Genomic DNA, 137,887 nt, shown 5'->3' with positions numbered 1-137,887 from the left:
CCCGGGTGCCATGTGTGGCTCCCAGCTCATGTCCGGGTGTCTGCACCTCAGCCCTTTCCCCAGTCTTTTATCTGCAGTTCTATTCTGTGAGGTGGTTACGTCCCAAACCAGTTCCTTGCTTAGGTACTTGCCTCCATGGGGCAAGGAAAAGTAGGATGTGGCACAGAAGACATCAAGGGGACCTGGAGAATGATGTTGAATAGGCTCTACCTAAAGGAATTTTGAGTCTTGAGACTCAAGGGCAAGGAGCCCTCTGTTCCTTTGAAGGCAAAGTACCATTCTATGACATGAAAATGTCGTGGCTTTCTTTTTTTCTCTCTTAATCCTAAAGCTAAATGTTTATGACCTCCCGAGGCAAAAACAGCGAAACACGCCTTCACCCACAGTGGCATGTCAGAGAAGGTTGACTCATTCCTCGATTCCCAAACTGTCAAGAGATGTAGCTGTGGTACAAAAGAATTTCGAAATAGCTGTAGGTGCAGCTCCTAGCTGCAGCGGAGAGGACGGTGTGTATGTGTACTGAAGTATAACAGATTGGCAAGGTAAATGCTCTCACAAAAGCAGCTTCTTTCTATCACTAATGGCTTGCATGCAGAACTACTGTGCAGCCCAGATCATCGCCTTTATCCAGGCTGCTTGCTAGTACAGAGGCTGACCTGCGCAGTGGGGTAAGCATTCTTGTGCAGGCAGGCATTACTGATAATCTGGGTGAGGACCTGAGGAAGCAAAGTCCCAGTAGGTACACATAGGAGGGTGGGGAAGCGGAGTGTGAGCTTGGAGTTTTGTTTTAGGTGGGGGTGGGAGTGAAGATATACAGCATTATGAAGGAGGAGGAGGTGGATACGTGAGGCTTTCTGTGGGTGCTTGGGACCTTGCTTATAGCCGGTAGCTGGCTAATGCAGCAGTTACTAAAGCTACCCAAACAAAACAGGTTTGGGAAGTTTGGGCCTACTCTGTTGTTTGTTGCATTTGTTATGTTTCTCATACAAGAACTCTGTGGTACATCAAAAGCCTGAGCAGTTAAGAAACAAAGTCGGCAGAGAAATGTAGGTTAGAAATGGATTAATGTTATTTTCCTGACAGGATTTCCTCCTTTTTCCTTTTCACCACTATATATAATGAAAGTTTCTGTGTTTAATTATTCTGTCTTAAAAGGAACAGTTATTAATGAAGGTCATAATGAGTTTAAGAATAGTTTGTACAGACTACCGCACTGTGCTTCAATTACCAAATAGTAGGAAAACCTCTTAATTATATTACCAGACTTCACAGGAAATGGAATTTGGACCATTCATGTGATAGGTTTAACTTCTAGTGTCTTCTATATTGTTAGAAACAGATTTCCCCAAAGTAAACTGTCATCTGACCTCCACGGTTTTTGTGAGGTTTTTTTAATCTCAGCTCTGTGGAATACACTATACTGGAAACTCCCACTTAGGTGTTAGCTAATAGATGCCAAAAAGCATTTCAGTCTGTAAATGTTGGCATACAGTTGAGTAAGCATTTATTAATAAGTAACTTCCAGTTTTGAACTTGTGCAAATCATTTCTTTTAAGGAAGGAAAGGACAGTAGACAAGAACCAAAATATGTTTTATAAGCAAATTAGAAAATATTCCATAGAGCTTGGGAAGAGGGTCATAGAGACAAGGGTACTTATTAGATTCATTAGAGGTAATAAAGGTGTGTATGGGGAGGGAGTTGCATACTTTTGGACAAATTTTGGGTAGGTGATGAAACTTGCAAGATATATAGAGACACGACTTCTTTTTCTTTAGAAATATTATCAGTGTACTAATGGGATTTACTGTCAAAACATAATATGTGACTGATTAAGTATGTCCATCTTTCAGCTGTTATTTTTCTGGAACATTGCAACACTTTTTTAAAGCTATGTAACTGTATAGGAGGCTATGTCATTGTACTGGTAGAAGGCTGAAAAAGGAATGTCGTGCATTTCTATCAGATCTTTGTGTTTTGAAAATACTGTTGTCTGTATATTTTAACTGTCTGATTCCAGAGATTTTGACTATGACATAATATTAATTTGTACGGCAAAGTAGTCAGCAAACACTAAGGAACCTTTAAATCACAGAATGGTTGAGGTTGGAAGGGACCTCTGGAGGCCATCTGGCCCAACACCTCTGCTCAAGCAGGGCCACTTATAGCTGGTTGCCTGGGACCATGTCCAAACGGCCTTAGAGTATATCCAAGGATGGAGACTCCATAAGCTCTCTAGGCAGCCTATGCCAGTGCCCAGTCATTGTCATAGAAAATAATAATTAAAAAAAATAATATTCATCCTCCTGTGTTTCAGGTTGTGCTCATTGCCTCTGGTCCTCTTCACTGGGCACCACTGAAGAGCCTGGCTCCATCCTCTTTGCACCCTCCTTTCAGATATTGATAGACACTGATGAGACTCCCAACTCCGGACAGTCGCTTCTCCAGGCTAAACAGTCCCAGCTCTCTCAGCCTGTCCTCATATGTGAGATGCTCCAGGCCCTTCACCATCTTGGTGGCACTTTGTTGGACTCTCTCCAATATGTCCATGTCTTTCATGTACTCTCTTGTACAAAATACATATTGAACTTGAGAAATGTGTATTTCAGAATTGTTAGAACTTTATTACTTAGATGAAAATGTCATATTGACTAAAACACTTCAATACTGGTTTGAGGATTTACTTTTTCAGTTTGACCTTCTTCAACCTTACAACCCTACAGTGACAGTAATGGCTAGCACTGTTTTCTGGATCCTGCAGTAAATTTTTCATTGTAAAAGATATGTATTTAAGGAAACATGAATGGTGTTTGAAATAGCTTGTAAACAAAATAGTGTCAAAATGACATCTAAAAGAAAGTACTGCTTCAGATTTGTTTTAGGAAAGAAGAAACTTAATTGCTGTTAGTCAGCAAGTTTACCACAGTTGTTACATCATGAAAACAAGCCAAGAAAAGAATCTTCTTGGTAATAGCGGTTGCAAGCTCAGTTCTGCGAAAAGTTGACATGAAGGATGTGATCTGAATTCAGACAAGTCTGAACATAAAGGCAAGCAGTACAAGCCTGTTATCAATTTTAAACTTGTTTTTCATTCATTATTTAATCAATGACCAGCAAATAAGAAAGCACTATATTTAACTTTACACTTCTGCATCTGTATAAGCCTATTCAAATTTTTAAGATTTCTGATGGAACATATGTAACAGGTAGATTTCAGAACTAGGTTAATTTCATCTTAATAAACATACATAAAAACACTACTGCATGTTTCTAGCATTCTACGATTTTGTACTAGGTAAATATTGTGCTTACTGTCCTATTTTGCTTGCTGCACCATATAAAGAATTTAGAATAAGAGCTGTACATTTCTATCCAAAAACTGAACAAAAACAATTTTGAGGTTTTTTAGCTTTGTTTTGCATCTTAAACATTGGTATTCAAACCTCTAATACACGTAATGTCAGTGGGAAATAAATAAAATTTTCCAAAAGTAAATCTATTAAAATTAATGTACGTAATGTAATCCTGGACCAACCTGACACGAGGCTGTGAATTTACTGGCTGTATTTATTTTCCTCACTGTTTGGAAACTCTGTTTATAAACTATATTGTTTTAATTCCGTGTTCCTGATTATGTAAAGTGCACAAAATTTCTGATCACTATTTGAGTTTAGATAACTACTTTAAGCAGGAAGTTGGCTTAAAGAAACCACTGGGACTGAATTTCTTAGAAAGAAACAGCAGGAGGTTGGCTTAGTTTTCTTCATCTATTCTCCTTTTTTAGACAGCATAGGAAATGCCAGAGCTATTAACAGGAACACTGGACAACTTTTAAGGTTTTGTAGCTGAATACAGAACTTCAATTACATTGTCATCATCTTTGTTCAGCGTGTATATACATGTGTATAGTTTTGTAAATCTGGTCCTTGGATATGTCCAAATACTATGTGGATATATCTGAACCAGCTTTAAATGCCATTACTGCAACACATTGCTCAGGGTGGGAAACATCTCAAATATTTGCCTTAGTTTAGGATGGATTTTGCAGTCTGCATGGGTCTCTATACTGCCACAGCTATTTCCTGTTAGTCAGAGACAGTTTGAAACTAGTTCAGGTATATTCTGACAAGCGCGTCATAGCTGTGCATAGCTGTACTTTGTCTAAATTGGTAGCGTGGTCAGCTCCCTATGTCTTTGTTGTCTCCCTTACAACTTACACTCATTACCTTTGCTGGCCACAAGCACAGTTATAAAGCAGGAGACCATAGAAATGAAGGAACGTTATCTGCCAGACATAGGTGTCCTTCAGACAAATTCAAAGAGCCAGTGCTCACTTTAGCAGCAGTACAACTTCTTCAGTATAGCTTGGTGGTTTTGCAGAAAAAAAAAACAAGCATAGAGAGCTGCCACTGCAAGATGATGGCTTAGCCAGTTTTGTGGAGTAAGCAATGAATCTAGAAGAAATGGTACCGACTCTATAAATAAAGGCTGAGGCAGCGTGTGTCACTCAGAGTAGATTCTTAAAAAGTTGTATTTCCATGTAATGTGACACAAACTGGATGTTGCTTGTGAAGAATGAATGCAAAGGCTGATGGTGCTTCACACAGGTAACAGAGGAGTGTATAACAGTGATTGTGAAGGATCTGCCAAGTCCCACGTCTTTGGAGAGGCACGTGTACTTTAAGATAAGTCAGTACAAAGCAGAAGAATCACAGGAGTAAACACATGAGTGTGTGCCAGTTTGAAATTGTTCTCCTTAGAACTAGTTTGTCCCTTTAAAAGCTATGAATTTATAACTGTTTTCTGAAAATGCCTTGTAATAAAATACAAACATTTAAGTATTTGTGTGTAACAAACACTGATGGTGGACACTACCTAAAAAAAAAAACCAACCAAAAAAACCCCCCCAAAAAACCCAACCAAACAAACAAAAAACCCAATAAGTAATTACAATTTTTAACAATCTATATGGTGTAGTTTTTCAGTCTTTTTTCAGACACAGATCTGTTGTTAGAAGCCTAGTCTTGACAGGAACCAACATGTGCTGTTATGGAAATAAACAATGTTTAACAAACAAAAAAATCTCCATATGGCTTTGAAGTTTCCATTTAACAAATAGGGTTGAATGGAATGTGTAGAAGTCAGGCAAAGCCGATAAAACTGATGACAGTAAAGCAGAAATACAGAATAAAGAATGTAAATATATGCCAAACTGTGAAGGAATGTGGGAAATATGTGAGAAAATACCTCCAGCTGGAAAACAAAGAACAGAAAAAGAATCCCCAAACCCCTGAGATATTTTGGAAGTAATGGAGGCAATGGTAGAAAATACATAGGGCAATGCTTTGTGCATTAGAAGTCAGTACAGATGGATGCTGCAAGAAGTCGTCCATTGCCATTATGAATTCCTATTTGGACAAGACATTTCCACTGTGATTTTGGCAATACTTATCTTTTTTGTACTATCAATAAGGTATGATTAAGTAGAAAACAGTTTTAGCGTGTATTCCTTAGGAAAAAATATTATTCAAGATCTTCAACGAGCAAAAAATTGTTCAGCCATTAAGCTGAAAGCTACTTTGTTTTTAAATTGGTTGTACACAAAAAATCCAAACAGTTAAGGCCTGGGTGTTATCTGAAAATCATTTTGTTGTACAACTAGAAGAGGAAAGACCAAGTAATAGATGCACAGGTAAACTCATGCCCTTGTAGTGCCAATATTGCTTTAAAATATTAACTGCAATACATGGTCTCTGTCCTACAGGAACAAAGGGAAGCTGAGTATATATTCGCAGCAAATTACTGCTAGGTCAATAAGTCTAATATATTGGCATTTATCCTAACACTTATAACACAATATAAAAATCTATTTGAAAAAGCTATAAAATGAAAATTGTCTTTTCAGTATCAAAATTATGCTGACCATTCAAATTAGATATCCTGTGACACTGCACTGCACAGTACTGATAATGGTTTTGTTCTAAATAACTTCAGTCTGTTCGTCATTATCTATAATATATAGCTCTTGAGCAGGCTCTAAGCCCAAATCGATTTTCTTCTATATAAAAGAAAGCTCTGCATAAATTATAAGACTCTTGGGTTAGGAACCACCCTTTTATTCTGTGTTTGTAATACAACTGCAATAAAATCCACAGTGTTGGGCTGTTACAGTGACTCCCTGTAATGCTAGCTTAATCTCTTTGAATGTATGTCAGAATATAAATAAAAATAGAGCATTACTGTGCCATTAACCACCATATCATCAACCAAACCTAACCAGCTGCAATGCTAACTCAGCCTGAATTCTGTCTAAGGCCCCCTGCCTCAAGTTTCCTGTTGAGTAAGCTTTCTGTATCTTGCAAAGCCCTTCAAATGACTTTTACAGGATTTGTGACATGCATAGTTTTTACCTATTAGCTAGAAAGCTGGTGGCAGTTAAAACTGTCTGAATATGACCACTTACCTGAACAGGTAACTTGTTAAACATGGAGAAAAACATTCTTCTTCCCTGGTCTAGCATGGTAACAGTCAAACAACATGTGTCCCATTGTCACTATTTCAGCTAGAGGCAGGTGCCTAAATTTTATCCAGACATACCTCAGGAACTAGCAAACACATAGTCACAACTGAAATTAAAAATTGCTCCTCTTTTCTATATTCTTCTTTTGAAAAGCATGTAGCCTTCTGGAAAAAATGGCTAGTTCTCTGAACCTGTGTAGAAGTATCCATCAGCAGCTGAGCTGATCTAGGACTGCAGTGACAGAAAGTAAAAATGAATTTTGAGAAATAATCTTCAATGACAATTTCCACTGAAGTTAGCTTTTGTTCAGTTGTGTGATGCATGTGTGTAGCCTCAGGCATGATATCTCAACATTCGTGTCAGTTTTGAGGCAAAAAAGACAGTGCTATGCTTGAGTGTCTTAAATGCTGCTGGGAACGCACAGAAGTACTCTAAACTGAGCAGTTCAGTAAGGGTTTGATCCTGTACATGGTTATGTGTTTAGCTAAACAGAAGGAGGAAGGCTTATCTTGAAATATTTGTCAGCTGTGTTGCCTAGATTTATTCCACTACAGAGCAGTTACCACACCTAGATGTCGATGTTTCTGCTACAGGTCTTTGCATCAGATCGTGATATCTGGGTGTTTTTTGTAGTGAGTGGAGAAAAACAGGCACTTTCATGATGCAGTTCAGCTCATTCTAAGATAAATGCCCCTGGGCACCACTGCAAAGCATCTGGCTTTTTCTACATTCTCTCCCTTGCGTTATTTATACACATGGATGAGATTCCCCTGAGCCTCTCTTCTTGCAGAACAATCACAGCTCTCTCAGCCTCAAGGAGCCAAGAAGGAAGAGTCCCCTCCTGGACTTGATACTTAAAAACAAGGAAGAACTGGTCAGGGCTATGAAAGTTGGAGGCAGCCTTGGCTGTACTGGTCATGTGACCACTGAAGTCACAGGATCCAGGAGGATTCAGAAGGAGAATGATCCTAAGAGGAGGAAGCAGGGTAAAAAGCAGGACCACAAACCTGCATTTCAGAACATCAGACTCCAACCTCTTCAGAGATGTTCTTGGAAGAGTCCCGTGGGATGTGACCCTGGAAAGAAGAGGGGTCCAGGAGAGCTGGTGATATTCAAAGATCGCCTCCTCCAAGCTCAAGAAAGGTCTGTCCCCACAAGTAAGAGATCAAAGGCAGCAGGAGTCCTGCATGGGTGAGCAAGGAGCTCCTAAATTAATTCAGACATAAAAAGGAAGTGCACAAGATGAGGAAGCTGAGAGGTAATCCATAGGGTGTGCAGAATTTATCTTTAATAAGGATATGTTTCTCAGAAAAATAGCAGAAGGTACTTCATCTCAGTGTTGGAGCTTTTTCTTTTTTTTTTTTTTTTAGGATATCTCATTTGATTAGCCCTTTGTGGCTGTGAAGTTCAAGAAAAGGCCACTTAATGGCTGATTTTGCTCATCACAGAATAGGGGGGAAAAGACGGAAGAGGGAAAGTATATTCAAGAGCTTAATTCTAGCCATAAGAGACTGGTGTCCTGTACTTCTGGAACTGTGTTCACATGCCAGCCATACTCTCTTGGAGGTGAAAACCTTGTGGGCGTCAGCCACCATGCTAGTTCTGCAGTGCTGCCGTAACAGAAAAAAAACAACAGGTGCCCATCTCAGAAAGGAGAATGAGTGACTGAGGATCAGGACCATGGTATGGTCCTGCCATAAGTCTTTAACTTAGTAAGTACATTGAATAAGAATTAAGTGAGCTTATTTTCATGTCAATTGTAATACTCCATGGTGGGAGCTCCCAGAAGTGCCAAATCATGTACTGACAATACTGCTATTGTATTGACAAACAGAATAATGAGCAAGATGGTGGGAACTGAAAATGGAAGCCTCTGTAAAATCTGCAGGCAGTGTTAAGTCTCAGAAAGAAGAGAAGGCACCAGATCAGGAGAAACACATGAAAAATTATTTGCAAGAACCTTGGGAAACTTAGAAACCTACAGATGTGAGGAATCATATTTCCTAAGATGCTGGCTGATACTTTGAGAGCGTTTGCCTGGAACTAAGAAATAGTCCTTCGCTTCACATACTGAGACCTGAGATTGCTTTCCTAGGTCATATTCCTCTTGACCATATCCCAACTCCATTTGAAGGACAGATTCAGGCATGCATTATACCAAATGTCTTAGCCTTCAATATATACTGTACCAAGTTTCAACAGAAATGAAGTCCAGAATTACAATCTGAATGGGACCCATAATGTTTTCCAGCATTTTTTTTTTTCTGGTATCTACAACTGGAGATGAAGATCTGGATCCTATGCAAGAATCCCAGCAAAAGTGAATCTACATGTAGGTATAGTGACAAGTCAGCAAGTACTACAGGAATATGACTACAACTCAGGGGTCAACAAGCAACACAATGTTGTTCAACTCAGCAGACAAATGTCCGCTTGGAAGGACATGCTGGTCTTGACTGTTTCTGCTCTGAGGCAAATGTCCCAGTCATGAAGGAAGTGTGGTATTTGTTGGGCTCATTTGGACATCAGAGTTACGAGTGATAGAAAAGTTGGTTTCAAATGTGTAACATACCATTGTTCTGGTGTATGAGCATGTGTAGATAAGACCAAGGTGTTCGCATTTCAAAACAGTTTTACCAAATGTGCCTTTCAGGATGACTTTTAGAAATGTTATTTGATCTTAGCACTATCCCAACTATGTAAAGAAAATGTTAATAATTAATTCTCGTTGAAGATCAAGGAATACATCGCCAGGATTCAAAACATTCAGGACACTATAGGTAGGACTGGCTGAGTAGCTCTCCAGGCTCTTCAGCCTTAAAGCCCAATGTATACAGAGCTACCACTACAAGCAGCAGGCTGCAGGTTCTGTGTTAAGGTAGCAACAAAGGTATTAGGACATGTCAGGATTCATTTGGCCTTGTCTCGACCTGCCTAGAGGTTGGGTTTCGTTTGTTTAGCTGTAAGAGCAGTTGTCTGATAGACAGGTGACTGTTACCTGATTTGTTTCAGCCTTTGCTTAGCTTTGTAGAGTTGGTGTAAGGCTTACTGTAATATACTTCGTAATAAGTAGATACATGTAGTTCTTCTTTCTCTAGTGGTCTATCTCTGATGCTGGAATAAAAAACAATGTACAGAAGTACAGGCATAGGATGATAACTGGAGCCTTGAAAGTGCAGACACAGGATGATAACAGGGGCACCTGGGTCATAAACAACTCAACAGTAGTCAGTTACTGGCCTCCAAAGGAATGTAACCTTGGGCACTGGGTAAAACAACTTAGAGGTACAGGAGCAAAGAGCAGGTATCTGATATGTGTAAAACATAGCGTACATAGTAGATTTGGATGTAATATGGGATTGTGAACCAGTGAATAAGGAGCAAGTGCACTGCGTTAGCAAGTACATAATAATGACACTAAGCAGACTCGAGAGTGAGGAAAAAGAAATTATGAATACCAACATTGTAATTTCAGAAAAGAGGAAGAACACTGCCAACATCATACCTCTTCCATGGATGATTTGCCATGACACCCTCCCCTCTAAATAGAAGCCATCAACCCTAGGATGTGATCTCTGTGTGACCAGAGTGACAGTGGAAGGGTGAGTGTAATAGCAGAGAAAGGGACATTTGCTATAAAGTCTGGGTATTTTGGTGTTTGCTGTATCATTATTGGAATGAGCCCCATTGTTTGGAAAATTTGAATTATAATTGTTAGTATCATTGTGCACAGACTAATAATAATTCTTTGATTAGACTGTCAAGACTTTAATTAGACTAGCAATAAATTCCCAGTTCTGCATAAAATATGTGTGACCCACATAAACTGCACAAGTTGTAGCACACCAAATTGGTAGGGGTGACCGAAGCTGTAATTCAAATGCAACAAAATAATAAGAAGTTTGAGGAGAATGTGGGCAACCTAGACTCCTAAAATTCAGTGCAACTATCAACCCTATTGATTTGATTTCCAATGGCTGTAATGGGAGCTTGGGCATCTAGCTCACATATAGGCATCTAGCTATACCCTGTGTGCCTTCAAAAAACTAAGGAATGTGTGTTTTGACATTCTTATCGCATAACTGAAAAGATCCCAGATAAGCATGAGAAGGATTTGTTTTTCTCCTACCATGGGATTAGCAGTGGATTCCTGGATGCTAAATACAAAAGTCAGGGTCACAGAATCATTTATGTTGGAAGGGAGATGCGGAGGTCAGCTCATCCAACTCTGCTCAGAGCAGGCCTGGTTAGATCAGGTAACTCAGGCCTTGCCCAGTCAAATTTTGGGTATCTCCAAGGATGGAGAATCTGTTTCAGCTGGAGTACACATTTCCTGCATTCTCTCTGTTGGCTGTAAAAAGGGTTTCTTTGCTAGCATTAGACAAGGCTTAACGAAGTGTTGAAGTACTTGATGTATAATCATGCTAGCACAGTTGAATGTGTCATGTGTTGGTGATCTGTGTCAGAGAGAGGATGCTGCTCTAAATGTCCATGATTTTTATTGTCTGACTCAGTATAGCTATACTGCTTTTATAAACCCCAGTTTTCTTCCTCCTTCAGCAGTTTTCGAGATGCAGTCATAACTCTGAGCAAGCACTTAGAGGAAAGCTGCCCTCACATAAACTCCTCATATATTTTTTAGAAAAATAAGCCAATGGACACAAGAAATTTGGAATCCTACCAAGGCATGAATTTTTATAGCACCAGATATTTCAATGAACTAGAAGACCATCTGAACCAGATGCCCATAAGAACAAAGAGCTAAGAAAGACAGCTTTTCAGGCTATTTTCTGAATCATAGAAATGAAGATACCAGTTAAATAGGAGAGAGATATTTTTGTAATGGGAGCCTAGGGATATGTCACAGAATTAGCCTCCACTAATTCCGAAAAGGCTACTTATCACCAGAGCAGAGATAATGTAGAAAGTTCAGATTTAACAAAGGAAAAAGCAGTATAGATCTTTGCTGTAACTTGTTGCTCTGCTGTTTCTAAACATTATAGCTAGCATTTATTACTGAAAAATGTAGTGATTCCTATGTTGGAGAGAATAACAGTGAATCAGTCAGTATTCAGGAAATCAGCACTGGTATCCTGTATCTTTTAGGACAGAGAGGCTGATACCACACTCTTTTATACTACTTTTGTCCAAATCTAGCTGGCAAATTAATATACCCAATATATCAAGTTGCTAATTCATTTCACCATTAGTACCGTTGCCACTAACAGCAAGTAATAGTATTTAGTGCCTGTGTTTGTAAACCCCATTAGAATTGGTTTATGTGATCATCATCTCACAGTCATGCTACAAGATCTCTTAAATCTGAAAAACTTAGATTAAATACCTATACCAGAAAAAACCAAATAAAATCCCAAACAAACAAACTGTCTATGCAAAAAAAAATTACTAGGGCAAAAACGTTGATGAGTCAGTCTCTCGATGGCCCCAATACTAAGTGACTGGGTTACTTCCCAACAGTGTGAATAGGAAATAAACCCACTAAGTGGTGTCTAGGCTTCTTTCATTCTTTGTGACTTCAGTACAGAAGTCTGGCAGCATTCAACACACAAGTACAATCCCAATGCATATTGCTAACTAGAATATGCCTTAAATATGTGCACTATGTACACCACAGCTGGAATATTCATAGTCAAGTGTTCAAACTTGGTTCTTCAGAAAAATAAACCACTATAGTTGACTTTGTATTGAACATCATGCAGAGTTCAAGATTTGGAATCCCTGACTCCAAATCTGTGATTGACTTATGCCCACAATAACCAAGAAAAGATGGAGAACCACAACTTCTCTCTGCTGTTTTCAGAAAACAAAGCAAGCAAAAGTGAGTGTAACAATTGCTTGTGAGTTCTGAATATTCGCTCTGTGACTCAGTATCTCTTGTAGACTGTAAAATATGCCATGACTTTATCTTTTTTTTCTTCAAAGTGCAAGGTGTAATCTAATTTTATCTCATAGTAACACAGAGACAATTATACAAATTGTCCAGTTTCCCTTTATGAGAGCAAAACAGAATAGGCATCTGATGTGCAGCACCTCAGCACGAGGTATCTCAACAAGAAGGAGACCACAGATGCAAAAAGACATAAATAGAAGGTTTTTGGTGTTTTATGAAAGCACATAAAGTTAGTTTTCTAAGGCCATAGGAAGATCTTAAATGTCTGTCTTGATTTTAAGACAGCTGAACACACACATATTTGACAGCAATGAGAGTTTAAGGTTATTTATGAATTGCAGGTAAATGAAGTGGAATTGCTATTGCTGTGAACATTGCTACAGAAAATTCATAAAGGCACAGGAATGAACTCTTCCTGAAGGACACCATTTCCTTCCTGTAAATTTGTATGGAACAAAAGCAAATTTCCTGAAAAAGATCTCATTTACCTCAATGAGAGCAGGATTGGGTACATAAAAAGGAAAGAGGATAGAAACAAGGTTACTTAGCAGCTAACTGTAGGAGGAACTATGTTTTCCCTGGCTACTACACAGAAAAGCTACTACATTGTCTGGCATTCCCCTGAAGCAGTGTCCTTGTCTGCACAGAGGTTGGACGAAAGCTCTTGCATCACCTTTTATCAGAGGGAGGCACAATTGCTAAAGAAGTTGTGCCAAAGTACACATTAGTATTTGATTTTTTAAAAATACCATTGTGTCCAAATGGTGAAGAACAAATACAATTTTATATTTTCCTGTCTCTTTGTACAATAACATGTTGCCACTTCAGCCACGTATGAATAATTCATTCAGTGAATCACTATAATTCTTTTTAAATTAGTCTAGAATAATATAATAGTGCCTTTTGCAACAACAGTTTGTACCACAATAGTAGAACTTCTTAAGGTTAAAACAAGCAAGGCTAAAATAAAGATCTTTGAACTGTAAGGGCCAGGTACTTTGCATGTCCCTAACTGTTTTGATAAGCACAAAGGCATGAAGCAGCTATTAAAACAGTATTTATAAATGTCTCTGAAATAAATTCTCAGGTGTCACCAAGCTGTTATATTGCTCCAAAACTTCTTTTTTTACTTTTTTTTTTGTTGTTGTTGTTTATAATTATTTTTTCGAATATGCTAGATATCCCATGCATCAGAACACAGACCACTGGAATTTAAAACAAAACATAGCTGTAAGACAGTATTAACTTATGGCAGTTATTAGACTTGTCCCAGTTCATGGAAAAGTGAGGCTCAATTACTGCAATTATTTCCTTTGATTGTCTTTCTTCACATCATAGTTGTACTACATAACTTTCCAAATCAACTGGAAATGCTAGATTAGAAACAAACAAACAAACCAACAAACAAACAGAAAACCCCATGCTTTTTCCATCATTTGAGACTCTAGGTGAGGATCATCTGAAATGCCTGGGTTACTCAAGACATCTTCATAGGGCTGGCTGAACTTAGGGGATACCTCAGCTTTTTGAGGTGTCAGATGGCATCTATCCGAGAAACCTGAGGGCCTTTGAAATGGTGACTGAAAGTTGAGGCAACTGAATCAATATTTTGTATCTTTTCTAATTCTCTTTCTTCTCTCCACCCAGCTCAGAAAGCCCACACAGCAGCCTCTTAAGAAATGAAGATGGAGCTCACAGTAGCAATTTGTTTTTAAATGATAAAATTATCAGGCAGAGTGGCTTAAATTGTCACAGAAACAAATCATTAGTGAATGAAACAGCAACAAGCTGACAACAAAGGCCCAGCCGATGAGTAAAATTCTGTATAGATACGTAACTATTTTGATTAACAATCTGCTATTACAAAAAAAAATGCCAAGGCAAATAATGGGTGATTTTAAATTATGTATCTCTTACATAAAGGAGAAAAGGTGTGTAGGGAGACATCATATCCTGAAAAAAGACTTCTATGCTTGCCTTTTTCCTCAGTTCTAGTGGTTATCTAATAAATTAAAATCTTTCTCCCACAGGTCTTACCTCATTTCTATTCTTGGACTATTATGAAAATCATAACACTACTTCCACACATATTTTATAAATTGAATAAATGGTAAATTTTAGAGGAGACAGCACAAGGAATCAAGAATACTGAGAACAGCCAGGACTTGAGCTGTCATATTCTCTTTCCTAACCATTATCTGGCTCTGTTGGAAAATACCTTTTTTCTGGGATTTGTTGCATAATAAAGTTTGCTCCTATAATATTTCTTCCTGGAATCTGACTGGGCTCCAGTCAACCATTAATGAAATGCAAAATCTGTGAACAGTAATTACAATAGTCTAATAGCCTCTTCCTCTCAACCATTTAATATTTAAGGAGTATCTTTAGCTTGCATTACTCGTATTGACTTCTGTTCTATATTAGATATGTAGAATTTATAGATATGCTTTACATATGCAAAATGATAAGTTCAGAAGATTCTTTGAAAAATTATGATGCCAGCTGGCGGCCACTTCAACTTTTCTCTGTCAGAATACTAATAAGGGAAGTTGACTGTGAAGCACTGAAAGGCAGTGAAAAAAAACCACCTTGGCACAATAAAGAATAGAAAAAATAGCTGATTTGCTCATAAAATACAGTGTTTTGGAGGATTTCAAATAAAGATAGAGATATAAGATAATATTAGTAAAACAGGCCTGTGGATTTTAAAACCATGTGAATGTTATGGCTGATCTTGATGCAAAGAAGGCCGTCAGGTAATACGGCAACAGTAATGATATGAACAGGATTTTGATAAAGGCTAGAAAAGAACAACTGTGAACTGGTGTGCTTCAGAAATCCTATGTCTTTGGAAACAATCTCTGAAAAATGTGGTAAGGCAGGAGAGAGGCCAAGGACGGCCTTTGCCTCTAGGTCATACAAAATGATCCCTCAGGATCTTGCTTCCAAAAGCTGCAGATGAGAGGGTAAGAACAAGACACACATATAGTGACGCATCCCCAAAGTATTTGCCTAGGTCCCAGCAACCTGTTGCTTACAAACCATATGCACCATCTTTATATCTATCAGTCCCTGGTCAGATTTTCTTAAATAAATTTGTTCATTGCTTTTTGAACACTTGTGATATTTTAATATTCCAGTGGCACATGGCCCAGACTTCTATGTTGTGTGTAGAAGTATTTCCTTTTCTGGGATTTTGTTGGCTTTTTTTTTTTTAATGTCACCCATCACCTTTATTTGATACCCCTTGTTTCTTTTTCTTGAAGGGACAATGAGCAGTTGATCCCTATTCACACTCTCCACCCTACTGATGTAGACTGCTGTCATTCTTCTATTGAGCCTCCTCTTTTTCAGACCTCCTAGGTCTAGTACTTGAAAAAGCCAGTGAAGAGCTGGTGGTAAAAGCACTGCATATGTAGCTCTGTGAAGGAGATGGAGTAGGGCAAAAGGATTATGGAAGATATTATCACTGACCTGGAGAAGATATGATGGAGAATGAAAATGGGCATATTTTTGTTCAAAGAATAGCTCTAGAACAATGGAGAGAAGATTTGAGTGAGCTTCTTAATTATCTTAATAGCAAACAACTTCTTGAAGCAAATATGGTAGAAATATTTTTTAAGATAAACTGAAGAGGAAAGTAGAGTGGTTGGGAACAGCAAGATAACGGATACTGGTAAATCTCTTATTGATTATTAAATACATAAGATAACAAAAAGACTTAACAAGCTAGGTTTAGTAGTCTGAAGACATCTCAGTGGAACAGATAAATACTAACACATACCAATTTATGAGAAAGCATGATGAGATTAAATCAAAAGGTTATCATGGCATCTGTACCATTAATGCCATCTTCATTACATTATCCCAAAATCAAAAGAAATGAGAAAGAAATATCAATATGGGATTTGGAATGAAGGTACCCCTGGGGGATCAAATATTTTACATTTGTCAGCTACTCAAGGAAAACATGGAAAATACTATTAAATATACTGATTTTATCAAATCTGAAAAAAAGCACATCATAACATTCTGTAAAATAGCCTTGAGTTTTGATGAAAAATCTGGAATCTCAAAACATTTGAATGATAAAATTAAGTTCTTGGAGCTGAAAAACATAGTATGTAGGTAGAGAGGGAAGTCTCTCTTCAGTGTTGTATTTGTTTATAAGTACTCTGGGATATACTCTATCAACTTTAAAGAGACTACTGAAATAATAGTTTAATAGAAATTAAAATTTTCAGAATATCACAACTGCAGAAGAGTTCTACCATCTTTTTAGATACGCTAATTATTTACTTATGATAGGAGATACATAAGATGTAGCAAAAAGAATTATGGGATTATAGGAAAATGAAATTTAAGATCAACAGGAAGAAAATGAGACTTATTGTTATAAGCCGGCAAATTGTATTCACCACCAGCCTGTAAACATGAATATCAGTAAGTTAAAGCAATTTAAATGCCTACAAGCATTAATTGAGAATTATTTGGAAACAGAATAAATTAAGGCTTGGATGACAGGCAGAATACCTGTAATTATTCTTCAGATATTTTTAGCTCCCAAAATTAATTGCTAAAGACTCTTTCATATAAAAGATTCTTAAAAGTTTTGTTTTTATTTGAGTAAGAAAAGCAATTCAATACATTACAGAATAATGTACCAATTTATGTTTGGGTTAGTGATTTTTTTTTCATTACATTTATAGAAATGTAATTTTTGTTTGAATTTTTTATCCCTTCTTCCAGAATAGCTTGAAATAGTAAATAGGTTCAAAAGGAGGAACATGCTCAAGTGTCATTTTTGTGGGAAACAGGCTGATTCTTTCACTTTCCCTGAATGTTTTTCCACTGTGGGTTTTTAAAGGACCATCGCCTCACAATGAATGCTGAAGAATCTGTGTTCTTTAACAAAAGGAAAAATTTGAGACAGTTGTTCCAACCAAAAAACTAAAGTGGAAGTGTGTGATGCAATGCTGTAAAATACAACTGTTCCATACTACTACAATTTGAAGATTGATGAACATCAAAGTACTTGAGTGAAAGATAGGTGCCTCTTGATATTTTCACAGTTCACTAAGGCCAAAAGAAGGTGTGCACTTCAAGGAGTAAAATCTGAGCAGTGGGGTTATTTCCCCCTCTTTAAGCATCTAATATGAGGCTTTATTTCACATATTTGCAGCCTAAAAGGTTCATTAACTAGTTTTTAGACATAACCTGCTTGAAAATGCAGTGCTGTAACAAAGAGGGCAAAAAAGTATAAGCAAACCAAGTCAAGTCATTTGTGTTGCTGTTTTTGTCACAGATGTTTGCTGGTGATAAACTAAGTCTTTCTGTGTGCATAAATTATGTACAAATAGGCAATGGAAGGAGCATTTTGGGCATTTACTGAGCTGACAGAGGAGGGGAAAGCCAATACAGCACTCGGAGGGAGTGATCCAGCTGGCAGCTGGCATGTCTCCTAGACATCAAGTTTCCTCCTGCATTAAGGAAGAACTCTTTGCCTTGTACTTGTTCAGTTATTCAGGCCAACATCTGTTTAAAATTAGGTCTATAATTAGCTCCTAAATCCATACAATCAACTTAAGCAATCGGACTTTCTGAATTGTCAGGCATCTGGAAGTTTCCACATCAGCTGGCTGGATTATATTAAGAAATCAGATGTACCAATGACTGTTCTCTGACGCTAAGTGCAACTGGCATGGAGCAGCCCCCACCCCAGTACCTATGCAGCTAGGCTTTCCAGAACAGGGTGGCCTGGCCTGACTTGCCAGTTGGGAATGGTCTCTTACCCAAGCCATTACCCAAACCATGCCTGGGAACTGTTAGAAAGCTGGGCCAAGCCCAGGCCTCTCTGAGGGATTGTACTCGCAGTGTACTGATATAAAGTGTTAAGTTACGGTGCCTGAGGATTCTCCCCAGTCTTTGTAAATTGCTAGCACAGGCATGGCTAGTAAGCACTCCCAAGTGCTCAGGATTTCTAAAAACAAGGCCTCTTGGTTGTTGTTTTTTTTTCTTTTACTGTTCCAGTTTGGAAGAGATTAGCCTAAGCCACTTTGTTTCTTTACTAGTATCAGTGAGAAAAGACCTTCCATTTTATCTTTCCCACTAGGCTACAATGTTTTTCCCAGCTTTTCAACACCTCCCTTTCTTAAATACGGGGTTACACATTAACCTGTGAAAGTTAGACATGGACTGGTGCAGTATTTTGGAGACTGTCTCATTCCTTGTACTTTACTTTTTAGGCAGCCAGACTGTGATGCTCTTGCTTGTATTAAACCATATCTTACCCTGACTATTATGCTGGCGTCAGTGTGATTGCTTCTGGTGGAAATAAATAACAATGATGAAAACCACTGGTATATGTAGTTTCCAGGAGTCATTCCCCACCTTATTTTCCATGGGTTTATGATTTTTTCTGGTCACTGTCACATAGCAGCTGAAACTTGGAGCCTTTCACAACATAATAAATCAATAGGAATGGAAACATAGATCACAATGCCGGTTTAAAAGTTAAAAATTAAAGATGTCCATGGTAAGACTGAAGCTCTATAAAAAAGGAAGAAAGATCAGTCAGCCAAGTATTTGCATCCCTTCATGCCCGTTTAAGCTTTCTAGCAAAGATAAACATATAGTTATTTGGCTTGAAAGACAAAACATCATGAACTTTTCAAAGACAACCTTTGTGAATTGCTTGGTTTCACTGGTAAGCAGAAATGTATCCATAGTTCCTTGACTATCTTCAGGCTGATTATCACCAGCACAAGTAGGTGGCATGAGATATACTGATGGTGACTGTGTCATGTGAGGACAGAAGGACTAGTCAAAAGAGAACCGCCATCAGGATTATATGAAAGGAAACTTAGGGACAGGAAAATTCTTTGATTTAATTGTCATTAAAGAGTTGGGTCAGAGTATAATCATATGTTTTAAGTTCCAGTTGAGTTGTCTCAATACATCAACTGTGCAAACACAGATAGATAAAGAAGATGGAAAATATTTAGTATATTTTTCTCTGCTCTTCAGAGAGGCTTTTGGTCTTTTTTTTTTCTTTCTTTCTTTCTTTTTTTTTTTTTCCCCCTCCTAAGATGACATGCAGGGTAAAATTCATCCTTTTACTATGCCAGTAAAATAAGCAGAACTGAACTGGAGATTTTTTCCCCAAAGCATATAAATGTTTAATGTTTATACTGAAAACTTCCTTACAGACTGTATCATCATCGGTCAGACTAATGTGGATATTTCACATATATAAGATCTATTGAAATCTCAATTCCAATTTTTTCGTCTAGAAGTCTTCATGTTCAGGCTGTGCAAAGAGCTGCACATTGATTTTGAGGCTTCAAACTCCATTTGAAACTCTATATTATTCAAAATGTGTGTGTGACATCAGTAACACAATTACAGGAGTAAAACCTGGCAAAGTACAGCAGCATTACAAACAGGCGCATAAAACAGTTGTACCTTCTCATATACCCACAATATTAATTTTCTTCATTTTTTTTTGGGGGGGGGGGGGGGGTAGGGGTGCAACAGCAAAACCAAAATTGAATATGTTATTAGGACATTTTAATGGAAATTATAAGTAACAATCACAGTCATTATCAAAATACTGTTTTTTCTAAAAAATGAAACAAGCAAGAATCAAGTATGATTTTATTATTATTCATAGCCATACAAAAAAATCTGGCTAGGCACTCCAGCTTACTGCTTAGTGAGCTTTTCAAATAAATCAGGAGTGAAATCTATGTTTCTAAACTTCCCTCATCTCTCAAATAGTCACAGGACTTGAAGTGGTAGTGTCCTGATCAACAGTCACTTTCTGTTTTATTATAGTATATTTTGCAGGGGAGGGATAAACAACGGAATGGGAGTAATTGTTTGCATATTTGAGCTTTAATAACTGCTTTAATAACTAAGGACATTAATATCAGTTTTACCAATCAGACGTTTAATGAAAAAATAGAAGGCTTGAAGAGAGCACATTTTAATACTATTTATTTTAATTTTTGTCATTCAGGTAGGTGATTGTTCATAATATACCCTCAAAAGTACTGACTGGTTCAACTTACTGGCAAGAAAAGCTGCAGAGTTCGGTATCTAGAGATAACTCAAATTAATCATTGAACTGAGTTCAGCAAAGATCATGAAAAAAGATAACAAAAGACTGAGCTGTGAATCCTGACAGTCTTTTCTATGAATGTCTACCAGAAATACAATCAGTTATTTAACCTGCTACAGTTGTAAGAAAAATGTAAAGGAGGAAGAGAAGTCTTTCAATCCTGAATGGGTAATTATAACAATACCAGCATGAAAAAAAGTAAACCTAGCCTAGCAAGACCTGTCTTAGTCCACTCATGGTCAAGACTCAAGATCTGAAAGAAAAATTCTGGAGGCATAAAAGTAATTAATTTTGCTGAGTGTTACATTCGGTTCCTATACAGAAAATGTGACTCCTCGCTTTGGCGGTCTTCAGGACAGTAACTAAAGCATGTTAGTACAGAAAGACTTGTGTATGGCAGATGTTCCAAAGAAGACCTTGCAACAGTGATAGCATCAATGCTGTCATGTAACAATAAAAAGACAATTTTGCACAGTATTTGCTTTCTACAACGGATCTGTGACATAATATAGAAGAAGATCTTCAGACATATTAAGTGTAGGTATTGAGTGAAGCAGGTAGGAGGGACATTTTTAAAATACAGGTCAAATATTCTTTCAGGTGATCCTTCAAGGCTTATCCAGCATGTTTTCCCAAGTGTAAAATTTACATGGGAACAGTACTTTTTAAACCATTCCTATTGAGATGTCCGAAACGTAATAACATGTATAAGTTTTCAAGACTGAAGACGAAAAAATAGGATGATTTGACTTCTGAAGGACAGTATTTTCACAAGGTGAAAAATGAAAGCAACATTATTTGGACGCGTATCTGAGATATAATTTTATCTACTTAGTTGTTAAAGATTTAGGAGGAGGTTTATGTTTACACTTGTGTTTTAAAACAGTATTTCCTAGCTTTATCTCTCTGTTCCTTTTCTTAATCATGAAAAGAATGTGTCCATGCAAATGCCTCCTATCTCCTTGCAACTTGATCCAGCATAAAATGCACTCTCATTTTAGAGGCACAGACATATAGGTCCAAGTACCATCCTAACCCTAAGGAAAGCTGAACATATTTGAAAGGTGCCGAGGATTCTCGCTTTCTCAATACTCCCAGGCAGTAGGGTTGTGTATGTAACTAGTGTTTAAAGCAACACAAGTACTCAAACTAGCTAAATCATAGACATGTTGGACTAATTGTATTCTTCAAATTAAGCACCCACTTAATTTGTATGAAATAACAGGCATCAGATCTTTTCATCCAGTATTTTGGTTTAATCTATATTGTTTATACCAACAAATGTTATTTCCGTGGATATGGTTTTTTTTCCTAATTTTAGAATCAGAATCATTTAGGTTGTAAAAGACCTTTAAGAGTGACAAGTCCAACCATTAACCCAGGATTGCAAAGTCCACCACTAAACCATGTCCCTAAGCACCGCATCTATGTGTTTCTTACTTACATGGATGGCGATTCCACCACCTCCCTGAGCAGCCTGTTCCAATGCTTGACAACCCTGTCAGTGAAGAAATCTTCCCTAATATACAATCTAAACCTGCCCTGGTGTAACTTGACGCCATTCCTTCTCATCCTGTCACTTGTTATCTGGGAGAAGAGACTGACCCCACCTGCCTGCAGCTTCCTTTCAGGTACTTACAGACAGCAATAAGGTCCCACTGAGCCTCCTCCTCTCCAGACTAAACAACCCCAGTTCCCTCAGCTGCTCCTCATAAGACTTGTGCTCCAGACCCTTCACCAGCTTCGTTGCCCTTCGCTGGACACACTCCAGCACCTCAGTGTCTTTCTTGTAGTGAGGGGCCCAAAACTGAACACAGTGTTTGAGGTGCGGCCTCACCAGTGCTGAGTGCAGGGGGACAATCACTTCCCCAGCCCTGCTGGCCACACTGATACAAGCCAGGATGCTGCTGGCCTTCTTGGCCCCCTGGGCACACTGCTGGCTCATGTTCAGCTGGCTGTCAGCCAACACCCCCAGGCCACTTTCCGCCAGGCAGCAGAAATTTTGTAATTTGTTACATTGTTATAAATAAAATTTCTTATTTAGGAGGTATTTTCCTTATAATAGGTTAGCAAAATAGACGCAAATCAGTCTCTAAATTAGATTTTTCTGTAATAGTTCGGTACAAAATTAATGTCAATACATATGAAGTGCACAGTTTGCAATAATTATGGAAACAAAATATAAATGCCTATGAATAAGATGCCAAAAATAAAAGAATGGTAATCAGTCCTTATTTCTGTGTTCAGAAATCTTAACTTCACACCCTGTTGTGAATTAGCAATGTAAACAAACTTCAAGAGGGAATACACATTCCTCAATCACATATGTGCCTTGGGGCACTAATGTTTGAAGACAAAATACACCATGTAGAAGCAAGAGATGTCAGGAACACCAACAGTTTCAAATGCAGTATCACATTCTTGCTTTGAATTAGTATGAGCAAAGATTTTGTTGAATGACAAAGAAAAAGAGAACTAACATGCAAAGTGATAGAAGAAAAGCATCATAAAGTGTCTTGGTATAATTAATATACGTGAAAAGCAAGCTACAGGTCATAACACACAGAGATAGTTTTGAAAAGTCCAGAAATCAGAATGGCATTGACACACCATCAGATTTGTGGACTATTTGTAATAAAAATAGCCAAGAATAGAAAGGGTGCTTCTAGCCAGTTTAACTTTGGGATATTTTTCTCCTGTATAGGTGATCCACACATTGAAATTGATTGAAAAATACTGAACTTTTTCTGATTTATAACCTGAATAGGATATTCAAGGGAAAAATCAACAGTATTATCCCTATAAGCAATTCTCCATGTACTTAAGTGCATTGTTTCTTGCCAACATGGTATTGGTAACGTAAATATGGCAATATTTTTTGTCTCTATAAAGCTACAAAATGTAGGTATAAACAGATTATATCAGAGTTATTGTTACAATGGTAAAAGGGGCAAGATGCTGTGGTAGCATGAATGTTATTTCTGTAGCCTATTTAAAAATTGCATAAAGAAAGGTGTTCTTAAACAATTCAGTTTAAAAATCAGGGTGTGTCCCTTTGCCACAAACCAAAGTCCCAGCAGAAGCACCTAAATGAGCTAGTTATAATTTTGCCAGTGTTGAGACAAGCTAGTAATAGGCTTAATAGCAGCTGGACCGTTTGCTGAGGAACAGGGAGAACTGGCCCTGTGGTTTGTCCAGGAAGAAGCGATGGCTCCATGGAAGCAGAAGCACAGGGCAGAGGGCACAGCCCCAGGCAAAACATAAGGGGCCAGAGAGAGAATTGGGCAAGAAAACAGCCAGAATGAGCAGAGAGATGGAAAAAATCCTTACCCTACACATTTATTAGTTTGGTATCAATGAGGATTTGGATTTAAAAAAAATAAGAATTTGGGGAGTACATTTCAGATTTCACACATCTTTTTGGGCAAGTGCTATAACTGCTATGATGCTGTACAGAGATAACTTCTTTCTTCCATCCCCGGTATCCAACTGGGCCCTTCAGGGATCACACAGACCCAGGATGGGATCCACCTGACCTGATTTTGGACACTTAACATGTTGATAATTAGATCCGAGTTAGCTGTCTGGACTACCTTCATAGTGAAGAAACAGTCAGTTGTATGGCAACATTCCTCTCAGTTAAAATAAATATTCATAATAAATAAAACAAATTAATCACTTCAAAGAGACATTGTTAATCATAAAGGGAGCCTAAGGTGGCTGAAAGACACACAGATCATAAAAGCACAGGATAATTAAGGCTGGAAGGGACCTCAGTAAGTCTCCAGCCCAACCTCCTGCTCGCTGAGGTTAGGCCAGGTTGCTCAGTGTTGTGTCCAGTCAAGTCTTGGCCACCACCAAGGCCAGAGATGGTATAACCTCCCTGGGCAGCCTGCTTCCCTGCCTGACTGTCCTTATGTGGGGAAAAAAAATAAATCTTTCCTGTACCCAGTCTGTTTCAGTTTGTGCATGTTGTCTCTTCTCATCCCACCATGCACTGCTGTGAAGAACAAGGCCCCATCTCCTTTCTCACTTCCTCACAGGCACTGGGGGCTGCTGTTAGGTGTCCCTGAAGCCATCGCTTCTCCAAGCTGAACAAGTTCTGGTCCTCAGCATCTTCTCACAGGCCAAGTGCTTCAGCCCTGACCACTCATGGCCCTCCACTGAACGTACCTCAGTTTCCTGTACTGCAGAGTCCAAAACTGGATGCAATATTCCTAGAATCATAGAAAGGTTTGCGTTGGAAGGGACCTTTAATCATCTGGCCCAACCCCTCTGCCATTGGCAGGGACAGCTTTCATTAGATTGGGTTGCTCAAAGCCCCATCCAAACTGACCCTGAACACTTCCAATGAAGGGACATCCACAGCTTCTCTGGGCAACCTGTTCCAAAGCCTTACAACCCTCCTTGTAAAAAAAATTCTTCCTTATGTCCAATGTAAAACTACTCTCTTTTAGTGTAAATCATTGCCTCTTGCCCTGTCACTACAGGCCTTGCTAAAATGTCTCTCTCCATCCTTCCCGTAGACCCCATTGAAGTATTGAAAGGTGGCAACAATGTCTCCCCAGAGCCTTCTCCCCAACTTGGAGAGAAAATAACCCCAACTCTCTCAGCCTTCCTTCACAGGAGAGGTGTTCCACCCCTCTGATCATGTTTTTGGCCCTCCTCTGGACGCGCTCTAATGGGTCCATGTCTGTCTTGTACCAGGGACACTGAGACTGAAGCAGTACTCCAGGTGGGGTCTCATGATGGCAGAGTAGAGGGAGAATCATCTCTCCCAACCTGCTGGCCATGCTTCTTTTGATGCGGCCTCTTTTGATACAGTTGGCTTTCTGGGCTGCAAGCACATATTGATGCCTCATGTCCAATTTTTCACCTCCCAATATCCCCAAGCCCTTCTCTCCAGGGCTGTTCTCGATCCCTTCATCCCCCAGTTGGTATTGATACTGGGGGTTGCCCCAGCCCAGGTGCAGGACCTTGCACTTGGCCAATATGAACCTCTTAAAGTTCAACAAGGCCCACTTCCCAAGCCTGCCAAGGTCCCTCTGGATGGCATCCCTTCCCTGTAGCATATTAACTGCAACACTCAGCTTGGTGTCACCTGTTGTCTCACTGAGAGTGCGCTCAATCCCCCTGTCTATGTCACTAACAAGGATACTTGTCACAGCACTCAAAACTAGCCCGCTGCAACAAGGTCTTTTACCATCACATACCAAGTTAACTTCAATAAGTAGTTAGCATGCCTTGCCCTGGCACAGCCACCAATCCCCCACAAGGTCTCAAAGGTCCATCTACTGTTTGTGGTGGTTTTTCATACTCTTCAGGCCGGTCCCTTTGCTTCTCACCTCTGCTGCCTTCACCTCATCTCTCCTAATCTAGGACACACACTCTCACTCTCACTCTCTCTCTCTCTCTCTCTCTCTCTCTCTCTCTCTCTCTCTCTCTCTCTCTCTCTCTCCTCCCTTTGCTTGTTCCACATCTCTTATCTTTACCTGCTCCCCTTAGAGCTATTTAACCACTTAACAGAACCAGCCACACCTGCACCTTATCTACATCAGCCAACCCACCACCCCTGAAGCCAGCCCACAGTTGTATATTATCAATGTTAATTAACCCAGCTTCATTCCTCTACAGATACTGAACAGTATCTTTATTAAATCACGTCCCTCAGGGATCTGTATCAGTCTGTACTGATACAGACCCCTGAGGGACACTGCTTGTTACTGATCCCTCTTGGCCATTAAGACATTGACTGCAGCTCTTTGAATGTGGCCATCCATCCAATTCCTTATCCATCAAATAGTCCATCCATCAAACCCATAACTCTCCAACTTAGTGACAAGGATGTTGTATGGGACTCTATCAAAGGCATTACAGAAGTCCAGGTAGATGACATCATTTGCTCTTCCCTTATCCACCAGTACAGAGTCACTCCATCATAGAAGACCACCAGATTAGTCAGGTGTGATTTGCCCTTTGTGAAGCCATACCGGCTGTCTCTAATTCCCCCTCCTCCGTCCGACATCCTGTCATTTAGATGTGGTCTAACAAGCGCTAAGTGAAGCAGGGGACAGTCACTCCCCTTGACCTACTGGGCTCCCATTAACGTTGCCCTGGATGCTGCTGACTGTCTTTGCTGCCAGGGTGCACTGCTGGCTCACATTCATCTTTCTGTCCCCCAAGGACTTCTTCCCACAGCTGCTGCTCCCCAGGCCATTGGTCCCCAGCCTGTATCACTCACTGCTGGAGGTTCTTCCTTCCCAGAGGCAGGATTTTGCATTTGTTCTTGCTGAATTTAATGAAATTCCTGTCGGTCCACTTTTTTTCCCAGCCTGCCTAGGTCCCTCTGGATGGAAGCCCTGTCTTCCAGCTTATCTGCTGGTTCCTGGACTTTGGCATCTGTCAGCTATCTGAGAGTGCACTGCATTACCTCCTCCAGGCCACTAATCAAGATGTTAAACCGGACAGGTCACAGCATAGATCTTTACTGTTATCGGCCTTGAAGTAGAACTGCCCTCTGACCCCATCATCCAACCAGTTCTTTACTCATCTGGTTGTTCACTGGATCATAGCATCCTAGTGGATACAAGAAGATTATGAGAGACAGCATCAAAACCTTCCTAAAGCCAAGATGAGTGTCATCCTGTGCTCTTCACTTATTCCTAAGTCCAGCCACCTTATGAAGGTGACCCACCACAGAAGACAATCAGGTGGGTCAGGCATGAGGTGCCCATGGCAAATCTATGCTGACTGTTCCCAACACCTTCTTCAGGTTCATGTACCACAAGTTTGTTCCCAGAGGACTCATTCCATGATTTTCCCTGGGGACAGAAGTGAGCCAGACTGGCCTATAGTTGCCTAGATCATCCTTTCAGACTTTTATAGATGGATGCAACATTTGCCTTCCTCCAGTTATCAGAGATTTTCCCTGGTCTACATAGCTTTTAAAATATGATAAAAAACAGCCTTGCAAGGACATCGGCCAGCTCTGTCAGCACTCAACGATGCAGCCCTGCATGTTGCATGGACTTGTTTAGCATGAGTCCTCTGAAGTAATCCCTGACTTCATCTTCAGCCACAGCTGACTGCTCCTCTCCTCCTTGAATCCTGTCTCTAAGCTCAGGGGCCTGGGAGACCTTGCTGGTGAAGGCTGAGGGAAAGAAGTTATCAAACCTCTTGAGCTTCTCCGTGTCAGTTGCCACCTAAATCACGCACCGCCCTCAGCAAAAGGCCCATATTTTCCTTCGTAAAGTCCCACAATTTTCTTGTTGACCATACAGACATAAAACTAGATATACTGAATCACAATTCTTGATAATGTCACTGCCTTTGGGGCAAAGGCAAGTTAGGAGTTAAGCACAGTATGCAAAATAGTACTATTGTGAATGCCTACATTACTGCAGCTTTAGTTAACTATTTCATTATGAAGAGAAGTGTCTTTGATTACTGCGGTACTGAAGGTACATTTTTTTAAAAAGGTTTATTTAACCTTTATATTAACCCTATTTAACCTTGTCTAAAGTGAAAAAAAAAATAATGTAGGCTCTGAAGTCCCATCTTGTGATGTACTCCATGATTACTCTGCACTCAGGGCCTGATATTCTTTGGGTCTAATGTCCTGTAAAATACACCGTACCGGTGCCAGCTCTGGCACATCTGCAGAGTAGATAGCCTTCCACTTTATTCAACTAAAACAAAATAGTTATTCTATCCATTTGACCCTTTCACCACTTAGTGAGGGGAAGCAGCAGTGGATCCTTTACTTGAGAGGGGCATAAGCTGACAGTCATTGGGGTGAAACACAAAGCTGAGGGCATTTTTGCTTAACGTCACAAAACATAAATATGCCATGAGAGTGCCATGGGTGTAGGAGGTTATGCAGAGCACTGGTCAGCTGTCCTTGGAGGGGTCCAGAACCTGTTTGCTTGCAGGACAGGAAGAGCTTAAGTTCACTGACTTCAAAAAATGTATTTACCTGAGTATGGTGGAGCAGCTAGCCGAGTCCAGGCTGAAGGAAACACTGTAAATTCATGGCTGTTTCATTATCTACTCCATTCTGACCAGCAGAGTCCTAAAGGGCTTAGAAATCTTCAGCATATTGAAAATACCCTAGTAAGCTGATCTATGGCTTTGGCAAATCTCTGTTTCTACTGTCACCTTTTCCTACCTTTTCTCTGTTTGCACTTTACAGCTTTATTAGCCTAAACTGTCACGTACAATATATTTGTTCAGAGCCCATAGTCATTTGGGAACTCTAGATGCTTTAAAATTATGACAGTGATCGATAATATAGAAAGTGTATGCACTGAATAAACTACTATCTCTTATACTACTTGTACTTTATGTTATAGTTTTACAGAATTCTTACAAATTTATGAAATGTTATGTCTAATTTATAGCACATGTACATACCAACCTCCATAGGCTAATTTGAGATGTAAGGTTAGTCTGGTACAGTTTTTATAGGTGATAAACCATTCTAAAATTAGCTTGCTTTTTAACATCTGCAGGGCAGCACTAATGCACAAAACACAGCATGAGATCCAGAAGTATTCTGCATCATGGATAATATGTCAGCATCTGTTCTCACATCTTCAATTTTAGCACAGAATATTAAGACAAAAAGTATGCAAATCTTTTACCTGTTGGAGGGCTTAGTTACACACAGTTATTAAACAAATCTGTTAGTTAATTTGCATTTAGTTGAAAGTCCACTGTATATGCTTAAAATAAAATGCGACTATAAAGCAATGCAGTGTTTCAAGCTAAAGCTGTGACCATTTGACAGTTTGCTCCTCTTGCATGATGCGCAGTGATGGTTCTTGCATTGCTCAGGATCAGGTCACTTCAAAAAAATCACTAACATTTTCTCACAGAAACTGGAGGGAAAGATCTGGGTGGAAATAACATCTAGGTGCTCTGTGTGGCCCAGCAATCACTGTGTGCAGCAGGAAGGAGCTAAATGGTAGTGGGAAAAACAAGGGACTTGAGGGTTAAATGACGACAGGAAATGCCTCAATTAAAAAAACGTTTCTGTTTAGGATAAGACTTTAGCAGCCATGTAAGTCTCTGTGTCTATGTCTAGCCTGACCTGCTGGGGTCATGCTGTGGGGTCCTGAACCCCTGATAAAACAGACATGGAGGCAGCTGTGGCTCTCTGGTTTCTGTCAAGTCTCAGTACCTCTTTCTTTCCCTCAGAAATGACGGCTTAGTAGTAGATATGGATGCCAGCATGGGCCCGTGTCTCATAGCTGGCTGTGCACCTGCCCCAAAGAACGTGGAAATGTATCTGGATCTGATAATGTAAACATTACCATTGCAGTCACATACCATTCCAAGTAGTGAAAATGCTTCACACAGTTTGGTCTGAGCACAGAAACCCTCCAGTACTGTCACCAGCTCTGTGTAATGGGCACTTCCAGATGGGAATATGCATCTGCTAGTCACCCCCAGGGAACCTGGACCACTTGTCAGCTAAGTGATGGACAGAAGGCTGGTCTTGCACAGAAATCATGCAACTGAGTTCAGGTCTTCTTGTATAACTTCGACAAAGCGCTGCTCCTCATTTGAAAAATGGATCTAATAATATTGGTATTTTCTGTCTAGCTTGTAAACTTTTCAACCACAATCTTTCAGTATACGTTGGCATTCTGACTGACAAAGTTCTCAGCATCAGATGGAATTTGTAGCTATTTAAAAAATGGAAACAGTCAAGGAGAAAACCAGCAACATAGCATTTGGCCATGTTGCTAGCAACAGTGCTGTTCCAATACTTGAGATGAAACATTGACTAATAACAAAAAAAACTGCAGCATACCATTATTTGGAATAATGCTGCAAGAATCCTTTCCTGATCCATTTGTCCATCATCCCAGGACCCCGACCATGGACTTTCCTCATCACTGTGGATTTGCCTGGAGATCGCTGGATGGTGGCTGACCTTGGCTGCTGTCACAGACATGATGCCCACCCACCGATCTGACTTCCCTGCACACCAGACCTCCCACATCCCCATGGACATATCCAGCAACTGGGACCGCTGCCTGACCCAGTCGCCATCACAGCTCTCCTCTTTCCTCTTTGTTTGGGTGTCATGGGACTGCACCCCGTTGGTGAGTCACTGCCCTGCCAGCCTCACCATCACTCCCAGATGCCAGCCACCCACCCACCCATCCTCCCCCCCCCGCCCTTGTGGAGCATCCTACGGTTGTTGCTTCCTGACAGAGCCTAGCTGTAAAGCAGTCAGCAAACACAGCTATATATTGAGCACCAGGAGATGCTTATGAGTACTCTTATTATAGGTGGTGCTACAGATTTTTTTTGGAACTGCTTGTAACTCGTTACGAACCAAACACCCTCCCTCCTCAATGAACTCTCTTCTTAAAATACATATTTTCATTTTTTTACCCCCAATATGGCCTTGTACTTTACTGCTTTGTGTGTGCCTCAGAGTATTATAAGTAGCTAATGTTTTGGATAATGTTTGGGCAGAAACATGGCTACTTTCTTTGTATTTTTACAAAACCAACACACGTATTTGAGGATCAATAACTAACAGAAGTATGACCTCTAACTAGAAAATGCCAGAATTACAGTGGAAAAAGGCCAAGTGTAGTCAGTATGTCTGACCAACAACTTAATTATTGTCTAGCTATATGAAAGTCCTTTATCTTCTATTCCTGCTTTTTATCCTTCAGAAGAACAAAGAATTATTGAATATATATTGGATTATTTTGGCTACATATATATTGGACTATATATAGCCCAATATAAACTTGGGCTATATACCCTTGAGAAAATCAATAGAAAACGCCTGCAGGTTTTTGTTAAATGTTAAGATGCCACTACTTTAACTGCGCTTATTAAAATGGTTAGTGTGTGTGTGTGTGTGTGTGTGTGTGGAGATTAACTGTACTCTACTTAAATTACAGTTTAGTTAGCTTTATAACTTTTGCCAAAGAAAAATTAGATTATCTCTTTCAAAGTTATTTTGTGCCCTTAGCTAAGACTGCCCACTGACTCCAAATACAAACTGACTTTAATGGGGCCATATGTGAACTAATTTAACCCACTTAAATCTGGCTGGGCTTCAGAGCCAGCTGGTATTTTCCTTGCATGGCTTAGCTGAGAACTCCTCAGTGAAGCTGGGTCCTCCTCTTGCTCCCTCATAATTTGACACAGCATTTATTTGCAGGCTTTCCACACTGCCCACCCTCTATGAATAAATAGTGAGAACTGGTTTTTGAATCAACAAGATTATAGTAAGCGTTGATAGCAGCCAAATTCTAGAGCTGAAAGGAATAATAAAGGAATTATTTCTGTAGAAGTCCTGCTGTAATCTGTGACTGTAAACTGTATTTGCAGTATTTTTATTAATCCTATTATCCTTATCAATATTTTTAAGACTTCCAATACTATTTTATGTATTAATTTTGCAAAAATTCTCTGAATATCAAACTAATTTGTAGCCATCACTTTCTGGTTACAGATAAATATGGAAACATAAATAGGGTTATAGCAAGCAAATAAATTATTATTTATAAAACATTTTCTTGCCTCTAACTCCATGGCTTAAATTTTAAAATGTCACCAGTTATTTTGAATGAATTTTTGGGAGCCTCACCTCAGTTACAAATGTTCCTGGTTTTCAGAAAATGCTACGATCAGAAAATACTAAGCAATCACCCTGTGAAAATCTGCCCCTTTTCAGGTATGTCTGAGACAAAATTGAAATTTAGGTACTTGAAACCACAGGGTGATATTTGAAAATGTAAGATAAGCATAGAAGAAATTCTGTTCTTACTGAAAGTCTTCCTAAAATTGATTGACTACTTTAGGGATAGTATTTTACAGGTTCTTAATGTAATAGTTGCTCAACAAACAAGAAACTTTGTTAGTGCTGGTTTTTTAAAACAAGGCATAGTATTAAGCACTTTAACTAGCAGAGAAGCTTCCCCTGAAAATTTTCTATGCATCCTACTTCCTCCATTCAAAGCTCTGTCCTTCGGTTTGCTTACATTTTCTTCATTAGATTAAACTAAACCACATGTATCTTAGTATATTTATAGGAAATCTTATTCCCTCAAGGATACCCTTTGCTGATGATTGCAATTTCTATTTTTAGTTGAACAACATATTTACTGAGTGCTGGTGCCAGTGTTTAGTTTCAGATTTGTAACGCAGTCAAGGTTTCTTGAGCCAACAGCTTTATGGACATATTAGTACGGGTGATAATGGAGATGTCAAATACTTGCGCACAAATCGTGTTTATTCTAAAATTCTGCTAGCTTCACTCGTTATAATGTGCATAGGATTTCTTTTTGTTAACCCTTGTCATGGTTTAACCCCGGCTGGCAGCTAAGCACCATGCAGCCACTTGCTCACACCTGCCTGGGCCAGAGGGATGGGGAGGAGAATCTGGAAGGAATGTAAAACTCGAGGGTTGAGATAAGAACAATATAATAATTGAAATTTGAAAAAAAAAAAATGAAAAGATCAACAATAATAATAATATAACAGTTATAATGAAAAGGAGGGAGAGGGGGAGAGGAATGAAATCCAAAGGGAAGGCAGGAAAGAAAACAAGTGATGCACAGTACAGCTGCTCACCCCTGCTGACCGATGCCCAGCCAGTCCCCGAGCAATGACTGGCCGGCCCCAGCCAAGCTCCCCCATTTATATACTGAACATGACGCCCCATGGTATGGAATACCTCTAGGGCTAGTTGGGGTCAGCTGTCCTGGCTGTGTCCCCTCCCAATTCCCCGTGCCCCTCCAACCTTCTCACTGGCAGGGCCCAAGGAACTGGGAAGTCCTTGATGTAGCATAAACATCACCCAGCAACAACCAAACCCATCCGTGTGCTGTCAGCATTGCTCTCACACCAAATCCAAACCACAGCCCTGCACCAGCTACTGAGAAGAAAATTAACTCTATCCCAGCTGAAACCGGGACAACCCCCAAGTAAAATATGCCTATATTAAAAAAATAAGCAATTACAGATATCCAATTCTTTTTTCAAAACCTGACAGAGTTTTAATTTCAATTAATTACATCGCAGGCTAGCCATTACCATGCTCAAATGGTTAATGTAAATGCCTGGTTAGGGTAGAAGAGTGTCTGTCAGTGGAACCGTCTCCCATGAGCATTTTGGGAGAGCCCTCTAGTGGGAAAAGAGAGGTTTTGGAAGAGGTTTTTTTCTGTCACGACTGAAATACATGATGGGCCTACACTGCAATTTGGGGAGAGAAAAGAAAAAAAGGGCATTTTGCTTGAATAATCAGAAGTTAGGTGCACAAAATCCCATCGTAGATCAGGCCAGGTCAGAGTGCTTTATGGATCTATATGAAATGTGATTGTCGTCTTCTGCGTGTCTTCATTCCTCTTTTCCTAGAGGAGCACACACCCCTCCTCAGTATAGGTTTCTTATATTAGATGTGCTGCACCTTTTTTTTTAATAGCAAAACACTGCATATATTTGCATAAAAAACAGGTATAAAGTGCTTGTATAGTTATTAATTCTTCTAGGAAGTAATTTATTTTCAGATTAGCTCTGAGAAAGTTCTGTGTTCTTGCTATATCAATGTTTAACATTTGAGCCTTACTAAAATCCAGAAAAACTACATCCATTGCCTTCTCTTCATCCACTATGATTCATCCATTCTGATATGCTTCATCCATTATGATAAGCTTCACCTTCCTCAGTGGCTGCAGAAGAAAATGTAAAGATTCCAAAAAGTGTTAAATAGGAAACCTTCATTAACCTCACATTACTATATCAGCCATTGACTACAACACTTGGAGCCCTGCCGTACAGCCAGTTCTTCACCCAGCGCACCACAAACCCACTCATCCCACAGCTTGACAACCTGGCCAGAAGAATGCTGTGAGGGACAGTATCAAAGCCTTAATAAAATCCAGAACAACTACATCCACCGCCATCCCTTCACCCACTAGGTGGGTGACCTTATCATAGAAGGGTATCAAAGTAGTTGAACTGGACTCTCCTTTTGTAAACCCATGCTGACTATGCCTGATGATTGCGTTATTTTTTAAACACTTACCAGGATCACCCATTATGGTCTTCTCCATAATTTTTCCAGGAACTGAGGTTGAACTAACAGATCTGTAGTTTCCTGGATCTTCCCTCACACCATTCTTGTAGATTGGAATAACATTGGCTAGCTTCCAGTCAGCAGGCACTTCCCAGACTCTCAAGACCTTTGGCAGGTGATTGAGAGGGGTCCTGCATAACACCCGCTAGCTCCCTCAGTACTCTAGGATGTATCCCATCAGGCCCCATAGACTTAGAGTCACTAAATAATACAAACATTTAGGTTGTAAAAGACCTTTAAGAATGACAAGACCAACTGTTAACCCAGGACTGCAAAGTCCACCACTAAACCACATCCCTAAGCACGGCATCTACATGTTTTTTAAACACCTCCAGGGATGGTGATTTCACCACCTCCCTGGGCAGCCTGTTCCAATGCTTGACCACCCTGTCAGTGAAGAAATCTTCCCTATTGTCCAATCTAAACCTGCCCTGGTGCAACATGAAGCCATTTCTTCTAGCCCTGTTGTTTGTTATCTGGGAGAATAGACCGACCCCCACCTCACTACAACCTCCTTTCAGGTAGTTGTAGACAGGGATAAGGTCTCCCCTGAGTCACCTTTTCTCCAGACTAAACAACCCCAGTTCCCTCAGCTGCTCCTCATAAGACTTGTGCTCCAGACCCTTCACCAGGTTTGCTGTCCTTCTCTGGACCCACTCCAGCACCTCAGTGTCTGTCTTGCAGTGAGGGGCCCAGAACTGAACACAGCGTTTGAGGTGCGGCCTCACCAGTGCCCAGTGCAGCGGGACAATCACTCCCCCATCCCTGCTGGCCACACTGTTTCTGACACAAGCCAGGATGCTGCTGGCCTTCTTGGCCACCTGGGCACACTGATGGCTCATGTTCAGCTGGCTGTCAGCCAACACCCCCAGGCCCTTTCCCACCAGGCAGCTTTGCAGCCGCTCTTAGCCAAGCCTGTAACGTGCATGGGGCTGTTGTGACCCAAGTGCAGGACCTGGCATTTCTCCTTGTAGAACCTCAAATGATTGGCCTCAGCCAATCAATCCAGCCTGTCCAGATCCCTCTGCAGAACCTTCCTAACTTAGGCAGACCAACACTCCTGCCCAACTTAATGTCATCCACAAGCTGACTGAGGGTGCGCTCAATGCCCTCATCCACATCATTGATACAGATATTAAACAGAACTGGCCTCAATACTGAGCCCTGGGGAACACCACTTGTGACCAGCTGCCAGCTGAGTGTAGCTCATGACTGCAGAAGTTACTGACCAGCAGAACCAGGAGGAAGGGAAGGGAAGGGGGACTCATCCAAATAAAGGCACATCAGATATACATTTGCCACTTAATTTCTTTAAAGAGATTGTAAGACATTTTAGAAAGAAGGTCATATGAAGAAATGCTAAGAATGGCAGACAGTCCTTACAATGTGTTTCAGCAAAAGCAAGGAGAAGAGGGAGGTACTGGTCATTCAGCCCTATTACAAACAAATCACCATGTCCATACTCAGATTTGAGACAGCTTTGTTTGCAGATGGCTGGGATGCCTGCTATAGTTTCCTAATGGCATTTAAAAAATCTTTTCTTTAGAAGCATTTTGGTTGTGTCCTTGCTATGGAAAAAAGAATGGGGCACAACTTCATGTTGCAATGTGTTAGCAGAGACTCTGTGTAGAACACCAGCAAATAGTCAGCTGTGTGTGCAATAGCACCATTGCCTCTGGTTAGTAACTTCGGACCAAATGCTGATCCGCAGTTCTGAATTAACCACAAAGGCAGGGAAATGAATGGCAGGGAAATGGTAGGAAAGACCACACCAAATTCTCACCATCTGATGTTTCTCCCTTTTGAGTGTATGGGCATCATCTTTATTTAAAAAATGATACAGGGATTATTTTTTTTCTAAACCCCTTGGTTTTGCCATAATTCAGAGCTCCTAGCATTTATGAATGTAATTGGCTAGGACAGCGAATGCTGAGGATATCAGCTGAGCCTTTGCCCATAAAGAAAAGGTGACATTGCCTCTGAAAGACGGCTTATGCCAGCTAAAAGAGTTGCACCTCAACTTCCATGTCCTGAGGACTCATGCACAATCATTGCCAGACCTGCAGGTCTGCTGTGCAATGTCTTTCCTCTGTTGTGGCTGGCACTTGTATTTTTCCTTCTGAAAGGAGCTCAACCCCATTAGACATCATGCAGGGCTCAGGTATCAAAATGATAGAAGCTTCTTAAGTATTTGGAGCTTTGGGAGAAGCTGGTTTCAAAACTCTGGTTATGACTGACAGAAAGGGCTGTGTTTGCACCAGTCCAGAGAGAACTCATCTGCCGGAGGAGAATGGAGAATGTTTCATATAGCTGATTTGGAGTTATTAACCTAATGGAAACTGCAAGCTAGTCACGTTTGAGCAAGAATTATAAGAAAGGGTATTCTGCTGTGTGCTGCATGCAAGTTCTTGCACTGACTGAAGAGCAGCAGTGGGTCTCCCTTTGTGTATTGAGCAAGTTGGTTCAGCATGGGTCTGCCAGGAATGAACAGCTGTAAATAAAACCAGGAGAGTTTTATTGTCCAGCATGTCCCTTGTATCCCTCTCAGATGATAAGACACTGCCATGCATATCATGCTTCATATAATCTGAAGTTCACATGCCAGCTCCACCGCAAGGAGATGTGGAGCTGGTGGGCATTTGCTGGAGTTGATGAGTGAGCCAGCAAGGTCTCCTGCGAGGGGTGGGATGGTGTCTGAGGTTGGGGCAGGGCTGCTCCAGCCTAGTGGGACATGACTGAACTTGGCTGGCTGGAGCAGGAGGGCATGGTTGGTGCCTCTTTCCTTGCCTCCGCCAAGGTGGTGCTGGGGCTGCATCGTGCCCCTCAAAGCCCAGGCACCAGAGCTTGTCCAGGGAATCCAAGCAGCAAAAAAAAAAAATAAAAATCAGCACCTAAAAGGAGAGAGTCAGAAAGCATTCATGAAACCTTGGAGATGGGAAAAGGCATGACTGTCTCCCATTCCTTGGGAATTACACTTTAAAAAAGGGGTCATTCCTGGCACAGGAGAGAGAACCCTTACTGGCAGTGACTACAGTGCTGCTTTGGCCCCTTTTCAGCCCGTGCCATACCCTCAGGGCACGGCAAGTTGACAGAGCTGTGCAGTGCCCCCTTGCCAGGCAGTGGGGCTCGGCTGGGAGTCCCCGGGGAGCTACGCTGTGGTCCTTTCCAAAACCCAAGCAGCAGCGTCCCTCATTGTCCCATGCTAAAACTGCAGTTTGCAGTCAAATACCTTTTCCAATTGCCTCTTTTTTTTTTTTTTTTCCTCCTTCCCTCAACCATCTCAGGTGAAGCGTGAGCTTTTTCAGAAGTGCAATTTCTCAGTGTCTGCAGCTGCTTGGAACAACTCCTTGCTGCGTCTGGGATTCACCCAGCACCAGCGAGCGCTAGGGTTGCCAGCTGACGTGAACAGAAAAGTGGGACTTTGCCTCTTACAGAAAGAGTAGTGGGTCCAAAAGCTCAAAATTGTGAGTCTTGTGACCTTGCTGGGGTGTCTGCTCAGCCTTGCACAAACAAAGCTTCAACAAGTGCAAACTGCCAATGCTGGAGTGGTATGTTTCTCCAGAGAGAGATGTTCTCCCAAGGGCAAGTGCATGCTTCCTGCCTGGGGTCATCACGGTGCATCTCAGAAATATTTCCTATACTCAGAGCAGTGTTCAGAGCTTTGAAAGACGGACAGCAGAGTCTGCTACACACCTGGGCTCCTTGTTCTTCTTGCCTGCTTGGATTTCCACAGTTAGCTCTCTCTCCAACTTTACCCTCTTCCTGCCTGGCTGCCCATCGCTCCCCTCTTCACAACCAGGGTTTCTCTTTCTGGTTTCTCATGAAGACCTTAGCAACCTTTCTGTTCAATAGTATTGTTAGGCATGTAAAGCCACAATGAACTCGAACCAGTTCTGCTCTTTATAAAAGCTAGCTCATCTTATCCTGTCTCCCTGGACAAGCTCTTCAGGTGTTTGTTTTCTGGAGTGACTGGAGGCACCTGCAGTGGAAATGTAGAAGTTAACAGGTGGCAAGGACCTACCTGCCCAATGGCTACCTTAGGACAGGGAGAAAGGGGATGCACCCTGGTGACAGAGTCCAGAGATGGAGTAGTCACAGAACTCCTCCATCTTTGTCATTTTTCCTTAACTCCAACATTCCAACACCAACTTTGTTCTTCACGTAATGCCTGGGTGAAAGGTGGTAGTTGGCACTGTCTTTTAGACCGCAATGTCCAGAACATCATAGGGAAACTCCAAGAAGCAAAGCAGAGCAGGATAGTGCAACCCAGGAGGTTGCAGACACGTCCAGCTCACTTCCCACTCTTCCTGGGATGCTTAAGACAGTCGGCAGAGCAAAGAAAGCTGTCCTTCTTCCTGCTTGAGCCGGTCTTGTGGTCTCTTTGGCTCTGAATGTGTGAAGCTAAGTCAGGAGAAGGTAAAACCCAAAGCTGTTTTGTGATGTTTTATGGGAAGAAAGGAAGGAACGGAAGGAGGGAGAAAGGAAGGAAAAGGAAGGTGGGAGAGATAGAGGGAGAAAGAAAGAGTGAGCAGCACTCCCTGTAAGCTCTCTTGGAGTGGTGGTAGGAAAGCATTTCCAGGACTGCAATGCCTCCACCTCACACAATGTATATTTGCAAAGATGAGTGTCTGAAGAAGGATGTATTGGATGGCTAAAAAGTGAGATAGGGGAGGGAGGACACACAATTTTATCATTGCATCTGCCATTGGCATTTTGCAAGGGTTTCTGGGCACCATATAACCTGGCTTTTTCGATTCCGCCTTCGCAACTGTCCCTTGGCATGTATTGTGCTTCAAAGCAAAGCATCGCACCATTCTGCTGCAAGAGCAAGACAACATCACTGTCGGGACCCAGACACAAGTATGGACATTCTTGTCACTCAACAGCTGAGCGCAGGGGCTAATGGGAAGGCAGAGGGGATCAAGGGATGATTGGGGCCTGCCACTGTACAGGATCTCTGTTCCCTAATAGCCTGTGTGTGCTGTCATTAACAGCTGCCCTTTTGAGGAAGACAAGGCCTTGAAAGGACTTGAAATGAACAGGTTCACAGATGCCATCTAGGAGGACGCAGATACTTTTGGTAACTCCTATCGTAACTTGATGTAGGTATATGTAGGGGAAAACATGGTTTAAGTATGACCACAGCTTTTGCAAGTGATTGAGGGTTGCCACTGACAGTGAAAAAGCAGCCGAGCCCTCTTGCGTATGACACCAGTGAGAGTCAAGCTCTGCTCTTTGCATACAAGCTACTTTACAGGGTGGTGACTGACGGTCCAAGTGACTTTGGACTTCTGGAAGTTCTGCTGCTCTCTTGACAGTGTAGACAAACCAAAGTGCATGCCAAAAAGCAGTCACAGGCACCTGTAGCTTCTCAGGAGAAGCTTCTGGCTGAGGTGGGAAAAGCTGCTCTTTGCCCTCTGTCCTGGTTTCAGCTGGGGTAGAGTTAATTTTCTTCTTAGTAGCTGGTGCAGGGCTGTGGCTTGGATTTGGTGTGAGAATAATGTTGATAGGACACTGATGTTTTCAGTTATTGCTGGGTAATGTTTATACTAACAAGGACTTTTCAGTTCCTTGGGTCCTGCCAGCGAGAGGGCTGGGGGAGGATGGGGAGTTGGGAGGGGACAGCGCCAGGACAGCTGACCCCAACTAGCCAAAGGGACATTCCATACCATATGATGTCATGCTGAGTGTATAACCTGGGGGAAGAAGAAGGAAGGTGGGAGCATTATGGCGTTTGTCTTCCCGAGTAACGGTTACACGTGATGGAGCCCTGCTCTCCTGGGGATGGCTGAACACCTGCCTGCTGATGGAAAACAGTGAATTAATTCCTTGCTTTGCTTTGCTTGCATGTGCAGCTTTTGCTTTACCTATTAAATTGTTCTTATCTCAACCCTTGAGTTTTACATTCCTTTCTGATCCTCCTCCCCATCCCTCTGGGTGAGGGGGAGTGAGTGAGCGGCTGCGTGGTGCTTGGTTGCCGGCCGGGGTTAAACCACAACACTCTTAAGAGCTTCACAAGCCCAAATGTACGCTGACATTTGTCCTGCCTCCTGCTACAGTAGCAACCAGGGTCCTGCAGCTTGAGGGGCTTCCCGTCACATTACTGGTGACAGTGGCCTGGGATGGAGAAGCGTTATTTAATGACAATTAAAGTGACCGTGTAAAAATTGTTTTGTGTGCTGCCTGGCAGTTTATTTTGAAGCCTTTTCGAAGGACAGCTAGAATGGATGCTGTGTTAGAATGGGACAGACTTGGTTCCTGTCACTGCTGTGCTTGCTCCTGCCACAAGTGGAGTGGCTGACCCAGCTGCAGTCAGTGGGGTCATCTCCTTTTCAGAGGGAACAAGTCACAAAACAGAAAATGGAGAAAATAATGTTAATGGCTGAGCATTTTGTTTATCAGAAGAACCTAGAGCTGAACTCCACCCCATGAACGCCTTAGCTATGTATCCTTGAAACCTGTAACTGAAAACATGTAAACTGTAAGCTGGTGAAATGTGGCTTTTTTATGTCAGGAAGAGATGGAGTGTAAATTAGTAAGTAGAAATTAGTGAAGCAAGCATAATTTAGTCTGCCCATCACCTAAAATTGTACCATTGGTTCTATATCACTAATATTTTATATTGTTCTATGGGTTGAAAGACTATAATTTCTGGGTTAGAGTATAATAGACTATAGACTATTTCAGTTTTAAGAGACCTGCAATAATCATCTAATACAACTGCCTGACCACTTCAGGGCTGACCAAGAGTTAAAGCATGTTGTTAAGAGCATTGCCCAAATGCCTCTTAAACACTGACAGGCTTGGGGCATCGACCACCTCTCTAGGAAGCCTGTTTCAGTGTTTAACCACCCTGTTGGTAAAGAAATGCTTCCCAATGTCCAGTCTGAACCCCTTCTGGTGCAGCTTTAAACCATATCCTTTCACTAGAACGAACACATCCTTTCACTGGAATGAACACATCCTTTCACTGGATACCCAGGAGAAGAGCTCTGCACCTCCCTCCCCACTCCGCCTCCTCAGGGAAGCTGCAGAGAGCAATGAGGTCGCCCCTGGGCCTCCTTTTCTCCAAACTAGATGAGCCCAAAGTCCTTAGCCACTTGCCATGGGACATGTCTTCCAGCCCTTCACCAGCTTTGTTGCTCTCCTCTAGAAGCATCCAAGGACCTTCACATCCTTCTTATATTGTGGGGCCCAGAAATGCACACATTTCTTCAGCTGAGGCCACACCAGCGCTGAACACAGCGGGATAATCACCTCTCTGACCGGCTGGTTGTGCTGTGTTTGATGCACCCCAGGATGCGGGTTGCCCCCTTGGCTGCCAGGGCACACTGCTGACTCACGCTGAGCCTGCTGTCGACCAGCCCCCACAGACCCCTTTCTGCAGGGCTGCTCTCCAGCCACCTCCCCCCCAGTTTATACTTGTACCCAGCGGTACTCCATCCCAGGTGGAGAATCCAGTATTCGTTCTTGTTAAATTTCATTCCACTGATGATTGTTCAATGTTCCAATCTATCCAAATACCTCTACAAGGCCTCTTGTTCCTTGAAAGAGTCAACAGCACCTCCCACTTCAGTATCATCATCAGACTACTGGAGGTGCATTCAACTCCTGCATCTAGATCATTGATAAAAGTATTGAACATTACTGGCCCTAGAACTGAGCCCTAAGGAACAGCACTGGTGACTAGTCACCAGCCAGAGGTAAACCCATTCACTGCAACCCTTTGTAAGTAAGAAGTTGAATTGTTAATCATGGCCATCACTGTGAGACTCCATGATGCCTGGACTTGGGCCGCTGACAATCTGTAGAGAAAAATGACTTCTGGAACAGGATCTGTTAATCTACAGATAACCATAGACTGGTGGAGTTAGCATCTGTAGTCTAGTGACACTGCATGATGCTATGCAAAGAGGGAAGGACCAGGGCTTGGTCTGTTGCAACCCATTGTGCTTCCGGGATGTTGTGTCTCCAACACATCTTCGATGACAATGACTTCTGTGCTGGCTGCTAGAATATGCACTGCCATGTTCCATTCTGTGTTGAATTTGATAATGTTTGTGGCTATCTCTCTGGCCTGTTTTCTCTCTAGTGACAAATTACAGAATTACTGCCTGGGAGCTCAGCACAGTATCCAGTACTTCTCAAATGGGGACTGCTACTGGTGGGTCCTCTATCAAAGGATTTTACTGTGAGCACTGTATTGTGGGCATCTCAAAATGCCCACTTCTGCCCACCAGAAAACTGTCCATCTTACTGAGATTTAACAACTTATTCTCCATCTAGTAGCTAACAAAAATGTTCTTTGGTTACAGGGCATACCTTCACCCTTACAGTTCTTAACAGGCATTTACAAATCCTTTTCCCTGCTGTGGGGTTCTATGTGCGTTGTGTCTGTTTGGTTCTCTTTCTTTTTTTCTTTCCTGTTTCTTCTTTTTCGGTAATTGTTTAATTTTAAAATTTGGGAATTCTCAACTAAACTCAAATCACTATGGCAGTAGGGCTATCCTAGGGATGAATATGCTAAATGAAAAGACTCCTGTGGGCTGCAGTTTCATTGGCTTCAACACAACTATGCTAAGGTATAAACTTTTGGATTTGTGAATGTGACCATTCTGCAGTATCAGCACAGGAATATGTGCTCAAAATACAATACATCCAGTAGGATATCCAGAATACAGTATAAGTAATATTCTCCTTATATTATTTCAATGCCAACCACAATAATTCTGTTTGTGGAGTTTTCCTGAGTTAATGCCTTTAGGACCTGAAGTTCAAACCTAGTCAATAGGATCTATAAGATTAATTTAAAATACAAATAAACATCATTAATGATCTGGCCACCCACAAGAATTCTTCGAAAAACACTGACTTGAGGAAAAGATTTGAAGGAACACGTATGGTACTATTCAAAAGACAGCTGTTGGCATGAACAAGAGATAAGAAAAAAGCTGGTTTCATTTAAATCTAACACAAAATCTACTTACATTTTTGTGAGGCCACAACTCGCTGGTTAAGCTTCCGTTCATTTACTGGGGTATAATTTATCTCACAGGGAGTAGCAAAAAGACCAATTTGAAGAGTAAGTGCAGTATTTAACTATGCTTATACAAGAGGACGAGATCAAGATCATAATGCCATACATCCCTTGCAAATGTCCACTTTTGGAAAGAGTAATCCATACATGATCTTGGGTCCTGCTCTCACATATAAGCCAGTTTTGACAAAACAAAAGGCATAAAAGTGAAACCAAAACGTAAGAGTGGTTTTCAGTACTTGCAGAGCCATCACACAGATGATACATACTAATTTTATTCAGGGAATTCTTAAAAAAGCTTTACACAAGTCCTGCTACAGGAAAGCAGCGTGACCCTCCAATATCAACAGATTAAGTAGTAGAAATTATCAGGTGCAACAAGGCACTTTCTGATGACTTTCTCTACAAAGTCAGAACATCTAAGTTGTATGAAAAATTGTAACAACTGAGAAGTACAAGAAATTATGAGAGGTGAGATATGAGAGATTCTAACAATTTCTGTTAAAAAGTTGGAGAGAATTTATGTATCCTTTGTGTATACCTAAAAATTACTCAGTAAATACATAATCTGAAGTTAGAATATAAATATAACAACATGCTTACAGACGCGTTCTAATATTAGACTGATGTGAATCAAGTTTTTCTACTGTATTTGGATTCTGATAAGCTTCACCTTCCTCAGTGGCTGCTGAAGAAAATTTATAAAAATACCCTGTAAAAGGTGTTAAAAATCTTTAAATACTATACCAGCCATTCATAAAATTACAAACAGATTTTTTTGCCTGATACAGATTGATGAAAGTACACCGTTCTTAATTTTCTCTTAATTAAATTTTATTTTAAAATCTTTTAAAAAATATGAGAAAAAAATCAATTACATCTCCTCTAAAAACAGATGAAGTGATTTTCCCCTGTGAAATAGTTTTCACTACAGAATGACCTGTAGTGAAAGCAAGAAGAAACAATGTCTGTGCTCCCTCTTCTGGCTCTGGAGCAACAGTGACCTAAGCAAATCCCAACCATACTGACATCAGGGCTGAGGCTTGTGAGCAACAAACAAAAACGTAAAGCACCATACTGATTCAGCTTCCTTAAAGAGAAAATTAGAAGTTGATTCAAATGGAAATTTGAATATAAAATATAAAAATATTTTATTTCCAAACTTCCTGAATATTTTTCCAAAATCTGACAGTTGAAAAATATAAAAACTCCTTGCACAATGGATGACAGCCCTTGTTCACTATTTGTAATACTGCAGTAATTTTTAATAATCCAATCAGTTATAGAAATCATGATCTCTGTGGCGGGCAATCTGAAAACTTCAAAATAATAGTTTACCTAATAAAATTTTCACAAAGAAAATTTAAATAACCTTTTCAATGCTAAAATTAGATCCTTTTTAATTATTTAATTGTAAACCCAGTAACTCCCCCAACACAAACAGTAACAGAAATAAAAAGAAGATAGCCTCATCCTCTTAGGAGCAATTTACTTGTGTATTTCTGTAGGAAGAACTTGTCCAACCAAGACTTCATAGCTTCACCTTATGTGATTCTGTATACAGTAGTCTATTGCAAAGAACAGGTAGTGTAAACAATTCAACTTTCACCTCAGATATGACAGACAGTATCCTTTAAAATTCTTTGACAGCATTTCTAATACATTTAACGCGAAGCTCTTACATCTGTAGTACGAAGCCATCCTTGCTGGATTAGTCATGTGTCTTGCCAGGGCAGCCTTTAATGAAGGCTGGGATTCAGTTTTAACTGGAAAGACTATTCATTTATAGTTAAAACTAAATTAATGGTTTCAAGACAAACAGATAAAGTACATTCTGCCACTTGTGATTATTATTTTCATTTACTACAAGTTCGATTAGATAGCTGAGCCATCTCAGAGGCAAAGGAGGTTTATACCATGGCTCAGGAATGCCTTACCTCCACAGCGTGGTGCATCCTGCACAATCACTGGTTCAGAAAAATAATTTTTCTCTACACTTGTTCAATTTAATGGGAAGATGGGATGGGCATAAGGGGTAGCAGGAAGGGCAAAATCAAGATTCTGCTCGTTTCTTCCTATGGTTTGTGTTTGACTGACATCTGAAATGGAACGAATACTGTGTTTTCTATTTCTGCATAGGATTTGCATAGCAAAATACGCTAGACAGCACTGACGCAAAATTTGCTACTCCAGGAGTCAACAGTCCACGTGTTGTGCAATGTGGCCCAAAACTGCAGGAGACTGCCAAAAATGGGGCAGAGCATTAGCTGGTGTATGAGACGCACCACCAACAGGAGTTTGGAAATAACATTTGGGATGGACCTACTTAATTACTAGGAAGCCAGCCTCCCTTCCCTAGCAGTAAATCCCACACAGAGAGCACGTGCTTCTCAACACGAAAGCTGAGACCACAGTGCTGTCATCAACATCACAGCTGCCTCCAGCCTCGCCCAGGCTCATGGAGCTGCTGTGTTCCTGCAAGGCATGGTGGCCTCACAGCTGCCTCCATCACAGCAGTTTGCCTGAGGGAACTGGGGAACACGGGCGGATGCCTATCCCATGTGCAGGCACAAATCCAGGTGTGGCTCTGTCCCGTAATCATTTGCTCACACAGACCAGAATGACACAGTTGGTACTTGCTGACTGCACTAAGAAGATTTCTGGAAGATGAAGCTCTGCTGGTTGGTGTCATAGGGGCAGAGTTATGAACTATGTCTTTCCTTTCCTGCTCCACCGCATTTTGGGAAGAAGAGGGGGTATTAATTACACCCTGGGCCCTTTCTCAGTCATCCTTCCCATAGACGCAAGCAGGGGTTAAGCTTAATTTTGCTGCCATTGTTAAAGTGAAGCAATCCTGTCCATGCATTAGTACATGCTAATGAGGTTCCACAACACGTACATCTTGTATTACAAAACTGACCCATTTAATCTTTTGAAACACAAGGCCATTTAGAGATAGATAATATAGACTTAGCATAGTGTGACTTCAGAAGCGTGATGTATGTTGTTACATATCGACTACTGGTAATGCCTCTATATTTAAACAATAATAAACCCCACAGAGTTTGTAGATAGGACTTTTGACTGCAACAACTTGTTCTGCCCTTGGCTTTCAAGAAAACCTGTTAAACAACTGTTATGTCAGTTCAGATAAGCAATGCTCAATTCTATGACTTGCAATCTCAGGCTAAATGCTACATGCACCAAATACAAATACTTCAAACACCTCTGGCTTTGGGACACTGCCAAAAGCCTTTCATAGAATCATGGGATAGAAAAGGTTGGAAGGGACCTCTGGAGGTCATCTGGCCCGATCCCCCTGCTCAAGTAGGGCCACACAGAGCACTTTTCTCCAGCTGTATCACATATCTTCTTCCTGCAGCAGCAGAAAACAGGAGAGATACACAATCCCATAGCTTAGGTCTGTTGTATAGAATGACGATGGTCATGGAAAGTGATCTAATGTCCATAGCTTATTTAATGAATAAGGTTTTGTGGTTTCAAGATTAGAGAAAGACATTGAGATCTCAAAGACCATCTGCTTTGAGAGGTTTTAGAGGTCCCAGTTTTTAAGTAGCAATGGCTTATTTTGATTCAATTCCTATGCAGGAGTCAACAGTAAAAAAGCAAAGGAGTAGATTTTCATATAAACATTGATCTTTTTGAAGCACAGTCATGTAAGAGTACTACAAAGCTGACCTGCTGCTCTGTTGAAGCACTAGTAGGTGTATTTATGAAGAAAGGTAGAAGTGCCTCAGCTCTCAGACGCTCAGGAATTGACAGACATTTGCTGTTTGTGAAGGGCAGAAAGGGAAGTCTTCAGGTGGGGATCCGTTCTGTGACATTATCCTCAAAACTCATATTGATGCTGAGATGAAACTCACTATAGAGCAGACAAGGAGTATCAGGAGGAATATCATTTGACCCTTCTACACAGAGCAAAGACAGTACATATACAGATGTACAGATGTACATCTACACATATCTAAATAGGAACTAAAACCAAAACCCAAAACTCAATGAAAGTACAAAGGAAAAATCTGAACAACATACAAAAAAGGATTTTTTTTCCATCAAGCCATCCTGCTGCCATCCAGCTTCATCAGCCCTGCTGTTTTAGCCCATGTGTTGATGCTAGGGGGCGTGGTATGCTGCACGGATTGTGGAACCCCTGATCTCCAGACCACCCAGTCAGATACATCTGAGGACTGTACTGCTTAAATGCTTTTTCTGAGAGACACGAGGGGCCCCAACTCTGGAACTGGTGGATTTCATCTCTATGCAAAACCAGAATCAAATTTAACACTAGCAGAAAACCCGCAATCAGAGATGAATGTTTAAATCCAATTGCAAATGCAGTTGTGTTTTCCTAAATATAAAGATAAAGCATTAGAAGGATTGGAAAAATTCATAATGCCATAGACCATTCTGCAGCTTCCAAAAAATTAATCTCACTTAAAACAAACAAAAAAAACCCAAAACCAGCCAAAAAAAAGAACCTCTTTTCTCTACGACATAAACATTGACTGATGAAAGTAGGATAGGTTTGGCAAAAAGATGGATGTGCCCCAAAGTTATCTTCTACAACTAGTTTTTGTATTAAAAAATTAAAGGGAGTTAAAAAGAGATCTATGGACATTTAACAAAATGTGAGTTTTCAAAGGAAAATATTTAACACTTAAAAATTGCAGCTTTACATATTGACAAAGATTGTTTATGAGCACAAGTCCAATGGCTTTAGAGAGGAGTCAGCAGAAATAAAATCTCAGAAATCTCAGGAAGGATTGGTATCTCTGTCTTGGCTGGCAACATTCAGCTCTCACGTGAACAGGTGAAACAATAAAAATGTGAATAAATACAAGCCATTATTTTTAGATGTCAAAGGTCACTAAATTGAGTTGATAAGACAACCATAAACCAAGCGCACACCAAACCTATGAACTTTGGGAGTTACTATATGAAAGCACCTGTACTACTCCGAAGAACTTAGCAAACTTTTTATAAGCCAAAAGGGCTGTTAGGAATCTGTAAATCTGATGCATGAATAAATAAGGGAATTAGATTTTTATTTCTTTATTAACATAACAATTTATTTATATTTTAAGACTACTGATGCTAAAATGCACTTTTTATATTAATCCACAGAATATATATGTCTATTCTTGTATTTTTGAGATTTATATTATTTAGTTCCTATTAAATGTTTGGTGTTCATAGATCACATACACGATACAGAATATCACTATCATTTAGCAGCAGGAGCTGTTTTTTTAAATGAAGGTGTTAAATTGTTGAAATCTAAGAAGAGCATGCTCAATTCTTCTTTTGCTGCTATGCAATCTTTTAAAACATTTGGGTTTTTTCTTACTATCTTCTTCAAGGCTTTAAATGTACAGGTAAGGATAAAAATCAGCATGTATTTTATTTTCCCTTTCCCAGTTCATGAATTTTACACTGAACAGCTACAAGGGAAATAGGAATTTATTTGTCTCACAGAAATATGACATTGTAGAAGTTAATAATTACTTTGACCCTTTGCACAGATTCTCCATTATGTTGCATTAAATGAAATATGATCTTCAGGATTTTTTTCAGTTAAAGTACTGATTTCATGTGTGACTGAATTTTGATTTAAGTAAAGACTATTCCTTATTTTGTGTTTTTTAAATTGTTATTAAGAACCTAAAGATGTTGTGTCTTAAATAAAAATAATCTTCTGTATAACAGCACCTTTATATTTCAGAGGAAATGGTTTCTTCAGAACTAATAAAAAAATTTACTTTCTACTCCTCTAATTCCTGCTGTGAAATTAAATGAAAATCTCCTGAAAGATGATACAGACCGCTTCAGTCACTACTGAAAATACAGAATCTAAATATTTATAAGGCCTTAAGATTTCAAGTCTGCAAACTCTAGAACTGGGTATGTCAGCATTTATTTATTTACTTTAGTTACTCTGAATATCAGCATAGAAGTGTGACAACAGCATACTTCTATCAACAGTAACGTTCAAATATTACTGCATATAGACAAGTGCATAAAATGTATTTGTGAAATCCTTTTCCTGATCACAGATTTCATTTACTTACAGTGCTGTGCTTCTGAATGGCTGGAAAGCATTGTAGAAAATGAAAAGTCAAACACAGAATTTGCTACCATTATTATATCCATGCATTTTAGGTGGGGAAAGCTTTAGAGGCTGTGTTGTCTTGCTGGCCATTGTATACTCAAGGATCAAAAGTAGTTAAAAAGATGAGAGTGAAGTGGACCAACACAGTGCTTGCCTGAATTGTTTCCACTTTTTTGCAAAGGATTAAGGGCTAGATCCAAAAACAAATTTAGATTCTTATCACAATGCCTAATTTCTATGTGTCTGCCCCTTCAAAGACCCATGAGAATCCCAAGCTTAGTGACCCTTTTTACATGTTCAGGGAGGGTTAAGTTACCAGTTGGTGACTGTGAGCCAAGGATGTTTTGGATGGCTATGGAACAGTCTCCAGAGAATTTCAGGCTCTGGTGATTTTGCTATTCACTCTCCACTATGCAAGGAAACTGAAGTATATCTTGTAATTGGGAAGTCCTCACTGAAGTACCTACTAAGCTAGGAATTTATTTGGTTGGCTTGCTACACCCTCCAGTTTTCAACAAACTTTCAGGGATGATAATCAAGCCACAGATAATTGCGTGCAGGCAGCCTTAGCCTCCTCCAGCTCTTATTTAGCTGTTTCAGATACTGTATTTCTTGACTGTCTCTCTGCTCAAGTCAAGTGCTTCTTGGTGGCACAGAAGATTGCAAATAACCCTTGCTCAAAATAACAATTGCCAATGACCCTTGCTCCATTACAGATGCAGCAAAGTAAAGCTGAGATTTTTCAAACAGCAGTAAGTACTAGTGGTGGGTTCCCATGGAAAAGATGAAGCTCGGACAGACCTTGAAGGCATTCCCATGCTGGGAAAAGAGGCAGACATCCTACCTCATACCCAAACACATCTTCTCACCTTCACCCCAGTTCTCTAAGCCTCCTTCTGCTGTATCCCGACTCTGCATGACAAACGTAGGAGCTCAGGACGCTCATGAATCAGGAGGTCAGCCAGGACCATGGTTGCTGGCTAATATAAATTAATCACCTGAAGTTCCTCTCTGAGAAAACCAGGCAGGCAGTTGGAGAGTCATCCACTCTTCCCCAAGAAAGGCAGGGTGAACCATTTCCTTGAAATACTCGCCTTTGTTGATCGACTGTGCAAAACCCCTCACTTGGGAGCTCAGGTAAGACACCGGTCTTTCACAAACCCACCAAACCAACTGAGGTACATCCACTGTGGACATTTTCCTTCAGCACTGAGTTAATCTAGAGTACTGGCAAAAGCAGTGGCATATGTTAACTTTTCATGGGAAGGCCCCGCACTGGTGGGCACCAGGTTTTTGGGGGCCAGCCCTGGCACCCCCACTGTCTCTGGGCTCCGCTCCTTGCTGGGCCTGACCCTGCCAGGGAACCACCGCGTGTGGGCTGGTGCCCACCGCAGCGCCCCATACCGCCCCTACTTCCAGAGTACACAGGCCAGCTCCCAAGTCTTCGGCGAAATTTTTTACTCCGATCTTTTTTTAAATAAACTATATTTATTTTTATTTTGGCAAACACTTGTGTGAGTTTGAGCCACGCGGGAGGGAGCACTCGCTGTGTCTCCCTTTACGCTTCTCCAGGGCGCGTTTCTTTATTATGACTGCCCGGGAGGCCGGGGGAACGCTGTTCCCTCTCGGGAGAACGGCGGGCGGGCGAGCACACCGGCAGGCGATATCCTCTGGCTGCCGGCCGGGCCCGAACGGCGGCCCCTACCGCCCGTGCCTCAGCACCGCCGCCCTCCCCTGCCGGCCCCGCCCGGCCCCGCCTCCCGGCAGCCCCCGCGCGCCTCCTGTCCTCGCGAGACTCCTAAATCTCGCGACAGCGGGGCGCCGCCATTTTACCTGCTTGCTCGCTTGCTCCGTCTGGCTCTGCGGCTGAGGGGAAGGGGGGTGGTGCGTTTCAGAGCCGCGCTCGGGGCCCGCCGCTTGTGGGGCCCGTCGCCCCCGCTGCCCTCCGCCCGCCGCTGAGGTGGGGGGGGGGAACTGTGGAGCGGCCGGACCGCGCTCCTGGCCAAGGAGCGGCGAGAGCGGGGCCCGCAGGGAGCAGCCGTTGCTCGGCTGGGTCCGCCCCCTTCGTGGCGCTGGGCCTCCGGCCCTGCCAGGCGGTCTCTGCCGAACCGGGAGGCGGCCGCGGTCTCGGCGGGTGGGGGGAGGTGCGGCGGGAGCCGGGGTCCCGGCCGGCGGGGCGGCGCGGACCCCGCCGCCGTTGTTGCTGCTGCTGCCGGGGAGGCGGGGGGCCCGGGCCGCTCTGAATGGTGGTTAAAATGATCATAGAAAACTTCGAGGCGCTGAAATCCTGGCTCAGCAAAACCTTGGAGCCCATGTGAGTAGCCGCGACCCTTCCTCTTTCTCCCGCCCCCTACAAAATAAACCTTCCCCTGGAAAAGACGGGGATCCTCAGGGGAGGGACTGCGCTGCCGGAGAGGCCCGTGAGGGCATCCCGGGAGATGCCCTCCCGGCGCCCTTCTCCCCCGGCCCGCTGTGAGGGAGCTGCGTCGTTCCCCCGTTCTCCCGGCGGCGTCCTCGGCTGGGAGGTAGGACCGTCTTTCTCCGGAGAATGCAGCTTCCCCCCCTAGCGACCGCCTTCGTCCTTCCCTTTGTAGCCCAGGGTAAGCGGGAGATAATGTGCCTGCGTGTGCAGCTCAGTGGTCCCCCCGCGCAGGCCAAGTTAATAATCACTGCCTGCCGCCTGTCCAGTGATGTTCTCTGAGAGAGCTCTGGTGCCATTGGTATGTTTTCCAGGATCCTGGGATCTTCCCAGTAGCGCTTTCCATAGACTCATCACACGTATTCTCGGTTGTTTAGAATATTTGATGCACTCTTGTTTCCCTCTCCCCAAATAAAAATTGCATCAGCAGAGCGGTTGGGAGTAGGAGCCCCAGAGAATAATTTGCCTATTTGTGAATACCTGCTTGGCCTCTAAGTATAACATTCATGTGAGTAATTGGGAGTCTTCTGCAAATAGTCAGTGTCTTCCTTCTCTGAGTAATGTTTTAGTGGAACTGAGATGTGAACTTGGTTTTCAAGGTTTCCATCTTCTGGAAGTATGGTGTCTACAGACGTTTTAGAGCAAAGCGTGCACTTGTCATTCTGAAACTCCATTTTAACATGTCTGAATTAAATTGCCCGAGCTTGATTTGAGTCAGTAGAACTAGAACTTAAAAATTAATTGTAGCATTAACTTTGCTTCTGAGGTGTTTGGCCACAGTCAATTTTACTCCGCTATCAAATGTGGGGGGGGGGAGTCTGCTTTATGGCTTTGGTAGCCATTAGTTATGTATATGTATGTATGTGTATAGTTTGTATCACTTATGCTGAAATGACTTGAAACAGTTATAAAAAACTGGGACATTTTTAAGCGAAACTTGTTTGAGGGGGGTGTGCACGCTTTTTTCCATAGGGCCTAATCCAAACCACCCTGAAATAGATGAGTCTTAAACTTAATTTCAGTGGATTTTGAATTAGGCCTACAGCAAATGACAGAGTGCCTTTACATAAAAGGTTTGACCCTTAAGACTGTGGTAGGATTATTTTATTTGCAACAAGAAATGCATCTTCTTCTAAAGGTGTAGTTTTGGGAAGGTGAATTAATCTTTCTCTTGGGTCAATGTAAGGTAATAGTAGTATAACAGAGCACATTGGTAAGGTAATACTATCTTATTTTTTATTTGGTAATAGAATACCAAAGTGCTTTGTGTTCTGTGGTAATAGATCCAGCTAGTCCTCTCGTGCAGAATGCTCCCTGTTATTCTCTGGATAGTTTTTTGCATGAGTATTCTGTTAATGGCAATCAGGAGTTCACTACCAGTATTTAGTGTGCTTGTCAGGAAGCTTGGAACAGACAATATTTAACTTTGGAAAATCATTTCCAGAATACATGTTGGTAATTTGAAGTAAGTCATGCACACTTAAGTCTCAGTTGGTTAGCAGCTGAAGATTGATATATTCGCTTCAAACAGCTTGCAAGGACCATTTTTAAGTTGTGTGGAATCTGAAACTGGAAATCCACTAGTGGCATTTACAGGAGGGCTTCAGCTGACTTCAAAATCCCTTTATTAAGTAAATAGGTTAGGTTCTTTGGATTTTGCAGATCTGTATCAAAAACTAATTTTTACAGTTTTCCTGCTCTTTCTAGAGTATTATGAATCAGGAGCTGAAGTTTTAACTTTCACCAGTGAATAATAAAAGTTTCTGTTCATAATGTAAGAAGTATCAAAAGTTTGCCAGATACAATTTAGCTGGAGGTCAGTATGGTTCATAAGTCTTTCCTTTCAAGCTGGGTTCGTTAGTGATCTGTAGTAGTAACATCTTACACTGGTAGCAAACTCAGGTTATTCCATGTTTCTCTATTTGTTTCAATATTGAACTGTGTTATCTGCTAGTGATAGTCAGCAGTTCAAGGGTGAAATCGGGATTTTCAGCTTTTGTGGTAAGTGCAATTTTCTGCTTTTTAGCACTAAAAGGACCAACATGTTTCTGTTAAATGTGGTGTGTGAGCAGTTCAAATGTAGTGGTTGTGCTGGAAAAATGTGTCATTGGGTAGGGAATTGCTGACCTGGAGGATGTTGAGTTCTCTGAATTTTTACCTTTGGGAGGAAATAAGCCAGCAGAGACAGTTAAATTAAGTTGTCATTCAGTTTTTCACAGTGCCCTGTGTAACTGCATTATTCCATTAAATGTTGGAATTGGTGGAGAAGTATTGTCATTTCCTAGCAGTCAGATACTCTTGGAGCTGCTTCTGATCTCAGCTATCTGAAATGTGTGCCTACAGCCTTAGCTTCAGGATGTATGAAAGTTTTAGTGTGCAGTTACTTCTAAAGAAATAACTGCTTTTGGTGCAGTACTAGTACAATGGGGCCATAGGTGCTGGTTATCTGGAGGTGTTACCATAGTTTGAAGATAATTTTTGACTTGTCTTTTCCTTTCAATGAAACAAAAATACTTGGCATTTTTTTTTTTAATCTCTTAGCTCTTTCAGAAACCTTTAGCTGCAAAATAGGCAGCTGAATTTCCTGACTAGACTGAGAAAGACACCACTGTATTAGATCATTATGGAGGAGTTGTCTTGGTAGTTTTAAGGGGAGAAGTGCATTTAAGAAGACAAATAAATTCTATAGACTTATATAGGTCTATATTTATGTGCTAGTTATCTAGAGCTCAGTAATTAAAGATACTTTATTTTCGAAGTTGTCCATTTCCAAGTAGTTAGCAGGTTTTAATCAGGATGTATAGCTTGTTCCAAAGGCCATAACGTGTACTTCTGAAACAATGTTTTAGAGCTTGAAGATGGCAATATCCATAAAGATTGTTTGATTTTATCATGAAGTTTTATCTTTAAACTAATTTACAGCATGCTGACTTGTTAGTGTAATGAAACAAGTGTGTTGTGTAATTGTATGAACCAACATTAAGTTGTTGGATTGCTTTCACATGGTGCCCCTGGGAAATACAGTTCATAGACAAGAATGTTTGGAGGAGAGGGATGCTGGAGGACTTAAGTTTTGGAATTTTTTGTTTGTGGTAGGTTGTTGGGGTTTTTTGTTTGTTTGATTTGGACTACTCTAAGGCCTTTGGCAAAGCTTTGGTGATCCTCCATACAAACAGTCCTTATCTGAGTTTGGTCTTGTTGCAGTGAGGCAGAAACTGCAAATGCTACCATGCTGGAGCATTTACGCTGTCCAGCTTTGCTTAAGAGGTGGTAGTTCTCTAGTAACTTTCTACTGTCCTCCAAAGAGAAGCTGCTTTTACGGTTTTGGAAATAACTCTTTAAGCAGCTCAGTTTCGTGCGCGGAGAATTACTAAATATGCACACAGAACCGTTAACGGATACAGCTATGTTAATGTAGTGCCAGTGTAAACAAAGTGGCAAGAGTATTTTTTTGTGTGCTGTGGTTCCTCTGTATTTGAGTAGAACTACTGTGTATGTTCAACTCCAGTCGACTCTGTAAAGGACATCTTTGCCTTTGTCTAAAAGGACATTTATCAACAGTCGTCTTCGTTGCTTGCAAACAGCAGTATGCGTGGCTAAAAGTGTTACACACTTTCTTGTCCATGGCATGGCTCCTGTAAAGTGTTAGGAAATAATATTAAACTTGGACTATAACCTTATGTCTGTCACTTACTAAATTAGTACTAACAAGGTCCTCACTGAGCCATATCTGTTGTGATGGATTCTTTTCTGCAAGTCCATTCCAGGTCCTGTATAAACTGTGTATGTAACCCTTGCTGGAATATCAGGATCTGGCTTGGCAGAGTTCCAAGTAGGGATGTCTTTGTCATTTTTTTTTCTTGAGTTTCTTTGAATCTCTACCTGTGGAAAAAAAAATAGCTCTTTTGTACTAATGCTGCACTTAATCATTTTGCCTTGTAAGAGATTGTAATGTTCTCCCTCTTGCCCTAATTCTTTACAGTGGAAAATTTCTTGTTTTTAATTACTTTGTGTAAAATAAATTTAATTAAAATCTGCTGCTGGCCCACTGAATTTTATTTACAGCTTCATTAAATCTCCCATATCTAATTTTTTCCACTTTGCTGCATTTATGTTTTCATGAAGGTTAGTTCACGTACTAAATCAGACTTGCAAGGAAGATGAAAAAATAATCTAAACCAATGTTTATGCAGTATTTAGGCATACCTCGTTAGTATGGCAAGATTTTTTTGCATTGGTTAACCCTGTAAGTGATCATGATGTTGTAACTACTTAAATCAGAGGGAATAAAATCCAAAATGCTTAAAGAATATTTTGAGTATATTTATCATGGGGATATTTTATGGCAGTCAAGTCAGTATGCTCTGGTGTTCAGTTAAGTCTTCACTGTTCTATTTTTGTTTGTCATACTTATAAACCTTTCTTTGTTAAATCTCATCATATACTGTTTGGCTGTTTGCATCTTTGCTCAATTGTTAATACTGTACTGGTTAGTTACTTTTAGCCGGTTACTTAAGAAAGGTAGTGAATAAAAAAGGGCTTAACAGTGGTGTAGGGAATATTTTAATAAGCCAAAATACTGAAAGAATAGAAATAAACTAAAATCTAAAACTTTGGCATTCCTTTCCACATACATGTGGCATACTAGCCTACGAATAACACTCATCGGTCCACTGTGTTTTACTCCTTTCCCATGAAACTTCCTAAGAAGTTCAGAACAATAGAAGTTTCTCTTAAATTTACATACTCTGTTAACACTTTACATTAAGCTATTTATAACTAAGGTAAATAAAACACAAATACAGGCCATTGGTATGTCACTGTCTTAACACTAAATGAAGTTAGTCTTCTCTGTTATGAAACTTGATAGTTTGTTCACCTGACTCATGGAGAGCTGTTGTACTTGAGAAACTGAAGTTCCTAACTTAAGTGCTGATACTGCTAAGCTTCTGTGTAAAACATACTCTTATAGAATTAAAATGTTGGTATTTCAAGCTGTAGTTGAAAGCAGAAAATAAAGAGAAAATTATTCCTGTCACAGGAAACCTTTCTTGTTCTTGTGCTGAACATCAGCAGCAAAACTGAACAAACCCCTTGACTGTATCACAAGTCATATAGACATTATGATTTTTTTTGCTTTCTGCATTGAATGTGTATTGGACAACCAGCAAGCTGACAGCTGTTTTGCCTTATTGAGAGCTGTCTTGAATTTAGAGGTGGCATTTTAAGCTGCCAGTTACTGGCTGCAGCTGTATGAACGTGTCAGATCTGGGTATCTTGATAATTTGAACTGTTGTAATGACATCAGTAACTTATATAACAGCACTGGAAGCTGTTGCATTCCTCCATGTATTTCTATTACTTTCATTAACTCTTTAACAGTAGTAAAAGTATTATAAGGGTGGTCCTTCTCATGTACACTAGTATCTCAAAATAGAAGTTGGATCTTGCTGAGTGAGTCTCATTCATTTTACTTATTGAACACTGTAGCTTTTTATAGGTCTGTTGTAGTTGTTTTAAGTAGCAACACAACAGAATGGTACAACTGCTTAAATTAGACTAGCTGCTCTGCCCAATACACAACGTACATACGAAGTATTTCTCTCAGCCTTCAAACATAACTATGTCCACCTTGGTTAATGTCAAGAACTGAGGACTATTCTAGAGAAATAAAAATATTAATCTTTAGGCAACAAAACTATTGAAATTAAGGTTGTAAAGTCTCAGGATCAGAGTACAAGTAACATGCACCTACGTGTTATTTCTTTACTTGTATGTCCTTTCCTTTACAAAAACCATTCACTGCGTGGAGAGCTTCAGATATGCTTTTGTGGTTTCAGTGTATTGTGGTATCTTAAATCTGTTGAACTAGATTCAGCACTTGCAACACCTTTCTGGTCTGTACATTCATTTAAAAAAATGAAGGACACCCCCCGCCCCATGTAGTTTCTTTTACCATCTTAAAGTAGTGTGTGCATGCTAGCTGTGTCCAAAGTGAAGTATAGATTTGGGGTCTTGGCATCAGTTTGAAATAAAGGCGATGAAATATATCTGAAATGAACAAGTAGTGGTTTTTTGCAAGGAAGCTTCATAGGTTTCTTTTCTGTCCTGCTCTCCCTCCCTGAAGAATACTTTTTTCCCCTCTGAGTAACTGTTCATTTTGTGAAAACTGTCAGATGGGAATTGTTTTTTTTCCTCTCACCCCGCCCCCCCCCCCCCCCCCCAAAGGTAAAAAGGTTAGGTACCCTATAGTTGAACACTACTTATGCAGATATTCCCAAAGGGCAATACACATGTTTTCTAAACATTTTCACCAGAGGGTAGACTTTGGAATACTGGATTATTTTTTTTTGTAGAAAAGTGTAAATCAAACTATATTGCCAAAAATTTTAAAAACAAGTTAATTTTCTATGTAATGTTTGCGTTTTTGTCTAATAACTGTGAATTTAAGCTACAGTTTGTTTTGCTGTGCCAGTGAGATTTTTACTAAAGGATTGTCCTCTTGTTAAACTGGTGTCTGTATTGTACAGCACCGTTGTACCAGGTCTGCACCAAATACTGTAGATACTACTTCTTTAAAAATTTGCCAGAAATAATTACTATTTTAAGGCTCCAGATCACAGTGGCTACTTTGCTTGTTAAGAACAGATTAAATGTTGAATTGCTGCATGAGGAACTTGGCACTAGAGATGTGGACTTTTCTGTGATGAAAGCATTTGGGTTTAGATATTTCAGACCTTTCCTTAAGCTAAGGAGTTCATACTTTAAAAGGCTTCAGCTTGGTATATGTGTAGGAAACCTAATTCTGTGCTTTGTCATGTTGGAAAACATTACTTGAGGAAGTCAGGCTGGAGTGCAATAGGCAATGTTAACCAGCTATTTAAAAATGTGATTTCTTCAGATACATGATCACCTTCACAACAATCATTCTTGAGTCTGCTTGCCGTTTGTTATTTCCTTGCATTTCTTCCTCCTTGTCTTGGTTGAAGAATTCAGCAGGTTTGTGGGGTTTTTCTGCTGTCGATGTGAGTATTCAAACAGGACTCCTAGTGGCCTTATATTCGGTACTTGGTTGGTGGAGAGTTCAGGGCCCTGTTGAGGAGACATGCCCAAAGTTCTCAGTTGATAGTGGAGTATTTAGTCCAACAGAGACTTTCAGATCTGCCATCCCTTTTGATACCTTTCATATTAAAATACTCAGCATATTTTGTCTTTCATTTGAATATGTATTTTTGTACTGGTGCTTAAACACGTCCTTAGGCACTAACCTGGCAAAATAGGTTCTCGGCATACTGTATTCAAAGTTTGTGTTTATTCTCTCTCAAGGTTTGAAAGATACCTATTGTATGCTTCTATTCAGTATGCTTTAAAATGGTTCTTCTGAAGTATTTGTGTACAGAGGTATTTTGCTTGTTTAGCTTATCTGCCTTTTTAAATTACTTTTAGCTATTTTGGCAAAGTCTTTCTAAATCAGTATAAGCTCTGTTGTTAATAAGGGGATTTTTATGTACAGCTACACCAGTTAAGATTTTTTTTGTGAAAAAACTTTAATAGGTGTTCCACATTGACTGCATTTTTAAGTTATGATCAACATCAGGCATCAACCTTAAAAGTCAAACTGGGTTCTCGGAACATGTTTAGTACTTTTTATTTTAGAATATTTAAATCCGAGTACTGGAAATGGATAGATTGAATGATATTTAATGAATTGCAAAGTATTCAAGTAATAATAATAAAAAAGACTACAGAGAAGTGAGTCTTCTTCAGCCAAATTACTTTCCCCTTTCCCAAACGTTCCTTAAAGCTTAAACTTACTCTAACAACTTCAGCTTTCCTCTTCTGCCTTATTTGCTTTATTTGAAATGGTAAATAATGACGCCAAAACCAGATGAGATCAGAAACAAGATTTTGAACTTTCCTGTGAGGCTTGTTGCAATTGTGAGTTCTTGCTCCTGCAGTTGAAAAAAATACATGATTGGGTGTTCCTTTCCTTTTTGAAGCTTTTCTCTGGTGGTTAGCAGTTGGAGGTATCCAGATCATTCTCTGAAGAACATACAGAGCTCTAGCAAGAGGATTCTTCCATCTGTGCCTGTATATTAAAGCAGGATTACAGGAGCAATCTCCCTTGTTTAATACAAAGCAGTAGACACTGCATATTCTCTGACTGATATCAGAGTACGGATTCTGCAGAAAAAGCCTGACTAGATGTAAAAAACATTTAGGTTTACTAGGTAGGATCATATATTCAGAAAATGGGTGTAAAAAAGCATGCTGTGGTGTTTAATTGTAGCAGGCACTTGGATGAACTTGCTGCAGTGGAAGTGAGTTAAAATTCCTTGTGCCAACTGTTTTTTGTTTGTTAAAGAAAACCTGAAAAAAGAAAATGGGGGGAAATTTATTACTGCCTGCAACACATGACTACAAAAAGTCGAGAGGATGTAAATGGTGGGATTCAGAGCTGAGAAATGTTTTCCATGTTTCAATGCATGTGAACATTAGTCCAGTTTTAGCATAAGAATGAAGTTTAGACATAAACTTCTGTCACACTTTTAATGCACAGATTCCATTTATGCACAGGTCTGTGGTGTACCACACTGTATTCAAGTTGAGCTGAGGATTCAAACCTGCATCTAACAATTGAAATTATGTATTGTTCAGTCAACACTAGAATTTAAATATAGTTTTTAATTTTGAATGCAACTTAGATTATTTGAAATGTGTAGGTGGTATTCTGATTTTTCTCACTTTTCTGAATTGCCAGTTCAGGACCTTTTTCTATTAATCTTACAATCTGGTAGAATATAGCATGATATGTAGCATCATAAATCCTTGTGCTTCACAGTCTGTTTGCTGCTATTAGCATGGGTGCCTTTCCTGTTTTCTTTGAAGTGGCATCACTAATAAAGTCATGCTGATTATAAAAGCATAGAACAGAAGACAGAGGTGTAGAAAAACTGATAAAGCTAGCCTTATGGGGGAAAAATCCATGTAAGCACAAAGATACAGCAAGCATATTGCATATTATTCACACACAAAGGCTGCTATTCTGTAAGAAAATACTGTGAAACTACAGAACATAAGAACTTGTTTTTCAGAAAAACTCAAGGCCCCTATAATCCAAACCAGCAGATTTTCACTAAACCAAAGAATGGAGAATTTATACACAGCAATTCGGAATTCAGTTTGAGTGAAAAAGTAGATAGGAACTGCTTTAAAAAAAGCAGCGCTCTCCCAAATCGTTAATGGTAATATCCAGAACTCTTAATAGCTATAAATAACAGAATTTTTCATTAAAACCTCCTGTATTCGCAGTTCTGTAAAGTTTAAATTCACTTTTTTCTTCGTGAGACCAGTTACTCTCTTCCACAACTTCAGGTTGCTGGCAGTTTAATTTTAGCAGCATCTTAACAAACAAAAAAAACCCCACCCAAAAATCCCAAAGCATTTTGTAATTCTGAAATGCAGTAAAACATCAGGCTATGATGTTAAAGCTGTCTAAAGTACTAGCTGCAGAAACAAGCATGGTCTTCATAGTAGTGCGGAGAAAACATCATTTGTTTGTGATCAACCCTTGAACAGCAGATATAAAAGAGGAGACTTCTGTTTCAAGCAGTACATGAAAAAAGAAGTCAACTTTCAGCTGCGTGAAGATCATTTGCAGTTTAATTTCAAAAAGTGAAATCACATAAAATCATACTGTCAGTTTACAAAAACACTTTCTCCGTCTCACTTTTCCACAAAATGTGTTGTGTTCATTATAGCTTAGTTAGCATCAGTTTGAAGTAATTAATCTCCTAGTATTCTCAAAATACAGTATTTGTCGAATAACCAAAGTAAATACAGTTTTAACTTGAAAGCATGTAAGTTCTACCTGTTGTGTACAGGGGAATTTCTACAGTTACATATTGAATAATAGTAAGAGAGTTCACTATGATTGTTTTGCATTGTTCATATGTGGTTGTATTGCATACAGAGTGATAAATGCGAAGATGGTGCCACAGGAGAAATTGATTCTGTGTTTTGGAAACTAGAAGTACATTTATGTACACTTTTATTGAGGGTAGTTTCTTGAGAGTATCTTGGAGTTAGGTGGATGGATTCAAATTCTGAAGACATTCTGGGACAGACTATATTGTTAAGATTTCCAAAATCACTATGACAGGGAGGCGTGAAAGCACTAATTCATTTGTTAATTTTTAAACGTTTTTATTTCTTCGGGTTTTGTATGTTTTGGGGTTTTTTTGTTTGTTACATCTTTTGGAGTCTAGGTGGCTTTCCAGACAAGATTTTTCCATTTTCTGCCCTGCTTATGACAGAGTAGTCAATTAAACTGAATATGAGGGTGTTGTATAGTTACTTGAATTCTCCAGCTCCTACGGTAGTATGTTGCAGTAGCTAACAGCAGTGGGGTTTTACCTTCTAGACTGACTCTTGGGGTTTTTTTATTTTCTTTTACTTGGTTTTCCCCCACTAAATATTGAGTCCATGTGTTGTCATTTAAATCAGTTGTAGCAGATTTTGAACAGTGACAGCTGACTGTTTGTATTATTAGATGAGAACCAAATTTGTGGAAATTGATTAAAAAAATTCAGCTAGTAACTTTATTTTATTTTTGTGGAGAATAGAAAGGAGAAGAAAATAATTGAGGATTATCATATGAAAATTGTTCTGTCCCTCCCAATTGTTTTCCTGTTATGACTGTAGATAGATAACATGAAAATAGCACAGTGACTTTGAGGCACGATTCTGCTTGAAACTGGAGAGGACTGAAAATATCCTTTAGTGACACTGAAGTTGCATTAAGTGACAGTAAAAGAAAAAAATATCTTTGCAAATTCAGACATTGAGAAAACCCTCATTGCAGCCTATGATGAACACTCTTCAACATGTGGCTTTCAGATAATCTGCTTGGATGATGTGCTCAGGTGCTAGCAGCATAGAACAGACTGCAGACCTACCAGTCTTGCAGTCGGAGATGTTATGTGCCTGCTTCCAAGATGACTTGGTGCTTGGACAGCATTTTCTTCTGGATAAAGGATTGTTAAATCTGAACGAGGGCAAACCAGATGTGATAGTTAAAGGAAAACATTTCTGAAGCATTTTCAATTGGTGTGCAGTCTGTTTTTCAATTAATGGCATATATTTGCATTTTGTCAGTGTAGTGTGAAGGTTCTTCTGTAATGTAGACTGATTGTGAACTCCCATCTCCTCTATCTATAAATAATGCAGACTAACGCAGAATACTGTGTTGTGTCCCCTAGCTGCTCAAGTTGCTTTTACAGCATGAAATTCTGCTATTGCTGGCTTTCTGGAGGATGCCATGTTTCGTTTGATGCTAAGTTATGTTTGAAGCTGTGACCTTTTAACTTCAGGGCAGTTTGTGCTGGGCCCAGGCTATCCAGAAGATCTCCTGAGGACGGCTGCCAACAGATCTGCTTCGTTTGCTTAGTGGATATGTTTGCATAGAGGATGTTGCTTGCTGTGCAGGAGATAGTTTCTTTGGGGAGAAGAATTAGGTAGTGTGATATGGTGATGGATTTGGTTTCTTCTGTCCAGTGACTGAAATACATGTCATTTAAATGATCAACATTCGGATTCATCATAAAGCTTCAGAACTGAAATTTCATTTGTTTTAATGTGGAAGAGATTGGGAACTACTGTTTGATACTCAAATTCAGTGCAACCCCATGACCACAGTTTAATTTTACTTATTTCTCAGCTGCTTTTGTTAGAGAGAATGTACAGTGAATTTTGCTTTCTTCTTGTAGTTCTTTAAAACAGTAGTATTAACTTTGATCACCACCCGAACAAGCTAGCTGTCCAGTGTCTTAACACATGACCAGTGCCCATGTGTTAAATCTTGCCTAGTTTTGTGGGGTCTGAGGTCTTTCTTTTGTCTATGCGAAATAATGGGATTAAATGGTTTAAGAAAATCTTGTTCTGCCTGAAAAAACAGCATCTCACCATTTCATTAGTTACTGACTTTGAATTAAGAAGTATGACATGTTTTCCTGCAGTATTCTCATTTGCTTTTGCAGGTTTTACTCTACTACCCTACTACAAAGCTCATTGTAGATTACTGTTTGTGAAACATTGTAATAAAATTGTATCAGTTACGTTGAATAATGTTCCACTTTAGTGTGGACATAGAGTTTACACAGTTCTTTGTTGATGTGCATGAGACCATCGGCATCTATGCTGAAGTGCTCAGTACTTAATTGTGGATTGAATTTAGATACCTAAAATGGATAGTGATCTCCTACATTTCCTTTCATTCAAAATTAAGTTTGTTCAGTTAATCTTGCTTTTTATCATGTTCATATGTAGGTAGTAGTTAGATCAGTTCTGTGTCGCTGTATTCATTTGTAATTAGGTAGACTGACTTTTCCATGTTAATAGTCACTTAGTGTTACACTCGGAATTACTGATTTCATCATGGGAAAATTATGGGACTATTTGTTGTGTTTGCAATTTTTTTAAGGCTATTAGGCAGTTGAGGCGGTTTCTTTTTGAATAGTTTGTTCTAGTTTGCTATGAGGCGCTCTGTGCAATATTGTTTGGAAATATCCTAGGCAATTCTTTTCTGGAGAAGAAAGGTTATACTCGGCAATCTTACGAATCTGAACTGTGTCTTAAAAAATACCCCTCAGTGTTTTTCAGTTACTTGGGTAGGAAATGTTTTGGTCCCCTGTATGTATTGGTCATACCAGTTTCAGACATTAACTTCTGTATTTTAATTGTTTGGTTTTGGTTTTTTTTGTTTGGTTTTGTTTTTTTATTAATCTTTGTAGATGTGATGCAGATCCATCTGCCCTAGCTAAATATGTTCTGGCATTGGTAAAGAAGGATAAAAGTGAAAAGGAACTGAAGGCATTGTGTGTTGATCAGCTGGATGTATTTCTTCAGAAAGGTATGGTCTTTCTAAAACAGTTAAGCTTGAGTGAAAAGTCTATCTTGTTTTAATTCATTTAAACAATCTTTTACCACATAATCGCGCATTTATCCCTCTAGCTTTGTTACTTTGAAGTTTGTAATCCAATTTTGCTAAAGTAATTTGTTCTAAAAAATGGGTGTATGCATATATCAGGTATATGTTTTGTGTCGGTTGGTATTCCTGGAAGAAAATTATGCATGTTGAAGAGTTTATTGCCAGGATTAGAAGTACTAGAGCTCTGTACAGATATATTCCAGTAATATTTTCTCAGCTGTTTTATTAAGAGACATTAAATAATTCAAGAATTTAAAACCTTTGTGAAATGTCATTATTGACATGTTTCTTGACTCTGTAAATGTTCTTTTTAAATACAAAATTAGCATCAGAGTATTTAAAAAATACTCTTGGTTGTTTTAACTATTTGGTGAATGTTGGGTAGGTTTTTTTTAATTACTTGTTTTTAAATGGGATAACTGACATTTTGAATGACGGATATTTGTACACTCTTTACTTTTAGAAACTCAGATATTTGTGGAAAAACTGTTTGATGCTGTGAATACAAAAAGCTATCTACCTCCACCAGAGCAGCCATCATCAGGAAGTCTAAAAGTAGAATTTTTTCAGCACCAAGAAAAAGAGACAAAAAAGGAAGAGGTAAGCATTGATTTTATTTTAAATGTGTGTCTTTTTTCCTCATTCCTATAGTTTGCTTATGTGATTCAACTTCATCATGTTAATTTTTTTTACTATAAATAGTCCCCAAACTTACACTACAGCATTAAAATGTCAGAAGATTTTTGCCTGGTATGTTGAGTACTGCTGCACAATTTTTCTAAATGTAAGTGGGTGCTTCAAAGCTAAACCAAAGCAGTTCTGACTCAGCAAATGTAAATAAAGTTATTGAGTAGTGTAGGAGTTGCAGTGTCACCTACATTGGTTCTTTACTCAGGATTGCTGTTGTAATTATGCTGCTGTTGAATTCAGCATAAATCCAGCCTGCCATTCCAAATGGCAGTCCTCATTCCTCCAATGGCTTTACCCAGATAACATCCTTATTCCAACAGAAGTGTTTATATTGTTCTTTGAGGCAGAAGAGTAGATTTGTCCTTTTCAACAGCAGCCTAGGTTTGGCTGTGTGAAAGTGTTTAACTGTGATCTGAACCAGCTAATCTGCTGATTGAAGAAAAGACCTTATGTGTCAGTTGTTGAATATTCATGTCTTCCCAGATGTGTCACTGCACCGTAGTATGGATTTTTGTCTACCTGTAGACATAACAGATGTGTTTTCAGTGCAGCACTATAAGGATTGCTTATTCTGCTTTATTGTCTCCCAACCCATGCTTTGATTATTCCTAGAAATAGAAATCTAATATGTTATGAAGATTTTCTAATTGCATTAGATGCAAAAATGTTGTTTCAGTTTTCAGTGTTACTGCTGACTTTTCTCAGCCTTTTGAGTTGTTTGGTTTTATTTGATTGTGCAGACGTCTCCATTATAGTGTAGATGTGTTTTGATCTAATGTACATACTTTAAATTCAGATAGTTAAAGAGGAAGAGCGAGAGAAAAAGTTTTCTAGAAGACTAAATCACAGCCCTCCTCAGTCAAGTTCTCGCTACAGAGATACCAGGTAATACCATTTGTTTAACCTCTCGTATTGTATCAGTAGATGGATTTGGATTTTTATGTGTTACTAGATTATTTTCTTTCTGTATGGTCACCTAAAAAGCCTAAAAATAAGACTTTTATTGCTTTTATGCATATGTAGTTAAATGGCAGCTGTGTAAGTGACAGTGTAAACAGTTGTGCACAGCTATCACATTTGAATTTCATGATTAATTTTTATGTTAGATCTGTGGTTTATATTAAAACACTCACTGCTTGGTATTGAGGTTGGACTGTGATGAGAGAGACAGGGAACTACTGGAGAAGGTCCAGCAGAGGGCTGTGGAGGTGGTTAGGGGACTTGGAGCATCTCTGTTATGAGGAAAGGCTGAGAGAGCTGGGCCTGTTTAGCCTGGAGAAGACTGAGAGGAGGGGATCTTATCAAAGTCTATAAATATCTTAAGGGGGAGTGTCAAGGGGATGGGGCCAGGCTCTTTTCAGTACCGCCCAGTGACAGGACAAGGGGCAGTGGGCACAAACTGAAACACAAGAAGTTTCTTCTGAATATGGGGAAAAACTTCTTTACTTTGAGGGTGACCAGAGCACTGGAACAGGCTGCCCAGAGAGGCTGTTGGAGTCTCCTCTGGAGACATCAGAATCTGCCTCAATGCAACTCTGCAACCTGATTGAGGTGAACCTGTTTTAGCAGGGGGTTGGACTAGGTGATCTCCAGAGGTCCTTTCCAGCCCTGACTCTTCTGTGATTCTGTGAATTTTAATTTAGAAGCCTTCAGTAACTGTCACCTTTTTGTTGTTTCCAGCTTGGGGAAGGTGTGGTATTAGGCAGAAGCAGAATTTTATGTATGTTTTAAAATCTTATGCATGGTAAAATTAAACTATGTAAACCAAATAAAATAATTTTTCAGATATTCTGAGAAGAAAGCAAGGGCCATAGTTAAATTCCATTTGTAGCTTTTCTCTAATTTTCATTGCCATTTCTTAAGGTTTTTAATGGTAGTTCAAGTTTTAAATTATGGCTTCATAGTTCTTGTAATTAACTTACAAAATTACATGTTTAGAAGCCGTGATGAAAGGAAAAAAGATGAACGTTCTCGGAAGAGAGATTATGACCGAAATCCTCCCAGAAGAGATTCTTATAGGGATCGATACAACAGAAGAAGAGGGAGGAGTCGGAGCTACAGCAGGAGTCGAAGTAGAAGTTGGAGCAAAGAGAGGTTGCGGGACCGAGATAGAGACCGGAGCAGAAGCCGGAGCAGAACACGAAGCAGAGGTACCAACAGTTGGTCTCTAAAATACGGTGAATGTTTCCTACAAAATTTAGACACTAAACTTAAACACTATGTTCAACATGTACCAAGATTTCCTCTATTGTTCTTGTTTCTTTGTTCAAATATAGCTTGCTTTTCTGTGGAAATAAGGGTTATGTGATTATGTTTTCAGTGCTTGTTTTGCCCTCTTTCCCACCATTCTTCTCTAATGCCTTTGACTGTCTTGGCCACTTCTAAGCAGTATTACAAGAGAGGCAGAAAAGTCAAGAGTTAATTGCATTTCATTACATTTTAGGAACTCAGAATCTGGTTTGGGAAGATACAGAAATTAATACCCATCTACAGAGGTAGAACTGGCAGAAATTACCTGTTTGGCAGCAAATGACTTGTCAAACAGAACAGTATAGTTGTGTTCTTTTTGTCTTGTCCCCTACTTGGTGTCATAGGGAGAAGCTGAAATTACTACGGTAAATATTTGCATTTGCACACATATCTGTAAGCCTTAAAACTTCAGTACAGTAGTTTGTCAAACTTCTTTAAAAACAAAGCTGTTTATTCATCTGAAAGGAATGCTTTTCCCCCCAGTAGCTGTTACTGATAAATTGGACAAGAGCATTGAGAGTCACTTCATATCTTTAGCCTGTCTTAGACAATGTAGAGGTAAAAGTAGTCTGGTTTAAGTCTCCTGTGTATTATTTTTTTTCCTGTAGAATGGGCCTAGTTAACTCAGCCTTAAAAGTAGGAATAGAGTTCCTGAAATTATGTTAGCAGATACTTTACAAACGACTTATGAACAAGCAAGTTGAACAGCATGCAGCAGTTTAACTGAAAGATTATACTGTGATTAAATCTTAAATTAAGGATTATTTTACATAAATTGCAGTGGAAATATAGAAAATATAGTGAAATCTTTATTTTTCTAAGCACATTAAGAAAAACCTGTCTTACCTACACTTACCTGCCTTCTTTTAAGACATTTTTATTAGTATTGCTTTAATGCGAGGTTATTTGAGTCTACCAACTTACTTCATAAAACAACACTTTTGTCTTAATCTGGATACTTACTGTTTATTTGATGGTGTTATTAGAAAATTCAGAGAATAGTTTGCATGTATTCATAATAAAACGTCATGTTAGTGCTGAATAACTAATACAATAACTTAAAGAATTAACTTTCCATCTGAAGTTCTTAAAATATATGCATCACTACAGAAGATGTACTCTGCAGTTAGGTAGGGTTTCTGCTTTGCTGTGGGTATAGCTGTTACTGAAATACCCCAGTGGCTGATTATGTACTTGTAAGATTATTATTTTTCTGATTAAACCGTTGGAATGTAGAATCATGGAATAGTTGAGGTTGGAAGAGACCTCTGACAGTCATGTAGTCCAGCATCCCTTCTCAAAGAGATAAACTGGAGCAGGTTGCTCAGGACCCTGTCTAGTTGGGTTATTATACATAGCTCCAACAGTAGAGACTCTACAGGCACTCTGGGCAACCTGTAGACTTTCCAGTTATGATTTTCATGTTTTGAGTTGATGTGGAATAAAGATACTTAACACAGGTTGATGGCTGCTTGTGGTGAAAATGTGCAGAAAGAATCATCCAATATAACTTTTTTTTTTTTTCTCTCCCAATATTAACAGAAAGGGATTTGGGAAAGCCAAAATATGATATGGATAGAACAGATCCATTAGAGAACAATTATACTCCAGTTTCTTCTGTGACAAATATTTCGTCCAGCCACTACCCTGTCCCTACGCTGAGCAGCACTATTACTGTTATTGCTCCTGCTCATCATGGAAATAACACTACTGAAAGCTGGTCAGAGTTCCATGAAGAGCAGCTGGACCACAACTCCTATGGAAGACCTCCGCTGCCAAAGAAGCGCTGTAGAGATTATGATGGTAAGTCTGTATTTTTTTTAATTGCTTCCAGCAGCTATGATCAGCCACTTTCTGAAAAGGTTGAGGTAGTTTTCCTTTCTTCTCCTGATCTCCTCTCTTACTGTTTTTTTCTTTCCACTACACAATTCTTGAATGCAAATTTTATCCCGCTTTTTATTGACTTAGATTGAAAAATAGTGTATTTAATATATATAATGATATATTAATATTTAATTCATAAATAAAAAGGACATTTTAATTTATATTTGCAATACAATGCATATAATTATATAATGATTAATATGCATGATATATGATTAAATGTGTATAATAATTATATTTGTTTCAAATAATGAATAGTTGATTAAATGAAATATATTTTATAATTGTATTTAAAGTTATTAAAAAATCTAATTTTACCCAGATTTTGTCTTGTTCAAGCCGAATACTGTATTTGATGGTTTCAACCATGATTAGCACCTTACTGACCTCATCTTTTTTTTTTATTACATCCTATCTAAGATAATTTTTAACTAGAAAGTTCTAGAACTGCAATTTCCCATGCTTATGTTAACCTATTTTTTCTGTGTAGCTGTTGCTTAAAATTGGGTGGGGTTTTGTGCTTATTTGTGTCTTAAGGTTTCATTTTGCATGTCTTGTGCCAAAGTCCACACAAGAGGCTGCTGCAGTTGGCAGCGTCTTAGCTAAGTTCAGCCAGTCAACCTGTTAGCTTGGAAGAGATTAAATTTCCCCTGTAGTTTTTTTTTTTTTAGTTTTTTTGTTGTTGTTGTATACCACAGGGACAAGTTCAGGATGTAGGCCAGTTTACGTTCAGAACTCTGATTAGAAATTTTTTTTTTAAAGTAACGAGCTCTGAAGTGTTGGCAGACTTGTACTTGTGAGGAACAGATTTGCCAGTATACATCACAGCAATATTGTGGAGCAGGTAGAGTTGTAAAAGTGTAGTTTTGTTGTGGAATTATCTTCTGATGCAAGCTGAGCAGCAGAATGTTGTGTCATGCTCCCAACTGTACAGATCTCTTAGAAAGGAATGAAACGTGCAGGCTAGTATACTTCTGAAATAACATCTCCAGGCATGACACTGGGACTTTGTGCCTATAACAGTCTGTCTTCAATAGCAGCCTTATTTCCAGTTTCTGAGTATGAAGCAAGTTGTAGGGTGTTTGAAAATTGTGATACAGTTGTCCTCAAATGTTTACTTTTTGTTTGGGTTTTTTTCCCTATGTTTCTGTGTGTTACTAAAATCTCTCAGTAGGTGTCTCTTCCATTTGCTTTTCTCATGGCTTTTTCGTGTCTTCCAAATTTATTAAGCTCACCTCTTCAATGGCAAGCTGGTTCCCACATATGGCTCTTCCTATCTGTACTTTCATGTTTTCTATTTGACCCTCTGCAGAACTTCTGGTTTTCCTTAATGTTACAATTTATATGTTCTGTAACTCTTCCTGAAGATAAGGTAAAGCAGACTGCTTTTCTGCATCATGTTTTGAGGAAGTGGACACTTAGCTTTCTTCCTGTTTTACTAGAGGATGTTTTGAACTTTTCCCCCATATTAATTGAATTTTATTGGTGGTTTTGTGGGATCTGTTGCTAAACAGGAAATTGTAGAATGGTTTGCATTGGAAGGGACCTTAAAAGATTCATCTAGTCCACCCCCCCTGCACTGAGGAAAATCTTCAACTAGATGAGGTTGCTCAGAGCCCTGTCCAGCCTGACCTTGAATATTTCCAGGAATGAGGCATCTGCAGCCTCTCTGGGCAACTTGTTCCAGTGTTTCACCATCCTCACAGTAAAGAATTTCTTCCTTAAATCTAATCTGAATCTACCCTCATTCAGTTTAAAACAGTTACCTTTTGTCGTATCGCAGCAGGCCCCATCTTTCTTATAAAAGCCCCCCTTTAAGTACTGCAAGGCTGCAATAAAGTCTTCTGAGAGCCTTCTCTTCTCCAGGCTGAGCAACCTCAATTCTCTCAGCTTTCCCTCATAGGTAGGAGAGGTATTCCAGCCTTCTGATCATGTTTTTGTGGCCCTCCTCTGGACCTACTTCAATGTTTTGCTTGCATGTAAAAGAAAATAATTGGATGTGTGTTCATTTTTATTTATATGTGTGTATTTTATATTTACATACGTATATATATATGTAAGTAACAGAATTTTTGATCTTACATGATTGCATTAAACTGGAAGAATATTCTAATTCTTCCTGAAATAATTGCAAGAGACAGAAAAGAATTGAATTTTCTCATGTTAGAAGTTAATCTTATACATTCCAACTTTAATAGGGGTTTCTCAATCCTGGTATCTACACTTTTTACTTAGAAACACTGGGTTTGTTTACTGTGATGACATCTAGATTTTATTCTTTGCTTTCACAGTTTGTTACGATTCAGTGCAGAATTAATTCTTCAAGAAGAAAGTCTTAACTCCTGTATTTATTCTGCTGGACTGTTAAAAATAGAGTTAAATGGTCAATTTCATTTTCTAATGTAAATTTCTGCTGGTATGTGAAGCTCTTAATATACCGACCGCTGCATTACCTGTAGAATGTCTCATATCTACTCTGAATCAAACTACAGCTGTTGAATACTAACAATTCTTTTTTGGATTTGATGTTTCAGAAAAGGGTTTCTGTATGAGAGGAGACATGTGCCCTTTTGATCATGGAAGCGACCCAGTAGTGGTAGAAGATGTGAATCTTCCTGGCATTCTGCCTTTTCCAGCACAACCCCCTGTTGTTGAAGGACCACCTCCTCCTGGACTTCCTCCCCCTCCACCAATTCTGAGCCCTCCTCCTGTTAATCTTAGACCTCCAGTACCACCACCAGGCCCCTTACCACCTAGCCTTCCACCTGTAACAGGTAATTAAAAAAATAAATCTCATTTTTTAGTAGAAAAGCCTCAATGTTACTTGGGTTGTATACAGCGCAAAAAGCTGTTTTAAGACTGCCAGCTATATTTTAGAAAGTTGTAGTGTGCTCTACAATGACATAGCTTACCCCAGAATTACTCTTTTTTTAATAGTAATTGTTGCAGAGTTGGTGGTTGTAAAATTTTCATGTTAAATGTGAATCTTGAACATGCAATAATATTTTAATTGTGTTTAAGCAAAAGTATGGCATGGCAAAACTCAATTCCTTCAGTTTTATAGAAGTTGTGCAACACTGCTGTTAGAGAAGAGGGGAAGATACTGGAAACAACAGATATTTGGCATTTAATTTGTAATAATAAAGTTAGAAAATTCATGACTACATCAAATTTACACCTGAAAATGTCACTTGTGATTAATTTTGAAAGTAAGCTTGTAAAGTAGCCAAGAAAGAAAAATCTCCAGCTTGTTCACTCTTTCATTGGAAAGGACTTTGGCTGAGGCACTACAAATGATATGAAGACTTGTGTTCCTGGCTCTCGTTTATAAAATAGCAGTTTAGTATTCAGTTCCCTTGTGTGGTTTAAGAACTGTTACGTTAGCTTTATGTGTGTATTTCTTTCTCTTTTTTTATTAAATTAGATGTCCCACTTGGTAAAATTATTCAAGAAAAATATATATTTGATATTGCTTGGAAGTTTCTTAAATTGTTTTCACTTCCAGTTGATAGTATATTTGAGTAAGATCTGAATGGGTTTATGTCACTTAGTATAGAGAATAACTGTATTGCTGGGATGATGAGTTCTGCCAGACATAGGATTTCCAGATCTGTGTGGAAAGTTCAAATATCTTACTTTGTATCTTTTTCCAAAACATGGTTTGGCCAGTGATTACATTCAGGGTCAGGCTTGACTGTCCCTTTTGAAAGTGACATGTTACCTGTTGTAAACAAAAAACCCCAACAAAACAAAAAAAATATCAAACCATCCAACCAAATCCCTCAGTTTTAAGAAGGATTCCTTTGATTTTTCCACCAGAGTTGTAGATTGTTTCTTGGACGTTTGGAAACGCAATTTTGGTCAAGTTAGTTATTATCACAGAATCTTTTTCTTACAGACTATTTAAAAATAATCTTGTTTCTTTGAGAGGCATTTATAAAGCATTAAAGATCTGTTAGTGAAGATAAATACTGGGTTAGCAATTAAGTTGTCCATATAGAAAGAAGGTGTTTGGAGAAGTGTTAAACTATTCAAATGCTTTTCTCTGTAGTGTTAAGTTTGGAGTCATTTGCTGGTAGGGGTGGTTTCATATGAATGAATAGTACATTATCTTGTCTGTATACATACCTCTCACCCCTTTTATTTTAAATAGCCTTAAAAACATTTCAGATCCATTTCCATACGAGTTGAGTGTAATGTAATCTAGTGGATAATACATTAATGCAGTGTTTTCCTTTGTTTTTGACAGGACCACCCCCTCCACTTCCTCCATTGCAGCCTGCTGGCATGGATGCCCCCCCAAACTCAGCAACTAGCTCAGTTCCTACTGTTGTTACAACGGGTATTCATCACCAGCCGCCTCCTGCTCCACCCTCTCTTTTTACAGCAGGTGTAGTACTGAGGCTTTGCCCACAAGGTTTGCTAAATAGAATAACATTGATTCATATTATACTGTACTTTTTAGAGATTATAATTTCATAGTTTGGGAGAATAAGTTGGCATAATTTAGCCTGTGACAGTAATTTAACACTTTTATTTCTGATTTAGTTTAGGACAGAAATAAAATGTGAATGTAAAGCATGAATCTTGACTGTGAACTAATATTCTCATTGTGTTTAAGCAGAAATCTTGGCATGGCATTTTTTTAGGATAGTTGTTATACAACTCTTCATTGTAACTGTATCTTGTAATTAAATATTATATTTGAAACCTTAGGAGTTTCAACTGCAATTTATTTTAATTAGACAATTTCTTTCTTACCAGAAACGTATGACACAGATGGCTATAATCCAGAAGCTCCAAGTATAACAAATACTTCAAGACCTATGTATAGACATAGAGTACATGCCCAAAGACCAAATTTGATAGGACTCACATCAGGTGATATGGATCTACCACCCAGAGGTATGCTCTCAAAGCTACACTTGCTTAGTTTAGCTGGGTTTCTTACGTAATTCAGGTTGAGGCAGTTTTCAGGTTGATGTAATGCTGGAAAACATTACAATTTGTAAAATCTTTCGAAATTAAGGAAACTTTTAATTTATGCTCATAGTTGCTTTGTGTGTGCATTTTCACAGGTAAAATGAAATCTCTTGATGGAGCATTGCACAGTTTACACTTAGGTGTAATAACTGGTCACTTAGTATATCTTTTATACAGAAAAAAGTTAATGTTGCTGTAACAGAATCTTAGGATGATTTTTGCTGCAGAAAGGAGGAAGCCATTTTTATCTGGTGGCAGACAGTTACATATGAGTAATCTTAACTTCATAATTCCTGTGGCCCTGAGAAGCAGTAGCAGCAGCATACAAAATGAGAAGAGGAATAAACCAATTTTTTTATGTGGTTTTGTTTACATTTGTATGTATTTGTATTTAATCTTAATATGTTTCTGTTGGTGTATTTTCAGTGAGGAGTCCCTCAATATGATTCCTGTTCTTCAGCAAGAGCCACTCCTCTCCCACCCTATCCCTAAATCTTGCTCCTAGGTGTTAGTGCTCTGGAGTACTGTAACTTTCCTATCATGAGCATTTTTATGTGTGTGATCTAATAGTAGAATAGAGATGTTAAATAGTGTGAGCCTCAGAGTATTGTACAGGACATCGTGAATCAGTGAGTGTAGTCATCTTGAGGCAGATGCCTTCTGTCACACCTCTTTTGTTTTCCTTGTGTGATGTTACTGTGACAAAATGAAAGCTATTAGCTATTTTGATCTGTCACTATTGATCAGCATCTATTGATAGTAAAGGAGAAAAGTCTGTGACCAAGATTTGATTCTGTTGAAACAAGGATCATAGTAATTTCAAAATGAAACAATTGTGCTTTTCAATGCAAATTCAGCGTGAGCAGAATACCTTTTTACTATACACAGAAAATACAAAAAATATTGTGAAATCTTTTCATCTGTTTACAGAAAAACCTCCTAATAAAAATAGTATGAGAATAGTGGTAGATGCTGAATCCAGGAAAAGAACAATTGGTGCAGGGGATGGTGGAGTTCCTACAAAGAAGACTTGGTTTGACAAGTGAGTGATCATTAACACAAGGTTGGCTTAATAGTTGGAATTCTATGAAGCTCTTTCCTGTAATTTGAAATACACAGAAATCTATATAAACTGTAAGCAAGTTAAACTGTGAGTTGTACTAAAATCACACTATAGAGTGATCTGTATTTGACTATCTTCTCTTAAAGGCAGTACAGAGGTAGCCGAAGTTGCTTTGGATGATACCACGATCTACTCTTTGAGAGCTGGAATGATCTCAGCGAAGCTGCAGTGGGTTGTTCGTTAGAGATGACTGATTTTAGTTTTGAAATGTGAATTGTATCATCGCTATTTTGGTTTGAGTTGCCAAGTATTTAACTGACAGAAAATAGAGGGTGAAGCGCTTAGTGTCCAGATATACCTGGGGTGATAAAAGGTCAGAAGGGATTTTAAGAGATTACTAGGACTGAGAAGAGCCTTGAAGTAATAGTTGTTTGAAATGTTAGTGGGGATATTCTGTGGAATAGCAGAGAAATAGTTTTTGAAGATGTTGGAAATCAGGACTCACTGATACATGCAAATAATCGTGAATTACGGATTTACGTGCTGCAGTATGCTGGGAGTATCTGTGGGGAAGACTGCAGGTGTATGAACTTGTGTGCCTTGTGCTCTTCTACATTTTTTTTAAATAGCTTTTTTTTTTTTAAGCCCACAGATCTTTCTCTCAGTATCTCATACACACATGCTTCTGTGAAACTATGTAATTTCACATTGTCTTTGCTAGCTTGCTATGGATTTCTGGCTTGATTTTTATTTGTTGCAGGCAAAATTTTAACAGAACAAATAGTCCAGGTTTCCAGAAGAAGGTGCAGTTTGGGAGTGAAAATACAAAACTTGAATTGAGAAAAGTTCCCCCGGAACTTAACAATATCAGCAAACTTAATGAGCACTTCAGTAAGTTTGGAAATTTGGTCAACTTGCAGGTAAGAGTCAACAAAGAGAAGGCAGTATGCTTTGACTTAATGATAGAGGTAGTTACTGCAAGGAGAATGCCAGTTGTTTTTTTAACTGGTTCCCTGAAACTGTTACTATTTTCCTGATTTGTTTCTTAAGCATGATCTCATTGTTTTTAATGAAATTGTCATTGAAGAAGCAGAAATAGAATGTTCTAGTCTTTTAGGTTTTGAACAAGTGTTTTCATCACAGGTAAGACTGTTAAGATACATTGTTTAAAACATTGAAAATTGATTGTAAGTCTTTTCCCTTCACCCCTTTTCATAAACCCTTTGTCTCTGAGATAAATTGTAAATACAGAAAACCTGTATTTCTCATCCAGAAAGCAACCCTGTGATATAATTGCGTTCTGTTCCCACAGTAGTGGTGGTTTGTCCCTTATAATTACTTTGTGGTGTATCTGAGTGACCCACATATATAAACAGAAATAAGCAAACAGTTAAAGATACGAAGTAAATACCAAGAACTAGGACCTAATTTAGGTTGATGTTACATATTGCAGACTGTATGTGTTATGTCAGTATTTTATATCCAGTCTCTAAGCTACTTAGTGTGATCTTTCATCAGGCATCATTATCAACAAGTCTCAGATGTTAGCTTGTGATTTTATGTATGCTTTCTTGTTTTTACTGAGAGGTTGAAGAGGTGTAATAGAATGGTTTTGTGCATACTGATACTGTACAGAATAAAGCTCCTGTGCCTGTCTGAACATGGAGATAATTTAAATCCTTCTTAATTGCTCTTAAATATTTCTTAAGCCTTTCCATAGTTTACCTAAGAATATGGGTGTATTAGCAGGCAGTACGATTCAGTAAGGCAAGTAAAATTGTGTGTGGATGTATATAGAGGCAGACTGATGTGCAGATAGATATTGCAAGCTATGCTTTTCTTCCCAAAGTTGTAATTTTGTCCTTTGAAAGAGTCTAAAATAGTGTGTTAATGCTCAAAGGAGGAAAACAAAAATTAACTTTGTTGTCTAGCTCTGATACTAGATAGGACACTTATTAACTGACCCATGGTTTTTTTTGTAGCAATTTTCTTCAGTGATTCTTCCTCTTGTCTTTTCAAAGTACTCCTATTTACAATTAGAAATACTGTTTGACTGTTTATGTATTTTACCTCAGTTTGGTTCGTTGTTTTTTTAACTGTTGTTAAAGTTAGTTAGCTTATTCTCAAGGTTGCTTCTTGACACCAGGCACTTTTAACAGAATCATGAATGATTTTACAATAATTGAGAGACAAATGAAGATCTTACATGTAGTAAGTTTTGTTCTTCTGTTTTAAATCTTAGGTTGCATATCAAGGTGATCCAGAAGGTGCCCTTATTCAGTTTGCCACACATGAGGAAGCAAAGAAAGCTATATCAAGTACAGAAGCAGTATTAAATAATCGTTTTATTAAAGTTTATTGGCATCGAGAAGGCAGTGCACCACAAATCCAAACTACTACACAGAAGGTAGAGGGTCTAAGTCTATTTTATCTAAAATGTTGTCAGATACAATCTTTTAAACATTTTTTAAAAATGTTTACAGAAAGTGAACTAGGTACTTCCGAAATAATGAACACTTCATGTGAGTCTTTTCCAAAAGTTACTCTTTTAATTGTAGATTCTTTGACCTCAGATACAAAGTTCAGGAGTTGATTAGCAAGATAAGACTGAAGGTATTTAAAGAAAGCCCTTCTGTGACTTACAGAAAATTCCACTCTGTTGTCATCTCATGTGAAGCAAGAATTGATGCTTCTGTCTGCTGAGTAATATCTATTCTGCTTTAAATGGTATAGGCTTTTTCTTTGAGGAGAAGAAAGACAGCAGAGTTATTTTTCTTGTAAGATAATCTCTATTTTCTTCCAAAAGGTGCTTGTTTTATCTAGTCCTTTCCTTTCTCTTTCTGTTGAGCATGCATACTGCTATAGAAAGTACCAGTAGAATTTGTTCTACATAAAGGTACCTGTATGTATATACAAATATACATGCATATATATGTAGAGAGAGAGGACATGCAAACAATGTAAGAGGAGAGCTGCATTAGAGAGACTGATTTGTGGGAGTGGTTCAGGGACATTTTACATTTTTAAGTGGAGAGGAAGGTGCTGATGTCCCTGTCATACAATGACAGGATGCCTGGGAATGGTTCAAAGCTGCCTCAGGGGAGGTTCTGACAACATTAGCATTTTTTTACAGAGAGGGTGGTCACACACTGCTTGCTAGAGGTGGCTGCTGCCCCAAGCCTCGGAGTATCTAAAGAGGCATGTGGATAATACCCTTTATAATATGTTTTAACTTCTGGTTAGCCCTGAAGTGATCAGGCAACATTGGACTAGATGGTCATAGTTGGTCCCTTCCAACTAAGCTGTTGTATTCCACATTTTTGGAATGAATTGCGTGGAGCACCTATTGGTAGTTGTCATGTGCATAGTAGCACTGGCAACTTTCTAAGAATATGAAACAGCAACTACTGTTGTGCAGCTTAGATTTGTAACCTGTGGCAAGCCAAATCAGATTTGTTAGCAGGAGTAGTGGCTCTGCTCAAACATAAGCAGAAGCTTCGATTCTCCGAGGTCATCTGGGTTATTGAGTAGAGAGTTTTGTCAGTTAGCTCATGGTGTGGCAAGTCTTTCTAAATACTTGTGTATCCTGCTTTATTGGATTTGCTGTTGCTGTGGAACAACACAGTCTATGCTTAGAAAATCTGAAGCAGGCTCTGTAGAAGAAACGCTTATTTATATATGCTGATATAATGAGTAAATGAGTTGTTAGAGGATTCTTTCAATTGCTGCTCTGTTTCACATTCCTACTTTGGATGGTGTATGTCATCATCATTCAGAAATAATGACCCAGTTTTCCATAGCAATCCTGCTATAGGGCGTTTTAACAGTTTTCCCTCCTCTTTTTCTTTTGTAAGAAATGCCCTGCTTTTTATCTACAAAAATGCAATTTTAACGAAACCCATTTCACCATCTCCTCAGTTGTCATCCTTTAGATTTGAGTTTTGAATTAAAATTTATAAATTTCCTTGATGCTTCATCTGAATTAGTGCTACTCAAAATGTGTTGTGGTTTAACCCCAGCTGGCACCTTAAGCACCATGCAGCCACTTGTGCACTCCCCCCATAGAGGATGGGGGAGAGAATCACAAGGGTAAAAGTGAGAAAACTCACAGGTTGAGATAAACACAGTTTAATAAGTAAAGCAAAAGCCACCTATGTGAGCAAAGCAAAACAAGGAATTGATTCACCACTTCCCATGGGCAGGCAGGTGTTCAGCCATCCCCAGGAAAGCAGGGATCCAGCACACCTAATGGTGACTTGGAAAGACAAACACCAACCATCACTCTGAATGTTTCCCCCTTCCTCCTTCTTCCCCCAGCTTTATATTGCTGATCATGACATCATATGGTATGGAATATCCCTTTACTCAGTTGGGGTCAGCTGTCCCAGCTGTGTTCCCTCCCAGCTTCTTGTGCACCTGCAGCCTGCTGGCTGGTGGGGTGTGTGAGGAAGAGACAAGGCCTTCCTGCTGTGTAAGTGGTGCTCAGCAATAACGTAAACATTCACCTGTTATCAACGCTTTTTCCAGCACAAATCCAAAACACAGCCCCTTACTAGCTACTATGAAGAAAATTAACTCTACCCCAGCCAAAACCAGCACAAAATGGTATTTATTTTCTAAGCTCAACTTACATCTCATCAGCCAGAAGAGGGCAGTGGAGTATGTCATTGCATTCATAGGAACATTGCCTCTCTTGAGAAGGATAGCTTGAACAGTTTCGGAGTATTAACTGTGTGTTTCCAAACAAGTATCTGTATATTTGTGATTTTGCAAAATATCAATTTTAAATAGCGTTAAGTTTTTAGTGATGTTACTAGCTTCCCAGCATACCACCTTCGGCAAGTTAACCTTGATGGTTAGAGAATGAATTCCCCTTGCTACCAGGTGACAGTATTAAGGGTTCCCACTTCACAAAGAACAGCTTTTCAGCCTGTGTGAGGAGACTGCAGTTTGAAGTCTGTTACAGGCAAAAGAGGGCACACAGTGCTAAGAAAAATTTAAACAGGAAGTTAAACTTTTAAGTGCAGCGCTTTCATGTTCTTCTATCCCAGAATTTAACAGTTATCAAATTGTTCAGTCTGTAAACAGGTATTTGTAATTCATAATCCTTTCAGGAACCTGAATTTTTTCTTCCCTTTTCATTGAAATCAGTATTTGATATCATATCTACAAGTAGTAGGGAAGCTCTTTTCTTACAGTACTTCACATACTATATGTATTTGAATTTTTATCAAGATTTCTGGTGTATTAATTAATTGCAGCTGAATGAATTTTACCTGTATTTATACTGGTTTCTGGCCAGTTTTTTTTTTCCGTCAGGCACTAAAGACAGGCTTTTGGATTTTTTTCAACAAGAAATGAGTTGGCTTTTAAGTCGCCCCTTCACTAGTATCTGGTCCTGCAGAATTTCTTGAGCGTTGATGTTTCCTCAGCAGGATTACTTTGGAAATTTCTTACTGTGGAAATCCTGAAAGAAGTGGAAGTATTTAGTAAAAGTGGTGGGAGTCAACCATAATTAATCCACAAATAAAAGGCTTCTGCCAAGAATCAGAAATAATGTGTTCTCTACATCTGTCTGTAGTAGAAAAAGCAAGAAGTACTGGGCTTTAAAGGCAGCAGAAGAGATTTACATTAGATATTAAAATTTTCTAATGCTGGGGGATGCTGAAACACTTTTGCCTAGAGAAGCGATAGGACCTCTTTCATTAGAAATTTGTAAGAACTACATAGGTATATACTGTAAATGGTTTACGTATAGCTGACTTTGTCCTGGAGTGAGGGAATGGATTAGGTGACCTCTTGAGGGTCATAAATATGACAGGAAGCTTGCTTGGAAGCATGGTTTTTTGGTCTTAAATGTGTTTAATGTTTTTGTCAAAGAAAAAAAAAGCAACGTGCTAGCTGTCAGGGCATATCCATGGTAGGTTCAAAGATTAGCTTGCTCTTTTCTTTTTCCTCAGCCCCATGAGTGCATGTCTCCATATCCTTCCTTCTGTTTTCTCCAAGTTAAATACGTAGGAGATGAAAAGTGACATATTGCTGTAAAAAACAAGAGTCTCTATGGTACAAGTTTGTATTCTGCCTTTCCATAATCAAATGCTTGATGATGAAAGACTTCTGAAGGGAGTCAGAAGACTGGTTATCACATTTTATTCAGTTCTAAAAGGTTGAAATTAAGGTAGTCAGAGTAGACATGATTAATAGAAATAGATCAGAGTTGTTTGATCACTTCTGTGAGCTACAAGTGCAAAATAGATATTATTGCTGTATGCACTACATAGCCAGTATAACATCCTAAATATCATGAATTGTGTATTTTTGCCATCAAGTGAAAAAGTGAAAAAGCTTTTGAATGATAGAAGGGAAGTAATGTAAATCTAAATGCCATTACAGCAATTTCGTTGGGTATTTATTGAACTACATATGTAGCAACCTTTTGTTGTTAATATAATGATGTGCTTTTTTTTTTTGGCGGTGTGGGGGGGTTGTTACAGGTTATACAACCCTTAGTTCAGCAACCTAGTTTACCAGTAGTGAAACAATCAGTCAAGGAGAGATTAGGTCCCGTACCTGCAAGTAATATTGAGCCTGCAGAAGCACAGAGTGCCAACACAGAAGTCACTCAGGTATGTTACGACTGTCAAAAAATCAGTTGGCATGTTTTTCTTTCTTGCATGTAATAGGTTACATAGTGTATGAATGCTCATACATTACAGTTACTCATGTAGTGCAAGTACACATTTACTACTTACATGTACATCTCATTTGATTGTGAATGGTGTTTTGACATTAAAATTTTCCTCAGTGCAATGAAAATTGGCTTTCTTACTGTTGTGTTTTAACCCCCACCAGTAACTAAGTACCTGAAGCCACTTGATCACTCCCCCGTCACCCAGAGGGACAGGGAGGAGAATCAGAAAGTTATGTAAAACTCGAGGGCTGAGATAAGAACAATTTAATAACTGAAATAAAATTTTTAAAAAAAACACCACCAATAATAATAATAGCACTTACAGTGAAAAGGAGGGAGAAGGGGAGAAGGAGTGCAGTCCAAAGGGAAGGGAGAAAAGAGAACCAGTGATGCACAGTACCACTGCTCACCACGGTGTGGAATACCTCTTAGGCTAGTTCAGAGCCAGCTGTTCTAGCTGTATCCCCTCCCAAGTTCCTGTGTCTCTCCGGCCCTCTTGCTGGCAAGGCCTCAGAAACTAAATATTCCTTGACTTAGTGTAAACATTACATAGCAACAGCTAAAAACATCAGTGTGTAATCAACATTGTTCTCACACCAAATCCAAAACACAGGGATGCACCAGCTACTAATAAGAAAATTAACTACCCCAGCTGAAACCAGGATGCTTACCCAAGCATGGTACTTAATTTTTAGTATCATAGTTTTTACTTAGGTTAAAGAAAACCCAAAACCAGCAGGCTCTGAAACTATTTCAGTATTGTTGTCTTAAAGTGCAGTGTTCAGATTTCAAAATAAAGTTGGGTTTTATCCAAAGAACTAAGAGCTGTCCTTTTTTTAGTACTTTATCTGTTAAGCGGTTAAAATCATTAGAGGCCAATGGTCAGCATCTAAATCTAAGGGTGTTTTCAGTATTTGTATGTAACCCTTGGTACAAGGAACAATGCAATCACAGTACCAATATGACTAATGATAGGATCTGGCATGTTAATCCCATTAGAAATAACCTTTAGTTTTTTATCATGTTAAAAGTATTTCATTATTAGCATTGTGCCACTACTTTGGTTTTATTTCTGAAAAGGAAGACTACCACACTTCCGAAAACATTTGTATTTTAAATTCAAACAAAAACTTTCTGCAATTGACACCTGCAAATAGCAGATTTAAAAAAAAAGAAGGTTAAGTGTATTTAAAAGGGCCTGTGTAAATGATCCTATGCCAGCTAGCATGTCATGGACTTCTTGCAAAAAATATAAAGCATAATCTTTGATTCCAAATTAATCTTTGTCTTATCCAATCTATTTATAGATGTATGGTAACTGTAAAATCAAGTATCTAAAATTCACTTTATCAGCTGCTTTAATATTATTTTCTTGTATTGTTTCTCAAAAGTCCATGGTTTTATCAGTTAAATGTGTTTTTTCTAAATTCCTAACATTTGAAATTACACAGGAAACAGTAAAATAATCATAAAGTATATTTGAACTGTATTTTGTTTTGTTTTTTTAGAATGTGACTAAATTATCTGTGAAGGATAGACTGGGTTTTGTGTCAAAGCCAGTTACTCCAACAACTGAAAAGGTAAGAGAATGTCTCATATTCTCTTTCTCTCACATTTAATTTTGATAGAATTAATAATATTATAAACCCCCTTGTGTCAATATTTTGTTTCAGAACTACAAATAGTTACTTGTTAAAGGTTAGTTTTATCAAGTATAATATATTGAAACTTAGCTTAGCAGATGGCTAAATTATTATAAGAATACAACCACATAAGACAGAAGCTGCTATTCTGTGTTTTTCATTTTAATGTAATAGGATCCATTTATTCAGTCATGAAAATAACTAGTTATGTTCCAGGATCCTGAGTTGTTAGAAGAATGCAGAAATAAGTCTTAAAAATAAATGAGTTTTGACACTACATGTGAATCTATGAAAAGTCTTCCTATAAAAACTTTTTTGGGCTTTTATGTCCCTTAAAGAGGTGATGCTGTAAATGTTTACTCTCTTACCTGGTCTGAAATCTGCAGTACTTGTGGAAAGATAAAAGTGGAAATCAATCAGTGTAGGAAGGACAAAGAGAGATGAGGTGGGAAAGGTGTGTCTGAATTGTAGTTGTGAGTTATGTATTTTGCCCAGTGGTTGCAATTTTCATGGAGTTGTTGATGTGCTTACTTTAGTAGCAGAGTTCATGAATCCACATCTATTTAGCACCTTAGAGGACAGGCTTCCTCAGTGTTTATAACATTCATTTGAGAATACTTTTGGCAGAAAGGCAACAAGTTTTACCTGGTAACAAGATTCCTCTGCCTAGGTACATATCTCTTCTGTTGGAAAATTTACGTGACCTGAAATGAATGAAGCATTCACTGCATTTCCCCCCTGCCCCCTTACAGTATGGTAGTTAATGCATTTAGTGGAATCAGACAAGTAAAATTCACTCTAAAGATACTATGGTGTACTTGGCATACAAAGGTAACAATACTTCATGTGGAGTTGTAATTGTAGAGGATGTCTCCAACTCATTTCAAGCCAAGCAGTCCACCTAAATGCATTGATCTTGGCTTCTTGCTTGCATTTTGTTGTTCAGTTGATCAGTTGCATTCGTGTTGCCCTAAATTAGTTGCAGATAAATTTCTTAATGTGTATTCCTGAACTATGTTTTACATAAATACTGTATACTTTAGAAATAGGAAGTCTGGTTCAGCTTGAGTGGAAATACTTTTTTTTCTTTTTGCATTCCGTAAGAGTTGAGTTATCCTGAAGCACTTTTCTACAAAGAGTGAATTCATGCTAAAATAGTTTTCCGCTTTGTTGTATTATAGTAGTGTTTGATTTTAATGGGCTGCTCGGGCTGATCAACAGGCTGGCTGTGAAGCAGCCGTTTCCTTTGGCAATTTTAGCAAGACTCTGAAACTTGGTTTGACCTGTTTTTACCTACTGCAGTCCCTTTACAAGGAAATACCTTGCTTAGTTTGCAAGTGATAATGCTCTATAACCATTAGACATTAAATGACTGACAGCTGTCAAAACCATTGAAGTCATGTCCTAGATTTTTGTTTGCTTCTGAGTGCAGGATTTGACAGAAACTTTACAGTAAGAGAGTATGTAGCTATGCTTCCCAAAGAGCAGGAGGAAAAGTAGATGAAACAGTCATTGTGAGGCTTTTTAAGATCTGTATAGGGATTTGCAATTTATGAAATTGTGAAGATATTCACACTGGTCCTTCTCTTGAATAGTACTAAGAGGTTTAGAAGACATCAGTGTGTTGCTTCTTGCTCTTCTGTATTAGTCGATGCAGATACATCTGCTTTGGCACCTGTCCTTATATTAAGAGATGAGGAAGCATGGTTCACTCTGCCTTGAAGACAGTTCAGGGCAGAAGGAGTGTATCAATATTTCTGTCTTTACGTGATCCTCGGTTTGTGATGTAGCCTGTCCTAAAGCTACTTTGTAATAGGAACTATATGATTGGGATGTGCATATATTAATGTGCTTTAAGGAAACTTTTAAAAACTTATTAATCTCCTTTATAATGGCCTGCTTAGAGCATTTTAATATACCCCATAACATGCTTTGCTTTTTTTTGTTTTCCTCTCCTCTCTGCACTGCCTACTCTAGAAAATAGTTTACTATGGGAAGAAATAGTGTAAATAGCACAGCAAAGTGAAAAGCTTTTATATGAAGCGTTCCTGTTGTAAATTATTCTGATCTCTGGTTTTTTTCCTTCTTTCTAATGTTTCTTGGCTGTCTCTTTATTCTTCTGTTGGTGGGCACTGTATCTTATTTTATGGAGTGCATGGTGACCAATAGACTCTGCATGCATCTTTTAATTTTCCACATATATATATATAAAGTATTTTTAAACTCCTGAAAATTATACCAATGGCATAATTGCTGTGATTTGCTAACAAGGTAGACAAGATCATGCTTCTATTATCTCCAGCACTTAGCCATGGATTTTTCAACATTAACATGGCCAAAAAGTCCTTTAAAGAATGTGATAAGAAAACAGAGTAGTCCCAATCCTCAGGTATTATGGAGATGTACACAGTATACTTTAGAGAGATTGTGAAGCAGGCGACTGTGTTTTCAGTAAGTCATGGAGAAATTTCATACCTCATTACAAATGTAGGAAAGAGAACAGAGAGACATAGGAGTCTCTTCCTTTGCTGTATGATGTTGAAGACTTCCCTGTACTTGAGTTGCTGCTTGTTGATTGTGCAAGCTCTGCTTTGCACAAATGGCATATGAAAACTGTTGTATCTATTTTGGACCTTAATCTCTAAAATCATGTTGAATTTTTGCTCGGAAAATTCATGCCGTCATGAAAAATCAGATTTTAAACTTCAAAATAAAAAAAGAAAAACTTTGGTTACTCTTGGTAAAATCTTAGTCTTATGTTTCCTTAACATACTCAAATACATCAAATTTTATATATTTGAAACTTGGAAGTACGTGTGAAATCTCTATGGAATTCCATAGGGAAATACGGAATAATCTGGTGTTTATAATTCTTATATATCTGATGTGGTGCTGCCTCTTCAAAAATGGTTTCACTTCAGCAACTCCAAATATAATTGTTACACCAAATTTTTATATTTCATATCATCAAAACAGACAAAAGAAAAGACATATATTTTTAAGCACTTGTGTTTTTTTTTTAAAAAAACCTGAAATTCACTGGCAAAAAAATAAAATGATTTCCTCCTATAGGTTTTATCCACTTCTACTGGCTTGACAAAAACTGTGTACAACCCTGCTGCTTTGAAGGCAGCACAGAAATCTTTGCCTGTTGTTTCCACTTCCGTGCTAGACTCTAATGAAGCACAGAAGAAAAAACAGGTAAATTAAATATGCTTCTTTATAAAATAGACCTAGATCGGGAACTTGTGACCACTAGAGATAGTGCACTATGTATATTCATCTCCAGAGCATAGATGAAACTAGCTATAAGATTAAATTCACCATAATTTCTCTTCAAAGGACAAGAAAATTCAGCATTGTTTTATTATTTTTTCAGTGTATATTCAGGCAGTGTGAGCAGGTTTAAAACACTCTGGAAGTTAAAAATGTGAAACACTTCTTCCTGGAAGCAGAACCTCTGTGTTGAGGTAGTAATGGTTTATTGTGAGCGAGAAGGGAGTATAGTATAGTCACTATTCATCTCTCTTAAGCTTTTATGGAACTGGCATTTATTATCATCAGTAATATCAGTGTATTTTATACTTGTGACCAAAATTGTTTCTTTACTTGAGAGAACTGAGAACTGTATGACTATGCGTTTTATTGTTTTCAAACTATAGTTGTCCTGCATATAGCATTAGGTTATCTATCTCTCTCTCTTTTTTAATGTTAGAGAGGAAATACAACAAAAATGCATTTGGCCTTGAATAGGTTGCTCAATTGTAGTTTAGCTTGCTTAGAATTTTCAGAAGAGCCCAGTAAAGCTCCTTTTCCAGTTTTATTCTTATCCTTAAGAAAGCTAAATAATAGAACAGTGTTTATCTTTCTGGTTTCAAACCACAGATTAAGAGGTCAATACTAAGTTAGGTTCAAACCTAAGTATTGAAAGTTGTGTAACCATTAAAGTAGGATTTTTAGCCAATTTGGTAAACTTCTGTAACTGATGTCTAATATAATTTGAAATAACAGTTTGTAGCTGCATGTCAGTTGTGGCATTGGTCCAGACTTCAAAGAAATCACTTCCAATCTTGGAATTTCATTTCATATTTGTCCCCTAAAACATGTTTTTCAGAAATAGAGCCTTTACCTTTCAAGTTAAGATGCTAAATGCCTGTGAAATGGCAAAAAGCTTGTAATAAAATTGACTCATCATAAACAGCTGTAGGTTTGGGTTTTTTTGAGAGAAGGACACTGAAGATGTGTGAAGGGATTGGCTCTTTTTTTCATGTGCTGTTGTGCTCCTTCCTGTCTTCAGAGATTTTTATTACTATATACTAGTACTTGTGGAAAAACATGATTTTGTGGGACTCACTCCCTTCTTTCTTCCTGTCTCCCTAGTTTTGCTTAGCATTCACCCTTTTGTCTTATCTTCCCTTTCCCTTCAGAAAAATGCACACTGTATTGCAAAACTAACATTTCATGCAGTAGAATTTCAGTATTTCAGAAGACACAGAAAAACCTTATTACTATTTCTTTTTTATGGCTGTTGTACATTTACACTCTTTATATAAGATAATTCACTTGCAGTCTGATCCCAGTTGTTTGGTGATCTAGAGCTGCAAAATCATCTTCTACCTCTCAGCTTTTATCCCATTAAATAGCTTGATATCAAAGCTCCTTAATTGTTTTCTGCAAGTGTCCCAGTGTTCAAGACTTACACATTCTGTATCTGAGAGCAAGAACCAATTGCTTTCTCTCAAGCAGCATGAGTAGGAGCAAAGCACAGCAGCTGTGGCATTTCCTCCTGCTTCTCCTTCTGAGTTCAATATGTCAGATTTTATCAGTTTCAATTCATTTTGATTTTCCCATTGCAATGTCAAGATTCTCTTTTTAGCAGATTGAGCAATGGTACTTCTCACAAGTTATAGCAGTCAGACACAAGAGAGATGTGTTTCTTTGTGTAATGCTTTAATTTTAGAAAACAATATGTATTCTTTTTGCTTTAACTGTACTGGAGAATATGTTTTAATTGAGGGACTTAATTTAGACTGAATTCAATATACTGTCCTTGCACATTTAAACTCTTATGTGTTGTACCTCTTGCAGTACTGTATTATATTGCTTTCAGTGGAGTTGTGTAAGGGGTTACTGTGTACGTAAGTAGTAATGACGTCTTCCCAGCACAGATCTAACTAAGAGTAGTCATTAGATCCTTTACTAATTTGGAGGTGCATTGCTTTCCAAAACATAATCTGAAATACTGCCTGTTAGTACCTTCAGTTTCTGTTACTGATTTTTTCCTTGTTATTGTTAAGTTGCTACTGTATAGTTGTCAACTATAATTTAGTATTCTTCTGTCATTTTTTTCAAAATCTAGAAACTTTCTGTCATTTTTTTTATGCTTCTAGGAAGCATTACGACTTCAACAAGATGTAAGAAAAAAGAAGCAAGAAATCTTAGAGAAGCACATTGAAACACAAAAGGTAAAACATTAGCATTAAAGAAAGCAATTCAGTTGTAAAATCCCATTTCACTTTAAGACATTTTAGTATTTGTAAGTATGAGCTACAAAACTGGCCTGTAAAATAAGTATTCTCTTAGAATGGTATTATCACATTATTTTAAGTTTAGAGTTTTAATCTAACTTGTCTTTGTCAGTTCACTTAAAACTACAAGCTTATGCAATTTTAAGTGCAGTTGTAGTTGAAATTGCCTAATTTGGGTGCAACACGCATGTTTTTTGGGAGAAGTGAAAGCTTGAGAGTTCTACTTGACAAGAGCCGGGGAGATTGATATAGAAAATGTATGTACTGAGGCTTTGGAGGAGAAAAAGGCCAAAACGTCATTTAAGTTGAATAAAAGTTTTGTAATTATTTGAGTATCTTTAGCAAATCTGTCCAAATGAAATGGAGATATCAGATGCATTAGCAAATCAATTAGAGATTCAGACAAAGGTTTTATTGTAATGTAAACTAATAAAAGCTCCGTATGTTGAGTTTGAAGTTCACAACAAAAGAAATGCAATATTCTGTTTTTCCCTTAGTTGTAATGTCTACTGGAAAACAGATCTGTAATAGTAGTTGCTAAACAAAAATTGTTTTTTTACATTGAACAGATGCTGATTTCAAAGCTGGAGAAGAATAAAGCTATGAAGTCAGAAGACAAAGCAGAAATCATGAAAACACTGGAAATTTTGACAAATAGCATTACCAAGTTAAAGGATGAATTAAAAGGTGTATCACCAGGAGGAGGGGTTCCTTTAAAAAGCCTGAAAACTAAGACTCAGGTACTCAAGTTTTGGTCAGCTTTTTAATAAGATGAATTCACATGCTTATGTCAGCAGAATAAAAATACATAGCCACATCAGCAGTATTTAGAACCGTAGTGGTTTAATTTTGAAGTTGTCTTTGAAGTGAGGTTGGTTTTGCCTTCTTTTTAAAGGAACATATTTAATTGTAAAAAAATGCTTTTGTCTGAAAGGTTTACCCATTGTTACACGGATATTGCATCATCTGGAAAATCAAAAAGCAAAACAAAAATCATAGGATTTTTATGTATAGTCTATTGCTTGCTTAAATTTTTAATAGAAATCATGAAAATAGCATTTCTCATGCAAATGGATTGTCATTATGCAACGCAGATATCTTCTGGTCAGGTTTAATACACAAAATGCTTCATGAAATTAGTTTACTACTGTACTGATACATAATTTTCTGGGGCTTTTTATGTCACTGAAATTTTTCAATATTTTAATTTTATAGATTGAAGATTGTACTGGTCACTTTTCCTTTGATCTAGCTTCCCATGTTTGGGTTGTACTTGTGAGAGGTGTTTCTCTGTTACCATTCTTGTTAGTATCAAGCTGTAACCAGTTTGCCAACTGCTTAAAGATGTAATTTATATTACCTTTTCAAAATGCAGTATTTTGGTTTTTTATATAAAGTATTTGTTCCTAAACAGGTCACACGGTGATTAAAAATTAGGTGAGACATTGAGAAATAATGTTTTAAGAAATTAATAAGTGTTCTAGATATGACAAGCTTTTCTTGCTTTATAAAGTGAGGCAGTACATAATAATAGAAGAGCAGATTTTTGTACTGTGGATTTTCCAGACAAAGTGTCTTGATCTTTTCTGGCTGTTTTCATTCAGTTTTTAAATCTTCAGAATGCGTAGTCTTCTCTTCTAATGTTTGGGATTCTGTTTTAAAAAGATGGTGTAATGTTGCAACCTAGGTTTAATCTAAATGGATCAATAGTTTTCAGTTTGAAGCAGCATTTCTACTGCTTTATTTTACACAGGAATACAGGATTTAAAAGTAACTGCAGTGTAAATTACAGTGATGTACAATGTTGAAAAGGAATATCAAGAAAAAATACTGGAATGATGTGTATGTACTCACTGTAGCTTCTTACATCATTACAACAGTCTGGAAAAAGTTGAAGCAGTGTATTTTCATCCTGAAAATGGGCATAGACTATAATTTCTGGAAGTTAGTTCATACCTGTTAAAACAACTTCAGTTGCAGTGGAATATTCTACTGTGTTTTAGAGGGACTAAGGGTAATAATCCCAGAATTCAGGTTTTTAATCTTTTTGGAGATAAGAGATTATTTTTGATGTGATCATGTTTTTGAGAGAGAGTGGACATTCTCTGGTGAAAAAATTGTTAGAGGTCTGAAGGAAGATACTTCTGTAGGGTGAATTTGAACCATAGAAGTCCTAGAAATTGGACTAATATTTTTAAAGCTGCATTTGTTTGTTAAAGCCTTGTGTTTTTGACAATCTTCTGCTGATGGTGTACAGTGCTTCATAAATTTGAACAGGAAAAAATAGTTTATATCAGTTTGATCCAAGAGTAACAGTGGGTTGTGGTTTTTGTCACATGCAAGGAAATTAATCCAGACCTATAGAAATGAGGAAGCAAGTTGCATTATGAAAACTTGGTAAATTCTTGACTAGAAAACGTCAGTGCAGCATTTTAACCCATGACAACTTATCCTGAGAGCAGTCCAGTAAATTCTTGGAGCGGACAAGAAAATAGTCCAGTAACACAAAATTGCTCAAAATTTTTGAGATTGGAAGGGGTCTCTGGGCATTGTTTTATTCCATCACCAGGCACCAGTAAGAAGAGTCTCTATATCTTCTTTACTCATCCATATTGAGTATTTATATACATGGATAAGATCTACCCCCAGCCACCTTCCTGAAGTTTAAACAGTCCCAGCTCTGTCAGTCTCTGCTTGTATAGTAGATGCTTCAGTCCCTTAATCATCTTTGTGGCCTTTTGCTGGACTCTGCAGTGTATGTCTCGTGCTGGAAAGCCCTGAACTGGACACAGCACTCTGTATGTGGTGTCAGTACTACAGAGTAGAGGAAAAGGATCATCTCCCTAGACCCTGATGGTGGTGCTCTTCCTAATGCAGTCCAGGAGGCTGTCAGCCACCTTTGCCAGAGGGACACATTGCTGGCTCATATTCAGCTTTTTTTCTGCTACCAGGACCCGTCAGGTCCTCTTCATCTGGACAGCCCCCAACCTGTCCTGGTGGCTTGGGGTTATTCCTTCCCAGATGCAGGACTTGTCATTTTCCATTGTTGAAATGCAGAAGGTTCCCCTTGCCCCATTTCTCCAGCATATCAAGAGCCTTCTGAATGGAAACACAACCAGCTGGTGTACCAGCCACTCCTCCAAATTTTGTATTGTCTGCAAACTTGCTGAGGGCACACTTTGTCTTACCATCCAGGTCACTAACGAAGGTGTTAAACAGCAGTAACTGCTGAGCTACACCACTAGTGACGGATCTCCAGCTGGACTTCCTGCCACCGATCAGAAGCCTTTGAACCCAGAAGTTCAGCCATTTCTCGGTTTATTTCACTGTCTACCTATCTAGTCAGCGCTTCACCCTTCTGGCTGTGAGGGTGTTGTGGGCAACAGTATCAGCAACCTTGCTGAGGTCAAGATGAACAACTTCCACTACTCTGCTCTTGTCCGCCAAGCCAGTCATCTCATTTTAGACAGTTGTTAAGGTCAAGCATGATTTCTCCTTCCCTGTCCCCAATCACCTGGTTCTTAATATGCTTGTAAATGGTTTCCAAGGTCATTTACTCCTTCCTCCTCCCAGGGATTGTAGTGAGACTGATCAGCATGCAGTTCCCCAGATCTCCTTGCCCTTCTTGAGGATCAGAGTGATACTTGCTTTTCTCAGTCCCAAGGAACCTCCCCAGATGCCATGAGCTTTGCAGTGACTTCAGCAAGCTCCTTTAGTATTTAAGGGTTCCATCCTGTTGGGTCCCAGGTTTTTGTGTATGTCCAGTTTGTTTAAATGTTTCCAAACTTGATTCTCTTCCAACAAGAGTAAGTCTTCTTGCTTTTCCACTAGTCTCAGGATCTAGAATTGCTGAAGGGTGAGTCTTTCCAGTAAAGTCTGAGGAGTGGGAGTTACAGAGTACCTCAGCTGTTCCCATGCCCTCTATTGCCAGGTCCCCTTTCACATTCAGCTGTCAGCCCACATTTTTCACAGCATAGTGTTCCTCTTGCTGCTGACACATGTGCTGAAGCCCTTCCTGTTTCTTGCCCCCTTTGCCAGATTCAACTCTAGGTGGGCTTCGGCTTTCCAAACTGGTGCCTGCATGCTCAGTTAGTTTACATTCCTTCTGTAATCTGACCCTACTGCCACCTCCTATACATCTTAGTTTTGGATTTAAGTTTTGTTAGGATCTCCTCGCTCATCCAGGCAGGCATCCTGCCACCTTTGCTTTATTTCCTACGTGCTCTGGAACTTGGAGGATGTGATTCTTGAAAATGATCCTGTCTTTCCAGCAGATATCCAGGCTCAAGGTTGTCAAACAGGAGGGTTCTTCCAGTTGTCTGAAGAAAGCCTCATCTATTTCTTTTACCTCATCAGTGTGTAGTACACACCCGCTGCAACGTCACCTGCATAGGTCTGCCATCTTAATCCTGATTCATAAACTTTGGTCTGGTTCGTTATCTGTCCCCAGACAGAGCTCTCTGCATTCATACTACGCTCTCACTTAAAGGGCAACTCCTGTTCCTTGCCACCCTGGCTTGTCCTTCTTTAAGAGACTGTATCCATCCTCTGCACCGCCCCAGTTGTGTGAGTTTTTCTGTGATACTTCTGTAGTCCCAGTGAGATTGTAGCCCTGTAACTGCACACAGATCTGATCTTCCTCATTCTTCACTTGTTGGATGTATTAGTGTGTACAGGCTGTTCCCAGAGGCACTGATTTCCCTGAAAGAATTGAGATCTTCACCCATGATGCTGTTCTGTAGGCCCTCCCTCATGTATGTGGATTGGTATGTGTGTGCTTGAGGTGGTCCCCCTTCAGCTTGGTTTTGTTGATGTTGAGGTCTCTTCTGCCCATGTCACCCTCTGCTTGGCAACCTGGTCCGCTGCTTCCTTGTGTGATTGTTGTTTTTACTTAGTAAAGCAAGGTGATATGCTAATTTGAATTACCGTTTTAATGAAGTTCTTCAACTGGTTTTTCATTGCCTTAGTAATCTGGAAAGTGAAGAAACATTCTAAGCAAACCCATTTTCTAACAAACAAATAATCTGAACTGTAGAAAAGCTGATGTTATTGATAGCTTTCCTCTCAGGGAGATTGTGCTTTATCTGTGAGCGTTGTTTTGTTAACATCTGAAAGAGAGAAAATCAGTCCCATCTGACCTTTGTGAAAGTGGGGAATTAATGGAGTCTTCTGTTAAAATTTACAATTTTGACAATTTTCTGAAAGGCTTTGCTCCAGGTTCTCTTGCATTTTCTTAGCGTTTAAAACCTGGACAGCTCAGAAGACCTTGCAAACTTGAGGCCCATGTAACTGTGCCATTATCTTTACCTATTTTTGTCATCTTCCAGTTCATGCAGTTTACAAAATACTCTTGCCTCCTGAGTGTAGGAACCCTTGCTGCCTCTTGCTGTATCTTGAAGGAGGTATTTTCTTTTTGAAACCCGGCACAACTCTATAAAAGAGAAATTTTCATTAAAAGCACTAGAAATAAACCTCAAAAGTCTTTACGCCACCAGTGTCACAGGCTGCTTTCTGAGTTCCAACTGGTGGTTATTATTGAACTTCAGAAGTGGATGTTTTGCCTTGTCATTGCAACACAGTGGGATCTGAGAGAAACACTTTCCAATTTTGAAAACTTTGAAAACCATTATACAGGAGATAATGGATTTTTTTCTGTGGTCGCTGTAGGTAAGCGGAAAATGGGGCTGAAAGGGGTTCAGGGTGAGGTTGCCAGTTGAATAATCCAGTTTTTTTCTTTTAAAGCTTTCAGGAAAAAACAAAGAAACAAAAAAACCCCTTTCTTTGTCATTCAGTGATGATACTTGGTTTCCAACTGTCACAACTGCAAAATCTTTGTCTTTTGACAGCCAGCCTTTGAATACATGCGGTGGTTTTGAATCAGTGGGTGTAAATGCAAAACTGTTTCACAATCATCTGTAATTTTATTCTTCATTTGTGATGTTACTGGAACATTGGGCTGCTGTTTTTCCCATTAAAAAAAAAAAAAAGGAAAATAAAAAAAGAAAGCTTTTAGTTTGGAACAGAACTTCAAATAAAATTTTCATGCTCGCATAAAGTCTTTCCTGCACCTGTACATGCACCTCAGTGGTTGCAATGAACATGTCTCAGTTTTGGTTCAGAGACACGTTTCAGTTTCATATATATTTTTGAACTGGCCAAAAATTTTTTTTAATGTACTGTGTGCTGGAAGACGACTCTGGGTGCATCAGTGACCAACCTTTTGTTAGCAGAGTCTTGTCACTGTGCTTTTTCTACTGTGGTCTGAACAGAACTTGGATAAACTTGGATGCTTTTACTTGATACTGATTAGAGAATGTGTATTCATTCGTAACTGCACTGCTTTTTTTTTGTGTGTGTCCGTTTTAATCTCATCATCACTACCATATGCTTTTGCGTTTTCTATTTTGTGTATCTGTAGTTCAGAAAAAGTTCCATTGGCCTTGGCTTTGTAGTCTAAAAGGTTTGACATCACCAAACTCAGATCATACTACTACACATTGAAGTTTTGTCTTGCCAAGAAGACTCCTAAACTTGTACTTGGTTTGGTTTTGAAGGTAAAAGCCTAGCACAGGAAGCAGTATACCTGCAAAGTTATATCTGTGATCTGAATTCATAAACCACAACATGGTTAAGTTTAAAATTCTGCTACAGCTTCTAGGTTTCAAATTTGCTTTCCTTAGAGTTTCTAGGAATCTGTTTTCCAGATAGAGGTGCTGTGTCAGACTTTTACCTTACCTGGAGGCCAGCGCTGGCCAAAATAGCCTGCTGATGGGAGTAAAGCAATAGATTCTTGGGTTTTATCAGAAAAATGTTTCCTTGGTAGAGAACATGAACTGTGGAACTAATAATTTACCGTAACAATTTCTTAGATGCAGAAAGAGTTACTAGATACTGAACTGGATTTATACAAGAAGATGCAAGCTGGGGAGGAAGTTACTGAATTAAGACGAAAATATACAGAGCTACAGCTGGAAGTATGTTTGTCTCTTCTTTTGTAGCAATTAACTTTTAATCAGAAATTGTCATATATGTTTATTAGCTTGTGTACTATATCAAACTTTGGAATTTTCCAGAGTGCAATATTAAGTTGCATGTAGATGGACACATTAAAAAAATCAGTTGCTGAATTCCACTGAAGTAGAGAAATAGTATTGTCTTTAATTTTGATTGCCAGTCTATTTAAATTCTGTAACTGTGATTTTTTTATAGATTTGTGGTAGTCGTACTTCCTTGAGAGTGTGGAGTGCTTTTAAATTGTTACCTGTAGGTGGTGTTGTGTTTGATACAGAAGGGGTAAAATACACTTCTTGATCTTTTATTCTTAAGTGTTAGCATCCTCCTGAGATTAACCAAAAAGGCTGAAGTGCCAAAAGTAATATTATTACAGCATTGGTTTGAAGATAAGGAAGACTTATCAAAACCAAATACAGTGTTCCAAGTAGTATTCAATGTATAGAAACATGCTTTTTCTTAAAGTACTTGTGCGTAAAGTAATTGAAAAGGCTGTGCAAGGTTCTTCATACCTCTGTCTTATTTTGAGAAACTGAATGCTGTGGGTGTCATTCTGTGTTACACTGCACTGTCTTGCCTATATGATTGTATAACATCTACTTAATCGTATGATAATCTTACCCCTTTTTACTGTTAAGCAGGCTGCTGTGTCGCTTAAAACCCTCTTGTCTTTAATGAAGTTTGGTCATGTCTTATGTATAACTACATATGAACACAGTGCACATACATATGGCTAAGTTGCATTAAAATATTACTTTAAAACTAAGTTGTTATGCAGCTTTGGTAATTGTGAAAATAGGTTTGTTAATAAGCCAAGCCAATTGAATAGAGATGATATAAAAGGTTATGTTAGCAATATATATTCTGATGTTGAGTAATATTTCCTAAGTGTACTGAAAGCTTATTTAGAAATTGTATGTTTTAGAAAATATGTGAATTGACTGATATGTAAAGTAGCAGTAGAAAAGTAAGTACTTGTTCAAGATAGTTACACTGTAGTTGAGTGTGCTAAACTTCTGCCATCTCATTGGGTCTGGAAAAAAAATGTTGCTCTTTCAGGAAGATATGTTTTGCTAGAAAAATGAATATTCTGAAGCCTTTAGCAAATACTGATCAAAGTAGATGCAGAAAAACAGGGTTATTAATAAAGCACACAAGTATGTTTCAAGAAACAGCATGAAATCTATCCCTTGTGTAATTTAAAGGAGAGATACAGATTTGTTTTTTCCCTTGGTGTTTGATTCTTCATTATTCTTAAAAATTCTTCACAAAAATTTTTATTTGCACATTGTCTTCGTGAGTTTAACTCTCACAATATTCATGTGTTGCTTCTGTGGCTCATAACCTGCTGTTCTGCTCTAGGTGACCCTGATTTTACTGTGAGAAAACCTGGACAGTATACAGCATAATCTTTAACTTTTAACCATTTACAAATGTTTTAAAAAAACAAATGCAAACCTGCAGGAATCTCATTACAAAAACTAAAAAGTGAACTATATGCTATTGTAAAATTTCATGAATAATTTCATGAATAAAGCCGTAACAGATTGATCTCTTCATGAGTGATATCATTGGCAGGTATTTAAGTAGCACTGTCACTGAGTTGTAAACACTGTAGGGTATGTTAAAAACATTGTTACGGTGATTTCATTTACCATTCATTTCCTACATCAGATCTATTTGGGTTTGAAAAGATCATTATTTTTTTTTCTTGTTCTAAATGCTGAAATTAAATCCTGGAAAGTGCTTTTTTAAAACATAAAATAACTTTGGCAAATTATTTTTTAAATGGCTGTCAGAGATACTGTCATAAGCCTTTTTTGACTTTTCTTGGAGAGTGCATGCCAGTTCTTTAGAAAGGATACACAGGTATTGTGGGAATGGAAATTAGTATGTAGAGCCAAATTTTTAGCAAATACTTTGTTATTGGTGGTGTTCATTAGAACCTCTGTTTCATACCTCACAATTCTGTGGCCAACCGGTGTTATGCTGTATTAATTCTGGTCAGAATAAAAAGTCCTGGATGGACTTTCAGAGACTAATTAAGAGACAAGTATGAAGAGACAAATTAAGTAGTTAATCACATCAAGAAAATTTGTCAGTGAAATTTCAAATGTTGTACTGCAATTTTTTTCTCCCCTGAGGAATTATCCTCCTAGATAAGGGCTCTTTTGATACCTGTTTTTAGTACCTGGTTCTCTTTTCCTATTTCCATCCTATTTTTGATTTGTTAATAATTAACAGTATTAGCTTTTTAGTGTTACTAACATGTTCACCTTTTATTATTTTAAGACCTGTAAGCTGCTCTTTCTGAGGCTTGTGTGGGATTGTGTTTTTAGGAGACATTGGAATATGTGTTTGTTAATTTTGTCTGAATACTTAGATTATGAATTTTAATACATCAATGTGTTATGTATAAACATCTTAGGCTGCCAAACGAGGGATTCTTTCTTCAGTTCGTGGTAGAGGGGTTCATGCAAGAGGTCGGGGTGCATCACGTAGCAGAGGTAGAGGAATACGAGGCCGGGGTAGAGGCAGAGGAGTTCCTGTGCATGCAGTTGTGGATCATCGACCTAGGGCATTAGAAATCTCTGCATTTACAGAAAGTGATAGAGAAGATCTTCTTCCTCATTTTGCGGTATGTGGCAATTTCACCTTTTCTGTTCTTTGGATGATGTTCTTCTATTGAATGACTTGTTTTCTATTGATTCAGTTAATCTGGAAATATTATTTAGGAATGAATCTTTAACATGATAACTGTTCATGGAAAAAGAGGATATATCCGAAAAAGGTAAAACAAAGCAGTTAACACTGTTTATTTGACTAGTTGAATAAACCAGCAAGACTAATTGTTTTGGTCTTAAAATGAAAGGAAATTCGGAATATAAAGTAATGACTTAAAAGTTTTTGTTTGTTGAGGATATATGTGAAATTGTTACAAATATTTATGTAATATATAGGCAAATACAATAAAGTGAGAAATCAAGATAAATTTATAAAAAACTTTACCCTCCACTAAAGGTTAGAATAAAAGGAAATTTGTTTATTTTGTGGAATGAATACTAAAAACATCTAGTGGCATAAATTGTGTGAATCTTTTTCTGTGTGTCCCCCCACCCCATTGTTTTTTTTCTTCAATATTGAATTGAAGTGATTCTCTGAAAGTAGAAGTCCAAAAGCCAGTAAGTCCAGTAAATTCTACTCCAGTCAGTGAACTTAATTCCTGTCTGGCAGCCATGCAAGCAGCTTTTCAAAAGAACAAGAGCCAACAAGGACCTGTGGCTCCTTTTTAAAATTAAAAATCTGACAACAAAAAACAACCGGAAAAAAACCCACAACAAAAATACCTCCACCATGATACTGGTTTTTTTAAGGTTTTGTGTTTTCAGGAGTGCTATAAATATATATATATACACACATATATATGTATATGTTTTGTTCCCCTTAAATACACCACACCATACCTATATAGGGGAACAAAAAGGGAACCATCATACCAATAAGGGGAGCAAATGTACTTTCTGTAGAGATGTATGATGGACTGAACATTTGACCAATGACTTAACAAATTTTAGTTGTAAAACTAAGAACACAGAACTTCTAAATGAAACTGTACAATCCACTTGGTCAACCACTGAATGTTTCTGAGTCCAGTTTCAATGATGGAGTATAAGAAAAAACTTGGTTTTGATCTACAACGTTACATTGTGATGTAGCCTGCATTATGAACATTGCTAAAATAAATTTTGCTGGTCCCCTTTCATGTTTTTCATTTCATTATGTATCTCTTACTGCAAAGGATATAAAAATGAAGACAGAGAATCTGCCACTGTTAAGTTTGCTGTGTAGTGTCAGTTTGTTTCATAAACATAACTTAGTCTTGTTATTCTTTGGTTTTATTGCAGGTAGTATTAAACTTACTATCTTGAAGGAACAAAAATATTAACCGGAAACCTCCCTTAGTAGTGTCATTAAATAAGTTCTATTCACAGTGTTAGTAGTACAACACTGAGAAGAAATGTTATTTCATTTTACAGGTTGTGCATTTGCTGTTTTAAACTTGCTCCAAATGCCATTGAAGTGCACTGAGCTGTATTTCTGTTTCTGTGATATGATGTCACAACTCTCTGCACATCAGCAGTGCATTCCACCTGAGTACAAACGTTAGGCACTGCAGCTTACCCTGGTGGCAGCATGAAAGGTGGCAATACCATAGAGACCATTGCAGGAATGGATGGGTCAGGTTCTTAAGATGGTGTAATCCAGTTGATTTTGAAACTTTTTCTACAGTCCCTACATCTAACAAATATTTTTGTTGGAAGAGTTTCGTAATAGACTAATGGAATCATCTCAAGATCCCTTCTTTGATCAAAAGAGAAATATTGAAGCAGAACAACTTTGTTTCTGTCATAATTTTACTTCATACTTGGATTTTCTGATTGTAAACATACAGAGACTACAGCACTTTTTTGTTTTAGAAAAGCAAGTAAGAAGTAACAGTATTCATTGCAAAGACACATACGCTGATTGGCATTAAGGCTGTGAAAAGTATACTTCTAATGTTACATGACTTTTGAGAGCATTTGTTTTAAGACAGCATTTTTACAGGTGAACTGTTTCTCTAAGCTTTTTCTTAATTTATTAAAAGCAATATGGTGAAATTGAAGATTGCCAGATAGATGACTCTTCTCTCCATGCGGTGATTACTTTTAAAACAAGAGCAGAAGCTGAAGCTGTGAGTATAGTCTTTGTTGAAAATACTTTGCAACATTTAACTACTTTCTAGCTATATGATAATTCTATATTTGATTAAATGTAATATTACCAAGTATTTTAAAGCATTTTAAAGGAAATCTGACACAAAAGTTTAATTCTAGATAAAACAAATCTGGCAGTACTGAAATCCTTAGGAAATGAGGATGCTTCTAGCAAAAAGTACAGGATGTAAGAGAGAAATCAAGAGAAACACTTGGGAATTGTTGGCTGGGTGTCTTGTTTTATCTTTATTTAATTGCCAGTTTTTTTCACGTGAAGATTTGGTACCCTCACAGGCTTCCTGAAACTTCACTGACATCCTGCAGAGTGACCCTGTATATTTCATTTGGGATTAGTTGGATTTACCTTTGCCTGAAAACCTGTGATACTGTAAATGTGATTTGATGTGATGGGATTCTCTTTCCTGGGTTTGTTTTTTTTTTTTCTTCTCTGCTCCCCTTCCTTCTTTTTCCACATATTTTTTTAGGAATCTTTGTTATTATAGAGGTAACTTTTAGAAACTAAAATCCAGAGTTGACTTGTGTTGTAATTCAGCAGTCTTACATATGGTTCATTAGGGCTTATTTGGTTCAGCAGGTCTCCTGCCTTACTCTGTCCATGGTATAGGCAGTGTGTGAAGCTGTGCAAAATAACGTATTTTCCTGCAAATTATTTTGTTTTCTTTATAATACTTGCATCACTGTTGAGAGTGGTATTCTGAAAATGATAGGGACTCCAGAAAGAATGGTTTCATATTTACAGTATAGTTATGCGGAAAGATTTCATTTTATGTTTACATTTTGCACAAAATTTCTATTTTTTGATAGTTAATCTTGTGGAGTTTACTTGAACACAGTTTTCATACCTGGCCAGGCACATCCCTTCTTGTACACTTTATCTTGAGATACCAATGACACAATTGACAGAAATACTGATGTTTACAAAGCAAATTGGGCCAATGGGTCCAATAGTTTTGAACACTTACAGTATCATTATGGTTATATATTTTGAGAAACAATTTGATGCATGTGCCAAAGATGCTTTGCGGAAACACAGAAATTTGGTTTGTGAAAGTCTTAGTTACAGCAATGATGAGCACTAACTATACAGATTGTAATTACTCTGTGAGAAAGGAAGTGTAGTTAATGGTACATAGTATGTACTGACTGGTAGGGAGAACCAGTAATTGACAGATGTATTGAAGGAACACAGTTCAGTGAACAGAAGTTCTGAGAGAATAAGAAATACCTGCTTGCAGATAAAAGCTGTTGTGATTAGTATACTCACAAGTAGACGGAATTAAGGTTGTCATTTCAGTTTTGGTGCTTCCTGACACCAGGTACCTCCTTTTTCAACTTCATATTCTCTGACGTTGTAGTTTATGTAAGAAATACTCTTTAAGTATTGAGCAGAACTTCTACTTCCCTGAAAATAAAAAAGGTCACCTGGAATAGTAATCTTGTTTTTAGAAAACTTAATTGAAGTCTTTAATTCTGTCAGGTGGAGTATGATTCACAACAAGGATCTTGACAGCGTTTTACTACAGATAACGGTTTATCAGCAAAATACAGTTTTACTGTTACAACTTACTTGTTTTGCCTAAAAATAGGTATGGAGAATCATTTCAGCCGTAGCTAAATTTCTGTACCCAAAAAGCAGGGAATGGAAGTATTTTGCAGTAACAAACATAGACGTGTAGTGATAGGAAGCACTTGAAAAAGAAAGTAGTGCAGAGAATGAAGAGAGATGTGGGCAGGGGGAAAAGGGAAATAGGTTTGATGGAAAGATTGAAGTCAACATTATCTGTGCGGCACACCCCCCCCCCCCCCCCATGTAACTGCAATTAAAAATCAATATGTTTTTCCTCAATCACTCTTAAATAGAATGGGTGGGGTTTTCAAGGTAAAGTTCAGAATATGTTCCAGAAAGTGGGGGTATATATTTTAGCTGGGTCAGAATTCGTGATCAATGTTTTAGATTTCTACATTCTAGATAGCACTGAAACTTTTGTCAGATGACTTTGTGTCTAATAGCACCTTCATTTTAAAATCAAAATTTTATGAAAACTGTTTGATCACATATAATAAAATCTGTATTTTCCTTTAAGATATTCTTATATATTAAATATATTTCCACTGGAATTTTGTGTTTACTACAAAAGCAGACTTTAAGACTGGCAGTTGGAGAAAGCTGAAGAAGGTAATCATTAAAAACCTCTGTTGAGGCCAATTGTGAAGTAAATGCAGATAATATTTTACCTTCTTAAATGAAAATAGGCCTAGGCTTTATGACTGTGTATGTTCTAGCCTGGAAGGAAGAGGAGGATTCCCTGTTGCAAAATGTTGCATTTTTATGTAGTGGTAATTTCATCCAAAGATTACAAGTTGTTTCTGGACCTAAATGTCACGTATAAGTACTTTTAAAAATTCTAGTTGTGTGACATTGTGATGAGACCATGGACAAAAAGCTCCTGAGCTGCATTTTAATAAGCAGGGAATCTTTTAAATTTATCATAAATTTATATGTACAGATTTAAAATTTATACCTGGGGACTTTAATATCACACAATTCATGTTCAGATGTCATTGAACATGTAATTGTTTCTACATTTCACATTATGCTGTGCTTTCAGATTGTACTATAAATCTTTTGTGACCATGACGGTTATTTCGAAATGTTGCTAACGCTGATTTATGCTCATTCATGTTACTTTAATTTGAACATACTATTTCCAAAGCAGCCACTTAATGCAGCTAGTACTTAGAAAGGCATGAATATCCCATAAGTTAAAAATTTTTACATTTCAATTACAACAGCTTTACAGGAAGTGGAACATTTTCCAGGAGGTTAAATTGTAATCACAGAGGGGCTTTTTTCAGTTGTTTGGGGTCTTTCTTTGTTTTTTTTTTTTTTAAATATATAAAATGATTTGTATTTGTGGGGTAACTTCTTCCAGTAAGTTATGCATTAACAGTTTTGTGTCCATCTTTGAAAGGTGAAGAATCCATCAAGATAACGTTAAAAACCAGGAAGATGTTGCTTGAGTATGTTACCCGCATCACCAAATGATTTATGGTTTTCCAAGCTTATTTTCTTCTGAATATATTTTGATTATTTTCCTGAAAGGATGTGTGAATTCCATGTGCAGTGAATCAAGTTGTTTTGTTTTAACCTGTTAACAGTAATTCAACATGATGCTACTTGGATTTTCTTTTGAAAAAAACAGGCGGTTGGTTTATTTCTGGCATTTAAGTATTACTTTAATTAATTTTTCCCCTCACAAAGAAATATATAACTAAAATATTCAAACTTGTTTTAGGCTGCAATTCATGGATCTCGCTTTAAAGGACAAGAGTTAAAGTTGGCATGGAACAAGCCTGTTGCTAGTATGTCAGCTGTTGAAACAGAAGAAGCTGAACCTGATGAAGAGGAAGTAAGCTCGCTTTTTCTTTTTCTTCTTTCATTTTTCTTTTCTAAGATGAAATAACGTAGTTTTTCCAAAAGAAAATGAACTATTGGTTCATACTTCTGTTTTAGAATCTCACTCATTTTGACACCAGAAAGTGGATTTATCTATAAATACATTTCTTGTTTTCTAGGCTGTTGAAAGCCCAGGTGCTTTGTTTTTCCTTGCAGAAATATTTGATTTCCTGCACAACAAAAAGCTCTAGAGGATGTATCTAAAAAATGGAAGGAGTGGGTTTGAACTTGCATGAGAGAGCTTGATGATTTTGTCCAAAACATGGTTTTGTACCATCTGATTTAGGCATTAATTTCTTAGATGATCAAATTTCAGAATCTGATTTTCCTTTATAGAGAGATATGACTTGGTACAGGTGAAGGAATAATTTTAGAGCCTTTTCTAACTTCATTCAGACATCTGAAGTACCTCTGCTGAGTGTTAGTCTTCATCATGGTACATGAAAGATCTTAAAGTCTTGTCCAAATAACCTTAATTGGTTAAGGTAGGAATAGCGGGGCCACATTTCTTGATGCATTTAACTCCTTATACTCAAAAAACTGATGTTGGTGAATTTTGAGAAGTAAATGCCACTTGTGGAAGAAGTCAAGCAATCTTTTTTTCTAATTCATTTACTGTCAGTTAACTGTGTATAAATAATTGTCACAGAATAACTGAAGTAGAAGTACACCTTGACTTACTTGGTCATAGTATTTTGTCGGTATCTTTTTCCTATGATGTTTTGGCAGACCTACCATAGAACCAGCTTCACAAGATTGTTTTGATATAACCAAATTTTATTAGTATTTTTTACACTACATAGTATTCACTTTCTAGTTCTTTTTTCTGAAGAAAGTCAGTTTGCGTATTTGTTTTCCATCTCAAAAAATGCTGATTTCTTTTTAGCATGTCAGCTGAAGACAGGTAGACTACCTCCGCTACCATGTATTTATATTAGGCATTTGTGCATTCTGACTTATTAAATACTACTTCTCTTGGATACACAAACATCAAGCTTTGTCAGATAGTAATGAGCTGTGAGTGAACAAGAGGATACATTGGGGAATCTTGAGAGCATCTTAGGTATTTTGTCACTTCAGAGATGTGTTGCCTGTGAAGATCAACAGCAGTATTTGTTACTGCAAGGAGTCTACCTTATTGAGAGGTCTCATTGAGTAATGACTTCACTGAGACTTCTTCATTTTGCATAATGAAGGAAGGGTATGGAGGGATATGCAAACACTTCAACAGAGTAAATTGGGAAGGAAAGTACAGATTCACTAGTAGGTGAACTACAGAGAGATTCATCTTAACTCCACCTAAAGACACTAAGTGTAGGAGGGAGCCTCTGGGGTATAGGTAGTGGGGAAAAGGGAATGAAGATTGTAACAAGTGACATGCGCTGGCTGCCCTGGCAGAGGGAAAGGACAGATTTACAAACTCTAAAAGACCTCAGGCCCAGATGTGTGATGACAGCTTGTCAGCTGAGAAGTTCCTGTGGTAGTGGGATACATCTGTTCTAGGTGATGGTTGTTCTCTTTAAAGGGAGTCATCAAGTATGGAAAGAAAACTCAGGGAAAAGACTGCATGGTGTTAGTTTTTTGTAGTTCATAAGTTGATGAACTCAACTAAAACTTCCCAGATTTTGAAAATCTAAGGGGGAAGTAATGTTTTTTTATAATATTTTATATTGGGTTTAGGTGTCTCTGAACTGTCTCAGCAGTCATTCCTTGGCTAATTATTCATGTGGAAAATGTGTAGGAGTTGATCTTGGATCAAAACCCCTAGCTGATCGTTGCTTTTGTATGCTTGCTGAAATCTTGGTGATAAGAAATGTGTAATACAAAAATACTGAGTTTACCTATACTTAAGTGTTGCTGGATTCTTACATGGCCCAGTGATTACAGGTTTTTTTGGTTTGGTTGTTTTTTTTTTTTTTTTAATTTAGCATGATTGATGTACTTACCTGTGACCCTTGTCCATTTACAAAACAAGCTAAATACATGTAATTCTTTTGTCTTTTTCTGTGAGAGATTTGTTTTTATTTGAATTTTCTTCAACTGAATTAGTTCTCCTAACCTTCACCAAATTTCTTCACACGAGGGATTTTTATTCAATAATCCTTGGAAAATTTTGCATTTAAATGCCATTCTTTCTTTCTGTGCACTTTGTATTGCTTTTAGCATTTGGTTAAGGTAGTATTTGAAGTATATTATGATCCCCAGATCCCAGATAGATGAGTTCAAGAACTGCGTGTTCATGAACTGAAGTTCAACCAATTGCATAAAATAAATTTTACACAATTTTATTGTTTAAAGTTTGGGACTTTCTCAGGATTAGATTGGCAGGTGACGTAGGTTATAGTCAGTGGTCTGAGTTTCAGTCACACATTCTTTATATATGTAAAATGTCTTCTTGAGTTTCTGCATGCCTAAAATTCGAGCAATTTATTTAACTTCTTTTTATAGCAGCTGTTGGAAACACATGAAATAGGTTTCCTTCATTTTTCCATGTCTAAACGACCATTTTAGTTCAGCTGAGTATTACTGTGTTAAAGAGGGATAGCAGGCTTAAGACTTGAGTGAAACTAGATGTTTGAAAAAAGAAAAAAAGGAGCTAGGTCATTCAGCAGAATGACATTCTTAGTAATGAAACAGGGCTTCTAGACTATTTGTCAAAATATCAGGTAGATCTTTTGGACTTCAGTGCTTTAGAAAATCGCTGGTGAGCAGCCACTTAATTACAAAAGCACCTAAGCTTCCTAGATGCCTTGTGCTCTACGACTGGTTGCCTAACAAAAAAGTCGACTACTGAGTCTGGGAAGCCTGGGAAGGTGTAAGTAGAGATAAGCTTTTAATCATCAGTGGTTTGCATTTCAGGGACCTGCTGAGTCAGAGAAGTGGTGTCTTTGTAGTTGAAAGCCCTTGATAGGTGTTTAGTTTATGAATTTGTCTGGTTTCTTTGGAATCTGAATAGCATCTATAATAACCCACAACAGGGAATGGTACTGTTCAACTATGTCTACCCAGAATAAGTGTCTTTATATTGGACCTGCCAGCTACATGTTTAATTTTGATGTTCCCTTGCTCTTGCATCAAAAATAAGACCATCGTTCTCTCTTGACTTTGAGACACTCAGTACCTATGGACTCAGGTCATACTTGCCCTCAGTTACTTTCTCTCCAGGCCAGAGAATCCAAGCCCCTCTAGTTGTTCCCCTATGTGGAAGTTGTTCCAGGCTTTTTGATCATCACTACTGCCACTCAGCCTTGTGCACCGTGGAGTTCTGCATTGTGCACTGCCCAGGATGCCCTCCTTTTTGACAGCACTGTTATATTTCAGCCTGCTGGACATCTAGATGCCAGGGGAAGAGGCTAAGTCCTCGGAAAGCTTCTGTGTTTTACTCTGGCTTAAAGTACCCAGGCATACATTGACAGACAGGTTGGATGTCAATAGAGCTGCTTTTTAAAATGCACTTCATATAGACAAAAGTAATGAAGACGATAGTTTCTCCCTTTTTGTAGAAGAGTGTACTGGAAAGAGAGTAGGCTTAGTTCTAGGCTTTCTTCAGTCTAGAGCCTCACATCTCTCCAGAAGGCTCCCTAACTTCATAAATCAACCTTCATGCCTCCTGCTGAATTTTGAAATTCTGTAGAAAAACCTACAATTACTGGGACAAGAAGAATACGCAAGCAAGATCATAACTGTTATCTTAACACCTGGGAGGTTTTGCTAGGGGAAGACATCTTTGTGGTTTAGTCCATCCTTCAGGTAGTGCAGGAATTGCTGTGATAGGTGCAATCATCAGAAAAGTTCTGGTACAGGGAATAGCTTAGGTTTACACCCCCTGTGTCTATACGTAGGTGAAAATCAAATCAACTGTTTATCTATCTTTTTTTAACTTTACCTCCCTGAAGCCTGTAACTGTCAACCTGAAATGTTCAGGGTTTTGTGGAGTCTTATCAAGTTATTACGTTGTTACTGAAAGGAATTGGAAATAATATATTTTGTCAAAATTTCCGTGAACACCTGTCCTGGTGCCCTGATCTTTTAAATCTTTATATCAGTTTTACCTTTGATTAAGCTGTTAAAATATCTCAGATTCAGCCTTTTTGATACTGTGGCACAGATGGATGAAGCTCTTGGATGAATACAGGCATAGTTACTGTGAATGTGCAAAAACATTAATTTTCAGTATAGCACCTTAAGTTTCATGGGAACGTTGCAGCTTGGGCATAAATGCTATGCTGAAGAATCAGAAGAGCTTTTTAGGTATGAGGTGCATTTGTCCTGGTTATATTGAAGTCCAAAAGAAAGAAATCATGTTTCATTTGCTATTTATCAGTATATGTACCCAATATTTATACATACAGTATGTTTCATGAAAGTGTTGCTGTTTATCAGTTAAAAAATAAGTTTTCTCTTTAATAAATTCCAGATATCAGAGATTTCTGTTTTGTCTTCTGATCTTTAAAATTTTCTGACCTTAACAGTATCACGTTTTTGTCTTGAAGTTTCAGGAAGAATCCTTGGTGGATGACTCGCTGCTTCAAGATGATGATGAAGAGGAGGAGGATAATGAATCTCGTTCATGGAGAAGATGATTCAACTCATCAATGACAATGCTAGAACTGCACCTGTGTTGCATTAGTATTACCTAATGTACTTCTGCATCTTTGTATTAAAAGGGGTTTTGTGATGAAGTTGGATTCGGATATAGACTAAAAAGCAGCTGGTCAGTTATACGTTTTGAGAGATTGATGTTTGAGTTACATTTCAGTAAATGATTGCTAAAGACATCATACTAGGAACATATGCAATGTTTTTATTACATAGTTCTACAGAAAGTTACAGAATTCTTTGGGTTCTTTGTAATTTACCGAATTGGTCAAACACAAATGACCAAAAGTTGTTATAACATAGATGATTTTTGTTCTATTCCAGATACGGAATGAAAATTTGCATTTAAAATCTTTGTGAATGTTTTCAGAAATGAATAGATAACAGTACTAAACCGAAGTCTCTGAAGTTATGTATTCATAATATTGCATAGTAGTATGCTTAGGCTTTACTATGTACTAGCCTTTTGTTGGATTTGTGTACGTATTTTACCTATGGGTTTTAATGATAAAGTGTATGACTGCTTTGCATATAAGTCCTTATGACTTTAAGATGTTAAAAAAATAAAGAAATGGAATGGTCTTAAAAAAAAAAAAAAGAGGAAAAAAAAAGCAATAACCAAAAAAGCTAAGGCAATGGTCCTTCATAATGGAAAAAAAAAAAAAAAAGAAAAAAAAAAAAAAAGAAAAAAGACCGTTCCAAATGGCAACCCCCACCCCCATATTCACAAAAGGAGCTCTAATCACTGTCACTTATACTAAAGTTGTATTGAATATAAAAAAATACATCAACATAATGATGTTTCATTTACATTAACACACAGGTATACTCTTGCATAAAAGCCTTTGGATGTTTTCTGAATTTTAAACTGATTTAAGTCAAAAAGTAAATATAATATTTCAACAATAAGGAATTTATTCTGTATCCATGCAGTCTGCAACTGCAGAAGAAAATTTGACCCCACAAAAATATATGCAGTACTGAAATATAATTTAGAAAAACACATTAGGAGAAGTGGAATGTTTGGTAGGTATTATTCTAAAAAAAATGTGCACACTAATGCACCTTTTTTATTCCTGTGTGTCTATGATCATATTTTTCCTTTTCAAAAGTAACACTTAGCAGAGACTAAGTTGACACTATAGTGTATAATCACTATTTAAAAATGTACATACATGAAATGTATACTTCACAGAAATACTTAATTGGCTCTTTCTAGTGGGGCATTCTGTTATGAGAGGTCTGAAGTTTCTCCTCTTAGGAAGGAGAACTGTGTATTCCTTGGCAGTAAGGGACCTCTCTTACCAGAAAGACTTGGTTTTATTACCATTTAGTGACGTTTTGCTGGTCTGTTTTCAAAGGAAAATGCATTTATTAAGTATTAGACTTACGGGGTTTATTTTTGTTTTGGTTTGCCACCCCAAACTCATTAATGGCTGCAGCATAAAACCACCATCTCATTCAGCAAATAGACGCAGGGGACAGTACTTTAGTTCACAGTATATTTTCTTTAGTCTGTGTTTTTGGTTTTTTTGGGGGTTTTTGTGGGTTTTTTTGAGGGGGAAGAGGGAAGTGGAGGAGAACTGTTGTGAATTGTGTCCCTGCCCCCTTTTTTTTTTTTACATTCCAAAATCGGAATGGAGTAATGTAGAAGTAGTAGTATCCCAGAGAGAAGAGCTCTGGCTGTAGAATTTTTGTTCTGTGCTTTTCAGTTATTTGAGGGTTTTTTGAGACCTGGATCCTGCCTGGGTTTAGGTTTTTTGTTTGATGTTGGTTGGTTGGTTGGGTTGTTTTGGTGAGGTAGGTTGGTTGGTTGGGTTTTGTTGGTGGCTTTTTTTCTCCCTAGGTCCCTGTATGTATGCATATCTTGTTGCAAAACTATGCACTTAAAATTTTCTGTATAGTCTTAGTTTCACATTGAAATTTAACAATTGACTGCCATGCTTGTTACAGTAAGTTCTAACTCTTCATAGGGAATTGTATTTGGGAAATCGATTTCCTTTTACGCTGAATTTCAGGCAAAATAAAATATTTTAAGAACCTTTTTATCCAGTGCTCTGAATGAGCTGCTCTAGTTCACTGAACTAAATACAAGCTTTCCTACTTTTCTTTTTTAGTAATATACTATATCTGAAGGGTGCCAGATTGACAGTCCGGGAGATGGAAATTTTTAGTGTCTTACAGAACAGGTACTTTTTTTGTTGTCTTACAGAAAAGGTACAGCACATGAAAGGACTGTGCATGCTGACTTAAGGTGGTTGCATGGCACGCTTTGGTGCTCAAACATGCCTTTTCACTGCAGTCAAATCAACACAAGTTAATGACAGCTATTAGTGTGTTCTTTACATGGATGCTTCTAAGGAATAATCTGAAATTGCTGTATCACATAATTTTAAAATCAGTATTCCAAGTTTGCCTGCTTGTTTCGAATTCAGCGTGGTAATACATCCATGCAAGATTAATTTGTTAATAACTGTTTGCACTCTGGCCTACCTGTAAGGGGCTGAAACATTCTTTTTATCACCTACCTCCTCCCAAACTTCCATCGTTGAAAGGCGACGGGGGAAGTCTTACTGGTGTGTATTTTGTCTCCTGCTATTATCTTGTGATGCTCTGAAGGATTGAAAGCCACCTGGATCAGAAGGGCTTGGTTTACTGTCACTGTAGAAACAACCCCAGATGTTTGTTTCAGTTGAAACCAATCTGTGATCCTGTGCCATTCAGGGTAAGAAAATGGTGTGCTATTTGCAATCTAAATGGATTCTGTATGTGTTTCTGTCATTATCAAATTACTTTCTTGATTTGATTTCTTTTTGGCTTGCTCTGTTCTTCTCTAGCGCTGCTCTCCCCTCCCTTTTTGCTACTACCTTAGCCAAATCTTGTCATTTCATTTCAGTCGGATCCTTATTAGCATAGCCTTCAGTGAAATCTGTTGTCACCTCGAGCAGCATACTTCCTTGTTTGAATCAACAAACCAAACATCCTGCTGACTTTCATTCCCTTCTGTACTTGGTTGATCCTTGTGAATGCATTCCCAAGTATGCCTCCACTGTGATTAGCTAAATCATTGTATTTTTTTTAACAGTTGTGCAAACGGAATTCCCTAGTGTGAAACACGGAGAGCGGGGTTACCTTGGTTTTCCCCAGACAGCTTTTCAGAATTTCAATGGAAAAAAAAAGGTAAACATTTAAAAACTTATTTCATTTTCCAGTTAGATTGCTATAGGGCTTGAATAAGGTTTGATCTGACGTGCAGATCAATGACAGTATTGTAGTAAACCACATTTGGTTGAATACAAAAATTTTAAGTAATCGGAGTCAGTAATTCAGACTGTATTACAATCTGTCTGAAAAAACAGTAAAATAACAAGAATACCTTTTGTAAGCATTACTTACGGCCAGTAGTATTTGTATTTTTTTCTTCTCTTAAAACTCAGTTATTTCAAAGCAGGAAAACCACACCTTACTATTCTTGTCAGCCCTTGGATAACTTGTTTGAGGTTTCTGTAGGTGTAATGTATAATTTGTAATTGTCAGTTGTCACATGAGCATAAAAGAGCGCAAAAAGACGCGCAAGAATTTGGTTTTGACTCGGGGAAGTGATTTTGGATGTTCCCTGTATTTTTTTTTTAAACTAATCTGTGAACCAGTAGGTCCCACCAAAAACAGATGGGGGGGAATGGTGGGGTTTTTTTTTCCTTCCACCAGTCATACACTACTGTTGTACTAATACACAACATAAAGGGATATAGACCTTCTATGAAGCACCTTATTTACTGTAAATCAACAGTGGATTTTTATGTCGCAGCTGAAGTCAGTTTTAATCCTATATTTTGTACCTTTATTACAATTAGCAAATTAAGTTACAGTTAACAAATTAAGATTAGAATAACTGGAACAAAAGCAGAAAATTGAGGGGTTTGTGGAAAAAAAATGTGTATGAAAATCAACAATTTTTACTGTGAGTGGAGCGATTTCTTAACTGTATTGATGTTATAGCATTTGATTTCTTCCAAATGAACCTGTTATGTCAGACAAAGTAGAAGTTCTTGACTGAGAGTAAAAAGAAAAAAAATAACCAATCGAGCCAATATAGCTGCAAACTGATACTTGGTGAAAATGAACCGTTAGTTTTTGTGGACTCATGTAGACCACTATGAACACACTAGTATGGGTGTCACACAGTTGCCTAAATACTGTAATTTCATAAACTAATTATTTTTTGGTTTTATTTTAATATGCCTTTGCATGTTTTATTCTGAACAGTGTTTTAAATCTGTAGACATCAAAAATATTTGCAACAAAACCAGACTTCTGTGATTTTTGGTCTTTTATTTGAATTCTCTTCAGATTTAATTGGAACACTAATGAGAGGGGTTTCAAGAACATACTGCACAAGAAATGTCTCTTATTTTTCCTAATGGATCTTTATTTCTAAAATCCTTCTGTATGTGTTAAAGCTAAAGCTTATCTGAATGACAATACTTTGATCTTTGTCCATGTGAGTGAAGATTTTTATCTATCTTTTTTTCTTGTTGCAGTAAGTTTGTAATCCTGAGACCAGTTGATGTCTTTGAAAATCACCTCATCTGACCCTGTGGTATTTTATAATTTTGATGTTACAGTTTGAATTCTTGAATTCCAAGATCCTTCCTGCTTTGTTAGCATGACAGACTAATTCAGTTTCTCACCTTTCTGTGGCAAAGACTGGAATACCACATTCAGCAAATCTGTCTCTGCTAGCTGTTGAGTATTTCTGTATCAGCAACTGGGAGAAAAAATTTTTGAGGCATGTACTCTTCAAAACTCATTTTTCTGAGAAACATCTGCAGTAGATGTATTTTTTTTTTATTTTGACCTTTTGTATGTAGAGAGGGTAAAATAGTTCTTTTAGTATTTTATGCTGTTTTACTGTTCTGTGTCAGTTTCACATAAGCTTTTTTGATAGTTATTTCATAGGTAAAAATTCTCTTAAAAAATCTGATGTTTTAATATCGTCTAGCATACACTTTTCTTTAAAAAGGGAGGGGGGGTAAAGCAAACTGGTATTTACAGTTCCTTCTGACAAACTATGAAGATTATTTGAAATCAGAGATGTTATTTATAGACCTCAAAACTCAGAACGGTGCAGATGAACACTAAGCCTGAAAAGCAGAAGTCATTCTTTAGCAACTGGGAAATGGTCTTTTAAATGCAATAGAAAAAAAGGAGCACTAACTTCTCCAAAATGTTTTCCTAATGATCTGCAGCTAGACGGAGTATTTCCCAGCTGTAAGGCACACTAACTTTTCTCTCAATACAATAATTTGCTCTCTAGGGAAATGAGAAAAGTTTCTTAGGTTTTAAAGGTAATAATTTATTCTTAATCTTGCACAGAATTTTGTGCAATAAAGATGTTGGAGCCAAAATGTTTCCTCCTTGCAGAGAAAACAAAGATTTCACAAAAATGTGTGTTGATCTATGCATGTAAAAACCTACATCCTTTGGCCAAAATCGTGTGCGTGTTGCTAATGCGTGTATGGTGTAGGTGAGATCTACAGAAGTACAGAAATGCCTTTAGGGTATAAGAACTCTGATTTTACAGAGCTGCACAGCTCTGCAGAACTCTGCTGCATAAAAGCAGAGAGAAGTGTCCTTTCCATTAAAGTACCTTGTTTTAACGTGAAGAAATGTTCTTCACGTTTGCACACTGTCCTTTCTCAGCTTAAAGAAAAGACAGTTCTGATTTTGTGCAATTTTTTTTTCCTTGAGGTAAAGCCCTGTATTTTCTCTTTCGACTGCTAGAGGGCACTATGGCTACACAAGTGAAACAATAACTGGAAGTCATTTGCTCCCATTTCAACATTTCTGTGCTATTTTTCCTGTTTCAGTTCTCATGCTAATATTTGCATTTCTTGCAGAAACCTGTATACATCTCTACCATGTCAGCAGAAATTCTATTTGTGTGAAGTGAAACAAAGTATCTCTCTTTGGATTTAGGTGCCAGTGATAAAACATGACTCCAGGTGTTTAAATCTGAATAAAACAGAAGAACATTTCTGTGTTGCAGGAGGCATATATCCATCTCCTTTTCTGCTCTGGGAGTTGAATTAGTTTTTGATAGATTACTGTTGAAGTGATAGAAAACTTAAGGTAGCTACGTCCAGTCTGTGAAAGCTTTTCATAAGAATTAATCTCTAAAGCCTGTGTTTGTGCTTTAGAATAGGGCATATGCAGTGAAAAGCTAAAACTTACTGCTGGAAAGCAGGGGGGCAGAAATGGCAGGCAGTATTATGTTTTTCTACAAACTACATAAGAAATTGCCAGCCTAACCTGGTCTAAGAAATTTCACCACTGTAGCCGGTTATCTTTGCTTTATGGTATACTCATGTTAAATACATCAAGGAATTACTACTGTGGCTCCACCAACTGGTGCAATGTAAGTACACAGAACAATTTTTCAACTACGATATTGAATAATTCCTTATCCTCATATGTTTGATTCACCGCCTGTTGCTGTCTTGCCCAAGTGCATTGGGAAGCTACTGGTAGCCTGTGTGCCTTTGCACTTGGAACTCTGAATGTGCAATGTCCATGCACACAAATCACGTTTAGGCCAACAACATGCAGGACGTATTTGTGACTCATTCTGTGTCGTTTTCTTTTCCCTCTGTCAGTAGTGCAATATCAGAAAGTGCTGAGGCATCATAAATTTTGTTAATGCTCCTCCTAACTCACAAATTCAGCTCTGCGGATATTATTATTATGCTTGCTTTTTTTTTTTTTTGGCAAGATGACAGCTGTATCATCACCTGTGCATAGACATTTTAAAATGCTGGAAAACATCCCAGAAGTCAGTATCTTTGAGTTCACTTACAGATGGAAACCTTGCTTACCAGAAGTGACTGTGAGAAGATAAATTCTTGTTGAAAAAATTATTTGGTTTTCTTTATTACAATTGTCTCTTTCATTCAGATCTTATAGATGATTAACATTCACCTAGTGCTGCTCTGAGAGGTAACAGATAATGTTTAAAATCATATATCTATCCCCCATGTGCTGTTTCTACCAGTTTGGTAGCAAATGAGAGATATACTATCTTTATATGTATTTTGATACAATTTTTAATGATACTTTTCTATTTACATTCCCCGTGGTAATATTTTGTCTTAAAAAACAGAGAAGAGTGGTTGCACAGTTCTACAATCTTAAACTTTCACATTGCTGCTGTTTTGAAAACTCCCCCGTAGGCTGTACCATCCCTCATGTATAAGACAAAGTTCTGTAAGGTTAAGTTCTGTAGTTCTGCAGGTTTTATCAAAACACAAAAATAGAAATACCCAGTAAGCAGCAAGTGAGCAGGTTTAGAAAACTTTGCTGCAGTATAGAATTGTGCAGTACCAATCTTCACAAATGCGTACTATCCATACCTGAGTAATTGAAATCTTTTTCAAACAAATTCTTATAATGAAGGGAAATTTCACCTGCTCATATCTGATCAAGTTGCTTCCAAGAATTATTCCAGTGATTGAATGGGCCTGGATATGGAACTGTAACTACTTGTCTACTGGAACACCTTTTGAATTGGTTAATCTTTCTACAGTGAGAATAGAAAACTTCTGCTGCTGCTAGAACCAGGAGTACTTATTCAGTATCTTCCAGGGAAAAAACCAGAATCTGTCTACTTGTTAAATACTAAGTCAATAATTGATGAATATTTGTTCTGAGGGTCCTGCAAGCTACTTCTGTTGGGGCTGGTTTTGCTGGTAAAATTTCATCAGTCACTTTGCAGAACTACCTTTTGGAACCTGAAAAAGGCATTTTCTTGGTTTAGAGTTTGGAATTCTTTGTTCCCAGAAGCAACATCTTGTGCATTGTGTATTTAGATGTATTATTGTGATGTAGTGAAATTTATCAGTGGGAGTATTCTGTTACTGAAAAATGTGAGATTGAAGAGCAAAAAGCAATAGCAGTAGCTTTCGTGGTGGAAGAAGCTGAGAGATGGTTAATGTGCAAATTGCTGGTCAGCAGACTTAGTGCCTGACCTGAATTAGAAAATAAATTTTCTATTAGAAATTATGCAAGGATATTGGCAGTATAGTAGAATGAAATGGAGCACTTTTTTCTGTCAATATGTGGTGAAAAATTGAGGAACGTAAGTCACCATTAGACATGCTCACTTCTAACAGGTTAATGCTGTCTGTATTTGCAATTTTATATTGGTGAACTTCCCACTATTATTTGTATGTCTTCAATAAATCAGTTTTGTTAACTTTAATATTAAAATAATTTAAAATACATTAGTTTCTTCTGTTTCTGTGTTGAACTATCTGTAAACATCCTTTCAAGTGAGTTTAAAGTAAGTGCTATTTCTTTTCCATCCTCATTTACTGTAATGCTTTCTGTACTGAAAATACTGATGTGTTTGCTCTTGTACTGACTCCATTCTGCAAATTTACTATATATTGAATTTTTTGAGAACACCTTGCTGGGAAAACACTGGAGAAATAGCTTTGTTTTAGTAGAATAAGTTATAGAAACTGGAATCTGAAATAATAAAAAGATGAACCAGTAACATTTGCTACACTGCCATTTTTAAGATGGCTGTATATCATGCTACAATACTATCTGTAGATAAGCTTTTGTTAAACTTTTAAAATAATTTGAGTAGGTAATTACCAGTGTTTTAGTAGTCTAAAGCAGGATTGATGGCAGCTTGATTGGCTGTAGCAGTTACTAAAGTTCACATTTTATGACCTCCTTAAAAATATTAATTTAGAAGCTTATGAATTACTCTCTGGAGTCACCCTGAATTAACAAATACTGAGCTGTCTTTTAGCTTTTGATTTTTTTTTTTGTGAAGTAATTTCTGTTCAGTAGTGAACTTTATAGTGTTTTTCAAGAACTGATTTTCTAGATAAAGCAGTAGTAGTAACTCTTTGATGGCCAGGACTAAGCTGTCTAAAACAGGTTTGTTCCATCCCAGCATTAAAGACCGTGGCTGGTCGCTCCTGCCCATCTTTTATGCTTGACAGGGAGGTATTTGTGTGATAATGTAATTGAGGAGCTGGGCTATACTTTTAAAAATGTGGTGGTCCAATGGAATTACTTTCCTAATCTACTTCACCAGGTGGCTGCAAAGATGTCAGTGGTGGGGGATGCTGGGGTCAGTAGAGCTCTTCATCCCACAGTTGTGGTTCAACCCATGCTACTTCAATTGGAAACACAGAGGCACCATTGTGCTATTCTTAGTTAACATGTGTTCGGCTTCAGCACTTGGGTTTTCTGTTCCCCTGATTTACAGGAGCCAGGGCAAAATGTTTCACAAGTGTTGAGTGAGCAGAAGATTAGGACAATTGAGAACAGAAGCATCACACTTGCACAGGCTCCTCAGAAACGCCAGGCGTGCTGTGGTTACAACAGTGACCTGCTAAACTGAAAGCTCCATGGCCCTGCATTTCAGCTGACCCTCCGTACCCGTTTGGAAGTCCATGAAAAGGTGGTATGAATGGCCTTATAAACAGGGACTTTGCTGTGGGAGCTCTGGCTCCTTTTGGTGTATCTCAGTGGTTCTGATGGGTTGGCGGGGTGGGGGTGGTGCGGGGTGGGAAGGCAGTCGCGGATGAGTCAAGGATCACTTCCAAAGGAGGTGTGAGAAGCCTAGGAAGAATTTTGGCAGACCTTTTGGATCTTCGTTTAGCCTATTGTAAATATAGCAGGTTTATGTCAAAGGCTGTGTGGCTTGTGTGTGTCAGTGCAGTGCTGATGCAGTAGCAGCGAGCTGCTTGGGAGGCGCTTCCTCCCCATCACCGTTGTGGTGCAGCAGGGCCATGGTGCCTGCGCTTGTGCTTCCTAGGAGAAACTCTGGTCTGCCAGCTGGGTAAAGCAGTCCTTGGGCTAGGCTGGAGCAGGAAGAGATCATCGCCTCTAATGGATCTGTGTAGACCAGCTAAACCATTAGAAGGGAACACAGACAGTTCTTGATAGCATTTAGGGACCTTAGCCGGTCAGGGAACCAAGCAGGTGGTAAGAAAGCAGAATAAATACAGCAATGTACCATGCACTATAGGTTTTGCAATTAGGTTAGACATCATCAGAGCTGGTTTTGTTGAAGTTTGTTGGCGAAATCCAATACGAAATTGCTGGAGGCAGATAGAAGCTGGATTTTCAAGTTCTTGGCCAAACAATAGGGTATGTGCATGCTTCCTTTCCTGCAATCCATGCGCTGTCTGCCACACCTGTGGGTTGGTCTAGTTTGTTGCAGAAGTCAAGCTTGTTTGCAAGAAGAGTTGCTATAAAAGATTTGGGACATACTACTAAATCCATGGAACTAGGGCTAGGAAATACTGCTGCTCTGCCTTGTGCGTTCACAGAAACTTCCATCTGAAACTTCAAAGTAGCATCCAAAATACCAAACAGTTTAGAGAAGCCTCACTTTAGTGATTCCTTCTGAGTGCCTTAGGCATTGCGGAACTCGGTGTTCCTTATTATGAATCCCTATGGAGCATGTTAGTATTGTCAGTCAGTTGCTGTTTTGAAATACTGCTTTTCCAGTCAAACGGGGTGTGGGTGTTCAAACCTGTTTGTCCATGTTGGGTTAGCATAAACAAATCAAGTAATGGATCTTTCCTGTGATTTAAACTGTTTAATCCTGTTGCCTGAAGGAACAAGTTAGGAAGAAGCAGTTGCATGAACAACTTAATGGGCAGATCATAATTTCAGATGGGAAATTGAGTGATGATGAGCTGTTATGACAGAGGAGTAGGGGATCTTCTTTGGTCATCATGGCTGCAGAAAAAGCTGGAAGGTGCAGTTCTAAACTCTTAAGGGTACATTAACAGGAGCTTGTGTCAATTGAACCTTTAGAAGTGGAGACTTTTGCAGTGCAAAGCATTTTAGTGCCTAAGTCCTCTCAAATGTTTCTCCAGCTGTCCAAAGAATCAATGGTCCTACCGTGCCCTTCTTTCTCTGAACAGATTGTGAACTGATGCGAACATTTAAAGTATTAGGAGCCATATCTGAAAGAGGTTGTGTATGCTTCGATGACTGCTTTCTAAAATTAAGTAATCACAAACTTTCAAAATGAAAATATTCATATGAAAGGAAAGGTAGACTGTAATCTTACATCTTTGCTGGAGTCCAAACATCACAATGGAAAAGGCGTTTTCTACTTTCATCTCCGTGGATCCACTGGTCAATTTAAAGAGTTCTCAAAGCTGACAGTAGCACATAGACAAATCTCTAAATTGTATCCAAATACTATATATACTGTTGCTTGCAAAAATCCATGTTGCATTTTGCAGAACTCAGCGGTCTGATTCCTTCTGAATGTTCGATCAAAAAATGAGTAGTCTTTTCTAGCCACTGTTAGTAGTTATGGGATTAATGTGTTAGGAACCCTCAGCAGGAATTCTGCAATTTTGTTTATGAAGATACTCCCATAATTTTAAATTGCTTTCAGTATCTCAGGTGCTTCTGAATTTTACACAAAACGTTTATGGGACAAATAATTACTTTCAACTTGCACTTCTACCCCAGCAGTCAAATGAAAGGGGGGGAAAGCCCATCAATTGTTCCTGCAACACAAACCACTCCTGCCTGAAGATTTTGCCGGGTGGTAGATTGTGGTGGCTTCCAAATGCCTTGATGTCATGCAGATGTGCTGTGGTTTAGTGTGGCACTATCATGTTTCAGCATGGCTTTGTAGCTTCTGCTTTTAGCAGAACGCACTGGAAACATAGGTGGTTTCAGTGTCTTGTACCTCTCTGAACGTTGGTGCTCAGCCTCTCAGTCTACATCAATATTAGTAAATTAAACGTGGCTGGGACTTCTCTGATGCTGAGACCAACTGGTGTGCAACAACTCTCATACACGCTGTTAGGCTTCAGAACGGGACAACCACATCCACATTCTCTGCTGGGAATGATTTCTGGCTTGGGGTAGCTGATCCAGGTCTCTGTGGTGCTAAGACCTAACAGTAGTACCAACAATAAAGTTTTGGTGCCTATAATCTATGCTGGGCCTGTTTGTTTTACTAATTCAGATACTGTCTCTGAGTTGTGCGGTATCTTTAAATGCTGAGCTTTGTCCAGCTGCAGCAGGTAAGGGGATTTAGCTCCCCTGGTAGATGGAGCAGCCTCGAGGAGAGCGTGTTCTTTGGAAAGGCAGTGACAACTGACAGTGCAGTTCTGCAGGGACACTGTCCTCCCTAACGATAAATGTCACTAGGTAAAAGAGAGAAAGGGTACCTAAAAAAAGAACCCTAGTACTTTTGCTAACATACAAATAAATGGCAATTAGCAATCAAAAATTTATAGACTGTAGTACCTCTTGAATTTAATGAGAAGTGTAAAATACATGATAGTCTTGTGGCATACAGAGTTACAAGAAAATTAATTAATATGAAGGAGAAGGATGAAGAAGAAGAAAATGAGTAAGGATCTCAAAGCTGAAATACACATAAGCCGTTATATTCAAACTTTCCTATCGTTAGTAAGGTTTGGAGGTCTCTTGAACTATTCACTATTATCAACAATCTTGAAAATTAACCTTGCAATGGTGTAATCAAAGGGCCAAGATGTGCTACTGTTCTGGCAAGCCTACCTATAGAACTGCATTTTCCCGTCAACTGTCAAAGGGGGAGCCGTGCACAGATAACTCATCCTGTAGCCCTTCATGTGTAAGTATGCTTCCTAGTGCAGTACATCACCTTAATTATTATACCTTCTGCAGCAGAATAGAATTCTCTGACCTGATCATTTTTGTTGCTGAATTGCTTGCACATACGTGGTGAAAATATTTTGTGTCTGTAAATGTGTTTCATCAGGCACGCTCCCACCCGTCAAAGCGGAGTGAATGCTTTAATTGCCTAATCGGCTTTCTGGGTCTCCCATGCAGGCATAAAAACACCACAGTGAGTGATATAGGTACATGGTGGTACATAAGCGATTATTAGTGGTAGTCTTCCCAACTTTTGTGTTCTAGTAGGCAAGAAGCATGTTGGATTTAGTGAGATTATAATCATGCTTATTTACTGGCAGAAGCTGATGTTTTTCTCCCCTCTATTTTTACATTTGAGGATAAAGTACAATTCATGTTCTGGGCATCATCTTGTGGAAGTTCTAAATCACTTCATGAGGCTTTCAGCCGGGCTCATGTCATTTATCCATCAGCACTCAGTCCATTTAATCCAGGCCCCTCAGCTGTACAGACCCAGCTCCTGTTGTGAGTGATCGGCCTGCTTGAGTGCTCCCAGCTTCTCCTGTCACATCACATTTGCATAAAAGAGGACGGATAACCAAATTTGAGCACACAAATGAAAATGCTAAGCGCTGAACCTGTCACAGTTGTTGTTCAACTAATTGTGAAAAATTTGATTTGCTGGCTTTTCACTGTTTATCATGTGGACCCCCTTCTCAAATTTGCCTTGGCTTCTGCTTCTGTACATGTAGCTTTTAAACTCCCTACACAAGCAGCCGACCCTGGGGATTACTTACCTCTCCTACCAGCTTTTAATGTTGGCTCATCTACTTGACTAAATTAGGCCACCATGGCAAACAAACACATAATTAAAAACCTGGGAAAGACAACTGCAGTTGCACTTCTGAAATTGATTTTTCAGTCTATTACTGGTATATGCCTTTGCATTTTGCCATTTTATCTTGTCCTCCTGTAAACTCTGAAAATGTCTTTGCTTTTGATTATATATAGGAGGAATATATATTATTTCAGATTAAGGACCAAGATTTTCTTCTCAAAAGGGAACAGTGAATAAAAACACTTTCTTATTTCTGGGTGCTTTGTGGCAGCCTATTCCAGAGGTGCTGTGTTCATTTGAAATTAAGACCCATTTTTAAACTGGCATTGAAAGCTCATAGATTAAGTATTGTTCAAATTATTGTGATTTTTCAAAATTCTGGGGCTTGACAGCTTTCCAAAAGTACTTACAGCTGCTGACATGTTTCTATTTTCGATCACCTTCTCTTATCTGTATAATTTACACATCACTTCTTATAACGTATACCTAAAGGTCACCAATTAAAACGGTGGAAGGTCATGTTGCTTTTTTGTGAGTAGAGAAGGTGCTTCAGCCAAACAATTACCTATACAAAAACACAAAAAAATTTCATCTGCATAGCCAAATCATCCATCTTTTTGGTATCTGCATTGGTTATACTCTGAATGCCTGTGACTATCATCATTTAAGAAGGTGGATGATAACACGGACATAGTGGATACAGATCTCTAAAGACTGTTGAAAGCTTCTGAAAACAACCTGGTAAGAGACACTGATATTTAGGTGTTATACGCAATTGATATTTCTCTAGCAGTTCTAAAATATCAACATAATTATTTTCAAAATAAGACAATAATTTGTCAGCAGATATAACTGAAATAATATTTAACAAATAAAATTGAAAACATGTTGCTTAAAATCCTTTTAAAGTCATTTCATTCTGTTGGTGAAAGGGGAAAAGTCCCTGTTCACATCTAGTAGAGTCCACTGATAACAGTGGTAGTAATACGGCATAATCCCTTTCATAAACTGTTGAAGATGGGTCTTAAAACTGTAAGGTATTTTCATATGTTTCTCTGATAAAGGCCTACAAAAAAAAGGCTTTTTTTGTTTTTCTGTTGGTTAAGAATGATATAATTTGTAGCCTAAACTGATTTACATCCAGGTTGACTATGGTTAGTCATCCTTTGTTTTAAATAGCTTTTCTCCTTTCATGATGTTTATTTCCTTGATAAGTTCATGAACAGCTGTCATGTTGTCACAGCCTTCATTTTACTAGGCTAAGCGGGCTGAACTTTTAAAGGGCTTTGATAAAGTCTGATGTATTTAACTGCAGCAATTTAAGATATTAACATTTACAGCTCAATGTGTTGGAGATCACTGTCCTTCTCCATTAAATTTTGCTCTTTTCCTTATTTTTATGACTGAATTCTACTGTCATTAAAAATGTAGCTGGAAAAATAACTCGTGCTGTACTCAATGCTCACTACATTTTGCTTGTTTGATCACTAGAATACTATCAGTTTCCTTTTTTCACATCCTTCCTTCACACTATGTTATTTTATCTCCTTCCTCATTAACAGCTTTCCGAAGCTGACCTCCTTTCCTGCCCTCTTTCTCAAGTTTGCCAGCGAATTATACTAAAACCAAAAATCATATCTGCAAAATAAAGTATTTGGAAAAGAGGAATACAGACGTGTTTGGAAGAGACTATTCTTTAGCATGTCCGGCCTACAGCATCAAACTGAGGAGCAGCAGATATCCAAGAAATTAGTTAGCTAACAAAACACTTTGCTCTGTACTTGGCAAACTGGGACCGTATTGCCAACAGGTTTGATTCTAAAAATCAATGAAGTAGCAGCTTTTGGTCCAAAGCCAAAAAGATGGCTTGTAAATTTCCAGAATGTTGTTACATCTCTTATGTGCTCTGAGTAACCTTCAACAAGGTGTTCCATAGTGATTCTAATATTGCCTCCCAGCTTCACCCATTTGCAAAATACATCCTGATAGCTGGAATGTCCTGAGGTATCTCTTTGAAGGTTTATCTACTCAAGAACATAGGTACCATTTTCAAAACCAATTTTCTTCATATAAAGAGAACAATAAAAATTTCAGTTACCCTGTTCTTCAATAGTGGTGTTAATATCTATTGATAAACTGTTATCTCTTTTTAGCATGCACTGATTTGATCTGGAAATCTTATAGATATGTTAAGGATGGTAGAACTGAATTAAATATTTAGGCTCATGCACCATATTTGTCTTAGGAAGAGCTATGCTTACAGGTAAGATTGTCCTCTGCTTTTTCTCAGATTTTAACAAGAAAACAAGACATTATTTTCTTGCTTTATTTCTAGTTTAATTTATTGGAACATGGAAAATTTATTGTTAAATCCTGGAATTATTTTGTTCCTTTAAAAAAATAATCCTCATCCCTTGTTTTTCCTCCTTTACCTCTCTCTGAACTTAGACTTAATAGTGCAAGAAAAGGAGAACAGAAAGGAACAACTACAGCTAGCACAAAAAATCAGCTCTCAGAGTTAAGTTTTGCAGTAAAAATACTTGTGACAGTAGGACTTGAAAGCAGTTTTTTAAAAGGGAAATCAGATTCTAAACTTTCTTCATTAAGTTTATCAATCTCCAAAGTAAATGTGAACATGCAGTTTTCCAGATGGGGTTCTTGATATAAATGCATGATTTATAATTTCAGAAACTACATTGCAAAACTTCTTTGCGTTCTCTATCCTTCAATATTCTTATTTGTAAAATGTTTTGCTTAGGCTAGTCAGAGAAACAACAGAGTGAGAAATGTGTTTAAAATTTTGAACAAGTACTAATGGAAAATGTTTTGCCTTATTCCCTCAGCTCTAATAAAATGTATACTTTCCATTTATCCTTCAACTAGATATCTATTGATGTTTGATTAAAAACAGTCTCCCCTGCTTCTGTAAGTACCTTCGTGTAATTCATGGGGATTTTCTCATTTTCCCAGGTCTGCTTGGGTAAATAAAGGTTTCTCCTCAGTTCAGTCTCTTAGGTTGGATGTTAGAATAAACAAACTTCCATTAACTTGATTTTTGTTTTGCTTTAGATTGCAAGTAACTTCATCAGCATGTAAGAGGGACAACTGTTCCCTCTCTCCCTATATATTTTATTATACAAAGCTGACCCCCTTCCCATGAACTTAGCTCTTGACTATAGCTAGATGCAAAAGAATACAGAAAGGATTGGCACACAGAGAAAGGATTAGCAGGTTACACATACACATCTCCATGGTCTGTGGGTATATGCAAAGAGAGACATGTTAAATTGCCTGTTCTTTTTATATAAAAAAGAAAACTTATTTACCCTATGGGTAAAATGTGTGTTGACCTACTGCATTACAGTATAAGCATGAACAAGGTTACTTTTTCCCCCTTTCTGCTAAATAATAAGGCAACTCATGCTGAGGGTGCACTTAAACTATATCTATAACTCTTGGAAATTCATAGATTGTAAGGCCAAATGGGACCGTTATGATCATCTTGCCTGACCTCCTCTATAGCACGAGCCATAGGGTTTCGACAACATAACAGTATTTGTAATTTCATATGCATTAGAGTGCTATTTATAGGATATATATTGTATCGAAATGGCAGAATATTCATCGCTCTGAAATTCTGCTAGATAATTTTACTACTGTAGTGGCATCTACAAGACTCTCGGTACGTACTAATAAAAAAAAATCAGAATTTCAAGCAATTTGCTAAAAATGTGCCTACATCTAATAAGCAGATTGCCTGGGACAAATGCTGCAAAACCATATATTTAATGTAAAAATACAGTTAATACAAAATAATCCAAGTAATTCATTAATTACCAGGTACTGTGGAATCCAAAGTCTAATTAAGAAAAGAAAAATTATGACTGACTCTTCCATTGCACTAACAGAAGTATTTTAGCAAGAACAGAGAAAACTAAAACAAAATTTGTGTACCTTTCACAAGGCTCACTCTTGTCCTGTGCTAAAGCTCTTTTTCTTTGGACCGATATCAAGAACTATGGTGCTTGATTTTCATTTTTATGGAACCACTGCTATAAATGACTGCTACAACTGGAAACTGATTTTAAAGGGTAACTAGGACAGAAATAGATGTCTGCACTGTTACACATGTAAAGCAAACTGAACTTCATCCCCCGCCTTGCTTGTTAAAACCACCACTCTTTATATGAAGTATATTTAAAATTAATATTTCCCTTTTTAAAAAAAAATATAATTAGTCCTCAAGTTACATTTCCTACCTCTCTGAATACCAGAAAACGTTCTCTGCCTTTTCTATGGGAGTCACTGGTGAAACGTACGACATTGAACAGTCCTAAATGTCCCAATCAAACCAAACCAGTTTCACTGCTCAAATCTTGGGAACAGATAACATGCCTGATTTTTAAAGATAAGAATTCAGATATCACCCATGTTTGTATTTGCTGCTGGAAAGGGAGCAATAAAAGGGCAATTAACATTTCTACTGATCATAGGTTAAAATGATTTAACCCACCTTTTAGCAAAGTAATAGTTCCTTGAAGTAATTACATCATTTTGTTAAACGCTAAGAATGATGACATAAAACAACATGGATATCATTGGTCTAAGATGTTTATCTGTGCATATTAAAAACTTTTAAACATGATTGTGTAGAAAAGACTAAGCCGTTCAGATCAGCTCCTTCTTCTGCCAGTCTTCTCTAAAATTATACCAATTTAAAGACATACATGAACAACTGTCCCTTAAAAAAAGCAGATAGATGAGTAAATATATCACGTAACAGAAACTTTCAGGAATTAGTTATCAGTAAAATAATGTGCTTTTGTAAAATCTTAAATGCTTTGTTCAGAGGCTGTCCCTGCTATGCAGAAGCTTTGACGAACTTGTGACAAGCGCAGGAGGAGGGCTGTGTCTCGAGGTTTGCATTTTGATCCATTCGCTAGCAAGTTCTCTGAGAGCATAGGTAATGATAACATTTAGCTAAAAAAGGCTAGTTTAAAAGCAATTTTTAAAGGTATTTCAATGGAGGGAAAGAAAGCAGGGATGAAGAGACCAATTAACCAATTTTTCTTGGCCTTTCCCTCACACACAGGCACATTCTGTACAAACCACTGTTTTGATGTATTATTTTAATTAATCCCAGTCTTTTGATTTCTGCAAAAAGAAGGTTAGCAAATGTAACAATGCTCGAGAGTTTCTTTATCGTAAAAGACACATAATTTCAAGCATTTAATAAGGTAGATTTATTCTGGGTAGTTTAGTTTGCACATTCACTCAAACAGCCCTCCCCAAAGACAACATTAAAAATGTGATTAGTTAGCTGCCATCAATAACACAAAATAGGAAAACACTCTCTGAAGGGACAGCTTTGTGGAGGGCACTGCACAGTGTGTAGTAAAAATATATGGCCTAATAAGTTTACATTTGCAGGCTCATTTGTTAAAACTCTTGAATTTCTAATTTGTGTCGGAAAGATAAATGCATGGGGCCTCAGTAAAGTGTGAGATTAATACTGATGGATGGGGATTCAGATTTTTGCTAGCCTCTTACTTCTGTACAGCCCAGTAGGCAGTTTATGGGGAAAACCAAATGTAAATAAAAAAAGAGGACATTATTTACCTTGGTCAAGGCCAATTACCAGTTATATTGTTCTTTTCAACTTTATTGTTTGGATATAAATTATCCTTATCTAATTATTGTTTAATGCATTTTGGTAATCAAGCCCTCACGAAGTGTAATTAGATGCTAAAAAGGACAGGCACCCGATGGTTACTTTGAAGCACTGCAAAGAGTCAAATGGCAGAAACGGAGGCCGCTGGGACCTTTGGGGCTGTAAGGTGGAAGAATAATAATAAAACATATTATAAAATAATATCTGCCTTATACCTGAATCAAAATACTCACATAAAATGAAAATGAGCTGAGGTTAATAAGAATAATAAAATAAGTGGGATCTGTATATGCCATACACAGTTGATTTCAACAGCTTTCCTTCCACACACAGTGCCAGGGCAACACTACCGTTGTGCTCTAAAGTGACAGACAACAGGGGTGACACCAGCATTTCTTACCTGTCCCCCAGAACGTACCTCTGAACTTGGATGAACTTTACCAGTGTAAATAAAGAGGTCCTTATGTTCTAACACAGTAAGTTGTCAGATATCGTTTCAAACTAAAATACAAACGTGGATGTGGCAGAAAGGCAGGCATTTGTAAAGGAATATAAAAAAGGGACATTTCAACATGAGTGAACAAAACGAAGTTTGCTGCTGGTACGCTTCTGTATGTATAGTACCTTTAGATCAAAGGAAATCCAGAAGCCTTCAGTATTTGTAAAACAGCATACCTCAAAATGTCAGTACAGGTTCACAGGGGTTGCCAAATGTGGCAGCCCCACCAAGAAAAGGCTGCCCACAACTCCAGGCACCCAGGTTCAACCAGTGGCGAGGCTAGGGGTGTATTCCCAGTAGGCATGTGAACAAACGCATGTGTACAATACATGTATATAGATAAATGTACCTGTCCGGCCACACAGATCAACACAGGTTGTGAACACAAACAGCACTCACGGCTTCATCCCGTTCTCCTCTGTCTGATTGGGATGGAGGCCTGTTTATGGGAAAAATACAGATATATGTGCAATGTAGAGCTCTCCAGTAGCTGGGCTTAGACATGTAACCTGTCTAGCAAATTGCCCCCGGATCCTCTTGTCTCCAGGTGCCTCATGTACATCGACACATGAGTCTCTTGGCCAACCCCAAAGCCCCCAGATTTCTCCAGAAGTTAGACAGGTCTCTCCTGGTGCTTCTAGTAGCCAGCTTTTCCCATGGTCTTACCCTCAGACACCCTCCAGCTCCTGGGCCACTTTGCTTACTCACCAGATAGTTCTTCTGCTGCACGTCCTACAGTAAATCCTGTGCAATCCCCAAACATGCCTTGCATCCCATAACATGCCCCATGCCCCTAGGCAGTCAGTGACTTCCCTCAAACCAAAAGAGAGCTGCTCCCCTTGACTCATGATGATGGTTTTCACTCCTGAAGCTGGCATCTCTCCTGTGATGGAACTGGAAGTCACTAGACAGGGTTATAGTTGGGTTACCCCACTTACCGTTGCTCATCTGTGCACCTTTGCGTCTGGGGAGGTGAGATTTTTATCACAACCTAACACAAATTTGTACCTTGATGAGCAATATGCTGAATGAATTTGGACAGACATCTTTAAAGAAGCAGGCAAAGATAGAGCGAGTATTTGTAGGGAAAATTGGTGTCCTGAAAAAAATGGAGACATTATCAAAATTGTCTGTTTAAGCAGCTGCAACTTAAAATGTGGTTGCGCTCAGAAAAGTTACTTATATTTGGTTTTCCTTCACAGATGTGTAGTGGAATAGATGTTTTCATATACTTCTTATACTTCATATATACTCTATGTATATATATACACACACACACATATACAAGTATACTTCATATACTTCTTCCAATACTTGTGGCATTTCACTATTTTTTAATCTGTGTTGCAAAATAAATATAATTACAAAACTTGGAGGCAGGTGCTCTTCAGCTTCAGCATCATCCATTGCAATTTACATTGAATTATTACTGTAGGTACTTCAGCCTATAGCCTTATTCCACAGATACATGGTTCAGGGTATCAGTGCTCTGTGAACCACAAGAATCAAATCCCAGGTCTACCTTGCTTTCTTGCATTAAGGGAGGGAGTTAGTTTTCTTCATAGCAGTCCATGTAGTGCTGCTTTTTAGATTTGTGACCAAAAGAGTGTTGGAAACTCACCAATGTTTTAGCTGTTGCTGAACAGTGCTTGTACAGCTTCAAGGCTTTCTCTGTTTCTCACTGTCTGCCCCCATCCCCACCAGCGAGCAGGCTGGGGGTGAGCAAGAGGTTGGGAGGGGACACAGACAGAACAGCTGACCTCAACAGACCAAAGAGGTATGTGATACACTGTGTGATGTGCTTAGCATTAAAACTGGGGGAGTAGTCTTTCCGAGGTTGCTCAGAGATTGGCTGGGCATCAGTCTGCTGGTGGAAGGTGATGTATGAATTAGTTACACTACTTGTTTTGATTTGGGTTTTTCTTTCACTTATTAAACTGTCTTGATCTCAACTCATGGGCTTTCTCTAGGTTTGGCTCTCCCAGTTCTCTCCCCCATCCCACTGCAGAGTGAGTGAGTGAGCAGCTGGTGGATGCTCAGTTGCACCATAACAGTTATGGCAATATATTGCCAAAACAACAACAAAACTGAAAAATATATCCTATACAGACAGATGTAAGTGGTTCTTAGTTTAGCTAAAAAAAAAAAAAAAAAAAAAAAAAAGAAGGTGGAATAGCGACTTGACACAGTCTATATAAAGAGAAAGCTCTTCAACCCTGTGGGTAAATTTAGAACAGTGAATCACTGTCTAAACTATCATTGTCTATTACATGCTTAAATTAGGATTTGATGTCTTCTTAAGAGTAATCCCCAGCCAATTCTCTGTTTAGTGAACTTTCATACATGTGCTCCACCCTTGCGCAGAAGCATTTTCAGCTCCTGAGCTTGGAGTTTTGGAATAACCTGCCTCTCTGCCTGTTTTGCACTGAGGACCTTGAAGGGCAGGATGCATCTTCTTCATGCAACCCTTCTCTAAAAGCTGTGCTGTAATTCAACTGTACATGATGCAGAAACTACTGACTGAAGTTCTACAGCCAGTATTACTGTAGAGGTCAGAACAGATGTGCTCATGCTGCTCTTTACTACCTTTGCAAACTGAATCTGTTAAAATGAATGCTTGTGTCTCGTATACTCCCATTGTAACTGGAGAGAACTGACAGCTGTTGTTACTACACAACTTTAGCTCTGGTTTCTGTATAACTCGTGTATTGGTATGAGTGCATTTTCGCTGTATGTGCATGTGAAAAGGTCACAGAACAATCATGGCTCTAATGGCAGAACAGCCCTTTTGTTGTGAATCAAGCTAACGCCTTATTTTTAACTGCATGCAGCTCTACGTTCTGGCTAGATAAAGGATCCATTTGTATTACAGAAGCTCACGGCTTGAAATTTGAATTTTATCACTGGAAGCAATTACAGTATCAGTGCAGTCTCTGCACGTAATCCCTCATTTAGTAATTTAATTAAAAACAAGTAGTACCATGAGCACCAGAACTAATGAAGCTTAGTTTCCAATGGAACTGTGTCACATGGTTGATTGACTTTAAACTGAGCTACAAGGAAGCTTCAGTGTGAGTCCCTCCTCTGTTTCCATCATTTCAGAAAATATCTAACTTCTACTTCAAAACCATTCCACTTTTTGTATCTTCACTGCTCCTGACATGATTCAGAGTTGCAAGAAGGAAGCAGTTTGTTTGTGGCAAAAAAAAGAGGCTTCTCAGAAAAACTGGGTGCCCAAAAACCCGACCACCACTGCTTCAGCATGACTGTTTGCTTGTGATGGAGAACTTTAAATTTAGAGAGGAAACTGTTGATGCTTTTTTGTTTGATTTAAATCTAGTGCTAATTAATCTTTTATTCTAGACACTTGAGTTAATGGTTACTGATTACAGAATTTTATTTGGAGATGCCTCCAAGAATATTTTACTTTATCGTCTGTTGAGACAGTTGCTTCTGGTAAACTTTTTTATCGATCATAGCACATTGGAAACAAAACTACACATCCACCAAGTCTGTTGTTTTGTAACGTAATTACGACTCTTGAGAAAATAATTGAAATAATGTTCACATTGATGCCCATGTTCAGAAAGGCATGCATTTGAGTCCATATATATTCAACAAAGGATGTAGTACATCTGTAACATTATACATGGATTTTAGCCTCTATGGATTTCACCAAGATTTAAACAGATTGAATGCTTAAATATAAGCTTTCTATCTAGCACTAACAGTATAACAAGTGCTGCATTTTCAATCTATTAACCACATTTAATAACAAGTTTTAGTGATGGTAAATGCATGTTTTCAGATCTGGCAAGGCAGAAATCTGTATCCCTCATTCTGTATACATCATTCTAGTCTTGCTTGCATGGGTTTTAGCAATTGTTTATTAAAATTAATTCTCTACCTGTTCTCTGTGTGACCGATCAAAAATGTAGTTCTTTAGATTAGTTTGAAAGAAAAAAAATTGTATTTTGTATTACATAATTTTAAAATTCCCTAAACCATCTATAACAGCAAGCTGTTTAAATGGGATACCAGAGGTAAAAGGGATCTGGTTTTCCATGAAATAAAATAGTTGTCATTGCTATGAATTATTTCTACGTCACTTTGTTCAATGAAACCACAGTGCACCAAGACATTCAACCGTGGAAAAAAATTTGCACCTTATCCTTACAATTTAGATGAAGTCATATATATAACATTTACCACACAGCAGGCTATGTCAAGTGTGAGTTTATAATTAATTCTGTTGCCTAAGTCAACAGAAAACTATTTAAACAATCAAATTACTCACAACTAAAACCATTCTCTTCCTTGTTTTCTTCTCATTTTGTCAGCCACTATTTGCAGTGACAGAGTGAAATGTTTTTAGGAACTTTTCCAGATGTCATCCATACCGAAAGTTTCAGCTCTGATAGGACTTTTAAGTACTCTACTCTTGACTTTTATACTCCAGTGTAATTTTAGTTCTTTTTTCTTCCATGCACTGTTCAGCACTTACTTGGGGTCAAGAGTCTCAGCTGTTTAATACTGTACAGCATGAGTTTCTGCGATAAAACCAGTAACAACCAGTCTTTCAAGAAATTGCAAAGTCAGTGGAAGCTCCCATGTGATGCCATTGCAATATGCAAGATGTAATAGTTTCTACAAAGCCCATAAGCTAGGTTGTGTATTCCCCAAGTTCGTATGGTTCCAAGCTATCTCTGTACGCAGACTTGGTATGTATGCCCTATTTATAAAGACCTCTGGCTGCAGAAACCTGTTTGTGAGGCCTGAATATGGCTTGAGGAGACTTGCCTTAGGCTCCTTCTTGAAAAGTCTATCACTATACATTAACTTCAGACTTGCATCAGAAATGTGTGATGAAGGGCTGTAGGTTCCTGACTTTCAGCAACTAAAGGGACAGGAGAGGGCAGGTACAATGACCCTGGCTTTCCTGCATGCCTGAACGGCACGTTAGCTAGAAGATGGTATCCTTCTCGAAAGTTAAACCAACTAAGAGGCAGAACTGAGGCTGGCTGGTTACATTGTTCTTCATGAATTTTATGCAGAACAGGTATAAGTTCTGTACTGAATCCACGTGCAATTGCTTTCAACTCTTCTCCAAGCGGATGACATTCCTTGTATGTTCATCCATATTTGCTGCTCAGAGGGATCACTGTGTTTGACATTTCAAAGACTAAAAATGAACTAAAAAGTAAACATGCTGCAATAATTTTGAAGGCTGATCAGCCTTTTAATGTGGTGTCAGTTGACTGTTATTTTGTAAATTAGGCAGCGATTTGATTCTTTATCAATTTTTAGTGGTGTTTAACATCACCTAACTCATGAAGAAGGCAGCATCGGTAGCCTGAAATGTAATAAAGCTTTTATCTACTTGAGAAACAATGACAAGTCTTTTAAAAAATTTGGGATGACTTAAGTACTTTCTCATGAAAGAGATTCTGATGGCATTAGCTAACACAGATACCGTGCCAGCGTGCCTTGTGTGCTTCCAGGCACAGCTCTGACAAGTCCCCTCTATCTGCTGGCAGCAGTTGTCGTAAGGGGCATCTGTTCGATCAGTAAATCTTGTGAAAAAGTGGGAACTCAAACCAAAAATGTGATGCTGATACAGAGTTCCTCTGGATCTGGGACTTACTTCCTTTTCCTCATGTCTCTATTAATGGAAAGAGCACTGCCAACACACTGAACAGAGAACTAGTTTTGGTGGTTTCAGTAAAGGGGAACTCCTTAAGTCCCAGTTTTGAGGATCGAATACAGTTTTATGAGCGTGACTCAGCCATTAGTACCAGTAGTCAGAAGTAAAGCAGTTGGGTTTTTTCTTTTGAGGCTTTACACAACATAATAGAATTTTAAAATTATTTTGGGGGTTTTGGAGGGGTTCCAGATCCCAATACAAAAACATGTAAGCCATCATGCAGTAGATGTACTTACAGAAAAGAACATTGCCTAGAGAGGGAGTCCAGATGTCATTAATAAAAGTGAGAAAACTTTGTAAAGACTTCTACAGAGGACCTTCACTCCCAGGGATATTGAATGCTTCCTTCAAAGCTACCCTGACAATTTTGTTGATCACTTTTAAGAAATTTTGTCAGTGGCAGAACCAACTTCACCCAGAGCTTTCAACAAAATACATTAGTAGTAAAATTGCTGTCAACATATTTTTCTTTCCAATCTTGCCTTCTTGGACTTAAAGAGTGTGTTTTGGATTAATTTAATTTACCATTAAATTTATCATTTCAATTACTTGACCAGAGAAGAACTGTTTTGTGGGAGGCAGCCATGTCCGTGGTGGAGTGGAAACAATCTGGGTTGCTTAAATTGATTATAATTTAAAACAGAAAAGGTGGTTTTGAGGTCTGTGGAATGGGCAAGCAGGTACAATATGGATTTGATTAGAAATACAGTGCACAATCTATTCTGCATATAAGTTATAGGTGATTATATGGTTGATTATTCTACGGTAAAATGGTCAATGCCAGCTGTCACCAAATGAATTAACTGTTCTAAAAGATCAAGTTGATAATCCTCCTTATTTTTACAACATTATCCTGGAAATGGGAAGTTTAAAGCCTTTATGCTTGTGCTGTCAAAATGGTTTTGTGGCCTCTCCTTCAGCCTTTGAGTTTTACTTTAAGACAGAAAAGTTGTATATGAGCTCTTACCATACTGAGTAGGAGTCATCTGGACAAAGCAACTGAACCAGAACAGGTTTTCTGAACCAAAAACTCCCATGTAATTGATGGAGACCTATAGATGCATTTAGGACACGATACAAAAAAGGCAGGTTCAGGCCTCTCTTACACCTGTAGGAACCCAGAGCAATTCTACTGAGATCCATCAGGGATGAGGAGGCAACTGAATGCAGGTCAGTAACTCCAGGACTCGTGGTCTGGATTGACAGTGAATCTGATGCTAGTCCAGCATGTGTAACAACATGGCTACTTTGAGTATGCAATGCTGGGGCGATGGTTTGCTCATTGCGTACAATTCTTAAAAGTGCTAGAAAATAATTTCAAATGTACTTTCTCTTTAAAACAGTGGAATAATTACCTGTGGGTAGTGAATACTGGGAAGTATATGAGTAGCAAATAATTTACTACTAGCATTATCTAATAATTATCTCTAGATGAAATTGCAAGACTGCAGTGTTTTTAGAGCCCATTTGTGACCCATAAAATATTGGTTAAAACCTCACATTCCACCACTTGGTTTTGCAGTTATTACTGCAAATGGTGGGAAAGTATGAAGCAATCACCAGGAGAAGAGTTCTTTTAACTACTGTCATTTCTAAAAAACTAATCAAAGAGATAGAAGAACCTGCCCAAAAACTTGATACCTAATTCATTTTATTCACCAGCAAGACAACATAAAATGTAACTTGTAGTAGTAGCAATCTCTCTTTCCAAATCAATCTTCTGTCAAAGTGATAATATCACTTTTCTATCATAATATAAGAGACAAGAAGGTGGGTCTAAGGTCACATTTAGAAAGGAAATTAAGAGACCAAAGTAAGGACCAAAACAGGATGAAACTGCCTTCTAGAAGCATATCAGGGTAACTTCTGGGGAAAAAAGGAGCCAAGTTCCAGCCATGTCATAAAATAAGTTTCGCTCATAATAACTACACAAGAGATGACAGTAGTTTCTTCTATTGATTACAGCAGCAAGAAGAAAGCTCTCCCACATGAAAGATGGGGCAACCCCACCACCCACCAAAGGAACAGTTTTAGTGTGGAGCTTATCAAATTCATGGCAGACACTATGTGTGCTACCCAGTCACCCTTGGTAATATTGAACTGGATTGGAAGATCAGGAAAACCCTATTAGTACTAAACTGTTTATAATTAAAATAAAACCTACAGTCAGGGAATATTACATTTTTTGTGACTAAACCGAGATGCATCATTTTATCTCTTGCTCAGGACTATACAAGAAAGGGGAAATCTTACATCAGTTGCAGTGCCTCCTACAAGGGATATTTGATCTCTTGGAAAACTCATACAGGGGTAAAATCCAGAGAGTGTATCTTGGGAGTCAAGACACAAACAAGAAAAATTTAGGAGCTCAATTCTTCTGCCCCATTTCTGAGGTGAATTTTTACTGGATTCAGTAAGATACAGACAAGCTACATGTCAGGTCCAAAATCAACTTTAAATACAAGATGATCTGCAGACAAACCATGGAGAGGTATGTCTGGAACAATGAAGAGAACGTGTAAATATACAGGTAAAAGTCTTTAACCCAAAAGGCATGTTGACCTCAACCAGTAATAGCCTTATAACCTCTGATGACTGGAAATAAAAAAATTATCACCAAACATTTGTGTAAAAATGAAACCAAATGCAGTCAAAACCAAACTCTTCCTCCCCAACACACCT

The 137,887-nt window shown here is 38.4% G+C and overlaps 1 protein-coding gene across 10 annotated transcripts; it reads left to right on the top strand.

The window, feature by feature from the left end:
- The first annotated feature begins 51,651 nt into the window (after positions 1-51,651).
- RBM26 (RNA binding motif protein 26) lies at positions 51,652-126,202 on the top strand. 10 transcript variants are annotated; one of them, XR_008731124.1, is made up of 24 exons: positions 51,652-52,145; positions 65,042-65,160; positions 65,702-65,838; positions 66,725-66,813; positions 67,867-68,105; positions 69,721-69,981; positions 72,597-72,836; positions 74,312-74,479; positions 74,827-74,967; positions 75,976-76,087; positions 76,869-77,028; positions 78,351-78,515; positions 82,603-82,734; positions 84,308-84,379; positions 87,515-87,643; positions 89,833-89,907; positions 90,540-90,710; positions 96,840-96,944; positions 99,410-99,619; positions 101,630-101,716; positions 105,056-105,169; positions 109,710-112,540; positions 112,901-112,995; positions 114,357-126,202. XR_008731124.1 is itself a non-coding variant. In XM_027801066.2 (22 exons), exons 1-22 carry the CDS (start codon positions 52,075-52,077, stop codon positions 109,797-109,799), a joined length of 3,060 nt encoding a protein of 1,019 aa, XP_027656867.1. In that variant the 5' UTR covers positions 51,652-52,074; the 3' UTR covers positions 109,800-126,202. The 10 variants fall into 10 exon arrangements, 7 of the variants coding, with proteins under 7 accessions (XP_027656867.1, XP_027656866.1, XP_005436262.1 ...); XR_008731122.1 differs by having other exon boundaries at positions 112,901-126,202; XR_008731123.1 differs by having other exon boundaries at positions 109,710-112,995.
- Positions 126,203-137,887: the final 11,685 nt, after the last annotated feature.

This window comes from Falco cherrug, chromosome 2 (assembly GCF_023634085.1).
Source record: "Falco cherrug isolate bFalChe1 chromosome 2, bFalChe1.pri, whole genome shotgun sequence".
NCBI lineage: Eukaryota > Metazoa > Chordata > Aves > Falconiformes > Falconidae > Falco > Falco cherrug.
This window is presented reverse-complemented; position numbering and strand designations above follow the sequence as displayed.

What these genes read in the sequence shown, in the direction of transcription:
- RBM26 (XM_027801065.2), top strand. Translation starts at nt 52,075, where the DNA reads ATGGTGGTTAAAATGATCATAGAAAACTTCGAGGCGCTGAAATCCTGG. An exon ending in ACTGAGGCTTTGCCCACAAG is followed by an intron (nt 74,480 to 74,826) that starts GTTTGCTAAATA and finishes CTTTCTTACCAG; the next exon opens with AAACGTATGACACAGATGGC. An exon ending in CTGAACCTGATGAAGAGGAA is followed by an intron (nt 105,170 to 109,709) that starts GTAAGCTCGCTT and finishes TTTGTCTTGAAG; the next exon opens with TTTCAGGAAGAATCCTTGGT.